The following is a 144,179-nucleotide window of genomic DNA, read 5'->3' as shown; positions in this document are numbered from 1 at the left end:
CATCCCACAAATCTCCATCAACTGCAAGATGCTATCCTATCAATATGGGCCAACATTTCTAAAGAATGCTTTCAGCACCTTGTTGAATCAATGCCACGTAGAGTTAAGGCAGTTCTGAAGGCGAAAGGGGGTCAAACACAGTATTAGTATGGTGTTCCTAATAATCCTTTAGGTGAGTGTAGACTCACAATGGCAAATGGATCTAGTCGATATGTCAAATTTATCAAAACATAACAATGGTCACAAATTTATGTTGATGTGTATCGACGTGTTATCGAAATATGCCTGGGCTCGCATTCTACATAATAAAACAGGTAGGGCGGTGACAAGGGTCTTTGAGGGTATATTGGGCCAGGGTCGATGTCCTAAAAAACTGCAGACTGATAAAGGAAAAGAGTTTCTCAACAGAGAATTTCAGAATCTACTGAACAGACACAAAATACATAATTACTTAAGCGAGATCCGCGAGGCTGTCTCTTCAACAGGGCCAAAGCTGTTACCTCTTTCAAATGGACAAGGGTTATGTCAGTCTGGAGCTTTTTGAGCAAGTGGGGGTGGGGAGGAGCTGTCTACGTCTTTAGTAACCTCGGATCGGTGAAGAATTAGTATATTTGGGGGCGGAGTTGACAGGGCACTGAAGAAATAGCCTATCACGTTAGAGTTTGGTCACCAGAGGAATATACAAGGGGGTGGGGGGTCTTCAACTGTTTTTCAAGCCCTCCAAAAGATTTGTATTTAAGCCAGACTGATTCTTTAGTAAAATAGATATTTTTCTCTTTACACATGTGAAGTGATTCTGGGTCTTCAGCATGTCCGACTGTATCTACGAGAAAACACCCGAGAGGAAAACCCGGGCTAGGGTTCCTTCACGATATGATGTGAGACTCGACCGAATCTGGGTTCTGGAGGATGATGAGACAAGGCGTGGATACCATTTTAAAATGGACAAGGGATATGTCGGTCTGGAGCTTTTTGAGTTAAGAGCTGGTGAGGAGATGTCTACGCCTTTTGTAACCAGAATTGAGTACGCTTACGAGGATTGGATGCATGTAAAGGACTGGACAAGGGAAGGGGATGTGGATAAAGCGTTAGAGGCATTGAAACAGTGGAATAGAGATCGTGAAACTGCACCACTGCCTCTGATGTTTGAAAGTCAAGACTGGGAAAGCGCTCTATCTGTGAATCATAGTAGAACTGTAATGACTCTAACTATGACAGGGTACAACAGAATAGTGTTTAGGAAAACATGCTATGCCAAACAAATTAGCTTTTTTTACGATGCTGAACCTATTTTTATGGATCCTGACGATGAAAATGAATATGTTACTGAAATTGATTTCTAAGCCCAGGATTGGTCGAAAATGAAAATGGTCATAAAAGAAATTAATGAGGGTTTTGAGGTCTTGAGGAAATATGTAGAGTTTGAGACTTTATTTCAACAGCGAGGACGGGCAAAAATGTGGCGGGGGTTGGTTGCATGCTGCCAAAGACATCGACAAGGACTTTGTCGACATTACCCCCACGCCCCCACCCGTCTAACTGTGATGTAATACATGACGTAGTAAAAATATTGTATAAAAGTAGCCACCCCCCTTGCTCTTGGTTTAGATTAAAAGAGCATGTCTGTTACGAGACTCTACAGCCCTCTTACGAACGAGGACCTCCCTTGGTCCTACAATCCTGACATTTTATACCAGCCTGAGCGCTCTTACCATGGCTACCCGCCACTACCTCAAGACGAAACAGCCCGCTGTTCAATGGAAGTAACGACTAACACCACCGACTCCCCGGCTCAAGAGACCCCGAACATCGCTGCTTTTGCGGCGGCGTCTCAGGAGAGCTGTACTATGGCTCTAGAAACACCTCAACCAGCACTGAGCGAACCAATGATCATCAAACCTGCCTGGGGGCGTGACGAAGGCGACGGTTTTAGACCAGAGGTCCGCGCTGAAGTAAATAGAATTATTAAGAACGCCCTGGTGTATATACTGAATGCTCTCATCGATCGAGCCCTGAAAGAAGTCTGCCTGGGGTGTGAAGTGAATCATCCTAGCCAGATGAGACACAGCTGTCTGTTTGAACCAGAAACATATTATTTCCATCTCTATTTCAAGGATATTTACAAAAAACTGAACAAACCTTGGTTGAAACCAACGCTAGTCAAAGCATTATCTTATCATCATCTGCATGTTTGTCCCGTGCAGGTCCAGAAAATTATAGATGAAATTTTGTTGGAGCTGAAAAAGGAGCCGTACATCAGAGAGAAACTCAACCAGCTGTTCGACGAGTTCGATGAGAGCAGCAGAAAAACCTCCAGCAAGCTGAAGGAATATTTCTTCCGTAAAGAAAGTAAAGCAGAGTACAAGGAGAAGGAATTTGATCTGTACGAAACCGACTCAGAGGCTGAAAGCAACTGAAAGCACCTGAAGATGGGGAATGTTCTGGATTGTTTCTGTAACCGGATTTGTCGCCAACAAACAGCAACAAATCTGAGGGCCCTATTGTACAAAGTATTGGAAAAGAAAGTGGCCGACGAGTGCCTTTTCTCTACAGATTTGACTGTCGACGATGCTCAACTTTCAAACCTGGAGCATTTAATGGATGATGTGAAAAAGACTGAGGGGTATGAAAACTGGGCGGCTATGATCGCTGTTGCAAGGAACGATGTTGGACCATTTCATCAACATTTATAACATTCATGTTTAATGAACGGTTGTTTATTTTTAAAATAGCACATATTATTGTTTTATACATGTATGTAATCGATGTGTGTACTTATAAAATAAAAGCCGGTGTAGTAGTGGATATAGAGCAAGTAACCAATCAGTTGATATCTTGTTGTTTAAATAATGGGAAAAATTGCTGTATGTGTTATACTTATCTCAATTGCTTAAAAATGGGTTTGTACTCTGAAAATGAATAAAAGAGTCATTTTCTAAATACTTTGGTCATTGTTTTTGTGTGCTCTTACAGAATGTCTCGACAAGCTCCTAGGATGAAGGATTTGTACTACAACCCCGCCAAAGTAGAAGGTACTTTTTATGAGGAGGAGTTACAAAATATTGTAGTGGGGAATAATAGCATATTCAGAGTAGAAAAGATTTTAGGGAACAAAACTGAAAACAGGAAAAAATATGTGCTGGTAAAATGGGTGGGGTGGCCTGAAAAGTTCAATAGCTGGGTTTTGGCTAGTGCGGCGCGAGATATACATCCGGTATACAAGTGAAAGCTCATGGGGGATCTTTCATTATGGGTCATGAAGATGGAAGAGGGAGAATTCTATGTGACGCTGCCTAGTAATGCGTCCCTCGACATTTATCCTAACAACACCATTTCTAGTTTTATGGTCAAATTTGTAAAACCTATAGAACTGCGGGGGCCCTGGGAGGTGGGGTTGTCGGAAATACAGTACCCCCACACTTGGGCTGTAGTACGCGATGAAGACTCTGTCTTTTCAATTTTGGACGTCGGAGTTAAAAAACAGTGGACTTTCACATTACAAGACGGTTATTATGAAAATATTGAAAAATTATTAGAAGAGATGAACAAACAGATCTCTGGAGGGAAACAACCTGTCAGATTACATTACAGTTCGATTAAAAATAAAGTTTACATGGAGTCCGCATCTACGATAAGAATTAAAACCAGCGGTAACCTAGGCCGGATTTTAGGGTTTTACGCCAACAAGGAGGATGAATTTAAGGATATAATAGCTCCATACCCCGCAGATATCCGCGCAGGATTTTACACCCTTTATATCTACACGGACATAATTTCACACCAGAGGGTGGGGGATAGTTACGTCCCCCTTTTAAGAAATGTACATATTATGGGTAAAAACAACAATGTGGTCACAATTACTTATGACAAGCCACACTACGTACCTGTCTCCAAGACTCATTTTGACAATATTACAATCGAAGTGAAATCGGATCAGAATATTGACATACCCTTCCGTTTTGGTAAGGTTATAAGCAAACTACATTTTCGACCTGTGAAACATTGTGTACACGGCTAAAATGACTATCATGAGGGGTTATGTCGATCCTAAAGACTATGTGAACTATTACAAAATGCAGGCCGGTAACAGTTTGCCAGGGTTCGCTGGGGCTAATGTGATGTATGGGAGTGGAATAGGTGGACTCTTTCGAGGACTTTTCAGGATGGCTATGCCTCTTCTCAGGAGAGGTTTTGATATAGCGAAACCGCATCTTAAATCAGCCGCCAAACACATCGTAAGCGATGTGATCAGCAGCGCTATGGCCAGATCCAACAACAACGATAATCAGGAGGGTTCGGGTCTAATGGTCCTGGCCAGAGGCTCTCGTAAAAGACGATGCCCACCCGGAGGGCGGAGAGTGGTAGCTAACAAAAGACAGAGACTTACTTATTCAGCGACAGACCGTGGTAGAACTCGTAAGAGTAGGCAGCCAAAAAAGAAGAAGAAGAAGAAGACCGTTAAAAGAAAACCTTAAAGAAAGTCAAGAACCTGGGATACATCGGGATATATATTTTAATCATGGCTTTTGTACACAACATGTCGGAAGAATGTGTGAAATCAGAACTGGATCTGTTTATGGTCCCTTACACACAAACGAGTATCGATAAAAGCATCTATGTGGAGATTCCGCCTCTTTCTGCCATTTCAGAATCCGTCCCTCTGGAATTTTTCATAACCGGTAATGGTGAAGATTATTTAGATTTGAATAATACCCTTATTTTACTCACTTGTAAAATTGTGACTGAAGAAGGACAGGCTATCGAGAGGGAGGCCAAAGTGGGGGTTATCAACTACCTGGTTGCCACCATCTTCTCGCAAGTGGATGTAACCCTGGGGGATAGACTGATAAGTCAAAGCAGTAATACATACACCTATAGAGCACTGATGGAGTGTATACTTAATTATAGCGAGGAGACTCTAAACAAACAGTTCAGCCCCGGGCTGTTTGCCAAAGACACACCGGCCGCCATGGATGTCAAGGTTCATTCCGACATATTTTTTCAAGAGAAACTGATGCTCAACGGGGTTGATATGAAGATAAAAATGATTCGGAACAAAAATGAATTTTGTCTGATGAGCAATGATGATGAAAAATATAAACTCATTATTTTATCGGCCTCTCTGTTTGTTAAAAAGGTGTCTGTTTCACCGGCTGTTAAACTAGGCCACGCTCAGGCTCTAATGACCACTAACTCCAAGTACCCCATTGAAAGAGTCTATATGAAAGTGCACAGCATCGCGGCAGGAACTCGTGTTATGAATCAGGAAAACCTCTTCCTCGGACAGCTCCCAAAACATGTCATTATCGAGCTGGTGGATAATGACGCATTTACAGGGTCATATACAAAGAATGCATTTAATTTTAAACATTATAATGCAGAATTTATAGCTTTGTACGTTGATGGCACGCAGGTCCCCGCCAAACCTTTTCAACCCGATTTTGAAAATGGTTGCGCGGTCCGTGAATATTACAGTCTAGTTCTCGCTACAGGGAGACATCTGAAGGACCAGCCTCTGCTGATAAACCGCGCTGAATACATCAACGGTTACACTTTGTACGCCTTCAACCTAACCCCCAATGAAGAGTGTGGGCAACATTTCTCCCTGGTGAAAACAGGAAACATGAGACTGGAAATACGTTTTAAGCAACCCCTAGCCGGTACTGTAAATATGGTTGTGTACGCCGTGTTTGACAATATTATATAAGTGAATCAGAGAAGGAATGTGCTCTATGATTATTATTAACCATGAACTCCAGAGAGCTCACGGCTCTCATGAACTGTAACCCCTACACTAAGAAGCTGTTTCACGGAGTCTATGCCTGCGATCAGTTACCTGAATTGAAGCTAAAGAACTTACCCGCCATGTTTATAATTAACACTCACCCTGAAACCATGCCTGGAGAGCACTGGCTGGCTATTTATCTGACGGAAGATCATCGCGGCAAATTTTTTGATTCTTACGGAAACTCTCCAGATTTTATTCATTTTCCAGCTACGATCAACAACTTTTTAATAAACAATTGTAAAGAACCGGTTTATAACTGTCGCCAAGTGCAAAGTCTACAGACTACAATCTGCGGTCAACACTGTGTGTTTTTGTTATATCATAGAGCTAAAGGTCTCCCCTACACAAATGTTATGACGCTGTATGGCCCTGATTTAGGAAAAAACGATAAAACTGTGTCCTGGTTTGTTCAAACCTTGTGTCCTAATAATAACTATGTTAAATACCTAACATGTATACAGAATGTCTGTTCTTGTAAAGATTAAAAAAAATGACATGCGTGTTAAAGAAAAGAAAAGCTTTAATACAAAAGCATTTTTATTTGACATAATCCTATATAATCATTACATTATAAAATGTAAAAAAAAAAAAAAACATTACAGAATAAGAATATATCATGTTGTAAAAATTGTGTAATACATGTCAAAATATGGATATACAACCCAATCACTCTCACCGGCCTTATAGAGGCAGATTTTGTTAAGGGTGGTTTGGTTAGGGATTGTTGATTGAGGCATGTTCAGACACGCCAAAGCTTGGAGGAAATCTCTCCACCCCGTAGGCCTCCTACTATCCAGAATCTTATTAGAACTCGTTACATTCTTGATCAGATCAAACATGTGCGATCCTTTAATCACCCGACCTTTAAAAATAAATTCACCTTGGTTATTCCAGGAGGTCACTCGAGGGGTGTTAAACATTTTATGTAGAATATATTTTGCATTTCTTTGACTTCTTACAGGCATGCTTTTCAATACATCTGATAAAACCACATCTGCCTCTACAGGGTGTTCTTCTTCTTCTGTTTCAATAACCGCACTACTTTCAGAAAGCTGCTCTTTCTCCGAAGGCAACATTAAATTTAGAGTACTCTGGTTTTGCACCCTGTTTAACGACACTCAGATATCTCTGTAAGGCGGCTGTATAAAGCTGTACTTTTTCATAAGGGTTTAAATCGCATCGCGATAATATAGACTTCATTTCAGAGTCTAGATTATTTTCCAGTCTGTCGGAGGGATTCTGGAGGCGGCAGGGTTTTTGTTAGTTTGTCAAGTTGTTCTTGAGGTACCAAAAAAAATTTTTGGGCATATTCCATCGCTACTATACAGATCTGGAAGCTAGAAGGTTGGTTAAGAAAGGCAAGGCTATGCTCAAGAGGGGTCCAATAAAACCACCTTTCTGGTTAATAGCCTTTCTCTTCTTTTTAACGGATAACTTCTTGTTAGTGAGGATCTTTATAACAGACTTTTGTTGTTTTAGTTCACCCAGTTGAAAAGCTGTTAAAGGTATATTGCCCCGTAGAACGAGGCGATTTCACATAAAGTTTCTATCAGATCAGAAGGGGCGGCCAACAACACAGCTTTCCTCTGACAAGGATTACCCTCATATAATATCTTTAAAAGCGGTAGGTTTCTTCTTATCCTAGCCGACATTCTATTTTTTATTTCTTCTCTTTAGCACATACACTACAGGCCAATCTGGGGGCAGTAAACCCGCTCTGAGTCGATAGTCTTCGGGAGTTTGCGCTTTTAAATCCACTAGCAAGTATCCGTAAGGGTTTTTAGTCGCGTCTTCGAACGATTCCAAAAATAATTTAGATTGTCTGGGGTACATTTGCTGGGCCAAAGTGTTCACCTGCAGCTTATCTCTAGGATTTTTGAAAAGAATAATATAATTAGCATTTAAATTGATCGTTCGACTCTTTTTACCTTGAAAAAATAATTTTTGAACTAGATAGACAATGCTCAAATTTCTATGGTGTGTATATTTTGTAAAAGCTTTCTCCACTTCTCTGTTGTCACTAGCCGTTTCCATGAGATCGTCTATCACTATTAAATTGCATTTGTCACTGGGTAACAAATCATCATCACAAAGCGATGCGGGGACACCTTCCACAAATTTAAGATTTTTAATTTTAACCATTAGCTCATCGTACAAAGAGGTTGCCAACATGAGTAACACCAAACTATGTTATCGAGAGTTTGTGTTATAGCCGTTGCAGAATTCTCTAAAAGCCTTTTAAGAAAAAAACTTTTACCAGAATTGGAAGGACCTGATATAATACATGAAAAGGGGTGTTGAAGTCTGTTATCGAATCCCCCGTCAATATCCATAGGGTAGCGTATTATAGTCTGGCAAAATAACTCTTTTGTTGTACTCTACCCGAAACCTTTTCTGTAGTGGCCTGTTTTCGAGGGTGTACACCTTATTATTTCGGACGATCTGATTTCCGGAAGTAATCACCTCTTGAGGTTGAATTACTTGATCTAGGCCTGCAACCAAAGTCGTTAGAGACTTGATATTGATCAGTTTCTTGTTAGTGTGATTCAAAGTTATACCTTTCACCTTCATACAGCTCTTTCCTGAAGCTGTTTTATAAGCATATGTCTTTGGACCCCCAGAAACAAACTCTATGATGTGATCTTGGGGGTCTAGCTCATTTGTTAACTCGCCCAAATAATCTCCAAGCGGCGGCATCCAATCACCCGGTCTGCTGACAAAGACTACATAGTCCGTATCGTGATATAAAGTTCGCTCCTGCAGACGCTCCTTTAAACTATACAATTCTAATCTAGCATAAGCTGTTGTAAAAACAGCTATAAAAACGTTGACATTCCCCGGCTTGGTCGGGAAATCTTGAGGTCGTCGCCACTAAACCTGAGCTACTCTGTCAGTTACAAAGCTAAAGTGTGACACATCATGCTCTTTGGAAAACAGAAATTGAAGAAACTGCGACGGATCTTTAATCAAGGTAGTGTTTATTCTATTAGGCCGCTCTCCAAATTTACCCCACAGACTATTTAGAATCAGTTTTGATATCTATCTCTTCGCTGGGTTTACAGTTATGTTGCTCGGATCCAACCTGATTCCCTCTTTTTCAAGATATTTCTGAATATAGCTCTCTTTACTGGTTTCATCAGTACACCATGAAGGGTAGCCGGAAGCCTCCTGCTTCCCTTTAAGGTGTGTCATGATGTAATCGGCAAAAAGCGTGTCAGATTTTTCAGAGAAATGCCAGACCTCGTACACTTTACCGACTCTGTAGCCTTTCTCAATCGCTTTATAAAGCTCCACGCTGCACCACACCCCTGTCAATGACCTCTCATCATCCTCATGCGGACACTCCACCATCTGGTTTTCAGTTTCAACGCACGTTCTACATAGCGGAAACATCAATTTTCCCAAAGCTCTATAAGGCAAAACTGGCAAGAAAAGCCCCCTGGGTGGATACATCGTGACCTTGATTAAGCCAAAGTATTGCTGGAGATCGAGAAAGTCATGATAAATTATGGTGGGGTGTCCTACGGGGTAAATTTTTGTCTTGTTGACAAAGGGATACAGGCTAGTGAAATCATAGTAATCTATTCTCTCCTCAGCCTTCGCCTCGTAATGTAACAGATTGCATTAGTGCGCCCTCCGAACAAAGCGTCTCTCGGTTCGAGACGTTCAGGAAAATCAAAGGTTTTTATAAACATTCGTACACTACCGTCCTGTTATTTCATAGCCGTCCACTCATGTTCCCACATCACTTTCACAGTTAAGCCACAGGTGTTTTTTAGAGTCTCGATTCTTTGTAAGAAATCAAAGTACATATCTCCACAGATTTGATGAGTGACAGGATTAAAAGTGTTTGCGTCAAAGCACCGAGGACAACCGTGGTAAATACAACCGGCAAACTCATAAGCCGTACGAACCCCATTTTCCTCTGAAAAACCATCCAGAAAGTAGGGACCCATTCTAACCTCACCATAATTCAAAGCGTGTCTGATCAAGATGTTATGATTGTCAGACATATATTCCAACCACTGGATGGAGGCCGTAGAAAAACTCTTTTGTCGGGATCTGTAATTGTCCGGCGTTGTAATGGCGATGGTGTTTTTCTGCAAGAAATTGGCTCGAAACATTTTCATACAGAGAGAAGCTATTGTCGTACACTGTAAAGGGTCAAGACCCGCTGTCTTAATGACTTCATGCCTGAACCTAACACATGATTCTTTAAGGATCAACACATCATTTCTACAATAGGCGGCCATGTCCTTTCTGAAATCAAAAATGCCATCCTTAACCGTGTCATACCAGTTGAAGAAGTCCTGCCTTTCCCGAGTCATCATGGATTCAACCCCATAATAACTGGGTGCCGGGTAGACGCCTCTATAATTCTGTGTTTCGACCGTGTTAAAAAAGTGGCAGAACCAGCCCTTTTCTCGCGTTTCAAACCCCAACGCTTTAGGTAAAGCGCTCAGTTTCATGGGTAAGAAGTTGAGCGAGTCTATGTAACGCTGGTTGAAATCATGGTCTGTGAAACACATTATTTTACACCCCTGCGCTATGATGTCGGGGGTTACACCGCTTTCTACCAAATATTTCATCAATATATAAGAGTCATACCCCCTAGCATTATGAGCTATGAATGAGATACTTTGGACAGCGGTATTTTTGAAAGAAACCCTCAACACATGACTCACCGGCTGCAGCCCACTCGCGATCCAACATGTCTATACAGTGAATATAATTCGCTATATGAACGCCTCCTTCCTGCCTACACTCAAAGTCAGAAAAGACATACTTGTTATGTAGGGGTGACGGTTTAACAGACTGTATGAAACATTGGTGTTCGGTCTCGGGTGTTAAGTCGGCGTTACAGAGATGACACCTCAGAGCGGCATACTTGTGGGGTTTATCCTCTTTATAGGTGTACTGTCTATAACACTGGAGACAGAATTTTGTTTTATCGCAAGGGCTGATGCTTTGACCCATACCCCCTCTAGGTATTTTGTGTTCGGAAAAACAGAAAGCGGACCGACAGATCCTTAAACAATCCTTACACCGCACTGTGGGAGCTTCACCCTTTCGACATTGCGGATGGTAACACACATTACAGTACCCGGCGCATTGATGGTTCTTCCTATCGTTAAAACCCTTGTAGCAAAAATAATAGACATACGAACAACCCAGAAAAGCCTTCAAATTTCTAATACCATAGAAATGATTTTCGTGAAGGAAAAGAAACAATGTGTGGGGGTTAAACTCTGAGTGAGTTTGAAATGTATCAAATACATCATTTATCTCACAACGGTACCAGATTACGTTCTTAACACCCGCCACCTCCTCAAATTTGTGGATATCTGAGAAAGTCACCATCTCCTGTTCCGATAGATCCGCTGCCTGATGCATTTGCAAAGCATCATGCAAAACCTGCTCTGTAACTATATTAGGTTTGAGCAGGCGTACTATACTATACGCAAAGCATGTTTTGTTATTTGTATTACCCTCATTCACTATTTGCCCGAGTTTCTTATGAATTATTTCAGTCTTGAGACAACTTGACAATCTCCTACGAACACCACCCTCAGGGTTACGAACAACGTTAATGACCAAGACCAGACTTTCATCGGCCAGGATGGAGGCTTGACTCTGAAGCAGGTTTTCAATTTTAGATAGAAAAGCCTCAGCATCTAACTCATCACCTCTCATTATGGTAAAAACACTGCTAAATAATGAATCCGCTCTCAGCTCCAACTGCACCACATCCTGGGGTCTAACACGTTTGGTAATTCGATCAAGCATATTTTGTATAATATCATGCATTGTAACAAATATCTCTGCATAATCTGTGAACAATTTCAAAATTACCGAAGTTTGGTCTGTCTACGTGCTCTACACCCCCACCATCATTATCAGCATTGATATTATGGCAATCCCCACCACCACCAGCATTTGATCTATGGTTACTACCCCGAACATCTTCAGCCTCTTTGTTGATATTTTGATCAGCGCTAAGCTCGCGACTAAACCCATTGTTAACACCTGCAGCTTCACTGTTCTGACCTCCGCCACTACCCCTTTGTTGTACATTGTTTAAAGCATGCTGAAGACCTTCAAAAGTGTCAACACAATTGTCATTTACAACGTGGTTAGATGCATACTCAGGAACGTTTTCTGTTGGAGCAGGACTAGTAATAAGTTGGTGTTGTTTTGTTAAATTGTTTGCGTTCGGAAGGGGTAGGTGTTCTAAGGAATCAACCATTTGTAACAAGTCAGAATTTACAGAGGGATACAAGTCTATAGCAGGCGCCGGTCGGTTGTTTATTTCAGCCACCATTTCTAATAGCTCGGGGGTAATCGGTAAATTTGCTATGGTCTCAGGATCGTTCATGTCAGGATCATTCTCTCTAGATCTTTTGGACTCCTGCTCGTGAATGTCTGCATCATTGGTCCTTTTATTACTTTCAGACATGTTCAATCCCCGATCCTGTTTATATAGCTTGCTAAGGCATTAATTAAGATTGTTTGACCCTCAATTACCTGTCTTTGGTTATTCAACACTATATGTAGCAACTCACGCAGGTCCGTAGATGCCAACTCAACCTGTAGATTGATAGTCTCCCGCAAGGTTGTAGTTAGATCTTCTTCTTCACTCGATACGACGCTGACTGGTGTAGCGTTATGTTGGGTGTATTTTGATAAGAGCATTTTGGCTCTGAGCTGAAGCACTGATCTAAAGAAGACCTCTCCCCCCCAAAGTTATCAGATTTCCTTAGCTCATCAGCTTGGAACTGGTTTGCATCAGAGTGACAGTTTTGGGGAGGATGGCACCGAGAATGGGCCAAATGATTTAGAGTCCTGCTGTGAAATGTCTGGAGAAAGGGGCCTGTAGGTGAAAAAAACTCTTTGAAGTGGACGAGAGCCGAAATCCCGACATAGAGCTACGAACCCGGGCCAACCGGCATTTCCAAAAGATGGCATGGATTGACATCAGTCAAAAATCAAGCACCCCTCCAATAGGACACTGGGGGCTGAAACCGAAATCCAATCTCAAAAATTCAACAACCAATCACCTATTGATCTGACAGACTATAAGGAACAGCGCACAGCCTTTTTCTCTCTCTCTCTCTCACCTGAATCAGAAACTTGCTGCCACAGCTCAACCTGTAGCTCTGTTGCCAGAACCGGAACCAGAAACCAACCAAGTCTTTGCCGGCAACAGAAGAGTTAAACTGGGAGAAGGAGCCGTACGAAGAATTCTTTTAAAGGACTTTATTAAATAAAGAACTTTACAGACTGCGCCTGCCCGCCTGTGCCCACCTGATCAGTGGAGTTTTACAGCTGGACAATTGACTAAGTCGACTGTATACGTGTGTCAGTCATTTAAATAGCTATTTGAGTCTTAAGAAACTTGACCCTTGGAACAAACAGGGCCCTGCTTTCCTCAAATACTTTGTCTTCAAGTAACTATGGTGGAACCCTGCTTACAAAGAAGATTTTGTGCACAACCTTGGAGCCTTCAAACCAGTGGAAAATCTGTTTGGAAAAGACTCTACATTCGCGAAACCCCAACTTCCAGGTGCATCGACTGAGTGGAAGTTCTTGGACAAATCCGAACCGGACTGCCTTTGTTCCAAACCACACGGACCTCGTGCCGTGTGCTGTTATCTGAGCCTGAAGCCAGAGAGGCCTCTCTGCGACAAAGTTCAGATAAGTTTAACAGTTTGGAGTTCATGATTCATGACATTTGAGAAATCAATTAGAAATGTTAATCTGTGATTCATAACTCTAGAATGTGTAATATCATTTAGTTTTCTTAAATATAAATGTGTGTTGCATTAAACTGTTTTGTTGATAATTTTAGAAATAAAATCTGTCAACGCCGAGAAATATCTTCTCATTCCTGTTTAACTGTTTAGTCTGAAATTGACACAAGTTAATAGACAACAGATTATAGGTGGCCCTGCCTATCCTTAATCATTGAATAATAATCAGTTAAGGGAAATTGTGGTAACAAGTAATGATAGGATCTTTCTCGGCACCTAAACGTAAATGAGACTGATTATATAATGAGAAGTTACCTGACATAAATACTAACCTGCGTAGTTGTTTAATGTCTGACTAACGATACTAATGAGAGACTCACCTTCGTCTTACTAACCAGTATTGTAGTCAATGTGTTTATAACCTTTTTTGTTTAACGATTTGTGTGTTATCATATGCGATCCCATGGTCTTTGATTTGGTCACGGAAGTGATTTGTCTTTGATTTGTTGATCTAGAGTTGAATTTTAATTAGTTTTTCCCTTTTGTATAATTAGTGTAGTCCTACATTTAGTCTTTGTTTTTGAATAAATTTGACAATTTATATCTTTGGAATTGGTGTCTGTGTCCAATTATTACAGAAATTGAGTTCTACAAGATTCCAGGATTCGTGATAAGGTGATACTATAAATTCACTTCTTAAATTGAAATTTATGAGTGTACCTTACGCTACACTGGTGATGCAGTCCTGGCTCCTAACTTGCGGAGACACCCGGGCAGTTTCTCGGGGTGTTGTTGGTGAATAACTGGGGCTACCTTGCTGCGTAATCAGCCGCAGTAATTAACTGTCTGAAATAGACTCTGATGAACCTGAAACACATGAGAACGGATACGTTTAATCACAGACGGTAACACAAAAAAATATATATATATAATAATAATAATAATAATAAAATAATAATAAATACATAACAATAATAATAATAACATAAATAACATCCTTAAACAAACAATACATTATTATCATAATTCGATTTATGTAAACCTATAGCTTTTAAGTGAACTATTCTTACTCTTCTTAATACAATAGTGCTCAGATTATTATAGACCATTCATAATAAAAATATATATAAAAATGTTTAAAAGAATAACTACATCTAGAATGTTGTATTACAATAATAGACAACATTAATAATTGTCTCAATAAAGCGTGTGCTACGAAAACATTAATAATAACGGTCTAAGTAAGTACATTGTAAATGACAAGAACCCGGACAATATTATAGTTTCATAAATAATAGTTTTAAATACTCGGTTGTAAAAACGTATAAATGATGCAAACAGACCGTTTAAATGCAGACGTCTTCTTAGATCCGGCGTTCCTGATTCAAGATCATCATCATCACTTTCGGTGTCTTAAACGGAGACATGTATGAACATAAGTTAATACCCTAGGTTAGTCTGGGCGCCGCAGCCAGTTTACTTTCACTTTCAAATGTAGACAACTACAATCCTTTAAACACTACAGATCCCAGCATGCCTCGGGGGTCAGACTGCGTGCGCATCATTCTGCTCAGATGCCTCAGCACAGCACGCCCGGGCAGCGCAAGAGAATAGAGCCATTGTGCACACTGTGTACAATATAACCACGGCTCCATCTCTTGGAGTAATGAAATAAAGGTCTCACTCACCCTCGGAACGCGATATTTTCCGTAAATACTAGACACAGGTCGTTCTGGATAGATCCTCTGATAAAAACACAAAATAATATAAAAATCCACCCCGTATAGATCCATAATTTAACATCACACATCCTGGCGATATTTAACATGTATAAAACTTACGCGGCTCAGCGTTTCACGTGCCAGGTCACTTGTCATCTAATGTCGGGAACAAATCTGAAAGTAAATATGGTTATATGAAAATAAAATAAAATAAGTATTGAGTGTATTTACTTAATCTTAACACATGAATGGTTTATATTACATAATAATTTGATGTTTGATTACTAATATTATTACAAATGCTGCTTTTATTGAGTTGTATTGAAATGTCCCAGTTTCTACATATATAGTCTATGCTTCTTATATAACATATATATTGTATAACTCTTCTATATTTAAGGATTTCTTAACTTAGTAACGTTACATTGCTTTTAAATCACCGGGTGTTGTGAACACACACACACACACACACACCTTTAAAACTTCATAATTGTATTTATTCAATCTTTACATTGTATCTGTTCTTTAAATAATACGTTTGATATATATTCTGAAATGCAAGAAAATATTCGTCTTGGGTTGGTGTAGTATTTACTGAGATTATACCGACTACTGAAAGTTTTAATTTACATTTTCTGTATTACATTTCTTTTCATTTTGCTCATATTCAGGATTTTCTAAAGTTCAGTCCATCTTGTGTCTCTCAAGCTGTCCCACAGCCCCCACCGCTTCTACAGATCGCTATCTCTCAACACATTCCATTATCCGGGGTTAGGGGGGCCCATTGCCTCAAATGTAAACAGAGCCGCTTCTTAAATTGAAAACAGACCCCACCTGTCACCAGTGCCCTGTTAGCTCCGCCCCAAATAATTAAATTATTCAAACCAAACTCTAACGTGATAGGCTATTTCTTCAGTGCCCTGCCAACTCCGCCCCCAAATATACTAATTCTTCACCGATCCGAGGTTACTAAAGACGTAGACAGCTCCTTCCCACCCCCACTTGCTCAAAAAGCTCCAGACTGACATAACCCTTGTCCATTTGAAATAGGTAACAGCTTTGGCCCTGTTGAAGAGACAGCCTCGCGGATCTTGCTTAAGTAGAAGTATCTATGTTACTAAAGAATCGGGAGGGCTTTAATAGAACTCTTTTGGAGCTTCACTAGCGTAGGGAAAAATATCTATGTTTTCTAAAGAATCTGAAGGGTATCCATACCGCTCTTTTGGAGCTTCACACGTATAGAGAAAAATAGCTATTTTACTAAAGAATCGGTCTGGCTTAAAGACAAATCTTTTGGAGGGGTTGAAAAACAGTTGAAGACCCCCACCACCCTGCACATTCCTTCGGAACCCATCAATATAGTAATTATTCTGTGACGCGGTACAAGTACCCCGCACGCCCTAGGAAGGCCCCCCACCCCCTAGGAAGGGACCCCCCCGAGTTCAACTCAAGTTCAAGGTCAAAAGGTCAAATCCCCCGCAGCCCCCCCTTTCGAAAATATGCCCTATATTACTACTCAGAGTGTACAAGGTGTCAAAACCAGGTGTTAGCATTCAAACCAGCGGCCAACTGGGCCGTATATTAGGGTTCTATTCTGACACAGAGAGCATGTTCTCAGAAGTGGTGGCCCCCCTCCCGGCCGACATCAGGGGCGGTTTTCACACTCTTTATGTGTATACGGATATCATAACCCACCAGAGGGTCGGGGATAGTTATGTCCCCCTTTTGAGAAATGTACTTATTAAAGGTAAAAGCAATGACATGGTCACAATTACTTATGACAAGCCGCACTACGTACCAGTCTCAAAGACCCACTTTGACAACATCACGATCGCAGTAAAATCGGATCAGAATATCAACGTACCCTTCCGCTGCGGTAAAGTTATTGTCAAACTACATTTTCGACCCCTGAAACAGTGTGTACATTATTAAAATGGATACCTCGAGGGGTTATGTCGATCCTAGCGCCTATGTGGATTATTACAAGACGCAAGCCGGGAACGGCTTGCCTGGTTTTGTAGGAGCCCCCACAATGTATGGAGCCGGTCTAGGAGGGCTCTTTCGTGGTCTCTTTAGAATGGCCGTACCCCTGCTTAAGAGAGGCTTTGCTATAGCCAGACCCCACTTGAAATCAGCGGCTAAAAACATTGTTAGTGACGTGTTCACCAATGTTATGAACCGGGCAGCTAGCCATGAGCATCAGGAGGGTTCAGGTCTAATGGTAATGGCAAGGAGTGGGGGTAAAAGAAGAAACAGCAGGTGTCCACCAGGGCGACGAAGATCCATGGCTAACAAAAAACGAAGAATCGCTCATTCTCCAACATATCGTGGAAACACTTGGAGAAGGAAGCAGCACAAGAAAAAACCTGCAAAAAGAAAGTCTCAAAGAAAGACAAATAGAGCCTCAGGATACATCTTTTAAACATGTCTTTTGTCCACAGTCTATCGGAAGAATGCGTCAAATCAGAACTGGATCTGTTTACAGTTCCATACACTCAAACGAGTATAGATGAGAGCATATATGTAGAGATTCCCCCTCTTTCAGCAATTTCAGACACAGCCCCTCTGGAGTTTTTCATAGCAGGCAATGGCGAGGATTATATTGATTTGAATAACACATTTATTTTAATGAACTGTAAAGTGGCTGATGAGGATGGCGATGCAATCGAGAAGACGACCAACGTTGGGGTCATCAATTACCCGGTGGCCACCATGTTTTCACAGGTGGATGTGACCCTGGGAGATCGGCTCATTAGTCAAAGCAGCAATACTTACCCCTATAGAGCCATGATGGAGTGTATCCTTAATTATAGTGAGGAGACCCTAAGAAAACAGTTCAGCCCCGGCCTTTTCTTCAAAGACACCCCGGGAGCTATGGACGACAAGGATCCAGAGGGACTCAATAAGGGTTTGCAAAAAAGAACAGCCTTTTCAACAGAAGGGCGGACCTTTGAGCTAATGGGGCATATTCATGCAGACATATTTTTCCAAGAAAAACTCATGGTCAACGGGGTAGACATTCAAATTAAAATGATCCGTAGTAAAAATGCTTTTTGTCTGATGACCCCTGATACTCAAAAATATAAACTGACCATATTATTGGCCTCGCTGTTTGTGAAAAAAGTGTCCGTCTCCCTGGCGGTTAAACTAGGACATGCGCAGGCGTTAATGACGGCAAACACCAAGTACCCGATCGAAAGAGTCTATATGAAAGTCCACAGTATCCCCGCAGGGACGCAGGTGATGAACCAGGAAAATCTGTTTCTAGGACAGCTCCCAAAACAGGTTATTATTGGGCTCGTGGATAATGATGCATTTACCGGGGTTTACAACAAGAATCCCTTTAACTTTAAACATTATAAAGCGGAATTTATAGTGTAGTACGTCGATGGGGTGCAGGTTCCATCCAGACCTTTTCAACCTGACTTTGAAAACGGCAATGCGGTTTGTGAATATTACAGTCTAGTATTGTCTATGGGTCGCCATCTCAAGGATCAACCTCTGCTGATCGATTGCCGGGAATACTGCAGCGGTTACACACTGTACGGCTTCAACCTGACCCCTGACGAAGAGTGTGGACATAATTTTTCGCTGGTGAAGACGTGCAATATGCGTTTGGAGATGCGTTTCAAGCAGCCTCTACCACGCACTGTAAATATGGTCGTGTACGCTGTGTTTGACAACATTATTGAGGTGAACCAGAGGAGAAACGTTCCGTATGATTATTATTAAAATGAACACCAGAGAGCTCAACCACATCATGAATGTTATGGCCTGCTCAAGGAAACTGTTTCAAGGAGTCTACGCCTGTGACCAGCTGCATAAATTTAAGATCAAGAATTTACCCTCAATGTACATAATCAACACACACCCTAAAAATATGCCCGGAGAACATTGGCTGGCTATTTATCTAAGGGAGGACCACCGTGGTGAATTTTTTTATTCCTATGGAAACCCCCCGGATTTCAGACCTTTCTCTCGGAAGATCAATAACTTTCTGCTCAACAACTGTCAAGAAACCATTTACAGCGGTCGTCAAGTGCAAAGTCTACAGACCTTCACTTGTGGTCAACACTGTGTGTTTTTCTTATATCATAGATCTAAAGGAAGGTCATACCCCGATATTATGGCCTTGTACAGCGAGTATTTAGGACAAAATAATAAAAAAGTGGCAGAGTTTATCAGGACACTGTGGACCCCCCCTTATAACACATTGACTTACAGCCCTAGCCAACCATGTATACAGATGGGGTGTTCTTGCGAGGATTTTAAAAGATGTAATGCGTGTTAAGGTGAAAAAATAATGAAAACAGCCTTTGAATCATTAGTTTTGTTTTTATTTAACACAATTCTTATACAAAGCATGGGTTATGTTATAAATAAATGTACAACATTTGAAAAAAAATAATAATAATAAATAAAAAAATAAAAAAATTGTTTGTCAGGTCATTATTTACAGGGGGGACAAATAAAAACATGAGATTAATAAGCTTCCCAACGGTGGCTAGATCCTGAGGATAGTCGCTCAGCACGGTCAGAGTAATGAGATGTCGGAGTCACATCAGTCTCCCCCTCTTTACACAGACGGATTTTTTGTCACGTTTCCTGGTTAGGAACTGTTGATTGGGGCATGTTCAGACAGGCCATCGCATGTAGGAAAGCATTCCAGCCTACAGGTCGGCGACTATCGGGTACCTTATTAGTGCTAGTGACGCTCTTCAACAAATCAAACGTGTGAACCTTTGATCAGTTATCCTTTAAAAACAAATTCACCCTGTTCATTACAAGCCGTTACCCACGGTTTCTGAACCATTTTGTGCAGGATATATTCCGCATGTCTTTTGCTTCTGGCAGGCATGTTTCTCAAAACATCAGTTACAACATCTCCCTCTGAACTCTCAACAGGGTTGGTCACCGCAACATCTTTATCAACCGTAGCCCCCGCATCAGCCCCAGAACCATTTTCTTGAGAGGCCATGGTTAAAGTTAAAGTGTTTTGATCTTTTTCACACTGTCTAACCAGACGGAGGTAGCGCTGTAACATGTTGCTATACAACTGGGGTTTGGAATACTGATTTAAATCGGCCCTGGCCAATATAGCTTTCATTTCAGAGTCCAGGTTGTTTTCGGCCATTTGTCTAATGGGCTCGGGCCCAACAACATTTTTTCTCAGTTTCTCAAGCTGCACCTGAGGGATCAAAAACATTTTCTGAGCATATTCCATTATTAACCCACTCTGGAAGCTAGAAGACTGGTTAGGAAAGGCACGGCTATGCTCAACAGTGGGCCAATAAAACCCCCGGTTTGATTAATCTTCTTTCTTTTTCTTTTAATAGAATACTTCTTATTAGCGATGATCTTGATAACAGCTTTTTGTTTTTTGAGTTTAGAATGTTGAGAAGGGGTTAGGGGTATATTACCGTGTAAGATGTTTAAAGCTATTTCACACAGGGTCTCGATCAAATCCGAGGGGGCCGCTGCCAGCACTGCTTTCCTATGGCGTGGGCTCCCCTCAAATAACATTTGCAAAAGTGGCAGATTTCTTTTAATCCGAACAGACATTCTTATTTATTTCCTTTTCTTTAGCACATACACTGCCAGCCAATCGGGTGGGTACAAACCTGTTCTGAGGCGAAAGTCTTCTGGGGTTTGTGCTTTTTAGTCCGCAATCAAGTACCCATAGGGTTTTTTGGTGGCGTCCTGAAATGCCTCCAAAAAGAACTTGGTCTGGTTAGGGTACATTTGACGAGCCAAGACGGTGACCTGTAGTTTATCTCTGGGGTTTTTAAAAATAATTATATAATTGGCGTTTAAATTAATAATGCAGCTTTTTTTACCTTGAAAAAATAAATTTTGAACTAAATAAATAATACTTAAATTCCTATGATGAGTGAACTTTTTCCACTTCACTGTTGTCACCGGCCTGCTCCATCAGGTCATCAAGGATCACTAGATTAGTTTGACCGGGCGGGAACAAGTCATCGTCACACAACGAGACCTTGCACAAATTTCAGATTATTTTTTTTCTAAGCCAAATCATCGTAGAGAGGTTGCCAGCAAGAGTAACAACACACTATGTTCTCAAGAGCTTGGGACACGGTTGCTTCCACATCTTCTATGATGTTCTTTATAAGATAGCTCTTACCCGAATTGGAGGGACTGGCTATAATACAGGAGAAAGGGTGTTGAAGTCTGTTATCAAAACTGCCACTAATACCCATAAGGCAGAGTGTTATAATCAGTCTTCAACACTCTTTTATTATACACCACCCTGAACCGTTTGTTTAGTGATCTATTTTCCAACGTGTACCCCTTTTTATTGCGATAGATCTGATTTCCGGCAGTAATAATCTCACGAGGAGGCGCGTCTTTCTCAGTTACAAAACTTTGTACCAGGGTCGTCAGAGACTTGATGTTAATGAGCTTGTTGTTACAATGGTTCAGAGTGAAACCCTTAACTTTCATACATGTCTTACCCGCCGCCGTTCTGTATGCGTAAGTCTTAGGACCCCCTGAAACAAACTCCACTATGTGGTCCTGAGGATTTAGTTCGCTCGTTAACTCCCCAAGGTAGTCCCCGAGGGGAGGGACCCAATCCCCTGGTCTGGTGACAAAGATTACAGAGTCAGTATCATGATAGAGCGTGCGTTCCTGCAGCTGATCCATTAAGTTGTACAGTTCAAGCCGGGCGTAAGCCGTGGTAACAACCGCTATGAAAACATTAACGTTACCCTGTTTGGTGGGGAAATCTTTAGGGGCCCTCCACTGGACCTGTGCCACGTGGTCATTTAAGAATTGAAAGTGTGATACAGCATGTTGTTTGGAAAACATACATTCTAAATTGTGTTTAGACGGTTATTTCTTTCCCCAAACTTACCCCACAGACTGTTTAAAATCAGTTTGGACATTTGTCTCTTGGCGGGGTTTACAGTTATGTTCCCCGGTTCTAGACGGATCCCTTCCTTTTCAAAATATTGCTGAACGTATCGCTCTTTGTCCGCGGCGTCAACACACCAAGAGGGATAGCCCGATGCCTCCTGTTTCCCTTTCAGATGGGTCATAATGTAATCAGCAAAAAGAGAATCAGATTTTTCAGAAAAATGCCAAACCTCATACACCTTACCGACTCTGTAACCTTTCTCCACCACCTTGTCAAGCTCAATGCTACACCAGACACCCGTCAGCACTCTCTCTTCATCACTGTGCAGACAAGAGGTAGTCTGATTTTCAGTTTCCACACACGTTCTACACAGAGGGAACATCAATTTTCCCGAACACCCGTAAGGCAACACGGGTAAGAACAGCTCGCGAGGAGGGTACATGGTGACCTTGATCAAACCAAATGACCGAGTTCGAGAAAGTCACGATAAATGATGGTTGGTTGACCCACCGGGTACATTTTGGTCTTGTTGACAAAAGGGTACAGACTGGTGAAATCATAGTAATCTACTCTCTCCCCCACCTTTACCTCATAATGTAAACAGATGGCGTTGGTACGACCCCCAAATAACGCATCCCGGGGCTCTAGACGTTCAGGAAATTTTCCATAAACCATTGTACCCCCGCATCCTGCTGCTTCAGGGCCATCCACTCGTGTTCCCAAATCACCAGTACGTTCAAACCATAGGTGTTTTTCAAAGTTTCAATTAATTCCTCGAAATCATAGTACATATCACTGCAGAGTTTTTGTGTTACTGGGTTAAAGGTGTTTGGGTCGAAGCACTGCGGACAGCCATGGTAAATACAGCCAGCAAACTCATAAGCGGTACGCATCCCGGACACATCGCTAAAACCGTCTAAGTAGTAAGGCCCCATTTTGACTTCCCCTTGATTTAAAGCATGTCTGATGAAGATGTTATCCCTGACACTCAGGTATTCCAGCCACTGTATGGAGACAGTCGAAAAGTTATTTTGTCTAGCACGATAGTTGTGCTATACCTATAGCTAGTGTGATCTGTTTGAAATGACTTTAATTTGAAAGCAATAACCCACCACAACAGATTCAGTAATGTTGTACCACTGTTCATTTTCATTTATTTACTTTAATACCTTGCATTACTGTGTGTTGAGAAACACATTTAAGAATATTTTTTACTTTCACTTTCTCAGTCTCTTTCTTTCCCGGTTTCTTTACAGCTGAAACAACGCTCACTACAAACACATCTCAGATTACAAGATTTGTATTTGCATGCAGAAGTGTCTGTGCATTTAAAACAATAGTTTCCACTCTAATACTGTTGCAAGTGACTGATAGTGCTTTGTTGTTACGGTGTACATGCCCAAGATGGCCGCTTCGTTGTTTTTTTCTCAGTGCTGTTTGTGCTATATGCTGCTAGTGGTGACAGTGTGTCATTGCAGGCTTAAAATTAATCAAAATGTACAGTAAGTCTAAATCTTTTGTTCATTACTGCCATGTTTCTTCATGTAGCAACTTTTATTTTAGAATATGTGTAGAACACAGTCCAAAGATACTGTGTACCAAAGCACACATCAGCCAGTTTGAGGGTTTATGAGAAATCAAGGCTGAAGTGTTTTCGGCATAATCCAAGATGGTTGCCACACCGTGTGACTTATCAATTTTTGGAAATAGCCAAATCAAGTACTAACACAAGTACACTATGTACAATAAGTGTCATAGCTCAACTCTTTACCATTCCTGATAAAACTATGTTTGAAAAGTGTATTTTTTTGTTTGGACTATGAAGAGGCCCCAAATACCTCACCCGTACATGAGGTTACCACAGAGCACATAATGAGACCAGCTTCTACCGGTTTGTACCAGATGCATCTCTCTGCAGACACACAATACAAATTTAGTACAGAACGTATGTTCTAGTAAAACCACAAGAAGATGGGGAAGTGGGCACACAACCCCCCTTTGCCTATTAGACATTCGTTAGATACGTGTGGAATATAAATAACGAAATGGCTACATATGTCCATATTTGGGCATAACATAGAAAACATTGTGTTTAAGCTTAATCAGGAAGATAGTGAGGATATCATAAGATAGGGAGTTGTCATTATTGGTTCGAACTCACCCTGTCCAGGATATCGCAGTATGTATATAACATCATGTAACCTCTATGATTTTAGGGAAGTAAGGACAGAGACCTGCGTGTCTGTGTGTATTACTTTTCTCCAAGCGGCTTGAATAAAGACTCTGTTTGATTCAATCTACTCTACAGTCTGATTTCTGAAAGTAATTAAAAAGGGGATTCTTCAGTTGGCGTCACGAACAGGATATCGCTGGAAAACCGGGAATTCCCCACTGACCGTCTCCATAATGGGTGAGTAGGTTCATTTACCTATATAGATTAAGTGAGACGTATCCAAAGCAACAGACAAGCTGTTAGAGTGATTTCTTTATACAGGTCTGATTGTGTTCTCGAGAACAGTTTGTGTTTGGTTACCCCCAGGAAGTTTTTTGTGCAGCATAGTCTGTCATAAACATTGTGTTTTGTGATCCCTGGTTTAGACATTCGATGGGACATAGTAGTGTTGCCTGTTCGAATTCATACATTCAAAGTCCCCGAGTGAGTCTTTACAGAAACCGCTGGCTTAGCGCAGTGTATACTGGTTTAGACATTCGAAAGCGGCAGATACTTGTGTTTGTGCGTTCGGTTTGGGCATTCCCCCAAGCGGGTCTGTGCAGCTTGGATTAGCTGACGCAGATATTTGTGTTTGGAATAACTGTCTTATACTGGACGATTGATTGACATATTTGTATTGACTTTCTGAATTCAGACACTCGGCTGCCCTGGGTGAGTCTCTGCAGGAGAATACAGGCTTAGACATTCGGACTGGACGATTTCAATTTATGTCTGACAAAAGTGAGATTGTATTTCTGAGGGGAAAACATAGGAAGGTAGAGAAACACATGTTAGACAATGGATGGTCACAGGACTGGTCCCCCAGAAGATACAAGATAAAACCGACAAAGTTCCTGTCAGAATAATAATTCTGAAAATAATAATTATATATATTATATAATTATATAATAATAATAATAATAATAATAATAATAATAATAATAATAATAATGTCAGAATAATAAGAATTTAGAGAAGAACTTGATCACAATGGATCAAGAAAACGGAGGCAGTGAAATAATTAAATAATCAAGTTTGATTATTTGACATTTTATAAATAATAATAAGCTTCATAAATAAACAAATACCATCATAAAAAGGTTTAAGGGCTGTTTGAGACACTGCAGGGTCAATAAAACATGCCACAGATCAGATATCTGAATTATCTTTGGATATCAATGTGTATGTGCTTCATGTGTTTATAGATATATGTATATCTTGAAGGTGAGATAAAGTAAATGTCTATGTTTTGAATGTGTTGTATTTTAATATTGTCCATAGTCCAGAATAAGAAGTAACAACAGATGTAACCAGTACTTTCAGAATTATATTTAAAACTGTCACAACAGATTTATCAGATTGATGAGGATCTCACCATGAGGACTTTTAACTTTATACAGAGTGCCTCAGGCATCGGAAATAAGAAAGAAATAATATGATTCTACAAGAAAAATGTTAAAACAATACCAAATGTACTATGAATAAACAGATCAATAATAATAGTAATACATATATAGTCATGGTGTCCCCACAGAAGAAACAGAATGTGTTTGTTAAACATCATGTTATGGACAAAAGTCAACTTAAAGTCTAAATTAAAGGAAAAAAACGGCTACACGAGACAGACAGCCTGATGTAAAATCCAAGCAGGAGAATGTTACCTGTTTAGTGACATATTATAGTCTTTCAGAAACTGTGGTGAAGATATGAATACATAGATAACCAGATACTCCAGGAAATTAAAATGTGGTCATTTGGTAGCTATGAGATCCACAATGAAGAGTTTTTGAAATCCCTAGATTTAGATTTAGATTTAGATTTAGGACGTAAAGCATGGGAATATGAGCGAAATAAGAATAGTGGAGGGTTTGGCGCAGCACCCCCGCCGTACAATACAGGTCATTTGGGATTATATCCAGACCTGTCGCCGGTCATAAAGAGCCCGATGTGAAAACAGTGCCTGTCGCTCCAATGCTGGTTAAAACCCACACTAAAAGAGACAAGGACGGAAATACCACAGAATATACCACCCGAGTACATACTCCCTTCTCGCCAGGGGAAAAGGAAATTATTTGCGCTTCATTACCTAAATTGAAAATAAATCGAGGTAATACAGAATTTTGGGAAAAAACTGAATGAAGAGATGTTGATTCATCTTCTTCACCCTAGAGATGTTCATGTCATAGTGAAAGCCAAATGCCCTTCCAATGTATGGCATCAATTAGTAAAACTCAGACATAGGAGTGGGGAATGGGCTTGATGTGCGAGAATGCGCAGATTTGATCATTGACTTTGTCAAGGATGTGAAAAACGCCCTAGGACAAAGTAAAGGAAATTGGGGATTAGTACTAGGGATTAAACAAAATAAAGGCGAGTCAGTAATAGATTATGCCAAAAGAAAATTCACAGCCTACCAAGCCCATCAAGAACACTCTGGAGACGATAGAGCCGACAGAGACCAAGATGTGTTTCTGTGAATGTTGAAAGATGGCATATCACAGACATCAAAACATCCTAGATATGGGGATATCTGTTGGAAACACGTATCAGGAGTTAGTGTGGTGGGCTGCTGAGGTAGAAACTAAAGCAAACAAACAAGAAGGAACTAACAAAAGAATCCCCTTCTGGTGTAGGGGGGGCCGCTTTAGTTGCGTTTTTAAGCACACCCCAGCTTTTAGAGATTGGAGAGCTCTTGATTCCCGTCTCTTTCTGGGTGTGCAAAAATCCAGAAGGAACCATATTAGGCATTGACATCCTCCACGAAGCAGGGGCCTTAGTAGACGCAAGGAATAATCAGATACATTGGACAACCCCTACGGGCTCGCACAACAGTTTAACACCACACCGCGACACTGTGTGTCAGTATCAGCCATTTCTCCCACTGACATTACGCCCCCCCACAGTGGCCTGCAGATGGCTGTGGAGCTGTCTGTCTGTGCTGCACTTCCCCATATCTGGGCCAGACATAAACAAGATTGCGGTTTGGCTCAGGTCCCACCTATTTCTGTCTCTGGTGAAGTGCACCCAGCACACAAGCAATATCCGATTAAATCTTTTCTAAAATATATTTCATTAGGTAAATATCTTAATTCATTTACTCAAGTAAATGGAGCAAAATATATGAATAAATAGTAATAATATCAATCAATCATATATAACTTGAATTGTCTAGTAAGAAATCAGGAAAAGGAGGAAGAACAGCTGTTGAGATACAGAGCGATTTTTTAAGAGGGTCTGAGCGATGTTGATGAAGGTTTGAGGACGTTGACGAGGGGTTTAAGAGTTAATGGGGCTTGGGAAGCTGGAGAAAGGGAGTTTGATGTGTGAAAGAAATGTGCTGACACTTCCAGCACAAGAGTTTTGATGGTGATTGAATGGAATATGAGGGAAAATAAGGCATGAGATTAATAAATGCATGAGATATTAGGAAGGGAACCCCCCAGCAAGGGAAGGTGGTACCGGTCTGTGGCCTGGGCTTCCCCTGCTCGGCGCAGACAGCACTCTCAGAGGAAATACATAAATGAACCAGTGTAAGGCACTGAGATCAGGGAGCTGCCTTATGACAAACTGTGTGTGTTCTACTGCAAACAGGTGCTACAGGGTCTTTACACTGTAGTGTCCTGGGATATAAGGAGTAGTTACATTACTAATGCTAATTATATTGATGCTGGTACAGACGGATAGGAAATTAACTACCATTATCTGTCTTTACAGGAGCCAGCGACACTGAATATCTCCCACTGGTTACTATACCTCTTCTGATTGCAACAGGTGGGTGGCGATGCCCTGGAATACATGGCCTGAGCATTGACGATTAATTCCTCCACAGGTGCTGAAAAATTGGAGACAATCCTGAAGAAATCACAGAAAAAGACAACACATTGAAAAGGGAATTGCTGTGTACGCAAACAAATAATTATGGAAATAGATTAGAAAGGAATCATGAATACTCAAACAACTCCAACTTCTTTTACATCTAAGCGCAACTGACAAATACAGAGTCTGGTGGGACTCTGGGCATTGCATTGGTCTCCTTTCCATAGTTTTATAGATTGACTACTGGATTTAAATAATTGTGCTGTTTGCCTGAATGACTGAAATGTGAAATAATATGTAATGTTTCAATGTAACTGTAAGTGGCTATACATTGAAAAATAGTACTGCAGTGTATTGTATTATTGCTATGGGAATAGTGTGAAAGACCAATTTCACATCGTTTTCAGTGGCCTTCTTCCTAATCTCATACCTATCTGGCTGTCTGGTCATCAATGACTACTTACCTGACTTCCTTTGCCCGCCTTCTCTGACTGTTCTGCCACCTCAACTGCCTGCATCTTTACTTCTGGGGCTTCTGAGGTTGCCCTGGGCATGTCGTCAACACGCGTTTTACGGGCACGGTCATGAAACTCGCCTTTCTCCTTCTGGGTGGAACGCATGGTTTTCACATTCCTTACAATCCTCTGAGTAACGGCATGGTGGAATATGAGTGCCACTTGCACTCACTGTTATGGAAAGCCTGCCCTGTGTAGGTCTGACCGCTCCTTTCCACCGGGAAGGGCTGCACTGTCAATCTCCCCGCTGTCCTTTATACACTGCATGCTTCCCCGTCACGTCAGACTCCGCTCTCTCCTTATGTGCTCATAACGGGCCATGCAATGCAACTTCCAGCAGTTCTTTGGGGCCCTACCAATACCCCGTTCTCTTTCTCTTCCCTTTCTCAGTACCAACTATGTGTTTGTGACTAGAATCCTCTCTTTCTTTCTTCTTATTCTTATTCAGGCCCTCTCGCTGTCACACTACAGCCTTGTCTGTGTGGACGGCTGAGGGGGGCGGTTGGGCTATGTAAAGAAGCATATAATCACTTCCTTTTCAACAGCACATCTTCCCCAGATGCTCTGCATGACAGACACAGTTCACAGGACGAATGGAATGAATTTCATTAGATCACTGCAGCATATGAACAAGTATTAAATGTGTCAAAATGTTGGATTTGTATGTATGTACCTGCAGCGGTTGACCCGTTACTGGCACAACCAGTGGAGTGTGGCTGTGCGAGGGTCGAGACAGCCTTTGGTGGACTTCAGGAGGTTCTGAGCAACACCACCGGGTGTACAGGCACAAAATATACATGGCCCGTCTGCCTAACCAAAACTAGGCCCGATACAGGAAGACAGTACACTCCCAAAGAGGAGAAGTATTCATTTAAGTTAGCATATTCTTTCCCCTCTGAGACCTGCATATGTCAGAATGCTTCCCGTAAATGGAGGCTGGGCTTTAGCAATTGTTCTATTGTTGGCATCCTAGGTCCTCGTGATCTATCACATGAATTCTACCAAAAGAGTTATCTGTCCCCGCCACTAATGGCACTTATTGGATTTGTGGCCTCAGGGCTTAACTGGGTCCTACCAGTCAATTTCACGGGCTGTTGTTACTCGGGGCATATATATCCTGCCTTACGTAACGTTTCCACACTCCCTGGCATCCCTGCCAACCACCTGCATGAAAGAGAAATAGTTGAAAGTACCAGATTTTTTATGAAATTATTTCCTAACTTTGGTGTAGCTCGCAATACTAAAGTAAGGATGTCAAACGTGTTTTAAAATTTTTAAAAATAACATTGCTGACTTGTCATCAGGCAAGATTATGTACTAACTTAGACATTATTATTATTATTATTATTTTTTTTTTTTTTTTTTTTTTTTTTTTTTATTTCTTGGCAGATGCCCTTATCCAGGGCGACTTACAACATAAGTGCAAAAATACAGTAAGTACAAGGCATCAATCATTACAAATTAAATTTAATTAAAACATAGCAATTTTACAAATTCCAATTTACAATTTACACAAGTACAGTAAGTGAGGTCCTACATCCTGGACCGTGAAAGCTAAGTGCTATCAAGATGAAGGGTCACAGTCAGGGGTTATGGGAAAGGGAGCAAGGAAGAAAACAATCAAGAACGCAAGAAGCATAATAAAACTCTGTGAAGTGCTATCTAACAGGGATAAAAGGACTAATATTACAAGTACTGTCAGAAAAGATGCGTCTTGAGTAAGCGCCGGTCAAGGTCAAGGACTCTGCTGTTTTGACTTTGGTGGGCAGGTCGTTCCAACATATAGGGGCCAGGGATGTGAAGGAGCGGGCTCTGGAGGAAGGAGAGTGGATAGGAGGTAGAGTTAGTCTTCTGGCACTGGAGGAGCACAGTGGTCTGGAGGGGATGTATGGAGAGATGAGTGTCTGAAGGTAGCTTGGTGCAGTGTGGTCGAGACAGTGGTAGGTGAGGGTCAGTGTCTTGAACTGAATGCGTGCCGGTATCGGGAGCCAGTGGAGGGAGCAGAGCACTGGAGTAGCATGTGCGAACCGTGGCAGAGAGAATACCAGGCGAGCCGCAGAGTTCTGGATGAGCTGGAGCGGGCGGGTAATAGATGCAGGCAGGCCGGCCTGGAGGGAGTTGCAGTAGTCCAGGGGGGAGAGGACCAGTGACTGGACGAGCAGCTGAGACGAGTAGTCGGTGAGGAAAGGACGGATCCGGCATATGTTGCTCCGCAAGAATCTACAGGTGCATGTCAGCGTGGTGATGTGCTGGGTGTAGGAGAGCGCAGGATCAAGGGTCACTTCTAGATTTTTAGCGGAAGAAGAAGGAGAGAGTGTGGTGGATCGATATGGGGAGGTCAGCAGAAGGTGAGGAAGAGTGGGGGAAAAACAGGAGATCCAATTTGGAGAGGTTGAGCTTGAGGTGGTGTGAGTGCATCCAGGTGGAAATAGCAGACAATGTACATTAAAAAGCTTTTAACCCTCAACAAAATGGCTTTTAAGCATGAAATACGTCACTTTTTTTCATCCCCTCCGCCATCTTCGATTTTCTTTACCTAGCGTCATTAAAACGATGTTTTAAAACTTAATAAAAGTAAAAATATAGTAAACCACTGTATATAGCATAGTACAAGACCCTTGTCTGATGTTTGCATCGTATAGTTGATACGTTGTTATCGACAACGCACCAGCCAACCGAGCCAGCGTTTCTGCACGGTTCAGTATATAACATATCACCATTAGTTACGATTTCACGGAGAGAGAAGAGGACAAACTCGTGCCCCCCGTGTTGCATCGTTAACATTAAACAGGAAGTCATTCACTCGTGGTGGCACTCGATCTCAGTTTGAAATTACTTTCAATTGAAAGCAACAACCCAACTCTACAGATTGAGCAGTTTCATTTGCCGTTTTACTACTGTTCATCTTAATATATTATTTTAATAACATGTATTAGTGTGTTGTTAATCACATTATATTTTTAGTTTCACTTTCGGTTTCTCGCTTGTCTTCCAGGTTTCTCTACAGCTTAAACAATCCCTCACTATAAACAAATCTCAGGTGACAGTATTTGTATCTGCATGCAGAACTGTCTCTGTGTTTAAACTAATACTTTAAATTATATTCGTGTTTAAGTGACTGAGTCTTTTGTTGTTACCATATACATGCCCAAGACCGAGTAGGTCCGTTTTTTCGGGTGTAGCTCACACAGTACACGTCTTATGTTCACCCTTTCAACTCTACAGCAAAGCCCAAGGGATTCTGCACAAATCAGTATATAATATGTCACCATGAGTTACGATTTCACTAAGAGAGAAGAACACAAAGTCGTGCCCCCCCGTTTTGCATCGGTAACATGATATAAACAGGAAGTCACGCACTCGTTGTGATATCAGTTTGAAATTACTTTAATTTGAAAGCAATCCCAACACTACAGATTCAGCAACGTCATTGCTGTTGTACCACTGTTCATGTTGATGTATTTATTTTAATACTTTGCATTACAGTGTGTTGAGAATCACATTTAAGAATATTTCTTACTTTCACTTTCGGTTTCTCTCTCGCTTACCTTCAAGGTTTCTCTACAGCTGAAACAACCCTCACTACAAACACATCTCAGTTTACACTATTTGTATTTGCATGCAGAAGTGTCTCTGTGTTTGAAACAATAGTTTCGACTCTAATACTGTTGCAAGTGACTGATAGTGCTTTGTTGTTACGATGTACATGCCCAAGATGGCCGCTTCGTTTTTTTTTCTCACTGCTCTTTGTGGTATATGCTGCTACCAGTGGTGACAGTGTGTCATTGCAGGCTTAAAATTGAACAAGTCAAAATCTTCTGTTCATTACTGCCATGTTTTTTTTTTTATGTAGGAACTTTTCATTAAGAATATATATAGAATACAGTCCAAAGATACTGTATACCAAAGCACACATCAGCCAGTTTAAGGGTTTATGAGAAATCGAGTCTGAAGTGTTTTCAGCATAATCCACAATGGTTGCCATACCGTGTGACTTATACGTTTTTGGAAATAGCCAAGTCAAGTACTAACATAAGCGCAGTATGTTCTGTAACTCTCATATCTCAACTCTGTACCATTCCTGAGAAAACGATGTTTGAAAACTGACATTTCTTGTTTGGACTACAATCAAGATGGCTGCCAAACCGTGTTACATGATGCCATTTTGTGTTCGAGTGACCATGCTATAGACTCCTACATCCATGCCAAGTTTGGTGACTTTTTAGACATCGGTTCAAAAGTTATAGGCATTTGAACATATTCTGGTGGAAGAGAAGAAAAAATAAGTATAATAATAATAATAATGACCATTGACCGCCATATTGCTCATGGGATCAATCCTGTCAAGTATTACACAGTCCAATACATTCTAAAATAGTTACATACTGCACCATATGCATTTATTTCCAACCTGACCATCGCTGAAATATGATTGGCTCATGGCGGCCATCTTGTTTCTTCAATCAACTTGCCTTGAACAAATCTGATAGAGGAGCTAGCCAAGGTCACGTGTAGAAAATTCCGTATCAATCGGACCAACCGTTTCAGAGAAGAACAACTTTGAAGATTCTTGGCCAATCCAATATGGCTGCCAAACCATTTGATTTATCGACTTGTCTTGAACAAATCTGAATATAGGCCATAACATAACTTCACGCACCAAGTTTTACATCTGTCTCGTCTGCGGTTTCGGAGAAGAAGATTTTTCAAAATGTGTCACTTAAGCCACTATGGCCACCAGACCATGTGACATATGGCCTCCATATTGCAAATGACATAGCACTACATAGCCATCTATCACTGTATTAAGTTTCATTAGTTTTCGTCGAGCGGTTTGGTTTTTATAGGCTTTTGGAAAAAAACTGCAGAAAAATAATAAAAACTAGAAGTTGCATGCAACTTTTAAGGCTTCCATGTTGTATCAGTAGGTTTCAGATTTGAGCAGGCATTTTGTTATTTAAATGCATGTGTTATTAAATGTGTAATTTTCAATTCTAATCCAATGTAGTATAGATTTGAGATTTTCAATATTTTGTTACTTCAAGTGTGTATTTCAATGTCAGTGAAGTTAAATATTAATTTCTTGATTGCATGCATCAATTTTGAAAGGTACCATTGTATTTTTCACTTAATTCTAGCGTATATATGAAGTTTTCATTGTGTCATTCAAGATGCAGACTGCAATTCCTAAGTTTGGCCTCATGATGGAGGGACAGGTCTACATAAGGAATGACATGATGTGGCTGACATGTGAAGCTTTCATTTTGGTTGGTGTACAGCAGCAAGATTTTGTGTCCTAGCAACTTGGCTTCATCAACTTTGACACATTTAATCACTGAGAATTTAAGTTAATTAGGCTACAGTTCTGAATATATTTGCTGTCATAAGTGACATATTGTAACACAATTTGGTGAGTTTTCTAATATGGCTCATGGGTTTTTTCTGGGGTCAAAGGTGATGCGTTTGTAAATACGCCTATTTTCCATACATGCACAGTCATTTTCTTATGGCTGTCATGTTGTTGCACACAGTCACTTGCCTCTTGGAGACGTGATAGATAGCAGTGTCTATGTAATACATGCAAAGTTTCAGGGCACTGGGCTTTAGAGTTCCGGAGTAGTAGCTGTTTTCATTTTCGCATGCGGACACACGTGAAATCCAACATTGTGGCTTAACCGTGTACCTCACAAACTTAATTATCAGGTTTTATGCTCAATGCACAGACATCGACATAGGTTCTGAGTTTCATGTCTCTAGTTCATTCCAGTGTAGAGGTAATGTGTTACTTGTCTGCAGCGATGCATACGTTGTTTTTCATTGTCCCACAGCACCCATGTTTTTCACTGGGGCAACTAGCCGTTAACTCCATTGGTAGGACTCTGTACTAGTGTCATACATGCCAATTTCTGTCACAGTGGGTATAAGTGGCATGGATTAGAAGGCACCAAAGCTTGAATCAGAGAATGCTACATGGCGGACAAAGCGTGCGCCCGGGGAACTTCTGATGAACAACCGTAATAGTGGGGCATAAGGTATGCATGTTTGTGAAGTGGCATATGCATGTGCCATTAGGTTTTGGAGAAGAAGATTTGTGTTGCATTTCACAATTTAGATTCCTATCACAATATTTAGCAACACCATGACACCAGCATGTGAAGTTTTCACTGCATTTGTAGGTATAAGTTGTGTCTACAACACTTGCGAGTTTCGTGAGTTTTAATGCATGTATGAGCGTTTTAGGGGCATTAGAAGTTTTGGCGGAAGGAAAAAAAAAAAATAACTGGAAGTTGCATGCAAACATTTAAGGCTTCCATGTTGTATAAGTAGGTTTCAGATTTGAACAGGCATTTGTAGTTTAAATGCATGTGTTATTAAATGTGTACTTTTCAATTCTAATCCAATGTAGTATAGATTTGAGTTTTTCAATATTTTGTCACTTGAAGTGTGTATTTCAATGTCAGTGAAGTATAATATTAATGTATTGATTGCATGCATCAATTTTGAAAGGTGCCATTGTATTTTTCACTTAATTCTAGCATATATGTGAAGTTTTAATTGTGTCATTCAAGATGCAGACTGCAATTTCAAAGTTTGGCCTCATGATGGAGGTAGAGGTCTACATAAGGAATGTCATGATGTGGCTGACATGCGAAGCTTTCATTTTGGTTGGTGTACAGCAGCAAGATTTTGTGTCCTAGCAACTTGGCTTCATCAACTTTGACAGATCTTTCTTCTAGTTTAATCACTGACAATTTAAGTTCATTAGGCTATAGTTCTGAAGATATTTGCTGTCATAAGTGACATAATGTAACAGAATTTGGTGAGTTTTTGAATTTTGCTGATAGGTTATTCTGGGGTCAATATCCTGCTTTTGTTATATGTGTATTTTGCATTCGTGCACAGTCATTTTCTTGTGGCTGCCATGTTGTTGAACACAGTCACTTGTCTCTTGCAGATGTGATAGAATGCAGTGTCTATGTTATACATGCAAAGTTTCAGGGCACTGGGCTTTAGGGTTCCGGAGTACTAGCTGTTGTAATTTTTGCACTCGGACACATGTTAAATCCAACATTGTGGCTTACCGTGTACCTCACAATCTTAATTATCAAGTTTTATGTTCAATGCACAGACATTAACATAGGTGCTGAGTTTCATCTGTGTCCTGCATTCCAGTGTAGAGGTAATGTGATACTTGTCTGAAGCGATGCATACGTTTTTTTCATTGGCCCACAACACCCATGTTTTTCACTGGGGCAACTCGCCTTTAACAACCTTGGTAGTACTCTGTACTAGTGTCATGCATACCAATTTGTGGTACAGTGGGTATAAGTGGTGTAACGTAATTAAAGAAGTGAATTTATAGTATCACCTTATCACGAATCCTGGAATCTTGTAGAACTCAATTTCTGTAATAATTGGATGCAGACACCAATTCCAAAGATATAAATTGTCAAATTTATTCAAAACAAAGACTAAATGTAGCACTACACTAATTATACAAAAGGGAAAAACTAATTAAAATTCAACTCTAGATCAACAAATCAAAGACAAATCACTTCCGTGACCAAATCAAAGACCATGGGATCGCATATGATAACACAAATCGTTAAACAAAAAAGGTTATAAACACATTGACTACAATACCGGTTAGTAAGACGAAGGTGAGTCTCTCGTTAGTATTATTAGTCAGACATTAAATAACTACACAGGTTAGTATTTATGTCAGGTAACTTCTCGTTATATATACACTCACCTAAAGGATTATTAGGAACACCTGTTCAATTTCTCATTAATACAATTATCTAATCAACCAATCACATGGCAGTTGCTTCAATGCATTTAGGGGTGTGGTCCTGGTCAAGACAATCTCCTGAACTCCAAACTGAATGTCTGAATGGGAAAAAAAGGTGATTTAAGCAATTTTGAGCGTGGCATGGTTGTTGGTGCCAGACAGGCCGGTCTGAGTATTTCACAATCTGCTCAGTTACTGGGATTTTCACGCACAACCATTTCTAGGGTTTATAAAGAATGGTGTGAAAAGGGAAAAACATCCAGTATGCGGCAGTCCTGTGGGCGAAAATGCCTTGTTGATGCTAGAGGTCAGAGGAGAATGGGCCGACTGATTCAAGCTGATAGAAGAGCAACTTTGACTGAAATAACCACTCGTTACAACCGAGGTATGCAGCAAAGCATTTGTAAAGCCACAACATGTACAACCTTGAGGCGGATGGGCTACAACAGCAGAAGACCCCACCGGGTACCACTCATCTCCACTACAAATAGGAAAAAGAGGCTACAATTTGCACAAGCTCACCAAAATTGGACAGTTGAAGACTGGAAAAATGTTGCCTGGTCTGATGAGTCTCGATTTATGTTGAGACATTCAGATGGTACAGTCCGAATTTGGCGTAAACAGAATGAGAACATGGATCCATCATGCCTTGTTACCACTGTGCAGGCTGGTGGTGGTGGTGTAATGGTGTGGGGGATGTTTTCTTGGCACACTTTAGGCCCCTTAGTGCCAATTGGGCATCGTTTAAATGCCACGGCCTACCTGAGCATTGTTTCTGACCATGTCCATCCCTTTATGACCACCATGTACCCATCCTCTGGCTACTTGGCTACTTCCAGCAGGATAATGCACCATGTCACAAAGGTCGAATCATTTCAAATTGGTTTCTTGAACATGACAATGAGTTCACTGTACTAAACTGGCCCCCACAGTCACCAGATCTCAACCCAATAGAGCATCTTTGGGATGTGGTGGAACGGGAGCTTCGTGCCCTGGATGTGCATCCCACAAATCTCCATCAACTGCAAGATGCTATCCTATCAATATGGGCCAACATTTCTAAAGAATGCTTTCAGCACCTTGTTGAATCAATGTCACATAGAATTAAGGCAGTTCTGAAGGCGAAAGGGGGTCAAACACAGTATTAGTATGGTGTTCCTAATAATCCTTTAGGTGAGTGTATATCAGTCTCATTTACGTTTAGGTGCCGAGAAAGATCCTATCATTACTTGTTACCACAATTTCCCTTAACTGATTATTATTCAATGATTAAGGATAGGCAGGGCCACCAATAATCTAATGTCTATTAACTTGTGTCAATTTCAGACTAAACAGTTAAACAGGAATGAGAAGATATTTCTCGGCGTTGACAGATTTTATTTCTAAAATTATCAACAAAACAGTTTAATGCAACACACATTTATATTTAAGAGAACTAAATGATATTACACATTCTAATTGATTTCTCAAATGTCATCAATCATGTACTCCAAACTGTTAAACTTATCTGAACTTCGTCGCAGAGAGGCCTCTCTGGCTTCGGGCTCAGATAACAGCACACGGCACGAGGTCCATTTGGTTTGGAACAAAGGCAGTCCGGTTCGGCTTTGTCCAAGAACTTCCACTCAGTCGATGCACCTGGAAGTTGGGATTTCACGAAAGTAGAGTCGTTTCCAAACAGATTTTCCACTGGGTCGAAGGCTCCAAGGTTGTGCACAAAATCTTCTTTGTAAGCAGGGGTTCCACCGTAGTTACTTGAAGACAAAGTCTTTGAGGAAAGCAGGGCCCTGTTTGTTCCAAGGGTCAAGTTTCTTAAGACTCAAATAGCTATTTAAATGACTGACACTTTCGTATACAGTCGACTTAGTCAATTGTCCAGCTGTAAAACTCCACTGATCAGGTGGGCACAGGCGGGCAGCACAGTCTGTAAAGTTCTTTATTTAATAAAGTCCTTTAAAATAATTCTTCGTACGGCTCAATCTCCTTCTCCCAGTTTAACTCTTCTGTTGCCGGCAAAGACTTGGTTGGTTTCTGGTTCCGGTTCTGGCAACAGAGCTACAGGTTGAGCTGTGGCAGCGAGTTACTGGTTCAGGTGAGAGAGAGAGAGAGAGAGAGAAAGACTGTCTGCTGTTCCTTATAGTCTGTCAGATCAATAGGTGATTGGTCCCTGAGTTCTTGAGATTGGATTTCGGTTTCAGCCTCCAGTGTCTTATTGGAGGGGGGCTTGATTTATGACTGATGTCAATCCATGCCATCTTTTGGAAATGCCGGTTGGCCTGGGTTCGTAGCTCTATGTCGGGATTTCGGAGAGTGCTACATGGCGGACAAATCGTGCGCCCGTGGAACTTCTTATGAACAAGCATGGAAGCCTAATAATAATAATAATAATAATAATAATAATAATAATAATAATAATAATAATAATAATAAAAATCCTAACAGAAACAATAGGCTTCCAGCACTTTGTGCATGGAAGCCTAATAATCCTAACAATTAAAATAGGGTTCCAGCAACTTCGTTGCTTGGCCCCCTAAATATAGCTGCAAGCAGCAATGCAGGGGGCCAAGTACACATCTACACAGTACCATTTATTCATTTATACACCTTATGCAATTTAAACATTCCTCAAATTTGATTGGCTCATGGCAACCATCTCGTTTCATCAATCATATTGCCTCATCAAATCTGATGAGGGATCTAGCCAAGGGGATGTGTACAAAATTCCACATCAATCGTACCTGTGGTTTCAGAGAAGAAGACGCTTGAAAATTGTCCAAAATGTGTCACTTAAAACAAACTGGCCACCAGCCCATCTGACATATGGAGTGCATATTGCATATGGCATCACTCTACACAGCTGTGTATCACTGTGTGAAGTGTATTGTTTGTATAAGCTTTTGAAAACCATGGCAGAGAAATTATAATAATAATACTTTTGAGGCTTCCAGGTGATTCCAGTCAAGAAATGTATGGTTTCAGACTCCTAATCATATAAATCACATGAAGGCACATTTTGACAAAATCGGTTTTCATGATCAAGTTCCCCCTCTTGTGGTCAAATATATTAAAGTACAAGCCAGTATTCATCTAAAAAAATCAACTACCCTGATTTGATTTCAAGCTCTGGTATCATAATAAATTGGTAAACACTTTATTCTACAAGTCTCGTTTGTGTACATCAAACTAAAAACTTGTATAGCTTAGAACTGCTGCAGCTTTTCAATTCATAGTTATCATTTAACCTCATTTAGTTGCTAACTTTCTGTTTCATTTGGTTGTCACATTGATTACCGATGTGCTCGTTATACATAATTACAGGTTGTAAATGCAATGTTTTTCATTAAGGGGCAAATATCTCCAATTATTAATATTAGGCGCCTCAATTAGTAGGTCCGTTTTTTCGAGTGTAGATCGCACAGTAAACGTCTTATCTTTACCCTTTCAATTCTACTGTGTAGAGCCAGAAATTGTGCACAGTTGAGTATATAAAGTCACCATAAGTTACGATTTCACTGAGAGAGGAGAGGACAAAGTCGTGCCCCCCGTGTTGCATCGTTATCTATTTAAACAGGAACTGATGCATGGATCCAGCCAATCTCAGTTTGAAATGACTTTCAATTGAAAGCAATAATCCACCGGTTCAGATTCGGCAAAGTCATTGCTGTTGTACCACCGTTAATTTTCCTGTGTGTATTAAAATATCTTGTATTGCTATGTGTTGTTCATTACATTTAAATATAGTTTTTTGTTACATTTTCGGTTACATTGTCTCTGGTATTTTTGTTTTACTATAGCTGAAAGAATCCCTGACTCATTTGTGTCGTAAAACAAACCAAGCAAATAAAAATAAACTGTAAGCAGCTCATAACTGCTGCAGATTATACATTCGTAGTTACCTTCTAAACTGTATTTAGATGTTTATTTGATGTTTCATTTGGTTGTCACATTGATTAATGATGTGTGCGTTATATCCCAGCAAACATGCCCACATGGGCCCAGCAATGGCCTAACACAGGCAATGATATTGGCCCATTGCTGGCAGCCATTGTGGGGCCCATGTTAATTTGCACATTGGCGCCATTCTGGCCCCAAGTCACTGGCCCAGTATGAGCTTCTGTTATTGTAGCCCATGTTGGGCCACTGTGGGTCTCATGTGGGCACTAGTTACTTTTGATAGCAATAATGTCAAAACATATATGTGTTTATATATAATTGACAATTGTGGCAGTGTCAGAGGCAAGGCTGGGGTCAGGGCGGGTCTTTCAGTGGAGGAGACTACAAAACCCCAACTCCAAGACTCCAAACCCCAGAAGCCAGCAGGGCTCCTGATGGCCATAGCCCCACCCACCACTTCCCTTATAAAAGGAAGAAGGAAGCGAACCAGTGTGTGCATGCTTGGCTGGGGTAGCAAGGTGCACAGGAGGGTGAGAAGACAACGGAAAGAGGCGAGAGCGAGAGCGAGAGCGAGGAAGAGCAGGAGAAAGAGAAAGAAGGGTAAAGCTCACAGTTGACGGATTCACTGGCTTATGACCCTTTTTCTGGACCTGGACCATTCTCCCTCTTGAACCCCAGACTGTCTGACAACCTCCCACTGGTAACAAACTGATTACGGACTGTGACTATGGACCTGCCTTGCCCCTGTTATGCTTCTGTCTCCCCGGTGTTCGGCTCTACCGACCCGGGCATTTACTGTTATTATTATTGTTTGTTTTATAGTTAGGGATTGTTTAAGTTTAGTTAGTGCTCGGACAGAGCTAGGTTTTGTTTTACTTTTTGACACTGTGCCTGCCATTAAGGGAAGCAATAAAACAACAGCAAGCCTGTTTTGTACCCTCTGCCTGCCTGCCTCCCTACTGTGTGTTTCAAGACCAGACCCCGCCTACATACAGCCCTTTCTTGTGACGGGCCCCCCAACCCGTTACACAATATAACTGTATGTGTATTTCAAGTATAGAGTAATGTGATTTATAACCATTTTACTATAATCCATATATACTTTAAAGGAGTAAGAATACAGTACAGGCTAGTACCTGTACTTCAAGCATACATTTGAAATACAGGTACTTGTTAATTGTTAACACTAACAAATTGTTGTTAGTCCATTTATAGTACACTTACATTAAATGATGTTAATAGTTTGCTTCTGAAATAAATTAATCTAGTCTACTTGCAATCTAAGAACATAAGTATTTAGCATATCTAGTAGTATATAGTATACTTTAAGTTCTCTAGAAATGCAATTAATTTACAACAAAGGTGGTGACTCAGACAGGAGACTGTAGGTGGTAAAGGCTTCCGCCTGTATTTATTTACATAGCAACTGAAGAAAAATACACAAAAAAGAGACTCAAGGGCTGAAGACAACACAAAAAAAGAACAGACTGGACTTCACTGCTCTTTGTTCCTTAGACTCTCTCTTTTCCTCCCTTTCATCAAAGCACTGTATACAAATTGTAATAATAATAACAATAATAATAATAAGAAGAAGAAGAATAGAATAATAACAATCATACTTTTTTTACCATATATTAAACATATATGGGATTTTTGTTTTGTATGTAGAACATTTAACAACACAAATTACATTTAAAATAGAATTTTACTCCCCAAAGCTGTAACAATCTAAATTATTAATAATAAATAATAAATCTAACATTTTGTGAAAACTGTAAGTCACCCTGAAAAGGGTGTGTGCTAAACAAACAAGAATAATAAATAAAAATAACATAGGCCCAGACCAAATAAAAACTTTGACCCATTAGCTCACCTACTCAGAAATTACAAACTCCCCTACAAATCATGGGTTCTCTCTGACAAGCAAAAAAGGTAACCATCATTAGCAGGCTTTGTATGTGGGTGAAGGTTTTTACTTGATTTTGTTATTGCTCCTGCTGCTCCTGCTGTTTTCTCATTGCTTGCAAGAGGCGCTGCTTCCTTCCGCCTGCCCGATCTCGTGCATTTCTCAGCCACAGCATGGCTGCCATGTCAATTTCAGAGTCCTGTGCTGTTTTTGTCAATGGATTATGGCGTACAGCATCTAAAATTTCAAATGAATAATAAAAAATGTAATTCAGTCATCTGCCATAATGTTGCTCTCACAGAAGCTGGTGGACACAAACATATTAGAACTTGTTTTTAGAATGAATTAATACTAAATTATTAAATTGAAAAATCAGACTTGTCAAGTTTACTGATCTGGAAAAGCATGCTATCTCACACTTTCACGTATCTGTAAGCTTAACTCATGCATTTTGAATAAATATGTAAAGATGTACAATACAGTAGACTGCAGACTTGTATAGCTTGACCCAAAAATACATTGAAATTCCCCAAACCCCATATCACCCATCTTGTTATCAAGTACTTCGATACTTCTATGATTACTTCATAATATTCTTAACATAACATTTATTTAACAAAGTGTAAGATATACAAGTTGCTCACCAGCAATCACTTTTCGAAGTTTGAGGTCATAAAACGACCTTTTGATTCCAAGTCCCTTCCAATTGAATTTGGTTGCTAATTCATTACCAATTACGGCAGCCATAATTCTGCGGACGGCTGTAGGAACATCCACCCCACCAATTAATCCAAGGAAGGCAGTCTGACAAAATCAAAAAGAAGAATAGTTGGGGTTAAGTTAAGAGCTAGAATGACCTGTTGCTATAAGCATTCTTGCAACAAGTGCTGTGATGTGTTAGTCCTTATATCGTTTTTTTTTATTATTATTATTTTGGACCCAATTTGGAAAACCTGGTATCCTTGCCCCCAGCCCAAGTCTGCAAGCGCCTAGTCAGCCACAATTGAACCTGAGTTGCAGAGCAAACCGTATAGTCCTGATATACCCCCAAAAAATATTCACTGTTTGCACTAAAGCAGAAATTAAGTATGGCTTTAAATTTAAGAGAGCAATGCTACTTACATGTGCTCCCATAAAGAACATGTTTTTTGGTAAGTGTAGATTTATCCCTAACAGTGGTAGGTATAGTATAGTTAACATTTTGCAATGCTAAGTGTGAATGCATTTACATTTAACTGTTAAAGGTTATGTTTTTGTTAGCCATATATAATTTGTTTATTAAAGTTATTGCTCTTTTTATTATTTGTAGGATTTTTCTACTGGTATATCAAATAACTTTTATCTGCTATCACACTGTTTATAATGAATATTACCATTTGATACTTGTAGCTCTTTTCTTCTAAAAGTTGTTCAAGGCTGTCCACATGTTCAAACGTCTTCAGTGGCAAGGAGACATCATCTGGCAGTGCCACCTCTTAACCACTGTTGAACTGCTTTGCTATATTTGCCACCATCCTCTTCAAAATAGCCAGCTCACATTTGATCTCTTCTATGGAGGTCACAAGGTGACGGTCCCTTGCTGCAAAATTCAAAAGGTATTAGCTATCTAATAGTTTTCACTTATGATTGAGTATTGCTCCTAACAAAAACTGTGTGGAGGCTACTAATCCCATAGCAAAAGCACTTGAGATAGCAGGCTGTTTGATGTCATCAAATTCAAAAAGCAATGACAAGATTATTTAAAACTGATTTTTTTTTATCTAAAAAAATGTTTTGTACATTGACCCCAAAGATCAAAAGACAACTGCAAGTTGAAAAACCCAATAACATTAACTCAAAAGGGTACAAACATAAGAAAGCATCTCTGATTAGAGGAAAAACAACCTGTCAATCACTGCTGCAATCAACTTTAGAGTTCTAATTTCTAATTTGTAATTATGCTTTTGAATTTGTTGTGGTGTTTTCAAATGTGCAGTTCTGTATTGCACTTCAGGGTCATCGTAAATAAGGTTAACATCTTGTTACATTTTACTTTGCTAAAGAAAAACTAATAAATTGGTAAAATTAAAAAACTTCCAGTTTTTGATTTTGTTCACTTCACATTCTGTTTAAATATGTTGATATGTCCTCAGCCTCATTATTTATTTATTATAATAGTGAGTACACAGGAGTAATTCTGGACCTGTTCAAGCTGTTTCTGCTACATCATAGTCCATTCTGAAAACTATTGTAAAGAAATATAAATGTTGAAACCTAACTTTTATGGTTGAAAAACTGATTTTATATAACGAGAAGTCAAAGAGCTACATAAAACATACCAGTCATTTGCTCAAGTGATGTTCTTCTGGGTGACCTTGGAATCAATGGTGGTGGTGGCTGAATAAGTGGTGGTGATCCACGTGACCATGTCCGAGTTGGTGGTGGTGTTGGTGGACATGGTGTCAGTGTTGGTTGTGGTGGTGGTAGGACAGGAACTCAGTTATTTTTTCTTCCTACCGGTGCACCTTCCTCACTGTCTGAGGATTCGCAATCATATCTTTTATTACGTCTATAAAAAAATAAAAAATAAATAATTATACAACTGTTACTTTCATTGTATTACAAGTTCCTATTATGTAAAAAAAAGAAAAAGAAAAAAATTGTCAACCAGACTTATAAGTTGTAAAAATGGTAAATGGGTAATTTCTAAAGCACTATGACAAGCGTTATTAATGGTTTAATCTACGTTTAGCATTGACAAAAAATAATACACCATTCTCTTTAGCAACTGTAAAGTACGCTGCAATAAATGCAATAAATTGCACAACTTTGTATATTACTTTTTAGATTGTTTATTCTGCTGCAGATCATCAATGTCACTCTGCAGATCTGACTGCACCTCTGCTTTGGCTGCTTTTCTTCTGGCCTTCTCATAGTCTGCTGTAAGACAAATAATAAGCCATTACTGGATGTAGACATCTAAGTGTGTTTCCTATGGAACTCTATGAAAGAGTCTTTACACAGACCTATGATTTTAAAACGAGCAGTCCTATATTTGTATGGAAGGATTAGGGGTTTTAAAACGGTTATCTGTTTTGCTGTGGGGAACTAAAAGTTCTATCCACTTGGAGAGGGCAGCACTCTGATAAACTGTTAGTCAAGCAAGATATTTTGCAACTCCTTGTGAATAATATGAACTTAACAAATTAACAACAACAAAACCAACAAAAAAATCAGAATGTTCAATTGTTTAACACATTTATAAGATATGGAAATAATTTATCAATTTAAGTTAACCTGTTTCAGCCATACAGTGCACAGAATACATGCTCCATGTGTTTTCATCAGGCTCTTCGTGAGTAAGGAGGGCCTTCCGTAGGCGATTTGTGGACATGTATGGAGGCCAGAAGCATTTTCTTTCCCCTCTCATCCATTTGCTGCTTATGACAGCCACCTAATTTCTTCCAATGAATTTGGCTATTTTGCACATGTCCATGTTTACACAAATTGTCCTTAATATAAAAAAAATAAAAACAATGTGGTCTTGTGTTCCCTTCAATATGTGTGTATCAGTGGATTGGCAGCCCATACATTACCACAAGTTATTAAAAAATATTTCTTTTCAATTTCAGAAACATTGTATTTTGTGTGCAAATGTTTAAATTGCTTGAAAACAATGTACGAATCTTTCCCATCAGATAATATATTTTCATTTTCAAGACCTAATGCTCCTCTTATCATGACACAGTTATCTCCCATTGAAGTCTTAACCCAAAAGTCAGGTAAAAATAGTTCTTTGTACTGTTTGTACTGTGACATCATAGGGATATTTAGACCCCCAGAGTGTTCACGTCTCAATCCCTGATGATTTCTTTTACTTCTTTTCCGACCAATAAAGTGCCTTTCTTCAGAAAGACGCTGAATGAGTTGCTGTAGAATAAATAGTGGTTTTCGCACAATTTTTTTAAGCTGTTTCATGTAGTTTTCAAAAGGGAAAGCAGAAACCAAATCCAAAGCACCAAATTTTCTGACATCATCTGCTAGGTGTGTTAAAGAGTGAACATTGTACACAAGTTGGTCTGCTCCATACTGTCACGGTCTCCCCTGCTCCTACCTTAGTTCACCACCAGAGGTCTCCCTCTCCCGAATACTAATCTAGTGCTTCTCCTTTCCTCTATCCAGCACAACCAGTTTCTCCACATTCTTTCCTTCCAGGTGCACCTGTTCTGTCTTCCTCTTTTACCATTGGCTAATCACTCCTTCACCTAGTTCAAACCCTCTCCCCTACATAGTATTTAAACCCTTCTTTTTCCCCTGCATAACTGTGAAGTCTTGCATTTTCTCCTGGATCAATTCTGAGCATTGTTTCTTGATTGCCTTACCGTGTATATTGACCTCTTGCTTCCCTCTCTCATTTACCCCTTTTTGGATCTCCCCACTAGCCTGTTCGCTTGATCGATTGACCTGGACTGTCCCTGTTTATTCTCTATCATTTGCCCTTATCGGATTATCTGCTTCAACTCTAAGCCTGCACTTGGATCCTTTCCTTTGGTCCTTGAGGACGTTACACATACACTGTCATGAATTGATTCACAAAAAGACTGTCTGCATAATCACAATAATAAGCGCAGATTTCCGGGCAAAGCATTAAATAAATGGCTACTGACAAGCAAAGAAAGTTTTCATACTAAGGGGAAGCAAGATGATCTTTTAATGCAACTGGTCCTGTATATAACAAAAACTGTCAAAACTCGGTAGCTTTCCATCTATTAACTTCTGACAGACCTCTTGGCTACCTTGCAAATTCCACAGGTATATATTGCCTATAGCTTGTTAAGCATTGGGAAATGGCTGTAACTGAATGTGAACCCAACCGACGTAAGAGAGGACCTTTAAACCATAGCATCAGCAGACGCCTTGTTACCCCTAGACAAACCAGATGCATGTAATCCAAAACAAACTGGTTTACTAAACCCATGTTTAAACCATGTAATGGAGAGCAACCATGGTGATGTTCTTCATTACGCATTTCATCAAAGTGTTCATCGGTGCGTGGTTGGGCATTTAACTCAAGGTCATGCATCGATTGACATATGTACCATCCTGCATGCATCGGTCACATCCATAGTAGCCTGAATGGCCCTTGGTTCTCTTTAAGAAGGAGAGAGAAACAAGTACATAAGGAAATTTAACATTGATCCGACATCATGTTTATTTTATTATTTATTGTTTTAATCATTCAATCAAGGCAAAGGGTACACATCTACCTTAAATAAGTTATGAAGTTTATAAGAATTAAAACATGTATAACCAACATTACTGCTTTAACTTAATTATTATTCCTTGTTGTTAAAACGACATTTCTCTAATCGCCGCACAGAAACGAATATTACAGTTCACAGTATAGGATAAACATAAAATCTATGGAGACTTACTTAAATCGATCTTCGACATGAACGACCCAAGCAACAAGTGACAAGTTAGTCGAGTGATCAGACAGCTAAAGCAAGAGAACACGGTGCCCATGTTTTACCCTCATGGGCCCAATACGTCCTTGTTTGCTGGGATATATTTACACCTGGAAAAGAAAAGTATATCACTAAGATGCAGATAGCAGCAATTTGTTTTTACTACTGCGCCTGACCGAGTATGTCCGTTTTTCCGTTTATAGCTCACACAGGAAATGTCTTATGTTCACCCTTTCAACTCTACAGCAAAGACCAAGTTATTATGCACAGTTGAGTATATAACGTCACCATAAGTTACGATTTCACCGAGAGAGAAGAGCACAAAGTTGTGCCCCCCTGTGTTGCATCGGTAACATGATATAAACAGGAAGTCACGCACTCGTTGTGATCGCAGTTTGAAATTACTTTAATTTGAAAGCAATAACCCACCACTACAGATAAAGCAACGTCATTGCTGTTGTACCACTGTTCATGTTCATGTATTTACTTTAATACCTTGTATTACAGTGTGTTGAGACTCACATTTAAGAATATGTTTTACTTTCACTTCCGGTTTCTCCCTCGCTTTCCTTTAGTCTGAAACAACCCTCACTACAAACACATCTGTTACACTATTTGTATTTGTATGCAGAAGTGTCTCTGTGTTTAAAACAATAGTTTCCACTCTAATACTGTTTTAGAGTGATACTGTGAGTGATACTGTTTTGTTGTTACGATGTACATGCCCAAGATGGCGGCTTCGTAATTTTTTCTGTCCTGTTTGTGGTATATGCTGCTACCAGTGGTGACAGTGTGTCATTGCAGGCTTAAAATTGAACAAAATGTACAGTAAGTCAAAATCTTTTGTTCATTACTGCCATGTTTTTTCATGTAGGAACTTTTCTTTAAGAACATGTATAGAACATAGTCCAAAGATACTGTATACCAAAGCACACATCAGCCAGTTTAAGGGTTTATGAGAAATCGAGGCTGAAGTGTTTTCAGCATAATCCAAGATGGTTGCCATACCGTGTGACTTATACATTTTTGGAAATAGCCAAATCAAGTATTAACATTAAGCTCATTATGTACTATAAGTCTCATATCTGAACTCTTTACCGTTCCTGAGAAAACGATGTTTGAAAACTGACATTTTTTCTTTGGACTACAATCAAGATGGCTGCCAAACCGTGTTACATGATGCTTCTATTTTGTGGTCCAGTGACCATGCCATAGACTCCTACATCCATGCCATGCCAAAGTTTGGTGACTTTTTAGACATCGGTTCAAAGGTTATAGGCATTTTAACATATTCTGGTGGAAGAGAAGAAAAAATAAGTAAAATAATAATTATGACCATTGACCACCACATTGCTTATGGGATCAATCCTGTCAAGTAACAATCAGTCCAATACATTCTAACATGGTTCCATACTGCACCATATGCATTTATTTGCAACTTGACAATCTCTGAAATTTGATTGGCTCATGGTGGCCATCTCGTTTTCTCAATCAACTTGCCTTGAACAAATCTGAGAGGAGCTAGCCAAGGTCATGTGTAGAAAACTTCGGATCAATCGGACCAACCGTTTCGGAGAAGGAGATCTTTGAAGATTCTTGGCCAATCCAATATGGCTGCCAAACCATGTGACTTATCGACTTGTCTTGAACAAATCTGAATATAAGCCATAACATAACTTCACACACCAAGTTTCACATCTGTCCCATCTGCGGTTTCGGAGAAGAAGATTTTTGTAGATTTTCCAAAATGTGTCACTTAAGCCACTATGGCCACCAGACCATATTACATATGGACTCCATATTGCACATGGCATAGCACTACATAGCCATCTATCACTGTATGAAGTTTCATGAGTTTTTGTCCTTCGGTTTGGTTTTTATAGGCTTTTGAAAAAAACGGCGGAAAAATTATAAAAATAAGTAGAAGTTCCATGCAACTTTTAAGGCTTCCATGTTGTATCAGTAGGTTTCAGATTTGAGCAGGCATTTGTAGTTTAAATGCTCGTGTTATTAAATGTGTAATTTTCAATTTCAATCCACTGTAGTATATATTTGTGGTGTTCATTCTTTTCATTTGAAGTTTGTATTCTAAGTCGTTGGATTTTAATTTAAATTTCCTCATTGCTTGCTTCAATGATCTAAAGTACCATTGTATTTTTCATTTAATTCTAGCATATATGTGAAGTTTTCTTTCTTGTGTCATTCAAGATGCAGAATGCAATTGCCAAGTTTGGCCAAATGATGGAGGTAGAGGTCTACATAAGGAATGTCATGATATGGCTGTACAACAGACAGGTTTTGTGTCCTATCAGCTTGGCTTCATCTACTTTGACAGATCTTTCTACTAGTTTAATCACTGACAATTTAAGTTCATTTGGCTATAGTTCTCAATATATTTGCTGTCAAAATTGACAAACAAAGTTTGGTTAGTATTTGAATTTTGCTGATAGGTTTTTCTGGGGTCAATTTCATGCTTTTATAAATATGTGTATTTTGCATTTGTCAGTATAAGGATGATGCTGTCATTTTCATTCGTGCACAGCAGCCATGTTTTTTGTTCAATCAACTTGGCTTTTTCAACTTTGACAGATGTTTGTACTAGTGTTAATCACTGAAAATGTAAGCGCCTTAGGCTTCACTGTTCTGTAGATATTCACTGCTGCATGTGACATGGCCTTAAGCATCGTTACCACCGCGCCGTGGCCCCGTTGGTGGCAAAACTCACCACAATCAAGCATAACATTGTCATGTATTATTGTACCAAGTTTGGTGAGTTTTTGAACATAGCTCATGGGTTTTTTCTGGGGTCAAAGTTAATGCATTTATAATTACATGTATTTTGCATACGTGCACAGTCATTTTCTTGTAGCTGCCATGTTTTTGCACGCAGTCACTTGCCTCTAGCACATTTGATAGATTGCAGTATCTATGTAACACATGCACAGTTTCAGGGCACTGGGATTTATCGTTCTGGAATAGTAGCCATTTTCATATTCGCACGCAGATTCATGTTAAATCCAACATTACGGCTAAACTGTGTACCCCAACAACTTCAGTCTCTGGTTTTCTCTTCAAGGCAGAGGCATACACACATGTTCAGAGTGTGTGTACTGCATTGCAGTGTGCAGGAAATGTGTAACTTGTCTGAAGCGGCGCAAACGTTTTTTTTCATTGGCTCACAGCACCCATGTTTTTCACTAAGGCAACTCACCTTTAACAGCCTTGGTAGTACTCTGTACAAGTATCATGCATGCCAATTTGTGGCAAAGTGGGAATTGCAGTTTTGGAGTAGAAGGCACCAAAGCTTGAATCAGAAAACGCAGCATGGCGGACAAAGCATGAGACCGAGCAACTTCTCATGAACAAGCATAATAGTGGGGCATAAGGTATGCATGTGTATGAAGTGGTATATGCATGTGTCTGTGGAATGCTACAAAAATCTTCTTCTCCAAAACCAACAATTTTGCCACTAATCACAATATGGCGGCAGCACCATGTGACCAACGTGTAGTTTTCACTACATATGTAGATATAAGTGGCGTCTACAACACTTGCGAGTTTTGCGAGTTTTAATGTATGTATGAGCATTTTAGGGGCATTAGAAGTTTTGGCGGAAGGAAAAAAAAATAAAAAAATTATAATATTAATAAAAATCCTAAGAGAAACAATAGGCTTCCCGCACTTCGTGCATGGAAGCCTAATAATCCTAACAATAATATAGTAGCACAATAATTTTCCTTTCACTGCTACTTAGATCACTGTAGTGCAAGATGTAGTTATGACGCGTGCCCGCAGAATCACATTAAATAAGCAATTTATTAACAGTCTTCAATCTTCCACATTCATGTAGTCTGATATAGCATCCAATATGCTATATATGATATTAAACCGACTACGTTAGTGAAACAATTAATCGAACAAACGCTCAAAAAACGTTTTCTTCCTTTTCTGGTGAACTTCTGCACCCTCTATTAACCATAACAATACTGCTCATGCGCAGTTAATTCTCTCTTCCTATAGTTCAAAGGTCAAACAATATTACTTACAAAAATGAGGAAAAATAAGAAATAATTACAAAATGAACACAGACATATTCTCAATGAAATTGGCTCTTACAAATAACAATAGGGTTCCAGCAACTTCATTGCTTGGACCCCTAATAATAAGAAGAAGAAGAAGAAGAAGAAGAAGAAGAAGAATCCGTGCATGGAAGCCTAACTATATAGCCTACAACAAGCAAAAAGCTCAAAAACTGCATACAATAAGAGAATGAAACAAGTGTAAATGTAAATATTGGAATAATGCTAAAAAGCAATATTTTATAGTTCAAAAATAACTATTGCATTTATCAAAACATAATTGTACACTAAAGTAAACATTTTCAACAACGTGTAAACTTTGTTTTCAACATACAGTGCTTGTATTCACTGTAGCTTTGTATTTCAATAAAGTATTTACTATTTATATTTAGCCTGCATACCTGACCGCTCAGTACAGTCCACACAGGACACGTTTCTGAGCTCGTACCTCACACTGCATTTTTACAGCCCTCTCCAGGTGAACTTTTGCTCCATGAAAATATAACATTGCAATAAATGCTCCTCCGCTGATAATGTCAGTGAATCATTATTTTGCGTGCAATGTACCTGCGCTATTGCTCTCTGTACTATGTGCAGTAGCAATCACGTATTGCTCAGTAGAGTAAAAGCACTCAGTGCCATTTGGACCTGGTGTTTCACTCGCAGTGTTTTCACAGCACTGGCACAAACCCACAAATGATCTGTCATTGCCAGTATCACTAATGCCCCTGAATCAGTCATGTTCATATACACGGCATTTCCAAAACGAGCTCTCTTCAGTCTCAGTTTCAAATCCATGTTTATTTGCAGGTAATCACTGTATCCACTCAATTTGAATACAGCTGTAAGAAAACACCTGTAATGCTGTACAATGCGTGTGTTTTTCAAGCACATGAAAGACTGTAGACAGGTTAGAAATCCCCACTTGAGCGCCAGACTGTATTGTAAAGGGCAGGCAGGATTATGGGTTATATTTGATTTATTATGTATTGAAATCACCGGTCAAAATAACCCGATTTTGGCTATTCTAGGTAAATGTGTTTATAACTTATTTATTTTCACGTTTATCAAGCTAAAATAATGTTTAATACATATATTTAGGAAACGTCATGAATATGCGCAGTGTATTTAGGAACACAGAGTAATTCAAATTTGAATAACCAAAATCGGTCAAATTGACCGGCTCGGCACTTGTAGTGTTAAACACCAAAAGCAGAGAGGAATGATCAGTAACCACAGTGAATAGTCTTCCATCAAGGCAATATCTCCACTTCTCCAGAGATCAAACAACTGCAAGACATTCTCTCTGTGGTGAAGTAGTTACGTTTAGCACAATTGAGAGTACGACTGACGTATGCAAGGACTTCTTCAGTACCAGGTCCAGTTTGTTGTACAAGCACTGCTCCAAGGCCTACATCACTTGCATCTGTGTAGACAATAAAACCTGTTAGCATGCAGGTGTCCAAACGAAACTTGCTCCTTTCTTCTTGAGGGCGTTTAGGGGCTCAGCTACGTCGGAAAAGTTTGGCACAAAACGGTGATACCACCCCGCCAAACCAAGAAAATGCTGTACTGCCTTGAGGTTGCTTGGCTGTGGGAACTCTTGTATAGCTTTTGTCTTGTCAGAGTGAACTTGAACTCCAACGGAAGACACAACATTACCAAGAAACTTGATTTGTTTTAAGCAAAAATTGTTTTTCCTTCATGTTTACTGTAAGGCCAGCTATTTCCAACTTTGTGAATACCGCTTGGAGGTCACAGAAATGCTGCTGTACATTACTGGAATAAACAATTATGTCATCCAGGTAAAACATGTCTTTCCTCTCAGCTCCCCTAGGGCGGTCTCCATGAGGCACTGAAAGGTAGCTGGTGCATTTTTCAATCCAAAAGGCATTACTCTAAATTAAGTCCTTGGGATGAAACAAAGGCTGTTTTTTCTGTACTATCTGGCTCCATGCCCTCCTGCCAGTATCCACTATTGAGATCCAGGTTGGTGAAAAAGGAAGCACCAGCAAGTTATTCCAAGATTTCACTGATAGTTGGAAGTGGGTAGGCATCATCTGTGGTTAAGGAATTTAATTTGCGGTAGTCCACATAGAAGCGCTGTCCACCAGTCTTCTTTGGAACCAACACTATTGGTGAAGCCCAGGCAGAGGAGGATGGCTCAATGTGGTTGGTTTGAATTTCCTCAATCTGGTCTCTCACAATCTGTTGTTTTGTAGGAGACAAACCTTTGCTTTATTGGGACGACATGGGTGGTGTGGATTGTGTGTTGGAGTACTTTGGTGCATCCAAGGGTTAAGGTGCATACAGACTCATTCTGTATTAAAAGATTTGATGTGAAGTTTTTCAGACTCAGACACATTAGATTGTTCCACAGCACGAAGGACGAGAGAGGCAGTGGAATCATTATTGAGACACTGTGAGGAAGGCACAAATGCAGAGGAGGAGGAGAGGTAAACAATGCAGTATTAGGAGTAAACAGCTCTCTTGGGAGAAAGGCAATGTGTCCAATCAGACACTTTCAAGGTCCCTGGCTGGAAAGGGAACGGTCTGTTTTCGTGTGGCTTGAACCAATAACTATGCTCAGCCACATTTAACTGAATGCTGCTGAAGGAAAAAAAATATCCAAGCCCAGTACAACAGTGAACGTTTGCGTTCTAGAAGATAAGACAAGTACAGGTAAGATCCAGGACTTCTCATGCAGAAAGAGAGTGAGCTGTATCCATCCCAGTGGCTGTTTGGCTTCTCTATTAGCAAGATATAAAGGTCCACCTTCCCATGTCTTCAGTTTTTCTTGAGGCTGCTTAAATTTTAACTATAGTTGCTCATTTAGAAGGGTGTAAGAGGATCCTGTATCAAGAATGGCTCTCCCCATCCACTGGCGAATGGTTATAGGCACCACAAGTTGACATTGAATGGTAATGAGAGGATCAGATTTAACAGTAGGTCGTAATTTCTTAGATTTTTGCTGGTTTGCAGATGTCACAGGTAGAGTGGTAGCAGAGGTTGACGTCACAGTAGTTCGAGTTGGTTTTCCTGTGCTTTTAGTGTCTTCCGAGGCCTTTTGAGTTGTGGAACCTCTTATTGTAAAGAAAGGACAGGACCCAGGAGCATGGTCATCTCCAACAGAACACTGGAGTCTTGCTGGGTGGTGTTGGTGGAGTTGTAGCAACCAGAGGGGTAGAACGATCTGAAAGTTTATGTGATACAGTTCTCTGTTGCTCATAACGCTGTTGACATATGTGGTCTTTCTCCAACTGCTGTCCCAAGTGTACAAGGTCTTCCACAGTTGAAACCCTTCCTCTAAGTTGACCCGTAAGATAAGGGTTCATGTTCTTCAGAATGAGCATTACAGTCTCGTACTCTTCAATTTCTGGTTTCCATCGTCAACAGAGAGCCCTGTATGTAAAGGCGAAATCACGGATGCTTTCCTTGTCAACTTGGTATCACATTCTCACTCCCTCAGCCAGTTCATCTTTGTAGTCTTCAGAGAGAAAAGCAGTTAAAAACTTAGCCTCAAACTCCTTCCAGCAGTGAACATGCTCTCTGGCTACCTCCCACTAGTCTTGTGCGGATCCATGCAGCACACTTCGGAGAGTAGCGAGGTTTTCACATCCAGCAAGGGTTGCAGAGCAAGGAAATCACGACACTTGTCTAAATACAGTAAGGGGTCATCATCCGGTTTGCCAAAGGTTGGAAACTGCAAATGTTCAATGAGGATAGTGATGGATTAAAACAAATTAAACACATTTACAACACACAGCACAAAACAAAGCATTCAATTTCACTTTTCAATTCAGATGTAATATGTTATTATTTCCCCCTCCTAGTTGAGCTCAACCTAAGTATAAGGCACACAAAAAAGGAAAATAAAAAATAAAAAGAGAAAGATATATAATTATGTGCGTGTATGGGTGCATGTGTGTGTGAGACAGACAGCACAAGCGCACCTGCAGACAACTGAGAATTTGCTAGAACAGAGAACTCCAGAGAGCTGTGGGATAAAGATAGCAAACCAGGCCTTTAAGAAAAATAAGAATTAAACTTCTAAATAGAGATTAGCTGTAGAGAAATTAGCTGTAGAACAGTACAGTGCAGACAAAGGAAAAGTCCATCGGCCCGTTTTAGACTTAGAATACACACTGAAGAAATACAAGGAAGACAGAAAGAAAGAAAGAAAACATGACAAAGTATACAAATAAATGATAAACCGATTGGACTAATAATAATATTATTATTATTATTAACAACAACCACAATAATAAAGGCAGAGAGGCGCAGGAATGATAGCGGCAGTTCAGGGGGGGAAAAATAGAGAAAGTAGAGACAAACAAGACGCCAGTGCAGAGGGTACCAGTCCACTCCCGCTTAGCAAAAGTCTCCTTCAAAAACGCTTTCCCCAGAAAAAACACACACGGATCCTCTTCGAAAGACTCGGAGCCAGGATACGCAGGCAGGCAGGCAGGCAGTCCTCCTCAGCCCAGTCTTGTTACAGCACCGGCAGTAATAGATAAAGTGCCGGTTATAGCAATAATACGGACCTGTAGCAGTTTTAATAATGGCCACGTGACTTAAGAAAAAAAAAACGAGGGTTGCTTTTAAAAGTTAGTCTGCTGACATTCTTAGAGAAAGTTTATGGGAAAAAAAAAAAAAAATATATATATATATATATATATACTGTTAGAAGTGAAACCCTGCAGCAAAATCACCTCGCCCTCTCGCCTGCACGTCCCTGGACTAACTAGTCCGTCCGAAAAAAAAAGGTTGCCCCGTCTCCACTTTCCCCTCACTTTTGGTTCCTCCTCTCTCCACCTAGTACTCCCACACGTTGCCTTCTGTTACTGCACGCTCTCTCGCGCTCTCATTTGCCACACCTTTTCCTCTTTTGCTACCCCCTCTACAGGTTGTAATAGGAACAATTTATAGGGTTGATCAAACTTAAAAAGTCAAATGCCTTAAAGTGACAGGGGCGAACGCAGATAGTCAAAAATTTAAAACAGAATAGTGTTCACATTTTCTTTGCATTGTATTTTTCTTCAATGGGCCGGTTTCATTCTAACGAGTTGTTTATTTGTTTCTATTTTTAAGAGGAAACTGAATTAGCCATGAATGTAACTTAATGGCTACAGGACAGAATTAAGGGAACTTGTCACTCATTATAGGGAACGAGCTATTTAAAAAGTGGTCAATACTGACAATTAAGATTACAGTTATAAGAATTAATACTGTAGCAATCTGGGACTGGGGGGGTGCATGTGCATGTGTGTGTGTGTTTGGGGTTCTGTGTGTTGGGGGATGGGCAGTTTATAGTGTGCATGCTGCATGTTGTGTTTGTGTGTGTGTGTGTGTGTGAGCATGCTTGTTACAGTGGGGTAGTTCCGGGGTTAAGGGTTAGCCCTGCACGGGAACACGGGAGGCACAGTCACGGGGCCAGAGGGCATAAATAGTGGTGCCTGGTTCCCGCACAGAGTAGTAGTGTAGTAGTCGGGGAGTAGTTCAGTGTGTGGAGAGTATCAGTGTGCAGAGCGTGAGAGGGTAGCGTGTAAAGAGGGTTGCTCCAGCCTGAAGACTGCCTGTGTGCAATAAAGTTCCTGTTTGTGGTTAACCCTGCGTCTTCTCCGGCATTCCTGCTGTTGGTGGTGAACTCCCACTACGATATGGCAAACAAAAAGCCTGTATCGTTACACTGGTGTCAGAAGAACATGAAGGGACCTACGCCACAGCCATCCATCTGAAAAACAAGCAAAAGGGATTCGCCATGTGCAGTGAAGAGAGGGGAACAACGGGGGCCCTACCAGTGGGGAACCCCCAAAGACGAATTGGGGCGTCACAGGCTGAGGTTCAGCGGGCTCTATCAGAAGACCGGACAATCCAACTCTGAGTTCTTAGGGGAGCTCTGGAGAGCCGCGCTATTAGCCTTCCCCACGGCGAGTGCAGAACAAACTGTGAGACTGGTCCGGGTGCAGTTCAAGAAGGGAGCCAGCGACTAACCCCAGCCAGAGACAGAGCTCCAGGGACCATGGAACGATGGTGACAAGCCAGCGCACAAGCTCCAGGGACCAGGGAATGATGGTGACGAGCCAGCGAGCAAGCTCCAGTGCCGGTGACGAGCCCCATAGACAGGGAGCTTCCACACCGGGGAGACAGGCAGCTTCCACACCAGGGAGAAAAGCCCCAGAAGCCTTGGGATGGTGGTGACGAGCCGGTGGGTGAACTCCAGGCAGGGGCGTGTTTGTCAATTTTGGAGCCCCAATCAAAGCTCAGTAATGGGCCCCTCCACCTCTACTATGGGCTCAAATTAGCGCCATAAGTATCGCATTCAAAAAAATATATATTGTAAACAAAAAACAAACTTCAGAAAAAATTGATGTTGAGATCAAAAATAAAAAAATCGAATGCAAAATGTATAGAATGGTAAACAAAAAATGCATCAAAAGCAAAAAAAAAAAAAAAAGCTTGAAAGCAAAAAATGTTAAATAGAGAGCAAAACTCTGACACGCTCGCCTGCAGCCCCTGTCTTTGCTTGCGATGCTGCAATTTTTGCTTTCACCACCAGTTTCTTTGCTTTCGATTTATTTAATTTCGTTTACGAGTTTTGGCACTGTTTTGTCATGAGGGCGTGATTTACAGGGAGGCGTGGATCATGGGTCTCCATTGGTCCAGCAGGTTTGAATGACGGTTCTTCCTAACCCAATTAGTGAGCAGGGTGGGCTGGTCCGACAGTCTCCACTCTGCAACACATCTTTGACTTCACTGCTGACTGACCCATAGACTGAGTGGGTGCAGCTACATGGCTTCGGAATTTAATTATAAACAAAGCATGCTGTGTCATTATAAGGGTGGGCTAGAGTATCATCAGTGCACTCGAACTATAAAATAGGAGAGTGAAGGATTTTCTAACCTTGGAAAACTTCTTCACTTTGTGGTCTTTCAATGACTGAAGCTGGCAAATCTACGGTGGCTGAAATGTGTCATGAGGCTGAATGAAATTACCGCTTGTAAATAGATAGACATGCAGATGGGGTGTATAGGTCACTATGAAATCTGGGTTGTGGAGATCACTGACATAATCGTGGAATTCAGGGGGCTTTGTTCCGCTTTCTGAAAAAGTAGGAGAAGTCTTCAGTTTTATTGTTCAACCAAACAGTACAACTAGTTACTGCACAAATAAAAAATAAAGGTAGTATTAATAAATACTCAACACAAACTGAATAAAATACATATTTAAAAGATGGATGTACAAATTACATTGCAAATGGTTTCATTGTTATAAAGTTTCCGACTTAAAATCCTGACTTTAAAAGGAGCATTTGAAATACACTTTTTAGATTAAAATATATATTTTAAAGAACTATATTTAAATGACTCCATTCCATTGTTGTTATTGTTGTTTTTAAGTTTTACAAATGTGTGATTTCAGTGATGTTGTGTGTGGAGGTTCTGTGCCACAAATACCAACATGACTGCCTGGCTTTAATGATGATCGGAGCTGCAATGTACACAATTCGTTTAAAAAAAACAATTATTAAATGGAGCAAAAGGTATCCCGTCAATTTGCCACGCACATTTCATCACAAGCTTTTTTATCGCAAGACATAAGGTTGCTGACAAAATATTGTCATCAAGTTATCTTTTGGAAATCACTACTTAAGCTGTGCTAAAAACAAATAGCGCTATAATAAATAATACATAACAGATACATTACATATTCAATTCAGTAGCTACATAAATAAAACCTGATCACTCTCGTTTGATTTAGGTTGAATACTTCTTAATGTCCTACATGGTTCCAAAACAGCCTTTAATTAAATCATACAGTTAGCCACGGCAGTTGTAGTCTTTTCAACTCTTTAATCTCAGCCCTTTTTATCGATAAGTCCGGCTACATGGTTGTAACTAAGCAGGCTTCCTATAGAAACTATAGAACTACAGGCATCACTCTGTCAGCTTGTTGAGATGGGGTGCGTTCACGTTGTGCAGACTTTTGTCATTCTGCAAGGAATCTGACCATTGAGTCAATGAATGCTCAGACTTTCGTCTGATTCATGTAACTTCAGAGCTATGAATACAAACACACTTTTTAGCATAACAATACTAAATACTGAAACAAAAATAGCCCACAATGTTAAAAAATAAATGAAAAAATGCCCAAATATATTTTCTGGTATAATAGGCTATGATGATTCTAACTTAAAATGAAACTCTAAAACTGCTCATTGAATGGCCACAGTGAGATTCAAACCTGGGTTATCTGCACTATAATGCAGAGGCCTTACAGCAGCACCACACAGACAGGCTTCAGAATCGCTACATTAAAAATAAAAGGTGGTATTAACAATTAAAAAAAATTCACCTGAGAAAATAAGTAATTTGTTGCAAGTTACAATTCAGCTTGTAATGTAATACTGCTACTAGGCATCAGGGCCCCCCTAGCCCCTCGGGGCCCCACACAATTGTGTAGTTTGCGTGTTGGGAAACCACGCCACTGGTTCCAGGGACTGCAAAGCGGTGGCGACGAGCTGGAGGCTGAGCTTCAGGGACCACGGAACAACGGTGATGAGCCAGCGAGCAAGCTCCGGGGATCGTGGAGTGGCGGTGATGAGCCCCCAAGACAGGCAGCTTCCACATCGCGGAGAAAGGCCCAGAAGCCGCGGGATGACCATGACGAGCCCCCGAGACAAGCAGCTGGGGCGCCAGAGAGAGAATCCCAGATGAGTCGGACTGGTGGAACTTTAAGAGGGACTTTGAGAACATTGCACAATTAAGTGGCTGGGGCGACAAGATGAAGCTGATGCAGCTTGTAGCATGTTTGAGGGAAGATGAGTGGGAGGTGGTGGAACAGGCTGTGAGTGGACAAGCAGTGACATATGGGATTGTAATGGTGTGCTTAGACGACATGCAGCATGACTGTGATGTGGAGCAGCAAGACGGCAACAGCAAGGAGGTCCGTCGAGAGGGAGGCTACACTGAGCCAGAGTGCGCAGCCCAGCTACCACTCCCCGCTGAAGAAGGGGAAGCTCAGCTGGGAGAACAGTGTAAGGGGCAACCGCAACAACCAGGCTGTTATAGCGAAGCCCCACCAGAAGAGGCCTCTCCTGAGCTGATGGGACCTGCGGAGAGAGAATGACAACAACCGAGAGTGGCGAGATAACGTCACAAAAGCGACGCCAGAAGACAGAGACCTGAAGTGCGTCCATCTTGTCGGGGATGTAAACAAGATGGCCTCCGGAGCGCCGCTGGAGATAGTGCCAGAGTGCGTGGCCCAGATACAGCTCCCCACCCACGAGGACACTCAAGCAGGGGAGCAGTGCCAGGGGCACTCGCAGCAACCCGGCTACGATGATGAGACTTCGCCAGAAGACATGGTGCCGAAGTGCCGGGAGCAGATGGGTGGTGGCCGACCAAAAGCAGTGATTGGGGGAGCCATTCACAGGGCAAGAGGGCATAAATAGGAGTGCCCAGTTCCCATGCAGAGGAGTAGTGTAGTAGTTGGGGAGTAGTTCAGTGTGTGGAGAGTGTCAGTATGCTGAGCATGAGAGGGTAGCGTGTAAAGAGGGTTGCTCCAGCCTGAAGACTGCCTGTGTGCAATAAAGTTCCTGTTTGTGGTTAACCCTGCGTCCTCTCCATCATTCCTGCCGTTGGTGGTGAACTCCCACGACGATATGGCAAACAAAAAGCCCGTATTGTTACAATACAGATTTATTGAATGCCTTGTAGTTTACATTTATTTTTTATTTTTCTGTTTAGTCGAGTCCAGAGGATCCCACTGTTCAGGAATTCGATTACTGAGAAGCAAGATCAGACGTTTGTGGTTTATTCTTTGAAGTGTTTCATTTGTGAATAAAATTGGTACTGGTTATTCTTTAATTATTATTATTATTATTTTCATTTCTTGGCAGACGCCCTTATCCAGGGCGACTTACAACATAACTTAATAATGCATCGACTGAGTGATTTAAATATATACGATGTTACACGTCTTACCGGTGTGGGAAACGTAATGTAGTGTTTTGATCTGTAATTCTCCCAGTGGCTACTGCACATTTACGTATTTAATATTAAATTAATTATTGAATTAGGCTTAGTTCTGTTGAGCATGTATAAGACGTCACCTTTTTAAATAACTGAGTGTATTAGATAATAGTAATATTAGAAATACTCTCTCAATCTTCCCGCATTCGTAACTCACCAGGGAGAGAGAAAACGAAGCATTGAAAGTGTGAATTGAAAGTGTGAATGTGATCGCTTTTCTGCAATATATTTCTACAAGATCAAGAATGGGTTCTAAAAAAAAAAAAGAGTTACAGGACGAGGAGAGCGAAAGATCGAGCAATACTAGATACAGAATAACAGCAAAGGATACTTTTCTGGGAATTAACATTTGTAAGTAAAAATACGGATGCACCGACGTCGGGCCAACGTTGGCCCGATGAGCAAAACGACAGCAGCCCAGCGTCGGTAGCCAAGTATTCGAGATCGGTCGGCCCAACACTGCTATGATTTGGGATCCCAGAGCCTATCAATCTATACAAGAATGTCTTTCCCTCTCTTGGTAGAGACTGTCAAGGGCTTTTCTATCTCTCTCCATCTCTCTGCTTCTTTTTTTTTTTTTTTTTTTTTTTTTTTTTGGGGGGGGGGGGGGGGGGGTAATTTTGACCTGAAATGTATTCTGGGTAAAGTCGGGCTGCGTGTGTATGAGAACGAGCGAGAGTGTTTGAGAGAAAGAGTGAGTGAGCGTGCGTTTCACAAAACATGGCGGCGACGCAAGAGGATGGGTGAAAAATGTGAACGAGTAGTAGAAGAGAATCGTGCCTGAGGATTATAAAAAAAGGGGGAACGGATTGCGCCACAAAAAGGATATAGGGCGAAGGACGGGAACGAAACAAACCAAAAAAGGGAAAAACAAAAGATTCAAATATTGTTCCGTATCGCTGCTGTCGCTTCTCCTTCGGTGTCGGTGTGTCTGTCCAAAGTGGCGGGGCTGTATGATCTTCTTTGGGGAAAATATATTACATAAAATCAGATCCCCGCCGACAACCGCCCCCCCCCCCCCCCCCTACCTCCACAGCCAGACCAGGAGAGAAGGGGGGGAAGAGAGAGCGAGAGAAAGAAAGAGGGCGGATTCAACCAAGCCAGCCAGTTATATATATATATATATATATATATATATATATATATATATAAGATTGAAAGACGTATTTTTTCTATAATTTATTTATTAGAGTTTATATTATTAGTATCATTGTTTTTTTTAACACCAATCCGCGACGCTGGGACAATAGAAGTCGCTTTGGCATTAAGAGATCCGTATAGAGAGGGGCCGAGACGGAGGAGCCGAAAACGAATTCGATATTATTTTTTCTTGTGCGCGTATATATCTGCCCCTATCCCCCCTCCCGTCCCTTACACTCACCCCCCCGCCATCTCCTTTTCTCTCTCTGATTCCATTCCTTAAGAGAGCCGCTGTTTGTATGTGTTCGCCTAGCCGCTCGCCCGCACATTTGTTTTAAACGCGTCTCTGTAATTTACATGGATAGAAATTATCCCAGCACTGGATTCGGAGACTTGGGAGCCGGAGCGGGATGGACTTACGAGAGGTCCACAAAAGCGAGGTAACGCAATTCACAACACAACGCGCACACACAAAACACAACGGTATATGATTGCATACACAGAGAACAACCAAAATCGAATGTTTTGTATGTATTCATTTAATTGCACTGTCGTTTCCTCTGTATCTGGATGCATATGTGTGGTTGGTTTGTATTGATTTGTGTGTGTGTGTGTAATTCGTGTCGTTATTATTTATGTATTGATTTATGTACTGAGCTACCGTGTTGCTTTTGCTTGAACGTCAGAGAAAGGAAAATATGCGTATTTTTTCTTCAAATCGCGAAGAATGCATGTATTCTACTGCGTGGATGACTGGACCATGGAGAGAAAGGGGGGTAGTTTCCAAAGGGGTAGGGGGTGCTCTATTATTTTGTCTATCTGTGTGTGTGTATAAATAGCGTTTTACTTACGGGTACATTTTGTAGATGTAAAAGATAATATCGCGATAATGTTGCATTCTCAGTCACTAGGAATGCCGTGAATATCTCCGTAGCCCATGACAAAGCGCCCTGTACCGTCCAGTGTGTGTACGTGTATGTAAATTCATATACATTATAAAATATGTATACGTTTTAGAAAACTGCATGCATACCTATTTAAGCAATGGACATTATGATTGTTTTTAACCGGATTACAATTTTTAAAGCAATTAAATAAGACAATAATTTAAATGTCATTATCAGTAGCTGGATTTGCTGTCTTTATCCCCTTGATGCATTGATCCCCCGTATGCACTGATTACAATTAAATTAACGGAACCATAAGCAAATGCAATTCTGCCATAACACAGTATGTATTCAGATAAAGAAAATGATCGACACACATTGTAGTTACTATTATCAACGCTGTTATCAGCATCTTTGATAAACATTGTTGGGTTGATATGTAAATCAAGTCCGACATTAAAAAGCAAAATAAAAACGCGTCTATTAATAATAATATTAAGATGGTGGTAATGGAACGCGTCGTAACCCAAAGGCCTAAACATTGGGGTCCATGTAGACAGCAGGTATACAGTGAGCGAAGGGGGAACGTCTGGTGAGATTTTGTAATGGACCCCGTCTGGTGTCTACAGTATACAACTGGGCTAGGCTATTCGTCCGACCTGGGCAGCTTTTAAAAGGTGTCGTCCTTGGTTTGTTTGTGTGTAATGTCGCGTTTTACCCCTTTCGACAGAATAGTTAATAGAATGTGTGTGTGTGTATATATATATATATATATATATATATATATATATATATATATATATATATATATATATATATGCAGGATCGAAACAATACAAGTCACGGCTAGACTAGGGAATATTTTATTTCAGTCGTTTGCAGCTCGCTTTATTTTTGCGTTAATAATGATAATGAAAATAACGACAACAACCGGAGGGTTAGTGAGACAGGTTGTGAAAATAAAAGGTAAAATAATTCAATCTTGGATGGAAGTGCATGAGAGCAGTAAGGCTTTTCGCAGCCATCACGGTCCGTCTTCTGGAGCCCAGAGGCCTAGTCGAGCAGACCGGAGCCTGCACAGAGTAGAAGGAGAAACGGAGAAAATCAACATTAACAGTTATTATTATTAAAATTATTGGAAGTGGTGGTAGTAGTGCTTCTAGTGATCGTTAAATCACGTGTTTAACGACAAAATAGTCTGGGTCGTTTTTTATTATTATTATTAAACAGGATAATTATAGGAATGACAACATAAACACTGATGTATGGATCAGTCATGTTTCAGTACCACCCCCACCCCGTAACTGAATGCCACATTGTGAGGTAAAACTGCAGCCTCCCCACAATAAACATGTATATATTTGTTGAAACATTTATTATTATTATTATTATTATTAATATTATTATTATTATTAGTGGTAATAGTATTCAAATTATTCCTGTTTACTGTGAGCTACAGAGGGGTATAAATTCATTAGAATTCACATTTATGAAAACGTAATACACCATCACTAATGATAGTAGTAGCAGTAATAATAGAAACAATAATATACTCATTCAACACATTTTAAATTGGTGATAATAAGCATTTTCTCTTACATACTCATACATACTGTGTGTGTGTGTGTATGTGTATATCATATATATATATATATATATATATATATATAATGTGTGTGTGTGTATATATGCTGTTACTACTAAGCACAGTACAATACACCAAGGATCTCCAGCCTGGGTCCTGGATGGCTACAGTACAGGATGGCAGGGTCCCTAGCCCTGGTCCTTACAGCTACAGTACAGCACAGCACAGCAAGGCTTACTGCTTCCTTCTGGATAATGTAATGACCTAAATCATGAACCAATGAACATATTTGATACATGAAAGATTTCAATGAAAGCAGATGGAATATGCCATTCTTCACTGTTCTGCACACAAAAGCAATCATGGAAGACTCTCAGTGACTGTGTTGGAGCTCCAAGACTTTGGAACAATAAAATAGGATGTCTTTAGAAAATAGTGTACAATGATGATTGCTGGATCCTATTATTTAATTCATTGGCACAGTGTGTCCTCTCTCCAATATCAATATAAAGTGTGAAGCTATTTTGACGCTTGGAGAAATTAGAAACCTGAGGTTGTCCTGGTGGTGTCAATGAGATCCCCCCCCCCCCCCCAGTAATTTATTTGCCTTAGTTGAGTTATATATTTGCTTGCTCGCATCTGCTTTTTCCCCCAACTTTCCACATGCACACGAAACTAGGAAATGTGACAATGCTCAGTTTTAATTAGTAACCAACTGTGGTCTATAGTGTCTCTCCTAATTTAGAGGTTCAGGCTAATTAATCACCATATATGTATTAACTGATGGTTTGAGGGAGATGGAGGGAGAAGAGATTGAGAGGTGGAGAGCAATAGGAGGAGAAAGATTTTGGTCTATACTATAGGTCCCAGATTAGAGTCAGTGCTATTTGGACACAGTAATAGAAAGAGAGAAACGGTTACAGTGAGTGAGACAGTCTCTCTCTCTCTCTCTCACACACACACACACACACACACATACAGTGACCAAGACATCTATTAAGTGATTGTTACATCCTTGATCAGGCCTTGAAAATAACTTTGCCACCACAATGTTTCCTCTCGCTCCAGCTGGTGTTGGAGTCCACTCCATTGAGAGCTTCTAGCTTCACCCTAGAGAGAGCAAATATTGGGGAAGGGGATAGGGATGACCAGATTATTTTATTAATTATTATTGGCATTTAGAAATCTAGAGACTTGTTCTCTTGCAAGATCTATATTATTATTGCTTACAGACAATCACAAACTCTTCCCACATTTTTTCCACTACACATAAACTTCATACAGTGGTTCTACTTAACACCTAGCTTTTGCTTTTAACTGGCTACAAGGAATAAGTATTAATTTATAACAAATATAAAATTAAAAATAAAATATCCATTGAAATAATGCTCGAAGAGTGGATTGTGATGTCATATTGTGAAGAGCCAATCAGCAGTGAGAACTGCAGACATTGGAGCAGATGCTCTCATTTAGAAATATGATTAAATAATGGTAATATTTACAACATCTCTGTTTGTACTCTTTAGTAGAGTTTCCGAGTGTAACCCAATTTCTATTCCCGTACTTTCACATTACACGCACACGCACTTAAAACCCTCTCGGAAACATTCCTTTGGTGGCCAGTCAGAAAAAGATTGACTGCTTCATATCCCTTTGGATATATGCAGGACCATTGCCATGAAGGGAATAATCCAGTCAGATTGCAAACCTTTCCAGTCATGTCAGGCAGAATCCAGAAAGTCAGCAATAGCAACAAATGACTGCAGAAAGGTAGCATTTAAAGTCCCTTTCATGCTCTGAAAGGAGTGCTAATTTTTTTCCTTGTAGTCAGTAAGACCAATTGCTCTAGAAAAGTATTTCCCTAGCAACAAACTACAGAAATTATCCCTGAAAGTATTGTCTGGCAGTGGTAAAACCTGAAGCCTTAATTCCCTTACAGGACAACCTGAAACCGTCCATACATTAGCGATCTCATTGGGCAGCCTAGACATTCTCTGCTCGGTCTCTGATTGGTGGGTTTCTCCTTTTTGTTTTTGAGCAACATGATTGGTTGCAGGCTTGTTGGCGTTTTGCCGTCAAAATTCAGATAATGATGATTGCAGATCTATGATAACATTCTCAGCAACTGTGGGACCCGCACCCACCTCCAGACTCTGCGTGGGATTGCTTATTGCTTCAGATTAAGTTAAATTTCAACTTGTCGTTTGCATTTAATGTTAAAATATTATACAAAATGTGTATAAATTGTGTATTTTTGTTTTATTTCAGACATTGTGATTATTAAAGAGTTTGTCAGGACATTTTTCATGTTTAATTCTTGTATTGTTTTATTAACCTTGTGTTTATAAGTTTGTATGTTTTTACAGACTTTTTATTTTTATACCAGTACTTGTGTTCTTTAAAAAGTAAAATATGTATTTTAAATTTCAAGATTAATAACATATGTTTAAACCATTTTACATTACAAAATGTCAATAATTGTTGTAGCCCTAATTTAAATCTCTCTTACAATTTTCTATTACCCTACCTACCTTTTAATTTTTAATTTTAAGGTCATCAGGCAATGCCCAAAGTTGCACAATTGTACAATGTTCTTCCTTTGTAAAACGTAATCTCAGAACAGCAGCAGTTAGGCGGACCAGATCAATACATAGATTTTACTGAAAGAGTTAAAATTTCCATAAGAGTCCACACTAATACAAATAAAACGCCCACTGCTGGACAGGGTAAGTATCAAAATAAAACCTATAAAGTATTAAAGTGCTCAATCCATAAATAATGTGGTTCGTAAACTGAGCAGGAACCATTGTGACGAATAAATGGTCATATTTGGTGCAGAATGAGGAAAAGTCTGCGCGTGGTGAACACACCTTGAGCAAAGGCCGACAGAGTGACACAGAGTTATTGATAAAAAGGGCTGATATTAAAGAATTGAAAAACAGACTACAACTGCCATGGATAACTCACTGTAGGATTTAATAAATGTTTGTTTTGGAATCGTAGGACATAAAACAAACTAATGGTACTTAAAGGCCACGATACACTAGGACGTTTTCATGAAACCTGAATAGATTAAATAGTGCGATTTCACATAGTGAAATCAGATGAAATCGTGATGCAATTGCACACTATATTAAGGGTGGTTGGGAGCAAGACTATGTGGTGAAGTTTGGAGTTTTGAAAGAGAAAAGCAAGAAAGAAGATCAAGAGTGTAAATACTATCGGTATAGGCATATTTAGTTATGGCAGCTTCAGCCATGCTCTACATTGTGGCAAAACAACGGCTTTACTGAAGTCTATGCAAGTGTACACTCAGTATTTGTTGCAGAAATGAATGAAGGCAGTGCTAGTTTCAGTATTGTACTTTGCAAAAATATTTGTCCAACATATCTGCATATTTTTTCAAAACTTGTACATTCATATTTGTCCGATATCAAACACTGATAGTCTTACATTGTTTCATATGTGCATGTATTTATACAAAATGAAAACAAAACAAAAAACAACATTGTACACTTTTCTTTGCTAAGACTATTTTGTTACATTGAATCAGGGGTATGCATAAATTTGTAAGGCACTCTACATGTAACAGTAAGATACAACAACATAAATGACACCAAAGTCATCATAGTATGTTTCTTAAAAGATAATTTATCAAGCAGAATTAAACAAATAAAAATGTCCATTATAATGATTTCAAACTACCTACAAGAGCCAAAACTATAGTATAATAATGAAAACTAGCACAAATGGAGTAGGGTATTTAAATGGAAATTTGAACATAAAACTTAAAAATGATTGTTATAAATGACAAAGTGCTTTTTTTCTCTAAACGGGTACACTGCACAGTCAAAACGCATAGATTAAACAAGTTTTTATTTGCGGGGTATTCGCTCTCGGTGTCTAATCAATTTGACCACAGTTGTAAGAAGACACTTTGTAATGCTATACAACGCATGTGTTTTTCAAGCACATGAAAGACTGTAGACTGTAGGTGAGGTAGAGATTGCGACTTGAACTTGATTTGCGTTTATGCAGCTAAAATGCCGTAGGTATATATTATACATATATTTAGGAAAAGTCACGAACGGGTATTCAGAAACACAGAGTATTCCAAATAAATCTGTCACACTGACCAGCCCTGCACTTCTAGTATAGAAATTGTGGCAAATCACGCAAGATATAATAAAAGCTACCGTACAGTATCTGCGCACAAACTGCAGGGTTACAATCCGTGAATGGGAAAACTAAACTTTTTTTTTTAATTCCTATTTATTTTTTATTTTTTTACCATTAACGTTACAGCGTTGTTATACTGTAATATAAGTGGCAGAACCACTTAAATTCTGTTATACTGTCAGCCCTTTATATATATATATATATATATATATATATATAATGTGTGTTATTGTAATGAAATGTATGGTTTGTATTATTATTATTAGCAACTGTACACTATCCAAAATGGAGAGATCTAATATTTTGCTTGACAGCTTAAAAAGAAGTGAACAAAAACTAATCAAGGCTAACTTAGTTGTATACAAAACAATATTTATAAATATAAATGGTATGACTTTTCATGTAATTACTGGGCAAATATTTAACACAGTAACATCAAAGCACTAGAAGTCCTGTGAAAGAGAGCAACCCCATGTAAGATACACGACTATGAGGAAAACTAAATGGGAGGTAAGAAATACGAAACTGAAAGGAAAATATTTAATGTTAGACTTTATTTAATATTTAATGAATGGCCTTTGCCATTTACCACAGTTTTATGTGTACGAGACAGTAGCTTTAAACAGTCCTCTCCTGTCCAACTTCCTATCTGCTGTTCAAGGTTCCCAGTGATGTTGTAGATGTCATGTGACTCCTTCTTGCTCTCTGATTGAATACTTGTCCAGGGCGATTTCATGCAATTTCATTAAAATAGGACTCTGCTGTATTACTTGAAATCGGATGAAATCACATGAAATCAGATTTCTTGAGATTTCAGTGACATTTTGAGGAAATCCTGGGCTGCAATCGGATTTCATGGAAATTTCATAGTGTATCGTGGCCTTAAGCATTGACAGATCTGCAACCAGCATGTATGTTAATTTCAAAGGCAAAGCGCCAACAAGCCTGCAACCAATCCTGTTGCTCAAAAACAAAAGGGATTAACACGCCAATTAGAAACTGAGCAGACAATTTCTAGGCTGACAAATGAGATCGCTAATGTATGGATGGTTTCAGGTTGTCCTGTAAGGGAATTAAAACGCCCAAAGTCCTGGCAAGGCAATTTCATGCTAACTTTGTCATATCTGCAGTAACAACCTATATGCCTCACTTTTGGAATCGGAGCCTTATGAGCAAGGACTGTCCACCGAGTCTTGGAGCTCATGATGCACTGCAAGACAGGATGTAAAAATATGTAGGTTTTCCAAGCACCATTTTGTGATGATTTCAAATACCCAGCATGCTTGGTATTGAAAATAATGCCTCAATCATATATCAAGTTGAACACTAGCAAAGAAGCTGAGAAGAAGAGAGCTAGTCATACCTGAGCTAGAGGTGAGCGAATCCAAGATGGAAGCTACCTTACTGATTAGTAGGGGGTTATGATTTCTAACCCCCCACCTCAAGCACTATATTTGGGATTAAGGTCAAACCAAAAAATGCACAGAATTTGAGAGCTGGCAGTGAACACAAATACATGTGCATTTGTCACTGATTCACATCCAGAGGAGATGTGACACTGGTAACTGTCGACTGCATAGGGCTCACTTACAAATGCGTCTTCTAGTCCCCATCCCCCTCCTTTTTACAGTAGTATAAAGAAGGGTTCAGATTTTCATGTTTTAGCCAGATTTATACCCTGTTAATGCTTATTGTGGCATATAGGTTAAACTCTCAATCTCTGCAATCTCCTGACCTTTTGTCTGTTCTGTACCACACTTCGTCTGTAATTTCCTTTAATGGGTCTGTATTTGCATATTAAAAGGGTTATGATGTAAAAACATCTTAAATGGGGGCTATTTTCACTGTAGAGTCAGTTATGATTTATTATTGGATGAACAAGATTCTCAATATCCCTACATACATTTTGTGAAAATTGTTAGTTATGAAATATAGTACAGTGATGGTGATGCTAATTAGTAAAGATAGTTTTGTAATGTACTTTGTGTCAGTTATTGATCAATTCTGTTCAATCAATCAATGCATTTTGATTATCAAAAAAAGCGTTCATGCTTAATCCACATTGTGACACTTTATCAATGTTATGAGAAGTTTGGGAGGCTACCTGATCATAAGTATCATAAGTATGTGTAACCTACCGTAGAACAGTAAGGGGGGTTGGGTGGAGAAATCACAGGAGAATTATAACCTCTTTCTTTGAGCAATGATGATCCTCTTCCTGTAATTGCTGCACAGTGATTTCTCACTATAATTCTAAAACCCCATATATCATTTCATATATTATGTTTCCATTAAGATGATCATTAACTCCTCCTACAGCTTTTGTGACAGACCAAACAGTGATTCTACATCAGACACCTTAAATTGCAAGTCCTGTTTTAACGGATATCAAAAAAGTTTAAAAGATAACCAATTAAAAAATTCTAATAATGCCATTGGGAAAGCAGAAGCTCTCCAAACCCCCCCCCACCCACACACACACACACACACACACACACACACACACTGACAAACACATACTCGCAGACCAGTGGTGGTGTGGTAATCTAAGCAATTGAACAATATGGGCCGGAGCATTACTGCAAGCCAGCCAAATTATAATTCAGAGATGTCTTGAAATAATTTAGAGATCGCAATCTTGAATTGAATTTCAGATATCTTTAAACCATTTACAGATATCTAATTAAGGCACATGCGCACACATGCACAGATGTAAGCCTGATTTATGCTTCTGTATCTGTGTGCATACATGCATGGGCGTCGTACGCAATCGTTCACGTAAGTGTCTGTCAACATACTTGCACGTAATGTTGATGCGTGGATAGGGGGCAGTGTTGTTTTATATGGTGCACCTAGGGTTGTATGGATGTAAATCAACATGCAGTTAATGACAAGTTACAGAAACTAAACACACATGCAAAAATTGCCATATTGCATCCTGTATGTGTAGATCTATATTGTGTTGGTATAGTTGGTTAGAGACTTAAACCACCATAGCCGTGTTTTCAATTAAAAAGTAAATCTCTCTGTGTATGTGAATTTCTCCCACATATCTGTTTTTGATACTAAATATATGCGTTTCAGCTGTAATCTCCTCAAACTTTTTTCTTGTTACTTTAACTGGACAGTCCAAGTTCACCTTACCTGCCACCAAATACCATTTTATTATAACATGGTGGCTTTGTATTTGCATCTGTTGCGAGTTTTACCTTGAATAGGATCTGCAAGAGGTTTTTCTTCCTTTTCTTCTTTTTTTCGGCCTCAGTGAAAATCTATGCTATAACACAGCAACCTAGTTCTGCAGCATCAATTATCAAGTTAGATAATTAGCTATTTAGTTAAAATCAGCAAATGGGATTTGGCAATTGTAACTTGGTCTAGGTCAAACTGTGCATTGCGCCTTCCAAGGGGGGTGCAGGAGTGTGTCAAGGACGCTTGAGATGGTTACAGTTAAAAAAAAAAAAAAAATTGGAGAAAATTTAAGTATATATTAAACATTCTAAAATAACTAAAACCAAATAAATAAAGCTTTTGTGCTCCTTAAATAAATTATTATTAAACGTTATTATATAACGTAAATATATATGTAAATTCAGCAACATGCTTTGAGAGACCCTGTGAGAAATGTATTGTTTTGTTAGAAAGGGAGAAAAGCGTCCAATACAAGCCGAAGTGATAGCAGTAACGCAGGTTCCAACAAAACGCAAAAGTCGAAAATATGACTAAACTTATTTAAAACTGGACTTCACATGGAGCGGCTTCTCAGCATTAACTGCAATTCAAACAACACATCACCCCCGGCTTTCTTTGGAAGGTGACTTATGCGTCTAAATTGCAACCCCGAATCCCATTAATTTGGGCATTGAGAAAACAAACTTACCCCTCCCACTGATAAGGTAGGAATAATGAATATTATATGGATTTAATATTTAATTGGTTTGTGTCATGTATCTTAAATGGTTGTACATTTTTAGTTTAGCTGTTCCATTTCTACTGTTTTTGATCTCAAAATGTTAAGCCTACTTCTCATACTGTATTGATGAAATCCCTATTGTTTTATTCATGATTTTGCAACATGTTGTATTGTTTTAGTAAGGAGGCACAGTCATTTTTTGTCATGGCTTGGGGTGGCTCATTTTGATAAAGTTTGAGAACCGCTGGTCTAGATAGACTTATTTAAACCTGCAAAGTGTGTAATAAATATCAATCAGGACCTTTGTTGACTGACAGACTTCAGACTACATATGGAGTGCTGCCGACTATGACTGAGCCTGGGGCAAACATTTGTAAACCACTAAACGTATGTCATTGTAAAAAATGGGGGCCCTCCAAATCATATCCTGCTTAGGGCCCCCAAAAGGCTAGGAATGGCCCTGCTGAATATTATATAGCCCACAAATTGGTCTTCTCAGTACAATTAGTAATTGTGAAAGATTTATAATCATGTTGATTGATGAAACAAGTGATTTTCTACACATCATATATTCATTATTATCACTATGTGTTGTATTAGATTTGCCTCTATTGCCTGTCCTGATCTTCTCGGCAAGATTATAACTTTCCTTTGGAATTCAATCTTGATCACATTGCAAACCCAGGTCTCTGGATCAATGCCTTGATCAGTCACCTGTTTGATCATGAATGCTAATTATTTTGTATCAGGTGTAGGGCTTGCGACAGGTTAACTGGTGCACAAACTGTATTTTTCCTTACATCATTTTGTGTACATAATGCATACTCGGCTATTCATTCAAAAGTACGTTTTACTTTTTGTCCACAAAATTGCCAAGCACAAATTAAGTGGGCATTTTGTGGGACAAAATGTGAATTATGTTCACGAAATGTGCATTTTGAGGGACAAAATACTCATTATGTGCATGAAATTATGAATGACACAAACGGCGCCCCATAGTTTTGGGAGACCTCTGTACATGTCCAGGCTAGTACAGTCTTTTAGTGTGACAAATGCATTTCTTGGATGAGGAGGCCTACAGTCATGCATTGCCCCAGCACTGAGCAATTGGCTGAGGCTCTCAGAATCTCCCTGCTCAACCAATCAGCACTTGCTTTACACACAGGACTGCAGAGACAGAGTTGTTGAGATTTTGGAAGAGTGCGCTTAACCTACGCAGAAGCATAAACTAGGCTGTACACGCACATTCTCTGAGAAGAGATTACATTGGTTTTGAGTAGGCCTACTTGATTTATAAATGGACATCTAAGCAGGAGAATCAATTTTGAAATGCATGACTTTCTCTTATATATGCAAACACTCTTTTTACTTGAGTCCATTCCAGAGCACAGGGAGCTGGCAGGAAATTATTGTACTAAAGCCTTGTAATTAAGCTAAATAAACATATTTCTGGTTTCATTTTAGATTAACGTGCATACATACATTTGAACAATTAATGCAAAGAGTTAAGTTGATTAAACATAAACAGAAACATTTGGGGGTAGCAAGGAGACACGCATGCAAGATCCAAACACAAAGTGCATGACCAAGAATTTAAATTAAATATATTTTCAATTAATTTAAAATTGAAATGCAGTTACCAACTTATAACAATCCGATAAATACAATACTTTAAGATCATTAGGGAGCATCCCAGAGCAATCAAGAAATTTCTGAGATATGTTTTGTCTCTTCACCGAAGCTTTACAGACCACAAATGCAGTCATTCATAGCCTGGGTTTATAGGAGGGAAGCTGGGGCACTTGCCCAGCCAGATCAGAGTTTTGCCATTGTGAGAGCAACATCTTTATTTGTTTTAATTCGCATTATAGAGCCTGGAATTGGGTTACAGTTACCCTGGCAGTGATAGTTCTTAATGATTAAGATTGTCAATTGAACATTTGAATTGTCCTTTTATTGTACAGTGCTTTAGATTTGTTAATTGAATAAATATTCAATGAATGTGATATAACTATACATAAAATATTGACTGAAAAAGCTTTCGTTGTGTTACCTTAAATTTAATAGAGGTGCCTCATTAATGCATATAGTCACATTTCCGTCGTTTGGTGTGATATTTTCTCCCTGATTTGCACTATTCTCGCATATGACAGTAGTGTTCTCAAAATGCAGTAAAGCTTATTATAGCACACTAGTGTTTTGCAGTACAGTATAGTTTGTTACAACACATTACAGTATATGAAGGTGAAATTGATAAACTGATGAGACATATAATTATGTATAAGGAGAATTTTACTAAAACTTCCAAGTTCCAACAATTTAACTGCAATAACAAAGCTGCATTTGGCTGTCCCCTATTACAGTGACACTTTTTACTCTCTGATGATACTATTAATTACATTTCAGTCGCATATGACACATTTTGTTTGTCATGTATCAAACAGTTTTGGTACACGCATTATCTGGGACAAAATGAAAATGCAATAATCCCATTTGCATTTTCATTTCCACATTTAGTACGCACATTCACAGACAATATTTAAATGTAAATGCAAAAGCCAATTGTAATTACATTTTCAAAAATGTCCCCCACTTTAAGTTGGACTTTATTCAAATGATTATGTATTTGTGAAAATAGAAAAACGGCACCCCTCTTTGCAAATACATGTCCTAGCTCTTACACCGTTTTCTGGACAAAATGGAAATGCAAATGTGAAACGCTATTGTAAATGCATGGTCAAAGACTACTATTACAAATGCATGATCAACCCCGCTTCAAGATGGACTTCAAGATGGATGAAATGAGAGAAACAGCACCCCTCTTTGCAAATGCATGTCATACCCTCTTACACAGTTTTCCGGACTAAATGTAAATGCAGTTGCAATCGCTATTGCAAATGCATGATCTTGCTCTACCGATCTCTAATTCCTCGGTTCCACTGGCTTAAGCCTCCGTGCCATGGCGTCCTGAGCTTTTTTGTAAAACCAGGCCATTGTGAAGTCCATCCCCTCTTATGGGAGGAGCAGAGCGATTTGTGGGTTGTTTGTGTTTCGTTTTAAAAACAAAGACAGAAAACAACACTATGAGCGATAGAGACTGATGTGGAAAGGACTTTTGTGGCTATTCTTTATGTTTTACATGATTGGAGACAGCATAATAAATACACTTTTCTGTTAAAAGATATTAAGAAGAGCTAAACTTGTATAGACAACGTTATATTCAGACAAGCATTACGTTACCGTAAGAAAACGTTTCCACATGCAACAATAAAAAAAAATTGCTATTTAGTATTATATTGTTATTGTAATCATGATCAAGATATGTGCTAGTAGATATGTCTTTTAAACGGCACAATTTGACTCCCTTAACTTATTACTCTTACTACAGATTTGTAACTGCAAATGACACCTTTTGCCATATTTTTAATTTACTTAGCAGACCAGGGCAAGTTACAGTTGAAACAAAATACACACGTTTCACGATTAATCATACAGTAACAGCAGCTACAATATATCAGGTTATAATTTAACTAAAGTGTGCACGTTTCAGTCATGGCGTTTATGGACTTAAGGACGCATTTATTAAACCAGTCCTTAATGTTTTAGATGGAAACTCAAATGTGCTGTATTTATTTATTCATTCATTTAACTTGTAAATGGGCACACGTTAACTAAACATTATCATACATTATACACCCCTAACACATTTATTTTATTGAACTTTTATTACTTTTGTGTGAATATCTATGTGTAATATTTTCCCCTTGAGCCAATCACTACAGGTTATCACAAACCTCATAATATTATACATATAATGTGCTTTAACAATATTTTACATTTAATCAGTTAACAGCAGATAACACATCAACTTAGTCTTGGGCTTTCTTATACCAGTTTTGTATGAAAAAAGTACATGCTATATTTGAAAACCTTTTCCATTGATTCATTCAATTCTGTCTTAAAACTGTACATATCATTTAGTTCAAACTAACACTTACAATTGCCTTCTTCAGTTCAACTTCCTGGATGAGTCTTTCCTCCAGGGTATGCTATGCAACATTGCCAGGATGTGCCTCTCAATAGCTACAGTATGTAACAAAAAATGTGATTTATCAAATATTTCAGTAGCTGCAAACAGTGTGATTTCACACCAAATTGTACAACGATGGGTGACAAATATTCTAGGAAATATGTTGTACATAGCAACATATATACAGGAAACTGACACAAATCGCAATCTTTTTTTTTGGTCATTGAGCATGTTACTGCAATAATTAAGACAATATGGCTAACGGATAATTCCTACTTTCCAACAAACATTAAATATTCAGTCCAACACATTTAAAGTGGAACGTGATAAAAAAATATATTAAAACATATGTATACATGTGGATTACAAACATATTCTTTATGAATTTATACAGTGAAATTCTGGCTGAGCAGTACAATTTATAAATGTTGTTTAATTATAAAATTCTTTATTAGTTAACAGAAGATATCTTTAAAAATATACTTACGAGTACATAGATGTTTCAATCCCAGTGGTACACCAGGTGTTGAAAAGTGTGCTGCAGGTACTCTGAATGGTGTAGTGGATTCAGAAGCTTTAAAAAATACATATACAATGAAACCATAAAGAGCTTGTGGCAGTAAAAATCATATGTTAGTTAGTACATGGTGTTGGAATGAATACCCTTTGACTTCAATAATATTAAATGATTGTGTAATTTGAATTAGAAGCAATTGAAAAATTAGCTTTTCACATTTTTTAAACTGTTGGTTTTTGTAAACTCCACAAGCAAATTACATTTAAACTGCCTTACTTGAAGCTGTGGTGTGTCCAACGGTTCTGGAGGAGTACCCCCTAGCCACATCCTTTTTGGTGTCTCATGTGGTGTGTTAGTGGTCTTCTTGGGCACAGGTGTTTTGGGCCTGGGAGCTGGTAATGGAGGACAGTCAGGTGCAGGCTCAATGTTTGGCAGTGCCTTGCTCTTCCCTTCATCTTTGCTCCAGATCCTTTGCAAAGGTTCGTCCACATCAGATGATTCTTCGGACGAAGACCACCTTCTGTTCGGTCTGAAACAGAATCATACATCATGTTCATCATATTAGCAACATTCACAAGCCTTGTATATGCATAGAGTATTGATTGCAACACTACACTCAATGTCAGCCTAATGCTCTATAGCACTGTTCCCAAATTATGAGCCTGGAAGGCCAAGAAACTACTGGTTTTCTATTAAAATCAGCTCTTAATTACTTAATTGTCTTCATTGGAATAATTTGACTGTGATTGAGGAACACTGCTCTATTGAATAATTTTTACCATGATTTTTTATACGGAAAATGCCAATACATTTCTATTAAATGAATTTACATATGTAATAAAGAACAGTAATGTGTTATGTGGATATATAAAAGAAAAAAGGACTGCATTCTCCTTACTTGGATTTGCATTTTACAGTCCGATGACTGCTGTTGTTCAAATACTGAAAATGCCACATACACTTTTTCATATAGTACAGGAATATTTTTCACTTGTGCACTTTTCACCCCTACCAGAATACAACTATTGGCAGCATCCAGCTTTAAAGAGTACAACTCGGCATACATTTGCTTATAATGCCAGGCACCATGAAGGGATGGTGGGAGTCGACCATCCATATGCTCTTTCTTAGCCCCATGTCTTTTGTTGATAGGGTTAGGTTCTCTATTTCCTTTTTCAGAGAGTCCACACACTACTTGAGACAGAGGAAATCCAGGTTTTCTAACTAGTCGTTTCACTTTATTCAGGAAATGTTCATGTCTAAATGAACTGAAAGAATCAAGTATTCCATGATCACCAGCTAAATGTACTAGATTATAAAAATTATATGAATAGAATTGCTTTCCATAAACTGTTCCAAAATCTTTGACAAACAGAACAAGAATCTCATATGCGTAGTCTGTGTATTCTAAAAATTCCCACAAATAACAACAAAAAAGTGGTAAATTGCTTCTTGCAGAATGCCTTTCAGCAAAATAGGGCCAGTGTATAACAGAAACTGATGAAATTCAGTGGCTTTCCAACGATCAATTTCTTTCAAAGATCTTGGTTTCCTGGCAAACTCCATGGGGACATGGGGATGAAGACCAACAAGACTTAGGGACAATCTATTAACATCAAAGCCAAACAATCTACACATCAATGGTCCTTGGAGCCACAAGGTCAACAAACGTTGCATAACCTAAACAGATGCATGCAATCAATAGGCATTTGTGAAACCATGCCAAGAGAAATACCCTCAAAAGATGAAGGCCCAAGATGGTGTTCATCGTCTCTCATTTAATTAAATCCAGTATCAGTCCTTAGCTGGGCATCTGTCTCTGGAAATGTGACTGTTCATAAAATATACACCTTCTTGGACACACTTGTCACAGCCATGATACCCAGCATGACCCTTCACATTTTGTACAAACTTTTTTGCTCATACAGGAGCATCAGATATGACTGATGAGATGTTTAAGTGTAATCACCTTCCTTCATATTCAAAGCCATGTTCCAGCTTGGCAATCTCTGACACAAAGTCCTCAAGCAAGATTTTGGCACAAGTTGGTTTCTGATTACAACAGTAGAGTCCAATAATAACTGGCTCGTGCTGGGTGAAATTTGTAATCATTCCCAGAATGGGCCACAACTGTATGTTCGTACGTTTAAAGGGAGGCAACCCATCACTATTCACTTGCAAATGTAAACACAATTCCTCTCTCAGTTTACTTATGTTTGTGTGTAAAATGGCACTCAAAGAACACAAAACTCCAAAATGGTAATACTGCCCACCAGCTTTTTCCTGAATATTGATTTTGCTAGAGCGTTTTGTTCCGAGCAAACTCTGTGAATCTTTAGGAAGCCCTGGATGATGCATCTTTAATATGCTTAACGGATCATTTAATGCAACGTGTGATTCTGTGATCTACTGCCCAACCAGCCAAACTGTCGTGCAATGTTTCAGGTTTATCATCAGAAATGCCCAAACTTTACAGAATTTACACTTTGGTGTGCTTCTAGTAGTTCACCTGGGTCCTCACTGTAAAATTCAGCAACCATAAAGTCATCATAATTGCCATAATCCTCCCCTTCTAAAGCCACAAATTCCTTCCTCAAAGGTAGATGCCCATCAGCATGCCCTTCAACTTCATCAGTCACAAAAACATCTGCACTAGGCCTACTATCCTCTACATTTATAGATTCCTCCCCCAAGCCCACATAACCTTCAGCATTCTCTCTGGCAAGATAATGCGTAGCGGACAATTTTTTTCATCTGCAATAGTCTGCAACTGCCTTCTAACCCTGGCTTGTGATTGGCAACGTATTGTCCAATATGAACGTGGTTTGACTTCCCTGCTAGCCATGCACTTCAATCTATAACAAAAAAATCTGAAAATAACACAGATCAAAGAATACAGTTTAAAATGTACTCCTAACAAAACTAAAATATTTTAATTATTGCACCCAGAAAATGATATGATCACATTTTTGGAAAAATAAAATATGCTTTAAGTATATTATATATGTATGTACTGAATGTACAAAATATTAGGAACACCTGCTCTATCCATGAAATTCCATGTGAAAGCTATGATCCCTTATGGATTTAACTTGTTAAATCCAATTAAATCAGTGTACATGAAGGGGAGACAATCGCATAATAAAGTTTAATTTTTAAACTTCGTTTCCAATCTCTAACCTTTTATTACTGGTGACAACAGAAAAGTGTTTTATGAGAACAAACTTGATAAATCAATTGGCCACATAATACAGTCATATATTTGTAATGTTTATAAATGTTAGGCTATGCATAAAAAGTTTATTTCTTCTCTTCTCTATTGAACACATCTTCCCTATAGCAATCGTAATAAACATTTCTTTTTATAGTGGCAACTGTTTCTCTGTCCAGGACCTACATTTTGCAGGACTTCCCAATACTTTACCAAATGGAATGTTATCGCTTTTTGTTAAGAGTAGGAGAAACACAACAAAAAACAATAACATTCAGTTTGTTTAAGTATGATTCACAAGTCCCACAAAAGTTGATTAGGTCCATCTCCTTTATGTTTGTGAATTTGGTTGCATTTTGTTTGCCCCAGGCAATGGCTAGTATCGACTGGAGCATGATTTTAACTTGTATTTCAGATAGGTAAAGGAGTCTATTTTTACTTGGCGGTGTCGTTCGTTTTCATTAAACAATATATTACAATTATAATGGCAGAGAACATTTAAATAAAATGTAATTTAATAAATGTCAAGTTAAAGATAAACCTCATTATTAATATTTGTGTACTTTTCAAAGTCTATCCACTGCAACTTTGCAATGTCATCTATGTCTTTTTTCCACACCAACCCAAAAAGAAGCTAAGCAGCCTATTAAGCATAATGTTAATTAATGGAGCTGCCATAGAGGCTAAGTCCTAATAACTCAAATTGTAGTTTAAATATTTTAGCAAGTAGGCCTACACAGTTCTGCTATAGAAACTACATATTGTTATACTTTTAACTTTCCACCTATCGAATGGCAAACCCCAGCAGTTTTTCACAATTAAATATTTTACAACTAAAAAAATGTTTAAAATTAATTATTTAAAAATAGATTACCATTCATCCAACTTTACCGTTGAGGAGTAAGTCAGCCCAATGCATTCCAGCAACTTCTTAAAACCTCGCTCAAAAGAAGAGTAATGCACAGGCACAGTGGATGAAAATGTAGGGAGTATTTTTAACTTCCGTTCACACACACAAAGTATGTTATCTCTATCTATCTACCTATATGCACAAATCTATCCATCTCACTCGCTATGTATATACCGGCCCTATTATTTATATATTATTGTGTGTGTTTGTACACGGAAACTTTAAAGTACTTAAAGAAATTAGGGAAATTATTTACAGACCGGCAACTAAGCTATTCCAAATTACACTTAGAACAGGGGATGTGCCAACTGACTGGAAGACGTCAAATGTCATACCAATCCACAAGAAAGGGGACAAAACTGAGCCAGGAAATTACAGACCAATCAGTCTCACCTACATCACCTGTAAAATGTTGGAAAAAATTATTAGATGGAAAATAGAGGAGCATCTTAATGAAAACCATATTCTTGGAGATAGTCAACACGGGTTTAGACGAGGCAGATCATGTCTTACTAATCTATTCGAATGTTTTGAACATGCACCTGCAGCTGTAGATCATGTGAAAGCATATGATATGATATGATATGATATGATATGATATACTTAGATTTTCAGTAAGCTTTTGATAAGGTTCCACACCAAAGACTGATCCTCAAATTGGAAGCTGCAGGCATTCAGGGTAATGTAAGTAGATGGATTATGAACTGGATGATGTATAGGAGGCAGAGGGTGTTGATTAGAGGAGTTGCTTCTAACTGGAGTGAGGTTGTTCGTGGAGTTCCACAGGGATCAGTACTAGGGCCTTTGCCGGCAAAGTGCGCTCCGGGGGGAAGTAAAATTACAGAATGTGCGGCATTGCACATTAGTTTTGTAACAAGAATGCACATGGACAATTAATATCCGGATCAAAATAAAATTTGAGGGGGCGCCCCCCAATGGCGCCGGACATGATCTTGATACCCTTCTTTTTTTACAAACCGACATAAATCAGACATATCAATAATGTGTAAATGTCAAAGAAGGTGTATCACGTTCAGTCATTTTAATGCAGGAGTTGGTTTACATTTTCTGGTAATCACCGATATCGTGAAACACATTTTCTTGAAAACTTAAATAGGTACCTTGTCTGTAAATTGTAATTATGTTTAATGCTTATAAAGACTACAGTTGCTTGATCTGTGTATCTTCACAGATAGAACAAAATCAACTTGCTATAATAAAGGGGATTTAAACACCATGTATTGTTATCCATGTCATTGTTATCACCGGTTTCAATTCACCAGCACTGAAAACATAGTTTGATATCAATGCAATGAGGGCATTATTTTTAAGTATCAACAAATGAGGAATGTTACGCATCTTGTTTATGCAATTAACACATTATTGACATCTTACTTTCTTTTAAGTGATATTCATCAGTCTGTAAAAGTTTGTGAGGATCCCCTGAATGCACCTTGTTAAAGAGCAAAACACGCCACACCATGGGTTAGGACTAGTTTATTCAGTTTCTGAGATTTGTTTTGTTTTGGGCTATAAACATGTTGTATGTTTTTATTTTGGTATTATATTATTTAATTGTTCAGGTCACAGAACCAGTTAGGATGCACAGGAACTATTTGTAATGTACGTGGATGTATCTTAAATTGAGATGACTTATTACTGCAAATGCAAAGTATCGATACAGTTTTTGGTTATACTACTCCTGTGTTGCCATTTTACTTATTATTATGCTTTCATAAAAATATATAATTATTAAATCGTATTTATTATAATTGTTATTAAAATGCGTATTTTCTACTGGCATGTCAAGCATAATTGCATTACAGTTGCACACATTTAAAAAATAAAATCTTACCTCCAGATGTTTTTCTTTAGATTTTAATTTAGTCCTCGGAAGCAGACCGTACATTGCCCCATAGGCACATCTTGTATTGCACTTTAATACTTGTTCCAGTTGCTTTCTTTGGTATAAGTAATCGGTAATCTCTTACTCTTTAAAAAAGTATTGCTAATCGGAATACTCGTCTGACAGGAGGAACATAACGGAAATACAAGTATCAAAATTATGTAATCTGACTATGTAACGCCGCTACTTGTATTCCGTTACTCCCCAACCCTGGGCACAATTGTATCTCGGTCAGAATTACAATTAATTAGCCTATACATGCCGTGAGTATTGTTATTGTGATGAGCCACAACATCTTTAGACTGAGCATTGTGACCAGTAGCGGGATGCTGTTGTTATTATGAAAAGATGGGATAAAAGTAATGCTCGGAGGGTATATGGGGACTTTTTCTGACTGTTATTTGTGTTTGGGGTTGGCTTGAGTGTAGAGGCTGCGGAGCTGCCTGTATTATTGAACTGGACTCTGCATGGTGCGCTGTGTGCGAGAACTGGGGGAGGAGCACCAGATAAACCAGTAACCCTCAATCACACAACCCGTACTAATTCACACAGTATGTAACACATACAGGCAGTACAATCTAAAATTATCGACTTTTAATATTCAACATTATTAAATGTCACCCCATAACCACACACTTTTCATGTTAATAACAATGCTACGTAAATGTCAAGAATAAAATTCCTGTCACTAATTTTAATATTAGTGTTTTATTTTGCATTTCTGTATGTAATTTATCACGTTTACTGACCTTGTTCTCTTCTTTGCCGTCTGTGACTAGTTCGACCATCACAAGCTTACAGTAGCCATGGCTACATTCACTTGAAACCGCCGAGAATTGACTAAATTGGCAGTTTATTATTGGACAATTAGTCAATCAAAAACATTGAAAGTCAGCCGTTTCGGGTTAAATTATTAGCAATTGGTAAATAATTATGACACAGGTTGTAAAACTGTGAAATAATGTGTCAGAATAGGCTTACAGCTGTACTGTCTGACAGTAATGCGCTATGGGTGCGGGGGTGTCCTAACACAGACACCTCCAAAATTGTGTATTGGTTATTTCATCTTAAGTATTGACTAAAATATAACCAATAAATTACATCTAAAATAGACGTCGTCTCAGGTTCAGCAATAAGACGTTGTTGGTTGGTTATTTTTTGGTTGCCCGACGTCACGACTCAAATACAACCAAAAAACGACATCATTATAACATTGTGTGCCCAGTGGATAATTTCATATGACATATGAACATATGAAACAAAGTCATACCAACGTTGGCCCTACGCCCTCTTTGGTCTCTGCCAATATGCCTGCAAGACTTGTGTGTGTGCTATCTGGGTTATTCCTGTGTTCACATCGGCCATCTGGGTTTATTGTTTGCAAACACTGTTTTCTATATTTAATTTACATGTTGTTTCTATTTACTTGCCAACACATAATTTGCATGGCATTTGCTGTAGGAAACCCCAATAAAGTAGTCTAACTTCGCTTTATAGCCTTTATGTTAACTATACCTGACAAACAGTATAAAATAATCTAATTACCGTGGGCACAGTGCAATATAATTGGTGCAATTAATGTGAGATAAGCTGTCTGTTTTTTCAGTGATTTGGCACGAGGGCTGGAATTTTTTACATTCTATATTAACAAGTATAGGTCTTATTCGATTATATGAAATTAACTACTAAATGAAGCAAGAGTAACATTAACAATTATCTTAATTCCTGCTGCGTTCCAGACAACTCAGAAAGTCGGATTTTCCAACTTCCTACAAGGAAAAGTGCACTGGAACGCCACTCGATGACGGAGTTCCAAATAGTGAACAGCTCTGGCTTCACTGAGAGGCGGTTGTATGACATCACGCAAACATGGCAGCAAACACGTCATTGTGTACACCGTAAATGTAAACAATTGTTTTAAGACTATTTTAAGCTATTTACATTTCACATTTCACATTTCCTACATGGTATAATAACAAAACCTGTTATGCTTGCAGAGACAGGTCTGTAACCACACACGGGTTAATCGTTACTTAGTTAGCAAGCATAGCTGTTCTGTACCATATCTGTATAGTATCTGTATGTGGTGTTGGTGATATAATTGTTATTCGCTTTGCACTACAGTCTAAGCAGATAGGAATATAGTAGCACAATCACTGTAGTGCAAGATGTAGTTATGATGCATGCATGTCCTTGTATTCAAATATTAAATATCAAATATTTGTTTAATGCCACAGGATGTTAGCCTAGGCTAGCTTCAGGAGGCTACTCACAAATCCTTTGCAGAATCATGAAAACATTGAATAACCAATTTATTAACAGTCTTCAATCTTCCACATTCATGTAGTCTGATCCAATATGCTATTCTGTTGAAACAATTAAATGAACAGTCAGAAAACATTTTCTTACAACATTAATCATAACAATACTGCTCATGCGCAGTTAATTATCTTTTCCTGCAATTCAAAGGTCAAACAATAATACGTACAAAAATGAGGAAAATTCATAAATAATTACAAAATGAACACAGACCATATTCTCAATTAATTTGGCTTTTGCAAGGAATCTGAATCTGTTTTTGGATAGACAAGATCACAGCCTCTCACTGTATGCTTCTCTGTTGACATTTCAACTGTTCTTACACCTGCAAAATAAACATCAGCTTCTCAAGTTCAGCCATTTTTCAAGTAGGAATTTTTCACATCCAATTTTGTCTGGAATGCCGCACAATACTTAAAATCGAGCGCTTCTCTCGTGAACAGAAGAGCGCTAACCAATGGCAGTGCTTCAGTCCGGAGGGAGTGTTCAGAGGTTCAGAGGTCGAAAGTTAGAGGTCAGTAGAGCATAATCATGTATTTGCAATAGTGATTGCAATTGCATTTACATTTCGTACGGAAAACTGCGTAAGAGGTATGATATGCATTTGCAAACGGGTGCTGTTTCGCTCATTTCACAATTGCATTATCAATAGAATAAAGTCCATCTTGAAGTGGGGTTGATCATGCATTTGTAATAGTAGTCTTTGACCATGCATTTACAATAGCATTCTACATTTGCATTTCCATATTGTCCAGAAAACGGCGTATGAGCTAGGACGTATTTGCAAAGAGGGGTACTGTTTTTCTATTTTCACAAATACATACACGCCGCTTCAGACAAGTTACACATTTCCTGCACACTGGAATGCAGTACACACATGAAACTGCGCATATGTTTAAGTCTATACCTTGAACATACAACTAGAAAATGATGTTTCTGGGGTACATAGTTAAGCCGTATTGTTGAATTTAACGTGTCAGTGTGCGAATATTAAAATGGCTACTGCTGCAGAACTATAAAGCCCAGTGTTCTGAAACTTTGTGTAAGTTACATAGGTACTTCCATCTGTCAAATTTGTATAAGGCAAGTGGGTGCACTCTAAAACATGGCCGCCACATGCCAATGACTTTGAATGTATGTTAAATATGTGTATTTTCAAACATATGACATTTGACCCCAGAAACAATATGTATGCCAAATTCACAAACTCACAAAACATTGTACAATAAAACATTGATTGTGATCAGTTTCGTCACCAGTGATGATATGGCATGGTGGCAAATTGCGTTACAAGATGTCACTTATGAAAGCAAATATCTTCAGAACTATAGAGCCTGATGTACTTAAGTTTTCAGTGGGCAACACTAGTACAAAGACCTATCAACGTTGATGAAGCCAAGTTGATAGGAAATAAAACACGGCTGCTGTACACCAATCAAAATGACAGATTGACATTTTACCCACATCATGACATTCCTTATGTACACCTCTGCCTCTATCATGTGGACAAGTTTAGAAATTGCAGTCTGCATCTTGAATGACATGATTGAAAACTACACATATATGCTGGAATTAAGTGAAAAATACAATGGTACCTTACATAATTGATGCATGCAAGAAATTCATATTATGTTCCAGTGACACTGAAATGACAAGATTGTAAACCTCAAATGTATACTACAATGGACTGAAATTGAAAATTACACATTAATAACACATGCATTTAAACTACAAATGCCTGTTAAAATCTGAAACCTACTGATACAACATGGAAGCCTTAAAAGTTGCATGCAACTTCTAGTTATTATATAATATTAATAATAATAATAATAATAATAATAATAATAATAATAATAATAATAATAATAATTAGCCAATTATCAATTTGATTTATAATGCGCTCTTCTCACCTACAGTGCTACAAGTCAAGCAGTCAAAACATACAAGATCAAACATAGCAGTAGCAACAGTATTTAAAAAAACGTGGAACTAAAGAGAGATCCTAAAAGCTTAACAAACAGGTGAGTTTCAAGAAATGTCTAAAACTATGGATTGTAAGGGCACTTCTCAAAGCGTTGCACAGCCGTGGAGCTTTTACAGTCGATTCTGTTACCTGTCATCTTGAGTTTGCAATGGGGGTGCTTGAGAAATAAGAGCTTTTATGTGATTATATACAATAATTAAAATAAATAAAAATCTAATCGCACACAAACTACACCTCACCATAAAGACACAAAAGCAGAATGCACTGTTCAACATACTGCTTATTTGAAAGTGCAAATCTTTGTAAATAATGTAAGTCACATTTTTGTTGTTTATCTGTGCTTAACCAGACTTATCTACACTGATAATATGACCTACTAAAAAATCTGCATGCTAAACACAGCTTCAAACGTATGGGTAAGGCATGACTGTGCTCCGATGTTGGTCCCACTACAGAATCAATCATGTCTGTGAGATTTAATATGCTTCATTGTGTTAATCTGTACCACTTTCATACACCTTCCTCAACAAAAACCTCGGGTGTTGCCTGTCTTTAAATACCTGCTATATGCATGTTTTACACCGATTTAACTAAATTAAGTATGCGTAGTTCCTCGGATCGAGTTCTGATCCTGCTCAAAAGCAGGACCATTTATGAGGTCAGATTGAGTGCTGATCTGTTTAGTACAACACAATTAAGGTCACAACCTGATTGGACAGCTTTTATGACGTATATTGTGCGACGGAACTTGCCGAACAATTTTTTTTTTTTTTTTTTAAATGAACGCTTCAGGGATTTGCATGTCATCCTTTCACAGCCAAACATCCAAAACCATGCTGTCTCCTGGGCTAAATGCGCTCGTTGGCTTTGTGTTTATATGGTGGTATTCACACCAGCTGAGAACAAATGAGGAACACAATAAATATGTAAAGGAGGCAAAACTGTTTATGTACTGGTGACACAGCTTCTTCACTTTTATGCGGCACTGTTCCACACTCCTGTTGAACTCACTTTCCCTTAACCTATCACTGAATATTTTGAACACTTGAGCATTTTTGAGTATGCTGGAAATATGCTCATTGGACCAAATGTTAATAAGGAGCTTTACCTCCTCATTGCTCCATGTTTGCCCTCTGCTCATTTTGTTGCGAGTAGCATACACTGCTGTGCCTGCTCTATGGGACATCACATCCTATTATTGGTCCGTTTAGACATCTTTGGTCCATGTTGCATTCATACATCAATCAAACCGCACCAGAGTTCGTTTGGAAGCGGACCGAGACCCACTTTTCAGGCGATATCAGTCCGCTTGTTTGGTGTGCACCAAGGTTCGGGTACCTGATGTTTCTTTTGGCTGTCAAGATCATTTCCAATGTGTGCATTAACAACTGGAAAAGCAAAGTATATCACTAAGGAGCAAATGGCAGCAATTCGTGTTTACTATTGCGCCTGACCGAGTATGTCCATTCTTTCGGGTATAGCTCACACAGGAAACGTCTCATGTTCAGCCTTTCAACTCTACTGTATAGAGCCAGTGATTCTGCATAGTTCAGTATATAACATGTCACCATAAGTTACGATTTCACTGAGAGATAAGAGCGCAAAGTCATGCCACCCCATGTTACATCATTAACATTAAACAGGAAATCATTCACTCGTGGTGGCACTCGATCTCAGTTTCAAATGACTTTACAATGAAAGCAATAACCCACCGCTAAAGATTCAGCAATGTCACTGCTGTTGTACCACTGTTCATATTCATGTATTTATTTTAATAACATGTATTTGTGTGTGTTGGTAATCACATTTAAGTATATGTTTTAGTTTCACTTTTGGTTTCTATCTCGCTTTCCTTCACGGTTGGAACAACCCTCACTACAAACATATCTCAGTTTACACTATTTGTATTTGCATGCAGAATTATCTGTGTATTTAAAATAATCGTTTCCACTCTAATGCTGTTGCAAGTGAGTGATAGTGTTTTGTTGTTACGATGTACATGCCTAAGATGGTGGCTTCGTCCAAAGATACTGTACACCAAAGCACACATCAGCCAGTTTAAAGGTTTATGAGAAATTGAGGCTGAAGTGTTTTCAGCATAATCCAACATGGTGGCCACACCATGTGACTTATCAATTTTTTGAAATAGCTCAATCAAGTACTAACAGAAGCACAATATGTACAATATGTGTCATAGCTCAACTCTTTACTGTTCCTGAGAAAACTACGTTTGAAAACTGACATTTTTTGTTTGGACTACAATCAAGATGGCTACCAAACCCCAAGTTACATTATGTCGCCATTTTGCGATCGAGTGACCATGCCATAGACCCCTACATCCATGCCAAGTCTGGTGACTTTTTAGACTGCGCTTCAAAAGTTATAGGCATTTGAACATATTCTGGTGGAAGAGAAGAAAAAAATAGTATAATAATAATAAATATAGCTGCAAGCAGCAATGTAGGGGGCCAGGTATATTTAGATGGGTATGGCATGTTTAACACTAGAAGCGCCAAGCCGGTCAATTTGACCTATTTGGTTATTAAAATTTGAATTACTCTGTGTTCCTAAATACATTGCGCATACCCGTTCATAACTTTTCCTAAATATATGTATTAAACATATATTAAACGGCGTTTTAGCTGCATAAACGTGAAAATAAATAAGTTATAAACACATTTACCTTGAATAGCCAAAATCTGGTTATTTTGACCTGTCATTTAAATACATAATAACTGAAATATAACGCATAATCCTGCCTACCCTTTACAATAGTCAGTCTGGCGCCAGTGCTTTTACTCCACTGATCAATACGCGATTGCTACTGCACAGTACAGAGTGCAATAGCGCAGCACATCCACCAAAATAATGATTCATGGACATTATCAGCGGAGGAGCATTTATTGTGATATTATATATTCGTGGAGTAAAAGTGTTACCTGGAGAGGCTGTCAAAATGCAGTGTGAGGTACGAGCTCATGCAGGGAAAGTGCAGAAACGTGTCCTGTGTGGACTGTACGAGCTGTCAGGTATGCAGGCTATATAAATAGTAAATAGTTTATTGAAATACAAAGCTACAGTGAATACAAGCAGTGTATGTTGAAAACAAAGTTTACACGGTGTTGAAAATGTTTAGTGTACAATTATGTTTTGATGAATGCAATCATTATGTTTGAACTATAAAATATTGCTTTTGAGCATTATTCCAATATTTACGTTTACACTTGTTTCATTATCTTATTGTATGCTGTTTTTTATCGTTTTGCTCATTGTAGACTATATAGTTATTCATGTTTTGACTGCAGTTTGTGCCTAATATAAATGTTTTTTGATCATATGTCAATTTAAATACTACATTTGTGCTATGTAAATGTTGTATTTGAACTTCATGAATAAAACTTCTGAGTTTTATACGATAGTTTGCTTTTGAATGTCATATTGCAGCTGTTAAAGAGCTCTCGGTTACAATGACCGGCTATGGTGCTTGAAGGTAGATTCTAACCCAGGTTTCACACACTACAGTGCTGTGATCTAACCACAATGATAATGCTAGTACATGAATATTGAAAATATTAAAGCCATAAGCAGCCAAACACATCTGTAGGGATATATTGTGTTTAACATACGTTTCAGTTCTGGCCATGGTGGGACTTGAACCCAGGTCTTCTGTGGTGACCTTACTGTCTGAGCCATATACATCATAAGCAAAGTGTCACAAAACTATCCTATGCCTGTGAGATGGGAGTGCTTAGATTATAACTTAATAGTTTGTAATATGAGTGTGATATAATATGTGTAATATTGTGGTGGAATAGTGTGTAATATGAATATTTATAATATCAGTGTGATATGTTATTCATATATATTACAAGATATTTTTGTACTCTGCAATATACTACATACTAAACTAAAGTCTTCTTACAATTAATACATAGACAATGTAAAATTGTTAATTATTTCAATATTTGTAAAGATTACTATTAGTTAAATTTGTATTGGTAGTACAGCTCCCTCTCTTTTTCAGGTCCACATGAATGTATAACATGTATTGCTTCATAAATGTACTCTATTATAAATCCAAGCCTTCATAGCAAGCTCCCCAGTGGTGCAGAGGGTAAAGGCACGAAATGCAAGACTAAGAGAGGTTCTTGTATTTTGTATATGTCAACATCTGCATGTGTCTGAGTTGTTGTGATCAAATCCTGCTAAAAGCTTGGCTTAATGATTGAGTTTCAGAGTATGTAGTCTGTACTGGAAGTCCTTGCAAGCTTGGCATGATGGTTGAGTTTCAGAGTATGTGGTCTCTACTTGAAGTCCCTACAAGTGGTGGCATTGTCTGTCATTGACAGAGTATTGATAGATGTGCTATCTAAGTGGGTTAGATAAAAATACAGACAAATTTAGTTTTACAAATCTTTTTTAAGAATTTACATTTACAAATCTGAATATACGTCATAACACGAAGTCATGCACCAAGTTTCACATCTGTCCCATTAGCGGTTTGGAAGGAGAAGAGGTTTGAATATGATCTTATAATTGTCACTTAATCTAACACTGGCACCAAACCATAAGGTGTGTGACCTCCAAATTTGTTGAAGGACAACGTCATATAGGCATCTACCAGCATTTTTCACTTAATTCTAGCATGTAAGTGTAGATTTAATTATTCTGTCATTCAAGATGCAGAATGCAATTGACAGGTTCATCTACATGATGGAGGTCGAGGTCTACATAAGGAATGTCAGTATCAGGCTGAAATGCGAAGCTGTCATTTTCATTGATGTACAGCAGCCATGTTTAGTGTCCTATCAACTTGGCTTCATCAACCTTGACAAATGTTTGTACTAGTGTTAATCCCTGAAAATTTAAGCGCCTTAGGCTTGACAGTTCCGTAGATATTCACTGCTGCATGTGACATGGCCTTCAGCATCATGGCCACCGCGCCGTGTCACTGTTGGTGACAAAAATCACTCTAATCAAGCATAACATTATCATGAATTATTTTGAAATAGGCTCGTTGATTTTTTCTGGGGTCAACTTCATGCTTTTATAAATACGTGTATTTTGTGCGCAGTCATTTTCTTGTGGCTGCCATGTTGTTGCACATAGTCACTTGCCTCTTGCAGACGTGATGGATAGCAGTGTCTATGTAAGACATGCACAGTTTCAGGGATCTGGGCTTTAGAGTTCCGGAGTAGTAGCCGTTTTCATTTTTCACACGCTTACACATGTTAAATCCAACATTGCAGCTTAACCGTGTACCTCACAAACTTAATTATCAGGTTTTATGTTCAATGCACAGACATAGACATAGGTGCTGAGTTTCATGTGCGTAATGCATTCCAGTGTAGAGGTAATGTGATACTTGTCTGAAGCGACACATACGTTTTATTTCATTGGCCCACAGCACCAATGTTTTTCACTGGGGCAACTAGCCTTTAACACCCTTGGTAGGACTCTGTACTAGTGTCATGCATGCCAATTTGTGTCACAGTGGGTATAAGTGGCATGGATTAGAAGGCACCAAAGCTTGAATCAGAGAATGCTACATGGCGGACAAAGCATGCGCCCGAGCAACATCTGATGAACAAGCGTAATAGTGGGACATAAGGTATACATGTGTATGAAGTGGCATATGCATGTGTCATTAGGTTTTGGAGAAGTTTTCTATAGCATTGCAATTAGAGGTGAAATTGTGAAATATGGCGGCAGCACCATGACACCAGCAAGTGCAGTTTTCAATGCATTTGTATGTATAAGTGGTTTCTACAACACTTGCGAATTTCATGAGTTTTCATGCATGTATGAGCGTTTTAGGGACATTTGAAAGTTTCAAGTTTTGTACATTGTAGATAGAGAATGCAATGTCCAAGTTTGTCCACATGATGGAGGGTAGAGGTCTACATAACAAATGTCAGTATAGGGCTGAAGCTGTCATTTTCATTGGTGTACAGCAGCCATGTTCTGTGTCCAAACAACTTTGACAGATGTTTGTACGAGTGTTAATCACTGAGCACCGTAGGCTTAACTATGCTGTAGATATTCACTGCTGCATATGACATGGCCTTCATGCAGGTATTAGTGGTGTCTACAACACTTGCGAGTTTTGTGAGTTTTTAGGCATGTATGAGCGTTTTAGTTGCATTTTAAATTTCTGGTGGAAGAAATTATAATAATAATAATAATAATAATAATAATAATAATAATAATAACAAGAAGAAGAACTAGAAGTTGCAGGCAACTTTTGAGGCTTCCAGGTGTTTGCAGTCAAGAAATGTATGGTTTCAGACTCATAAAAAATATTAATCAGATGAAGACACATGTTGACAACAGTTTTTACTTTGGTAAGCAGAGTATTCATGGTCAAGTTCCCCCTCTTGTGGTCAAAATGTTTAACTTAAAAGCCAGTTACAATCTCAAGAAACCAACTACACTTATTTGATTTAAATATATCAATTTTAATTACGTTAGTAATAACATAAATACCTCTAGTATTATAATATATCATTACACACTTGATTCTCTAATTTTAGTTTCATTTTGTGCAGTGTAGAACACATACAAACATTAAAGTAGCTTAAGATTGCTGCAGCTCTTCAATTTGCAGTTACATTATTAAGCTTATTCAAATGCATACCTGGTGTTTCATTTGATTGTCAAGTTGATTTATGATGTGTGCGTTATATATATTCAGAGCTGGAAAAGCAAAGTATATCACTAATGAGCAAATAGCTCTAATTCGTTCAGCCTTTCATACCAGTGATTCTGCACAGTTTGGTATATAACATGTCACCATAAGTTACAGTTTCACTGAGAGAGAAGAAAACAAAGTTGTGCCCCCCACTGTGTTGCATCATTAACATGATATAAACAAGAAGTAATGCACTCGTTTTGATCTCAGTTTGAAATGACTTTCAATTGACAGCAATAACCCACCGCTACAGATTCAGCAACGTCATTGCTCTTGTACCACTGTTCAAATTCATGTGTTTTAATAACTTGTATATTCGTGTGTTGTGAATCACATTTAATTGTATGTTTTAGTTACACTTTCATTTTCTCTCGTATGTCTTCACGGTTTCACTACAGTTTAAACTTTCAAATTAAAGCAATATCCCACCACTACGGATTCAGCAAAGCCATTGCTGTTGTACCATTGTTCATATTCATGTATTTGTGTTAATAACTTGTATTATTGTGTGTTTTTAATCATTTTTAATTGTATGTTTTATTTTCACTTTCGGTTTCTCACGCTTTTCTCCACGGCTTCTCTATAGCTGAAACAATCCCTAACTATAACAAACCTCAGTTTACACTATTTCTATTTGCTTGCAGAAGTGTCTCTGTATTTAAAATGAATACTTTCCATTGTAATACTGTTGCAAGTGACTGATAGTTCTTAGTTTTTACGATGTACATGCCAAACATGGCACCTGAATCTTGTTTTCTCAGTGAAAAATGATATATGCTGCCACAAATGGTGACAGTGTGTCATTACAATCAGAAAATTGGACAAAATTGACTTTTTGTTTTAAACATTTGTTCATTCCTCCCATATTTCTTCATGAGGGAACTTTTCTTATAGAATATTTGTAGAGAACAGTCCACTGATGCTGTATACCAAAGCACACATCAGCCAGTCAAATGGTCTATGAGGAGTTGAGGCTGAAGTGTTTTCAGCATAATAGAACATTGTGGGCACACCATGTGACTTTTTTTTTTTTTTTGATACATCCAAATCAAGAACTAACATAAGCGCACTATGAAGAAAAAGTTTCATAACTCAACTCTTTACCTTTCCTGATAAAATGATGTTTGAAAACGGTCCATTTTTTTGAACTACATTCAAGATGGCTGCCAAACCATGTGACTTTAGGCCACCATATTGAAATATGAGTGACCATACCATAGACCCCTACACTCATACCACGTTTGGTGAGTTTTCACCAAGCGGTTCAAAAGTTACAGGCATTTGAAAATATTCTGTTGGAAGAATAAAAATAATAATAATTAAAAAAAAATAATAATAATAATAAAAATCCTTACAACAACAATAGGCTTCCACACATTCTGGACCTTGAAGCTTAAATATAGCTGCAAGCAGCAATGCAAGGGGGCCAAGTACACATCTACACAGTACTAAAACATTCTAATATACTTCAAACCTGCTCTTTATGACACTTTATGCAATTTAAGCATTGCTGAAATTTGATTGGCTCATGGCAACCATCTCGTTTCATCAATCATATTGCCTTTAACAAATCTGATGGAGGATCTAGCCAAGGGTATGTGTACAAAATTCCAAATTAGTCGTACCTGCAGTTTCAGAGAAGAAAACGCATTCAAAATTATCCAAAATGTGTCGCTTAAACCAATCTGGCCACCAGTCCATGTGACATATGGCTTCCATATTACATATGGCATCGCTCTACACAGCTGTGTATCACAGTATGAAGTGTATTGTTTGTATAAGCTTTTGAAAATAACAGCAGAAAAAATATAATAATACTATTGAGGCTTCCAGATGAATCCAGTCAAGAAATGTATTGTTTCACTCCTAATCATATAAACCAGATGAAGGCAAATTTTGAAAAAAATGGGTTTTCATGGTCAAGTTCCCCCTCTTGTGGTCAAATATGTTCAAGTAGAAGACAGTATTAATCTAAAAAAATCAAATACCCTGATTTGATTTCAGTATATCATTTTAAATTAAATTATAATATAAATACCTCTGGTATCATAATACATGAGTAAACACTTTATTATACAAGTCTCATTTGTAAACATCAATCTAAAAACTTGTATAGCTTAGAACTGCTGCAGCTTTTCAAATCACAGTTACCATCTAAACCTCATTTAGTTTAGTTTACTTTGTTTAATTGTTTTGTCGCATTGATGACCGATGTGCAAGTTACATATAATTACAGCTTGTAAATGCAATGTTTTTCATAACGGGGCAAATAACTCAAATTATTAATATTACGCGCCTCAATTAGAAGGTCTGTTTTTTTGGGTGTAGATTGCACAGAAAACGTCTTATGTTCACAATATCAACTCTAATGTATAGAGCCAGAGATTCTGCACAGTTGAGTATATAACATGTTGCCATAAGTTACGATTTCACTGAGAGAGAAGAGGACAAAGTCGTGCCCCCCCGTGTTGCATCGTTATCTATTTAAACAGGAACTGATGCATTTATCCAGCCGATTCTCAGTTTGAAATTACTTTCAATTGAAAGCAATAATCCACCGCTACAGATTCAGCAAAGTCACTGTTGTTGTACCACTGTTTCCCTGTGTTTATTTTAATAACTTGTATTGCTGTGTGTTGTTCATTACATTTAATTATAGTTTTTAGTTACACTTTCGGTTTGTCTCTGGTATTTTTTTTTACTATAGCTGAAAGAATCCCTGACTCGTTTGTGTACTAGTTTAGAAAACAAAGCAAGCAAAAAAAATAAACAGTAAACATCTTATAACAGGTGCAGATTATAAATACGTAGTTACCTTCTAAACCTTTTTTAGATGTTTATTTGAGGTTTCATTTGGTTGTCACATTGATTAATGATGTGTGCGTTACATATACTTACACCTGGAAAATATATATCACTAAGGGGCAAACAGCGGCAATTTGTTTTTACTATTGCGCCTGACCGAGTATGTCAGTTTTTTCGGGTGTAGCGCATACAGGAAACGTCTCATGTTCACCTTTTCAACCCTACAGCAAAGACCAAGCGATTCTGCACAGATCAGTAAATTACGATTTCACTGAGAGAGAAGAGCACGAAATTATGCCCCCCGTGCTGCATCGTTAACATTATATAAACAGGAAGTAAAGCACTCGTGATCTCAGTTTGAAATGACTTTAATTTGAAAGCAATAACCCAGCACTACAGATTCAGGAATGTCATTGTTGTTGTTCCACTGTTCATTTTCATGTATTTACTTTAATACCTTGCATTACAGTGTGTTGAGAATCACATTTAAGAATATTTTTTATTTTCACTTTCGATTTCTCGCTTGCTTTCCTTCACGGTCTCTACAGCTGAAACAACCCTCACTACAAACACATCTCAGTTTACACTATTTGTATATGCATGCAGACGTGTTTGTGTGTTTAGAATAATATTCTACTCTAATACTGTTGTAAGTGAATGATAGTGTTTTGTTGTTACGATGTATATGCCCAAGATGGCGGCTTCGTCATTTTTTCTGTCCTGTTTTTGGTATATGCTGCTACCAGTGGTGACAGTGTGTCATTGCAGGCCTAAAATTGAACAAAATGTACAGTAAGTGTAAATCTTTTCTACATTACTGCCATGTTTCTTTATGTAGGAACTTTTCTTTTAGAGTATGTGTAGAACACAGTCCAAAGGTACCGTATCAGCCAGTTTTAGGGTTTATGAGAAATCGAGGCTGAAGTGTTTTCAGCATAATCCAACATGGTGGCCACACCATGTGACTTATCAATTTTTGGAAATAGCCAAATCAAGTACTAACATAAGCGCACTATGTACAATAAGTCTCATAGCTCAACTCTTTACCGTTCCTGATAAAACAATGTTTGAAAACTGTCATTTTCTGTATGGACTACAAACAAGATGGCTACCAAACCATGTTACAATATGCCGCCATTTTGCAATAGAGTGACCATACCATAGTCCCCTACATCAATGCCAAGTTTGGTGACTTTTTAACAAGCGGTTTAAATGTTATAGGCATGTGAACATGGTGAAAGAGAAGACAAAATCAGTACAATAGTAAAAATAATAACCTGTGACCACCATATTGCTTATGGGATCAAACCTGTCAAGTATTAAACAGTCCAATACATTCTAACATAGTTCCATACTGCACCATATGCATTTATTTCTAACTTGACCATCTCTGAAATTTGATTGGCTCATGGCGGCCTTCTTGTTTTTTCAATCAACTTGCCTTATAAATAAATCTGATAGAGGAGCTAGCCAAGGTCACGTGTACAAAATTTCGTATCAATCAGACCAACTGTTTCGGAGAAGAAGATCTTTGAAGATTTTTGGCCAATCCAATATGGCTGCCAAACCATGTTACTTATCGACTTCTCTTGAACAAATCAGAATATAGGCTATAACATAACATCACACACCAAGTTTCACATCCCATTAGCGGTTTTGGAGAAGAAGATTTTTCTAGATTGTCCAAAATTTGTCACTTAAGCCACTATGGCCACCAGACCATGTGACATATGGCCTCCATATTACATATGGCATAGCACTACATAGCCATCTATCACTGTATGAAGTTTCATGACTTTTCTACAAGCAGTCTGGTTTTTATAGGCTTTTGAAAAAAGCATTGGAAAAATAATAATAATAATAATCCTAACAATTACAATAGGGTTCCAGCAACTTGCTTGGCCCCCTAATAATAATAAGACTTAAGTTGCATGCAACTTTTAAGGCATCCATGTTGTATCCGTAGGTTTCAGATTTGAGCAGGCATTTGTAGTTTAAATGCATGTGTTATTAATTCTAGCATATATGTGAAGTTTTCATTATTGTGTCATTGAAGATGCAAAATGCAATTCCCAAGTTTGGCCAGTTGATGGAGGTAGAGGTCTACATAAGGAATGTCATGATGTGGCTGACATGGAAGCTTTCATGTTGGTTGGTGTACAGCAGTCAGATTTTGTGTCCTATAATCTTGGCTTCATCAACTTTGACAGATCTTTCTACTAGTTTAATCACTGACAATTTAAGTTCATTAGGCTATAGTCCTGAATATATCTGCTGTCATAAGTGACATATTGTAACACAATTTGGAATTTTGCTGATAGGTTTTTCTGGGGTCAATTTCATGCTTCTATAAATATGTGTATTTTGCATTCGTGCACAGTCATTTTCTTGTGGCTGCCATGTTGTTGAACACAGTCACTTGCCTCTTGCAGACGTGATAGATAGCAGTATTTATGTAATACATGCAAAGTTTCAGGGCACTGGGCTTTAGAGATCCACAATAGTAGCTGTTTTCATTTGCGGACGCGGACACATGTTAAATCCAACATTGCGGCTTAACCATGTACCTCACAAACTTAATTATCAGGTTTTATGTTCAATGCACAGACATAGACATAGGTGCTGAGTTTCATGTGCATACTGCATTCCAGTGTAGAGGTAATGTGATACTTGTCTGTAGCGACGCATACGTTTTTTTTCATCAGCTCACAGCACCCATGTTTTTCACTGGGGCAACTCGCCTTTAACAACCTTGGTAGTAGTCTGTACTAGTGTCATGCATACCAATTTGTGGCACAGTGGGTATAAGTGGCATGGAGTAGAAAGCACCAAAGCTTGAATTGGAAAACGCAGCCTGGCGGACAAAGCATTAGACCGAGCAACTTCTGATGAACAAGCGTAATAGTGGGGCATAAGGTATGCATGTGTATGAAGTGGCATATGCATGTGTCCGTTGGTTTTGGAGAAGATGATTTTTGTAGCATTTCACAATTTCACCTCTAATCGCAATCTAATGGCGGCGGCACCATGTGACCGACACGTGTAGTTTTCACTGGATTTGTAGGTATACGTTGTATCTACAACACTTGTGAGTTTCGTGAGTTTTAATGCATGTATGAGCGTTTTAGGGGCATTAGAAGTTGTGGCGGAAGGAAAAAAATAAATAATAATAATGATAATAAAAATCCTAACAGAAACGTGCATGGAAGCCTAATAACTAGGAGTTGCAGGCAACTTTTGAGGCTTCCAGGTGCTTGCAGTCGAGAAATGTATGGTTTCAGACTGCTAAAAATATGAAAAATATTGACAACATTATTTGCTTAAAAGGTTTTGGTAAGCAGAGTATTCATGGTGAAGAATTCCAGTTACAATCTCAATAAACCAGCTACACTTATTTTATTTAAATATATCAATTTAATTGCATTAGTAATACCATCAATACCTCTAATATCATAATCTATTAGTAAACACTTGACTCTCTAAGTTTCATTTTGTGTACTTTAAAACACAATCTAAACATTTAAGTAGCTTTAGATTGCTGCTGCTCTTCAATTTGCAGTTACCTCCTCAAGCTTATTTTGTTGCATACCTGGTGTTTCATATAGTTATCACGTTGATTTCTGATGTGTGCTTTATATATATTTACAGCTGTAAAAGCAAAGTAAATCACTAAGGAGCAAATAGCTCCAATTCGTTTTTACTATTGCGCCTGACCGAGTATGTCCATATTTTCATGTGTAGCTTGCACAGTAAAGGTATTATGTTCACCCTTTCAACTCAACTTTATAGAGCCAGCGATTAAATTATCCATTACACAAATTATCCATTAGGACAAGGCACATCAGGAGGTCTTCTTCCTGACCAAAAAAAAAAAAAACAGAACCGCAGCAGGGTAGGTGCAATAGGAACAGTCTGGGCACCGTTTTAAGTTCCAAATGGAGCAGCAAAAATAACAGTCCAGGACAAAACATTTCCAAGTCTCATTATAAAACAGCCAATGAAATAAGCAACAACAACAACCCATAACATCAAATTTTCAGGCACGAGAAAGGGCATCAGCAAGGATGTTATCACACCCTTTAATGTGCCACACAACCAGAGGAAAATTCTGTAAGAAGAGACTCCACCGCAGCAGTCTTTGGTTGGTATGGCCAAGTCTTTGCAAAAACGTTAAAGGATTATGATCAGTATAAATCAAGATAGAACTACATCCACTCAAATAGATTTCAAAATGCTTAATAGGAAAAACCAGAGCGAGAGCTTCTTTTTCTATAATCTAGTAATTTCTCTGATGCTTATCAATCTTACAAGAAAAGAAGCAGACAGGATGCTCAACCCAACATGGGTCATCTTGCAGCAAAACAGCTCCAGCACCAGCATCACTTGCATCCACTGTCAGTTTAAAAGGCTTGGAAAAATCTGGCGCAGCCAGAACTGGTGCATTTATTAAAATAGCCATGGCCCCCCCAAAAGCCTACCAACACCTTTGGGTACAAACAAAACGGACCTTAGCACTTAAAAGATCAGTAAGAGCCGTTACAACATCAGAGAAATTGTTACAAAAGGCCCTATAGTACCCTACCATCCCTAAAAACCTCCTTAAATCTTTACGACTGGTAGGGATGAGAAAATTGTCAATTGCCTCCACCTTAGCCCTTACTGGCCTCACTTGTCCCTGTCCCACCACTTTCCTAAAATAGGTAACAGTAGCTTTCACAAACTCACATTTTGCCATATTCACAGTAAGATTTGCATTGATCAAGCATTCAAAAAGTTCAGTTTGTTGAACAACATGCTCACTTGAAAACACCTTTTTCTCAACCAATGCAGAGACAATTGCAGCTTTAACATCAGCCTTTCTGCAATTTCATAGTAAGCAGCAAGTTCCAAAAGCTCCACCTTGGTGCAGCGATCTAACTGCTCCACCGTCTTACATTAACCTCAATAACGGCAATATATACACAAATTATATATATATATATATATATACACTCACCTAAAGGATTATTAGGAACACCTGTTCAATTTCTCATTAATGCAATTATCTAACCAACCAATCACATGACAGTTGCTTCAATGCATTTAGGGGTGTGGTCCTGGTCAAGACAATCTCCTGAACTCCAAACTGAATGTCTGAATGGGAAAGAAAGGTGATTTAAGCAATTTTGAGCGTGGCATGGTTGTTGGTGCCAGACGGGCCGGTCTGAGTATTTCACAATCTGCTCAGTTACTGGGATTTTCACGCACAACCATTTCTAGGGTTTACAAAGAATGGTGTGAAAAGGGAAAAACATCCAGTATGCGGAAGTCCTGTGGGCGAAAATGCCTTGTTGATGCTGGAGGTCAGAGGAGAATGGGCCGACTGATTCAAGCTGATAGAAGAGCAACTTTGACTGAAATAACCACTCGTTACAACCGAGGTATGCAGCAAAGCATTTGTGAAGCCACAACACGTACAACCTTGAGGCGGCTGGGCTACAACAGCAGAAGACCCCACCGGGTACCACTCATCTCCACTACAAATAGGAAAAAGAGGCTACAATTTGCACAAGCTCACCAAAATTGGACAGTTGAAGACTGGAAAAATGTTGCCTGGTCTGATGAGTCTCGATTTCTGTTGAGACATTCAGATGGTAGAGTCAGAATTTGGCGTAAACAGAATGAGAACATGGATCCATCATGCCTTGTTACCACTGTGCAGGCTGGTGGTGGTGGTGTAATGGTGTGGGGGATGTTTTCTTGGCACACTTTAGGCCCCTTAGTGCCAATTGGGCATCGTTTAAATGCCACGGCCTACCTGAGCATTGTTTCTGACCATGTCCATCCCTTTATGACCACCATGTACCCATCCTCTGATGGCTACTTCCAGCAGGATAATGCACCATGTCACAAAGGTCGAATCATTTCAAATTGGTTTCTTGAACATGACAATGAGTTCACTGTACTAAACTGGCCCCCACAGTCACCAGATCTCAATCCAATAGAGCATCTTTGGGATGTGGTGGAACGGGAGCTTCGTGCCCTGGATGTGCATCCCACAAATCTCCATCAACTGCAAAATGCTATCCTATCAATATGGGCCAACATTTCTAAAGAATGCTTTCAGCACCTTGTTGAATCAATGCCACGTAGAATGAAGGCAGTTCTGAAGGCGAAAGGGGGTCACACACAGTATTAGTATGGTGTTCCTAATAATCCTTTAGGTGAGTATATATATATATATATATATATATATATATATATATATATATACACGCATACAAAATAAACAACAACAACACAAACGCTCATAAAACAGCACAAAACTACTATAAGAGACTCTGAACTCTAATCTGAAACAGCGGCTAAAAAACTAAAAAAAACAATAATGCGGAAAAAGCATGCGCGACACAAAGTAGCAAAACCACTCCCACTCCCACCAATCAATCAGAGCAAAAAGCTCCCGGACGAGCCCCCACCACAAAAGCGCTCACCAGCAAGAACACAGCGCCGCACGCTTTGTAAACATAAACAAAGCCACAAAACGGATGAAAGCAGAGTCGCTTCTATCAATTAAAAAATGTAGATCACTACACATTTTATTACACAACATACATCGGGATAACAAAAATATAAAGGCTAATACAATACAAGGCGTTCCCTCTAACTAACAAGATGGTCTAAGCTATGGCAGGGAGGAAAAAGAAACACAAAATTAACATATAAAAGGTTACATTACTCACCGACCTGCCAGGGAAGCTGAAAAAAAAGACAAATATATTTCTTAAAAACAAGGAAACAAAGAAAAGAAAACTCAAAACAAAACAAAACAAATAAACCAAGCGTTTTAGAGGGAGATTCTCTTGAAACTTCCGTTGGAGCCTTTATAGGTCTCTTCCATCAAACGTAGTGCACCAGACACTCCACCCACACCAATCATCTTAAAGCAATAATGAGCGGGGCATAACATATGTTACTGTAAATTACGATTTCACTGAGAGAGAAGAGCACAAAGTCGTGCCCCTTGTGTTGCATCGTTAACATGATATAAACAGGAAGTCATGCACTCGTTATGATATCAGTTTGAAATGACGTTCAAATCAAAGCAATAACCCACCATTACAGATCCAGCAACGCCATTGCTCTTGTACCATTGTCCATTTTCATGTATTTATTTTATAAGATGTGTATTCATGTTCTTGAGAATCACATTTAATCCTATATTTTAGTTTCACTTTCGTTTTCTCTTGCTTTTCTTCACGGTTTCTCTACAGCTGAAATAATCCCTCACTAGTTTGTGTACTTGTTATAAAATACAATCAAACGAACAAGAAAACAAAAACCAGCTTTAAGCAGTTTAAAATTGCTGCAGGTTTTAAAATCGTAGTTACCGTCTCAACCTTATTTAGTTGCTTACTTAATGTTTAATTTGGTTGTCACATTAATTACCGATGTGTTGTGTTATTTATAATTCCAGCTTGTTAAAGCTATGTTTTTCATTAAGGGGGAAATAGCTCCAATTATTAATCTGAAGCCCCTGAGCGAGTATGACCGTTTCTTCAGGTGTAGCTCAGTACACATCTTATGTTCACCCTTTCAACTCTATTGAATAGACCCAGCGATTCTGCACAGATCAGTATATAACATGTCACCATAAGTTACGATTTCACTGAGAGAGAAGAGGACAAAGTCGTGCCCCCGTGTTGCATCGGTAACATTCAACGGGAAGTCATGCACTGTGGCACTCGATCTCAGTTTGAAATGACTTTCAAATTAAAGCAATAACCCACCGCTTCAGCAATGTCATTGCTGTTGTACCACTTTTCATATTCATGTATTTATTTTAATAACTTGTATTTTGTATGTTTTAGTTTCACTTTCGGTTTGTCTCGCTTTTCTCCACAGCTTCCCTATTGCTGAAACAATCCCTAACTATAACAAATCTCAGTTTACACTATTTGTATTTGCTTGCAGAAGTGTCTGTGTGTTTAAACAAATACTTTCCGTTATAATACTGTTGCAAGTGACTGATAGTTCTTCGTTACGATGAACATGCCAAAGATATCTTGTTTTCACAGTGAAAAATACGATATATGCTGCCACAAGTGGTGACATTACAGTCAAAAAAATTGACAAAATTGACTTTTTGTTGCTCCCATATTTCTTCATGTAGGAACTTTTCTTATAGAATATTTGTAGAGAACAGTCCAAAGATGCTGTATACCAAAGCACACATCAGCCAGTCATATGGTCTATGAGGAGTTGAGGCTGAAGTGTTTTCAGCATAATCGAACATTGTGGGCACACCATATGACTTTTTTTTTTTTTTTGATGCATCCAAATCAAGAACTAACATAAGCGCACTATGAAGAAAAAGTTTCATAACTCAACTCTTTACCTTTCCTGATAAAATGATGTTTGAAAATGGTCCATTTTTTTGAACTACATTCAAGATGGCTGCCAAACCATGTGACTTTAGGCCACCATATTGAAATATGAGTGACCATACCATAGACCCCTACACTCATACCAAGTTTGGTGAGTTTTCACCAAGCGGTTCAAAAGTTACAGGCATTTGAAAATATTCTGTTGGAAGAAAAAATAATAATAAAAAAAAATAATAATAATAATAATAAAAAATAAAAAAATAAAAATAAAATAATAATAATAAAAATCCTTACAACAACAATAGGCTTCCACACATTCTGGACCTTGAAGCTTAAATATAGCTGCAAGCAGCAATGCAAGGGGGCCAAGTACACATCTACACAGTACTAAAACATTCTAATGTACTTCAAACCTGCTCTTTATGACACTTTATGCAATTTAAGCATTGCTGAAATTTGATTGGCTCATGGCAACCATCTCGTTTCATCAATCATATTGCCTTTAACAAATCTGATGGAGGATCTAGCCAAGGGTATGTGTACAAAATTCCAAATTAGTCGTACCTGCAGTTTCAGAGAAGAAAACGCATTCAAAATTATCCAAAATGTGTCGCTTAAACCAATCTGGCCACCAGTCCATGTGACATATGGCTTCCATATTACATATGGCATCGCTCTACACAGCTGTGTATCACAGTATGAAGTGTATTGTTTGTATAAGCTTTTGAAAATAACAGCAGAAAAAATATAATAATACTATTGAGGCTTCCAGATGAATCCAGTCAAGAAATGTATTATTTCACTCCTAATCATATAAACCAGATGAAGGCAAATTTTGATAAAATCGGTTTTCATGGTCAAGTTCCCCCTCTTGTGGTCAAATATGTTCAAGTAGAAGACAGTATTAATCTAAAAAAATCAAATACCCTGATTTGATTTCAGTATATCATTTTAAATTAAATTATAATATAAATACCTCTGGTATCATAATACATGAGTAAACACTTTATTATACAAGTCTCATTTGTAAACATCAATCTAAAAACTTGTATAGCTTAGAACTGCTGCAGCTTTTCAAATCACAGTTACCACCTAAACCTCATTTAGTTTAGTTTACTTTGTTTAATTGTTTTGTCACATTGATGACCGATGTGCAAGTTACATATAATTACAGCTTGTAAATGCAATGTTTTTCATAACGGGGCAAATAACTCAAATTATTAATATTACGCGCCTCAATTAGAAGGTCTGTTTTTTTGGGTGTAGATTGCACAGAAAACGTCTTATGTTCACAATATCAACTCTAATGTATAGAGCCAGAGATTCTGCACAGTTGAGTATATAACATGTTGCCATAAGTTACGATTTCACTGAGAGAGAAGAGGACAAAGTCGTGCCCCTCCGTGTTGCATCGTTATCTATTTAAACAGGAACTGATGCATTTATCCAGCCGATTCTCAGTTTGAAATTACTTTCAATTGAAAGCAATAATCCACCGCTACAGATTCAGCAAAGTCACTGTTGTTCTACCACTGTTTCCCTGTGTTTATTTTAATAACTTGTATTGCTGTGTGTTGTTCATTACATTTAATTATAGTTTTTAGTTACACTTTCGGTTTGTCTCTGGTATTTTTTTTTACTATAGCTGAAAGAATCCCTGACTCGTTTGTGTACTAGTTTAGAAAACAAAGCAAGCAAAAAAAATAAACAGTAAACAGCTTATAACAGGTGCAGATTATAAATACGTAGTTACCTTCTAAACCTTTTTTAGATGTTTATTTGAGGTTTCATTTGGTTGTCACATTGATTAATGATGTGTGCGTTACATATACTTACACCTGGAAAATATATATCACTAAGGGGCAAACAGCGGCAATTTGTTTTTACTATTGCGCCTGACCGAGTATGTCAGTTTTTTCGGGTGTAGCGCATACAGGAAACGTCTCATGTTCACCTTTTCAACCCTACAGCAAAGACCAAGCGATTCTGCACAGATCAGTAAATTACGATTTCACTGAGAGAGAAGAGCACGAAATTATGCCCCCCGTGATGCATCGTTAACATTATATAAACAGGAAGTAAAGCACTCGTGATCTCAGTTTGAAATGCCTTTAATTTGAAAGCAATAACCCAGCACTACAGATTCAGGAATGTCATTGTTGTTGTTCCACTGTTCATTTTCATGTATTTACTTTAATACCTTGCATTACAGTGTGTTGAGGATCACATTTAAGAATATTTTTTATTTTCACTTTCGATTTCTCGCTTGCTTTCCTTCACGGTCTCTACAGCTGAAACAACCCTCACTACAAACACATCTCAGTTTACACTATTTGTATATGCATGCAGACGTGTTTGTGTGTTTAGAATAATATTCTACTCTAATACTGTTGTAAGTGAATGATAGTGTTTTGTTGTTACGATGTATATGCCCAAGATGGCGGCTTCGTCATTTTTTCTGTCCTGTTTTTGGTATATGCTGCTACCAGTGGTGACAGTGTGTCATTGCAGGCCTAAAATTGAACAAAATGTACAGTAAGTGTAAATCTTTTCTACATTACTGCCATGTTTCTTTATGTAGGAACTTTTCTTTTAGAGTATGTGTAGAACACAGTCCAAGTATTATCAAGTATTAAACAGTCCAATACATTCTAACATAGTTCCATACTGCACCATATGCATTTATTTCTAACTTGACCATCTCTGAAATTTGATTGGCTCATGGCGGCCTTCTTGTTTTTTCAATCAACTTGCCTTATAAATAAATCTGATAGAGGAGCTAGCCAAGGTCACGTGTACAAAATTTCGTATCAATCAGACCAACTGTTTCGGAGAAGAAGATCTTTGAAGATTTTTGGCCAATCCAATATGGCTGCCAAACCATGTTACTTATCGACTTCTCTTGAACAAATCAGAATATAGGCTATAACATAACATCACACACCAAGTTTCACATCCCATTAGCGGTTTTGGAGAAGAAGATTTTTCTAGATTGTCCAAAATTTGTCACTTAAGCCACTATGGCCACCAGACCATGTGACATATGGCCTCCATATTACATATGGCATAGCACTACATAGCCATCTATCACTGTATGAAGTTTCATGACTTTTCTACAAGCAGTCTGGTTTTTATAGGCTTTTGAAAAAAGCATTGGAAAAATAATAATAATAATAATCCTAACAATTACAATAGGGTTCCAGCAACTTGCTTGGCCCCCTAATAATAATAAGACTTAAGTTGCATGCAACTTTTAAGGCATCCATGTTGTATCCGTAGGTTTCAGATTTGAGCAGGCATTTGTAGTTTAAATGCATGTGTTATTAATTCTAGCATATATGTGAAGTTTTCATTATTGTGTCATTGAAGACTTTTGTGAGATTTTGTGTCCTATCAACTTGGCTTCATCACCTTGGACAGATCTTTCTACTAGTTTAATCACTGAGAATGTAAGTACATTAGGCTATAGTTTTGAAGATATTTGCTGTCATAAGTGACATATTGTAACACAATTTGGTGAGTTTTTGAATTTTGCTTATAGGTTTTTCTGGGGTCAATTTCATGCTTTTATAAATACGCGTATTTTGCATTCATACACAGTCATTTTCTTGTGGCTGCCATGTTTTTGAATGCAGTCACTTGCCTCTTGCAATCGTGATAGAAAGCAGTGTCTATGTAAGACATGCAAAGTTTCAGGGCACTGGGCTTTAGAGTTCCGGAATAGTAGCTGTTTTCATTTTCCGATACGGACAGATGTTAAATCCAACATTGCGGCTTAACCATGTACCCCACAAACTTAATTATCAGGTTTATGTTCAATGCACAGACATAGACATAGGTGCTGAGTTCCAAGTTTGTCCTCATGATGGAGGTAGAGGTCTACATAACGAATGTCAGTATAAGGTTGAAGCTGTCATTTTCATTGGTGCACAGCAGCCATGTTTTGTGTCCAATCAACTTGGCTTTTTCAACTTTGACAGATGTTTGTACTAGTGTTAATCACTGATATTTTAAGCACCGTAGGCTTAACTATGCTGTAGATATTCCACTGCTGCATGTGACATGGCCTTAAGCATCGTGGCCACGCGTCGTGTACCTGTTGGTGACAAAACTCACCACAGTCAAGTATAACATTGTAATTTATTATTGTACCAAGTTTGGTGAGTTTTTGAATATGGCTCATGGGTTTTTTCAGGGGTCAAAGTTCATGCATTTATACATATGCGTATTTTGCATACATGCACAGTCATTTGCTTGTGGCTGCCATGTTTTTGCACGCAGTCACTTGCCTCTTTCACATTTGATAGATAGCAGTATCTATGTAAGATATGCAAAGCTTCAGGGCACTGGGCTTTATCGTTCCAGAGTAGTAGCCATTTTCATATTTGCACGCAGATTCTTGTTAAATCCAACATTACGGCTAAACCATGTACCCCACAAACTTAATTCTCTGGTTTTCTCTTCAAGGCACAGGCATACTCACATGTGCAGAGTTTCATGTGTGTACTGTATTCCAGTGTGCAGGAAATGTGTAATGTGTCTGACGTGGTGCTCACATTTTTGATCAATGGCTCACAGCACCTATGCTTTTCACTGGGGCAACTAGCCTTTAACACCCTTGGTAGGACTGTGTACTAGTGTCATGCATGCCAACTTGTGACACAGTGGGTATAAGTGGCATGGAGTAGAAGGCACCAAAGCTGGAATCAGAGAATGCTACATGGCGGACAAAGCGTGTGCCCGAGGAACTTCTGATGAACAAGCGTAATAGTGGGCCATAAAGTATTCATGAGTATGAAGTGGCATATGCATGTGTCAGTTGGTTTTGGGGAAGAAGATGGTATGCATGACACTAGTACAGAGTCCTACCAAGGTTGTTAAAAGCGAGTTGCCCAAGTGAAAAACATCGGTGTCGTGGGCCAGTGAAAGGAAACGTATGCGCTGCATCAGACACGTTATGCATTTGCTGTGCACTGGAATACAGTACACACATGAAACTCTGCACATATCTATATGCCTATGCCTTGCTATGAAATTAACGTCATGGGGTACATGGTTGAGCTGCCATATTGCATTGAGCATTTGTCTGTGTGTGAATATTAAAATGCCTACTGGTCTGGATCTATACAGCCCAGTGTCCTGAAACATTATGTATGTTACATACTTACTGCTATTTGTCAAATTTGTAAAAGGCAAGTGGCTGTGTGCAGAAACACAGCCACCAGAAGCCAATGACTGTGAACGTATGTTAAATATGCGTGTTTTCAAATGCCTGAAATTGACCTCAGAAAAACCTATATGCAAAATTCAAAAACTCACCAAACTTGGTACAATAATAAATGTAATAGTGGGGTATAAGTCATGCATGTATGAGCATTTTAGGGGCATTTGAAATTTCTGGCGGAAGAAAAAAAATAATTATAATAAGAAAAATCCTAACAAAAACAATAGGCTTCCAGCACTTCATGCATGGAAGCCTAATAAGAAAAATCATAAGAAAATCAACAGGCTTCCAGCACTTTGTCTTTGTTATTGATGAACCAACAGTTTGGTGACATATGTAATTCTAATTATTGTTGTCACACATATGTCAGAAGGCAAATGTGTTTGACTGCATTACAGTGTACACTGACGGTAGTTTGTTTCGAGTTAATTAATTTGATTTTAAAGCAGTAATGTCAAATTTAAAAAAATGAAAAATAAAAAGTTGTTTTGAGCAATCGATCAATTGCAGATCTGCACACCCATACTTTTGGTAGATCTAGATATACACATAATGTAATGTCATGCTTTTTTCCCCCTCATTTATTTTGCTGCAGTCAAGACCCCTCTTGTTATGTGACCATGAACCCAGATCCGATTCTCATACTGGGTTCATTGGTTCAACCGAATTGTGACTGCTGGGTCCAGTGACCACACCGCAAACACGCACAACCATACAACCTGATGACCTGTTCACAGAGCGAAAACGCACCCTAGATTGACACATTGTTTGCGTTTCCACCTTGACTATTTGTTCTTGGTAGTGAGTCTGAACCCAACCAGCATCCTGGTTAGAACCAATAGCCCAGTAAACACAATGAAAGGAAACTGGCAAAACAAGGAAATTATCAAACTTTTACAAATGCGTCCAGAATATTGGTCCGTATCTCCTCTCCCAAATCCACAGGCTTCTGTAGCATCTTGTTTCTAAGGCTACAGCATTAATGCCTGCATTCTCTGTTTTCTGTGTGGATGGGTAGATCCTGTAAATCGGTGGCATTCAAAGCCAGTGTGAATGGGGGTGCAACAGGATAAAACAACATCCTGCTTTTGACTGGCATTTCAGTGTGAATGGGGCTAGGGATTATGTATTTTTTATTTATATTAAACATTGCCTGTGATTAGAGGTCGGCATGGTGGCGCAGTGGTTAGAAATTGCCCTGTGTGTGTCTGTGTCTGTCTCTGAGTGTTGCCCAGCGATGGACTGGAGTCCCATCCTGGGTGTATTCCTGCCTTGCACCCTATGCCTACTGTGATCGGCTCTGGCTTCCCCGCGACCCTCACCAGGGTAAGCGGTTTCAAAGATGGATGGATTAGGAATTTGTTCATGTTTAGTTCTTAATCATTAACCTTTTGTTTTCTAAGTTTGTAGTTTTTACAGATCTTGTTATTTTCATAATAGCACTTGTGAAAATAATGTGTTTGAAATTTCGATTTTAATAAAATAATATATATAAACTGTTTTACCTTGTAAAATATAACGCATCAATAATTGTGCTATAGCCTTATAGCCCCCCCCCCCGTTCTCTCTCTCTCTCTCTCTCTCTCTCTCTCTGTCTCTCTCTCTCTCTAACAAACTTGCATACATAATCTTGCATTTGAATATGAATATTTTTTAAAAAATGAAATAATTAGCCTTATTGCTAGATTATTCAATAGCATTATTAATATTATTATTTAATTATTATTGTGTTTGGTAGGTTTATGTAGTTTTTACTGGTGCTTTTATTCCATCTGCTTAGGAACAGCCACAAGGCATTGTGATTGAAAGTCAAAACGTTATCCAGGTGACGTTTGTTGAGCAGAAAAAAGTGCATTGGTTAAACGTCAGCCTGTTGACGTTTCCCTTGTGAGACTGGGTTGGTATAACATCCTTATAAGGCAGTATTTGTGTGGAAAATGTGCTTCCCCCACCCCCCCAACTAAAGCCCTGCACAGGCCTCAAATCTAGGCCCCAGCCCGGCCCTGGCCTGAGACGCTCGTGTTATTATTTTATTTTTTTCATTACACAGCCTGTACTACTGTTGCAGCCATTAAAATAGTTCAGTTTTGTTTTTAATGGCAAAGTAGTTATTTATTTTCGTTTCTTTATTAAGTTAATTTAGAAAAATGTTTGGAGCATTTTTTGCTTGTTAAATTAAAGTTTTTGTTTTTTAAAGTGACGACAAAGCGGCCAGCGACCAACAGTGAGTTGATCATGTTTGATCAATTTAGCCTCTCAAATCAACATTTGACTTGCCTACAATAAAATCGATAGATATAAAACACTTCAAGCATCTCACACAATGTTAGTTTAAATGTTTATTATCACCACCACAGTAAAAAGGCATTTTTGACAAGCTGAGGCAGGCTGCTCTGCTGCTCGCAATGGCGTGAGGAAAAAACGAACAAATGGGCTATACAATCTAAACAAATAAAATAAAAATAAAAACACGCAGGTTATCTTACCTCAAAAATCAAGGCGTCACCACAGAACATGGCCATTCTTATTTCCAATAGTTTCCAACAGTTAGACTAATGAAAATAAAGTCCAATCAAACAAAAAACAAGACAGCCTTCTAGTCTTAACATGGCTACAGCCAGAAGAACAGTGTTTTACAGAGCATCGTGGAGAAAAAGCACACCATCCACAGTGGACGGTTTCAGTCCAGTCCTGCTTTCTTCTGTACTCTTCCAGCTGCGCTGAAGACGCGCTGCTGCTGCTGCTGCTTGGCGGGGACACTAAACACCGTGCGAGCCGGTCTGCACAGGCGCGGTAGCATGCTCTCGTGTTGTCCGTGGGAAACCTGTGTGCGTGAGCAGACTGTGTCATGCGTGTCAGTGTGATAGGTTATATAACATCTTTCTATGTTTGTTTTACCATCATCAACTTCTCATAGTTTCTTTTAATTAATTAATGTCTAAAATATAAAAAGGAGGAGGAGCCTAAAACAGGCCCGATACCCGCCCCGCGTGTGAACTATGACGTGAAAATTGGCCCGAAGCCCGGCCTGAGGGATGTAAATAAGTCTGGGCCCGTCGGGCTCGGGTCCCAACCCCTCCAACTCAAAGTGCAAATGAAACAGATTATCGACGATGATGTGCGTCATTGTCGACTACTGTCTTCATCTTCCATAAATGTTATTCTCATCTATCGGCACAACCCTATGCCCCACTCTCACATTGGCACACTGTACTCTTGCAGACTTGCACACTGCCACACTTGCATAGAGTGTGGTACACACACACACCTGCAGACTTGCACACAAATGCAAACAAAGGCAGTCAAGCACACACAAAGACCCCAATATGAAGATGCATACTCGTGCAGACATACCTACAGACATGGATGTACACCTTTGCATACAGTTCAGAGTATTGTGTTAAAATGTGGTGTATTGAAAACATTAACACATGTATACTATATATATTTACATATTTTTCTTCGGTCTTTCTGTGTCAGTGGATGTTTTCTGTACTGTGTTTATAGTCAGTAGTCAATGTACCTGTATTGACCCTTGCCATCTGGTCTCCTCTTTGTCAGTTCAATTAAAACAAACTTTACTGACATGCCCTGACTCTTGGTGTTTGCCAAAGCATGTGTAAGATATATGTGATGCATATAATAATATATAAAATAAATACATTGATAAAATAATTATACAAAAAATTAAATTACACGTTTATCTTTCCATTAATTCCCAATAAAGTCCCCCCTCACCTAAGAGAATGACAACACTATCCACTGCCCCCATTGCCTCTCCAGAGCCCTGCCTTTTGACACTGAAAATTGAAACACAGCGGGGCTGTGTGCAGTATGGCTGCCTCCCTCCTCCCCATCAACAGGAATAGCAGGGCTTTTGTGTCTGCAGGCTGTCCCCACACCGTCCCTCAGGTTGTCCACACACTGTCCACACACTGCCCTTCAGGCTGATGGCACACTAGGCTTGGCAATGCTCCAGGTTTGCTGGCTCCGGCTCCGGAGTAGCTCCAGTGCAGCTCCACACTGCTGCTCCAGCTCCGGCAGCTTTAACTAGCTCCAGCTCCGGTGCCACAAAAAACTGTGCAGACTAGGATGGTATCATTAAGTTGTGTTGCTTTGCTATACACTCTCCCTCCCTCTCAGTCTGGCGGCAGGATAAACTCGGCAGGGGGGCATCACAAATGACTAAGGGGGCACAAGTTGGTCTTTGATGAGCGGATGCATGCATGCATGTGTGTAAAATATCTGTTGGAAGAAAGATCTTTTCGGTAATCTTAGAAAAAAAATTGATAGTGTTGCGATAGTACTATTACAGCATGTTTTTGCAGCAACACACCTCAGTCTTGTAACAAGAATACAGATTACTGTAACACATTTCTACATGGAAAATTAATAACCAGATCAAAAGAAAAAGTGAGGGGGCACAATATCCCAACTGAGGGTGCATTGCCACCTTTAGCCCCCCACTTGGCGCCTAACCTGCTACCTCTAAACGCCGCTTTTGGAATATTTTATGTTGAATTCGTTACTTAAAGCACTAATTTGAGCCCATGGTATTCCGATAGCTACCTTATCAGCTGAGAGTTCCAGCTCTCACAGAGGGTCCTTTGGATTGGCTAGATATTCATAGAGTCACAGTCTGTGATTTGTGATTGGGTAAAAAATATATTATCTCTAAGCTGATGAGAGCAGTAACATCCTTTCCATTGGACAATACCGTGCAGTATGTTCTGTGGCTGTGCATTGGATTGCAAATGCCAGGAAAGATGCAATGTAAACTAACCACACATTTATTTTCAGACGAATGTCGGCTACGCAGCTAAAAAAGTGCATGTCTCGTCTCTATCACAAATCGTGTACACATAAAGTAATACTTATCATCCTATTGGTTCTATTCGTGTAGCTTTAACAAAATATGAATGACACACACGAACTGCGATGCTGTAATTAAGTGCCATGTGAACTGTCAATCAGGACAACAATAATTATTATTATTATTATAATTATTTTGCCAAGCGTTGCCTTTTTGTCCAGTCCTGGGTGTATTCCTGCCTTGCGCCCTATGCCTGCCAGGATCAGCTGCCTGCTTCCCTACGACCCTCACCAGGATAAGCGGTTTCGAAGATGGATAGATGGATGTATTATAATTATTATTATTATTTATTGTGCTACTGAGGCAGTCAGGAGTTTATCTGTAGCTGCTGCTTGCATTGAGAGAAACTCGGCGTGCTCTGTGGTGTGTCTACTTTCAGGTAGACAGACCACTTCTGCTGTAGACCCTGCTCTGTGTGCAACAACAGGACCAGGTTTTCGACATAGACAAAGAACTTGATATCTACATTGTGGAGAGTGAGGCCAGGGGCTGCAGGCTGCTCCAGCACTGTGGCCAGTTCATTGATGTAGATGTTGAGCAGTGTGGGGCTCAGACTGCCTTCCCCATTGCCTCCAAGTGGGGGAACTCTGATCTTTTATCACCAATTTACATGCTGATTCACTTCAGCTCTGTAGGGTTCTAATCCTCTTTCTCTTTCTCTTTCTCTTTCTCTTTCTCTCTCTCTCTCTCTCCAAGTGTATTAACTCTCTCTCTCTTGCTTTCTCTCCAGTCTGGTCTATGGGGGCTCCAGGTCCTCCCACCCAGACTCGGAGCTGCTACACAGACAGGCCTATGCCACACCACACCCCCTCCAGGGCTACGCAACCAATCACCATCCAGCAAGCACTGGACAGGGTGGGGCCTGGGGTGCTGCTGGGAGGAGCCTCGGTAAGTACACTTCAGGGTTGGGCGGGGCTTTCTTTCTAAGCTGTGTTATGATGGACTGGATTGTGGAGAGATTTTTATTGTACTGGGATGTGTTATTCTAGTGTTGTGTTATACCAGGCTGTATTGTACTGGGTTATATAATACTGGGTTGTGTTACACTATGTCAGGGATAGCGAACCTCTTTTGGCTGGAGTACCTAAGTCTGTTTTGTCACAAAGTGCCAATGATTAACTAGGGATATAAAAATGTATGTAGGGGCTAAATAGCAATATATATATATATATTTTTAATTATGTTATTAAGTAAATCTGCCAACAAAACAAAATGCGATCTGTGGAATATTGGGGTTTTACCACTTTAACACAGTTCTTAGGAGAAGGTCAAAGGACAAAAGGCTTAAGGGGGTGGGAAAAAAGGAGGAACTGGGAGGAGTAAAAAAGATGGCATTTGTACTACAGAATGTTCCAATGGTGAGTTAAATAAAAGCCAGTTTGCAGTTACTAAACACAATGGTTGTGAGTAGCATACTTTACATTGGCGATGAGGATAAAACTGTTCGGTAGTTACTTAAAATGTTTTAAAAAAAAATGACTGTATACGGTAAAATCGAGGAATATAATGCAGAACAAGAGGACTGGGTTCAGTATACGGAGAGACTGTCTCAATATTTAATTGCTAATGATATCACTGAAACAGAGAAGCAATGGGCAATCTTCCTTAGTGTATGCGTGGCAAAAACTTCTAAGAAGTTTAGAGGCTCCATTTAAACCCAGCGAAAAAACCTTTGACGACCTAGTGGCAGCTCTTACAGCACATTATAACCTGAAACCTTCAGCAATAGTACAGAGATTTAAATTTGATAGCTGCTCTTGCAAGCCAGGGGTATCAGTAGCTGCTTTCGTGGCTCAATTCCATGCACTTTCAGAGCATTGTGAGTTCGGAGACACATTGAATGGCCGACTGAGAGACAGACTAGTATGTGGATTTAGTGATGAACTCATACAACGCCAACTTCTGTCAGAATCTACTTTGGATTATAAGAAAGCATTGGATATTGCGCAAGGAATGGAAATTGCTGCAAAAAATATGTCGGATCTGCAGACAACAAGCGGCATGATACAGGAAAATGCAGGTACTGTTAATGCGATTTCTTATGGTAAATCAGGAAAACAGACAAGTACTTCATAGCACCAGCGAAAGCTGCCATGTTACAGATGTGGGGGAAGGCACTCACCTGATGTCTGTAATTTTAAAGATACTAAATGTTACTCCTGTAGAAAACATGGCCATGTTTCCAGAGTCTGCCATAGTAAAAATTAAGCTGCACTGAAGCCACCTAGGAGGGAGGAGTCTACACACTTAGTAGAGGAGGAAAGTGAAGTGTATACAATGTTCAATGTGAGAAGCCAACAACAAAGGGAAAAGCCTATAACTGTGGAGGTTATTTTAAATGACCAGGAAATCAATATGGAGATTGATACAGGTGCTTCAGTATCAATAATTAGTGAAGCTACCTTAAGCAGAAATTGGCCCTTGGATAGCACATCTGCGTTTAACACATCGGACGTGGTTCTATGCACTTATAAAGGAGAACAAATTCCAATACTGGGGTCCATTAGAATTTTGGTTACATACCAAGGACAAGAGATATATTTACCACTCACTGTAGTAAAGGGTGAAGGCCCCAGTTTGCTGGGTTCGGGACTGGTTAAAGCAGTTGAAATTAAACTGGGCAGAGTTATTCTGGACACAAGGACCAGGATACCAAACGCTGCTAGCAAAGCATAAATAACTTTTCCAGAGTGGTTTAGGCACACTCAGGGGAACGACTGGAAAAATACAAGTGGATCCAGAGGCCATGCCATACTTTTTTAAGCCAAGACCAGTCCCATACGCCATGAAAGACAAAGTGGATCAAGAACTGGACCGACTGATCGCAGAAGGGATGATTGAACCAGTACAGTTCTCTGATTGGGCAGCCCCAATAGTACCAATCCTAAAACCAGATGGCAGAGTACGGTGGCAAAGATAGATACATACCCCATTCCAAGGATTGAAGACCTCTATGCTACACTGTCAGTAGGCCAGAAATTCACAAACATTTATTTGAGCAACGCTTACCTTCAAATCCTACTGGATGAAAGCTTCAAACCATACGTAACTATTAATACACATCGAGGAGTATTTTGTTATAACCGTTTGGAGTGTCGGCAGCACCTGGCATTGTTCAGAGTATAATGGCATCATTATTACAGGGCATACAGGGTGTGTGCGTGTACCTTGATGACATTCTTATTACAGGCCGAACCGAACAGGAACATCTTGTGAATTTAGATTAAGTTTTACATAGACTCTCCAAATCAGGAATGCGTTTAAAAAAGGACAAGTGCATTTTTCAGGCTCCAGAAGTCACCTATTTGGGACATAAAATAGATTCAGCTGGCCTACACCCTGTGGAAGAGAAGGTGAAAGTCTGCGACGTGACGTGACTTCAGCGCAGGTTCGTCCTCTTTTGCCGGGAGCCAGGACTCCCGTGCGACCTTGCAACCCTTGGGCAGTGCTTCCTTTTTCAGATAACCGAGGTTGCATACGCAACCTATCGTTATCTTTCAAGTTGGAAGCACTGCCCAAGGGGGAGGGGTTACTGTATAACAAAACCGTCGCAAGGGAGGAGGCAGCGAGCTGATAAGGGAGCCTGCCCCGAGGTGCACTGCTAGGGGACCTCGGCAACACAACTCCAGACAGTAACCTCAGGGGCCCCGTAGGGCCACACCTGAGCCATCCAGGAGCGAGGACCGTAGTCACGCTCTACTGGGAACTGTCTGCAATCAGCATATACAAAGCAGGGTTATAGAGGTTAACTCTTACGCCCTCCGCTTACAAGAGCAAGGCCGGCTGCTCTACTAGTGCAGCTAGGAGCGAGGCCGAATCTACTTGCACAATGTCTGGCGCGGGCAATCAAGCGCTTGTGCGGCCTCCACGCAATATCATGGCAGTGGACCCCTGATCCAATAGGAGCGGGGCCACAGACCCAATGAGAAAAATACAATATAATACATAGTTGGCTAATCAACAGAGTAGCCGAGCTGAACAATATACTATACATACATATTGCGTGACAGCAAGACCTTCATGCTGTCAGCACGCAGCACAAGAGCATCCAACTCAACTAAACAGTACAGAGTGGAAGAACTCCATTGTGCTGACAATTTAGATTTCATACAAACGAATTATATACACCACGGGGCGCAGGAACGAACTCATGCGCCACCCATGGAACACAGGAGCAGTTGACACCTGCTGGTTAGACTGGCTAACGCAGGGCAACATTAGCTCTACTGTGTTAACAAAGGAACTATATACACAGTGAGGCAGCGAAACTCAAGCGCCGTCAGCTGGGAACAGCGGCAGTGAACTCCATTCTACAATTTTAGAATGGAGCCACAGTCCTGCTGTTTAACACATAATACATATATACACATATATACATCACGGGGTGCAGGAGCTGGCTCATGCGCCACACGTGGAACACAGGAGCAGTTGACACCTGTCGAATAGCGCAGCTAACGCAGGGCAACTACAGCTCTACCGTGTGAATAAATGAACTATGTACACAGCAGGGCACTGGAGAACTCAAGTGCCCACCGCTGGAGGACAACAGCAGTGGTCCCCTGCTCTATGGTGTAATACAGCCAGGGGGGGCCACAGACCTACTGACCAATACACAGAGCACGGTACAAGCCAAACGCATGCATCACCGCAACACAATTATAATGAACGAACTATATACAGGGCGGCCTCGTAAGGCAACATGCCTGTAGGCCACACAACAAGCCCTGGGAACACATCGACAGGGCTGTCTGTACATCCAGGAGCAGCTCGCGTGGGTGCTCGACTGGAAGGCATAGTCCGGTGGAAGGGAAAGACACGGTTCACTAGCTCCCTCAGGATGTACTTACAGGGGCAGACTGGGAGAGGAAAGGCAGGAGCCAGAGCCTGCAGGCTACTGGGGCTCGACTGCAGCCAACACCGGGTTCCCAATGGAAGGGACCGGTCCTGTCACATCCAACCTGTAGAACTGGGCAAATGTAAGCGGCGAGGCCCAAGCTGCAGTCGCACAAATGTCTGCCAAGGGGGCACCTTGAAAAAGGGCCCACGATGTGGCAATGCCTCGAGTCGAGTGGGCCACAAGGTGATCAGGCACCAGGGTCCCGGTAGACTCGTAGGCCATGGTAATGGTGTCCACAATCCAATGCGAGAGGCGCTGCTTTGAAAGCGCCTGGCCCTGTGTCCGTGCTCCATTTATAAACATGGGGGCGCTGCGACACCAACCACATGCAACCTTGCTGTTGCCAGACTGAACACTGTATACCAAGCACCAGGTGCTGGATACAAGCGCCGCGTAGGCCTGTAGGCTTAACCACACCATGTGTGCCGGGGTTTTCCGGGGACACCGGGGGCCGAGGGTAGTAGACCACCAGCCATAGCGGGATCTAAAACCGAGGCACGCACGCACGGTCCGGGAGAGCAAGATCTCCTACAGCCGCAGCTGCGGACTGTAGTGCGGGCGCAAGCCGGCGGAGGAGCACCTCACGTGGGCGAGATTTATTAAGACACACCGCGGCTCTGGCCGGGCAGCTGGGCCGTGGATTTTACTGCCACTGCTAGCGCTCCTGCTGTGGAGGAAAAAGCCCTGTGGATAAATAACTTACACAGCAAGCAGTCGGAATATATATATAGAACTATATAAACATGACTATTATTTTTAAAAGGCTCTTCTTGTGAACGAAACTGAAACCCAAAGCGCAGCCGGACCTCCGGTGTGCGGACGGGACAGGATCGGGATTAGCTATCAATAATAACTAAACTAACACAAGACAGAGACGATGTGTAGCAAAACGGTGGTGAACAACACCATGAAGTGAGCCAGCCAGCCGAAATACGCAGTTTGAATGTTTATTACAAACACAGACACAGAGAGCTTACGTTCCTGAGTCCAGCGAAGAGGCAAAAGGACGAACCTGCGCTGACGTCACGTTTTATAGAACAGGAAGTGGGAAGGGACCTGTTCTGAGTGACGAGTGCAGGGGCCAATGGCAGCTTTGATAGAGAGACGTTTCGATCAGGTTCCCGCAGAAGTGCGCAGAAACCCCTCCCCCTTGGACAGTGCTTCCGACTTGAAAGATAACTACAGTTTTGGCACCATTGCATAAAAAAATGCAGAAACAGGTCAGATGGCAGTGGGGTCAGGAACAGACAAATGCCTTTAAGCAAGCAAAGGCTTTGCTTCAGTCCTCAGATGTACTGGTGCATTATGATTGTAGAAAAGCCCTGGTGTTATCCTGTGATGCTTCTCCATATGGATTGGGAGTGGTGTTGGCACACGGGTCGCTCTGAACCATCCGAAATCCTATCAGCTATGCATCACGCTCCTTGGCACCAGCAGAGAAAAAGTATTTCCAACTGGAGAAGGAAGGGCTTGCTGTGATTTTTGGTGTGAAGCGGTTCTATTGCTATCTACTGGGCTGACATTTTACAATAAATTCAGATCACAAGCCCTCCAAAGCTTGTTTAATGAAAATATATATCATATACACTCACCTAAAGGATTATTAGGAACACCATACTAATACTGTGTTTGACCCCCTTTCGCCTTCAGAACTGCCTTAATTCTACGTGGCATTGATTCAACAAGGTGCTGAAAGCATTCTTTAGAAATGTTGGCCCATATTGATAGGATAGCATCTTGCTGGTGGTTGATGGAGATTTGTGGGATGCACATCCAGGGCACGAAGCTCCCGTTCCACCACATCCCAAAGATGCTCTATTGGGTTGAGATCTGGTGACTGTGGGGGCCAGTTTAGTACAGTGAACTCATTGTCATGTTCAAGAAACCAATTTGAAATGATTCGACCTTTGTGACATGGTGCATTATCCTGCTGGAAGTAGCCATCAGAGTATGGGTACATGGTGGTCATAAAGGGATGGACATGGTCAAAAACAATGCTCAGGTAGGCCGTGGCATTTAAACGATGCCCAATTGGCACTAAGGGGCCTAAAGTGTGCCAAGAAAACATCCCCCACACCATTACACCACCACCACCAGCCTGCACAGTGGTAACAAGGCATGATGGATCCATGTTCTCATTCTGTTTACGCCAAATTCTGACTCTACCATCTGAATGTCTCAACAGAAATCGAGACCCATCAGACCAGGCAACATTTTTTCAGTCTTCAACTGTCCAATTTTGGTGAGCTTGTGCAAATTGTAGCCTCTTTTTCCTATTTGTAGTGGAGATGAGTGGTACCCGGTGGGGTCTTCTGCTGTTGTAGCCCATCCGCCTCAAGGTTGTACGTGTTGTGGCTTCACAAATGCTTTGCTGCATACCTCGGTTGTAACGAGTGGTTATTTCAGTCAAAGTTGCTCTTCTATCAGCTTGAATCAGTCGGCCCATTCTCCTCTGACCTCTAGCATCAACAAGGCATTTTCGCCCACAGGACTGCCGCATACTGGATGTTTTTCCCTTTTCACACCATTCTTTGTAAACCCTAGAAATGGTTGTGCGTGAAAATCCCAGTAACTGAGCAGATTGTGAAATACTCAGACCGGCCCGTCTGGCACCAACAACCATGCCACGCTCAAAATTGCTTAAATCACCTTTCTTTCCCATTCAGACATTCAGTTTGGAGTTCAGGAGATTGTCTTGACCAGGACCACACCCCTAAATGCATTGAAGCAACTGCCATGTGATTGGTTGGTTAGATAATTGCATTAATGAGAAATTGAACAGGTGTTCCTAATAATCCTTTAGATGAGTGTATGTCTATATCTATATCTATATATATATATCTATCTATCTATATATATATATATAAGATTACATTTGGATAAATATTGGTAATGCTTCAAACTGTAAATACAGCTCTGGAAAAAAAATAAGAGACCACTTAACATTGATTTCTGAACTTGGAGTGGTCTCTTTAATTTTTTCCAGAGCTGTATACATTTATCACAGCTATATTTAATTTAACCCAGTGAACCAAATACCAAAGAACCAAAAGGTATTAGCTAGCTAGCAGCCAATCAGCCAGAAAATGTCAAAAAGAAGCATCACTTAAAAATATATATACACTCACCTAAAGGATTATTAGGAACACCATACTAATACTGTGTTTGACCCCCTTTCGCCTTAATTCTACGTGGCATTGATTCAACAAGGTGCTGAAAGCATTCTTTAGAAATGTTGGCCCATATTGATAGGATAGCATCTTGCAGTTGATGGAGATTTGTGGGATGCACATCCAGGGCACGAAGCTCCCGTTCCACCACATCCCAAAGATGCTCTATTGGATTGAGATCAGGTGACTGTGGGGGCCAGTTTAGTACAGTGAACTCATTGTCATGTTCAAGAAACCAATTTGAAATGATTCGACCTTTGTGACATGGTGCATTATCCTGCTGGAAGTAGCCATCAGAGGATGGGTACATGGTGGTCATAAAGGGATGGACATGGTCAGAAACAATGCTCAGGTAGGCCGTGGCATTTAAACGATGCCCAATTGGCACTAAGGGGCCTAAAGTGTGCCAAGAAAACATCCCCCACACCATTACACCACCACCACCAGCCTGCACAGTGGTAACAAGGCATGATGGATCCATGTTCTCATTCTGTTTACGCCAAATTCTGAGTCTACCATCTGAATGTCTCAACAGAAATCGAGACTCATCAGACCAGGCAACATTTTTCCAGTCTTCAACTGTCCAATTGTGGTGAGCTTGTGCAGATTGTAGCCTCTTTTTCCTATTTGTAGTGGAGATGAGTGGTACCCGGTGGGGTCTTCTGCTGTTGTAGCCCATCCGCCTCAAGGTTGTACATGTTGTGGCTTCAGAAATGCTTTGCTGCATACCTCGGTTGTAACGAGTGGTTATTTCAGTCAAAGTTGCTCTTCTATCAGCTTGAATCAGTCGGCCCATTCTCCTCTGACCTCTAGCATCAACAAGGCATTTTCGCCCACAGGACTGCCGCATACTGGATGTTTTTCCCTTTTCACACCATTCTTTGTAAACCCTAGAAATGGTTGTGCGTGAAAATCCCAGTAACTGAGCAGATTGTGAAATACTCAGACCGGCCCATCTGGCACCAACAACCATGCCACGCTCAAAATTGCTTAAATCACCTTTCTTTCCCATTCAGACATTCAGTTTGGAGTTCAGGAGATTGTCTTGACCAGGACCACACCCCTAAATGCATTGAAGCAACTGCCATGTGATTGGTTGGTTAGATAATTGCATTAATGAGAAATTGAACAGGTGTTCCTAATAATCCTTTAGGTGAGTGTATATATATATCTGGCCTGCGGATTGGTCTATTTTTTAATATGGCCCCTAAGTTGATTTGAGTTTGACACCCCTGCTTTACACAATCCACAATACAAAGTAATCAAAAACGTTATGGACAGATGGAACCCCTCCACCCACCCTCCTACCACCTGCATCCACTGCTAACCTCCCCCCACCTTGAAACCCCCTCTTCTCTCTGTGGTCTGGAGAGTATGTGAGCTTCAGTCTACTAATGGCACCAAGAAAATTCTGAACAAAAAAGATTGTATATAAATATGCAGGTCAGAGTTCCCCCCCAGAAATTAGCATAGGCATGGCAGTCAGTTGGGGAGGTGGGTAAACGAGAATGGGGGACGGAGCATGTGTGCTTGTGTTTTTAATTTTTTTTTGTTTTTTTTGTTTTCTTCTTGTGAGCTTGGTGGGTTGCACACAACCATTACCAGTGTACCTTCATTTTTTACCAACTGATGTATACTTAAACATATATCTACTGCTTTACATTTTGTAAAATAACTAAGACTTGTAGTTTTTTAAGAATGTGAAACTACCGCAAAATAAATGAGTATCCACAAATGTACAATACACATCAGAGCCATACAAAACAAAATCATAAAGTTGTCAAAAGCAAGCAGTAAATTCTTCAATAATTTACAAAATTTGCAAGTATGTTGAAGTATGAATAATCATGGCCATTTCTCCGTGTAATACAGAAGATAACAGTAAGCAAAATGCTTAATTCCAGCATGTCCAATTGACACGTCTATAGCTTCCTCCTGGTCCCAGAGTGCAGCACAGCATCATTAAAACATGAATATTCAGATTACTTTAGTGCTGCTCAATCACTTGGGGTGTGGGGCCGTCCTTGCAAAAGAAACTGATTGCCAATCAGCTCAGATGCAAAATGCAGATAACCGCTCACTTGACATGCCAGCACACAGGACTCTGTGTGCCAGGGTGTAGACCGGAGTCTTATATTTCTATACATATCTTGGTAACCTTTTTGTGTTATATTATTCTTAAATGGTTTCTTCCATTCCATTTTTACATTTTGTCTAATGCATTTACCATGTTGAAACAACACATCAGATTGTGTGCAATCGTAACAATCCAGTTCTTTAATGAAGCAGTGGCCGAGTATGATGTAGAGGTATGACTGAGACACTGTGAGAAAGAGGGTCACTGATGAGGATGAGGTTTGGACCGGTGCTCGGCGGTGGTAGGTACGCCTGCAGGTGGCGTGCAAGTGGCCGCCATCTGCGGAGTATGCCACCTGCCGAGCACCGTAGCATTAGGTGCAAACTGAGGGCTTGTCTTCTACCATGGCATGCCCAAGCTTTGAAGGAACTGCGGGGCCCTGGGTCATTTAGCCACAGCCTGCATTGTTGTTCTCCGCCACAGACCTTGCACTTAATATCTGACCAGGGCCTGTAAGCAGGAGAGGGCCGGCCACCTGTGTGGTGGGGGAGGGTACCTTTTTATGTCCCTCCTCCTATGCAAATAGGGCGCAGGCCCTCGGGGGCCCCACCCGAGTGTTCATGTACAGAAGAGGGCTGGCCCAGTTTGACACCTGCCCCTACAAGGGCTGCCTGGGAAGGGAGACAGAGGCTCACATTTTTAGGGACTGCCCCTCCACTTGCACGGTCTGGCTCCTGTTTGCCAATGCTGCGTGGGTGACCGCCAAGCAGATCCTGTATGGACCAGCCAGAGGACATTCAGCATCAAGTCTGAGGTGCTGGTGGTGTGTCGTCTGCGTGGTGAAACAGGCCCTGTGGGAGGGACGGAACATCTGCCTTTTCAACAAGCAGGAGCTGGACCCGAAAGTCATCGCGCGGAGGGGCATGGTCCTAGTTAGGGACTATGTCAATCTGGACACCCATCAGAGGGGCAAGGAGGAAGCCTTTAAGAACTGGCACATTCAAGATCTGGGGGAGCTCAGGATCCCATGATGGGACCCCACCTCTGGGGACGGATACTCCCCCGCTGGAGGCCGAGTTCAACATCTTTTATTATTTTATTATTTTATTGATCAATGATTGTTCTGAAAAATTAATTTTTAATTGCTTTTAATGAATTATTGGTTTTTAAAATGCACTTGTTTTTGTTTTGGTAGTGGAGGTTTTGTTTTGTTTTTTTGGTCAAATGCATTGACTGTTTTGATTTTATTTATTAAATGCATCAGATTGTTTTGGTTTTGTTTGTTTTATGATTTATCTGGTGCATTTTCCATTGATTATCAATGCATTTGATTGTTTTGTTACAATATGTTGGTTTGGCAGTTTGCCATATTATCACAAGTTTAATGTTTTGATTGACTTAATGAACATGTTTTGAGTTTATTTGGTAATTTGGCTTTAATCACGAGTATTAAAATTGTGTGTGTTTTATCTTTGTAATGTAAAATACTCAACCTTAATAAACAGTATATATGATAAATTGTGGTAGGCTTTATCCTACCTGGCTCCCAACTGTATAATATAATGCAAAATCATTACTACTGTACTGGGATGTACTGTATTGGGTTATGTTACACTGTGATGTACTTGGTTGTGTTATACTGGACTGTATTGCACTGGGTTGTGTTATACTGGGCTGTATCGCATTGGGTTATGTTTTACTTGGCTGTACTGTAGTGTACTGGGTTATACTGTAATGTACTGGATGGTGTTATAGTTGATGAGGCTGTACATTTAGTGTAGTCAAGTTTGCTATAGTTGACCTGAATGTACTGTTACACTGTACTGTATTGGACTGAGCTTTAGGTTATAATGGACTGATGTCTGTTATACTGGACTGGTCTTTTAAAGTAGACTGGACTGGGATGCTGTATATAATACAAAAAGACTGTATTATATGGTATTGGTGTTTGTGTTTATTGACTCTCTCTGTGTATGTGGACTGCCTGTCCTGTATGTATATTGACTCCCCATGTGGCTGTTTTGACCCCAGGCCTGTCGGGGCTGTTTGACACAGGGCTGCACCACCCCAGCTCGGCAGCCCCCGATGCCTCCGTGATGAATCTCATTTCAGCCCTGGAGTCCCGAGGCCCGCAGCCCGGCCCCTCTGCATCCTCCCTGCTCTCACAGTTCAGGACCCCTTCGTGGCAGACAGGTACTGGGCGTGGAAGAGTGGGGGTGGGAGAGGGAGTGGAATGTGAATGGATTATTGTCGAAAAAGACAGGACCGGCTCCAATCTGGTTCCTATAGTATAGTCCACACAGTGCTAGCTCGAATCTGGACTCCTGCAGTGTAGTCTAAACAGTGCTGGCTCAGTGCTGGCTCCAGTCAATGCTCCTGCAGAAGCTCTAACATTTGCTGTCTTTTCTTTGTCTCCCTCTCCTCTCCCTCTCTCTCTATCCCTCCTTCTCCTCATTTCTCACATCTCACCATCTCCTGCGGTCTCCCCCCCTCCTTCTCCCTCCCCATCTCCCCTTCTCTCTCTCCCCATCTCTCCTCTCTGTCTGTCCTTCCTTCTACTCTTGCAACCCCTCTCCCCCTCAGCGATGCACACCCCTGCCCCAGCTGAGCTCTTCATCTCGGGGGCCCTGCCCGGCTCTGGCACCTTCCCCACCTCCTCCGCCCTCTCAGCTTATCAGCACCCAGCCTCCTTCTCGGGCCGTGGCTTTGGTGGTGTCACGCCATCCCTGTCCCTGCAGGACACGCCCACTTTCAGCCCTACCTCCAACGGACTCCTGTCCCCCCATGACCCCCTTCTCCACATCAAGACACCCCCCCAGCCCTCCAGCTTGGGCTTCGACCGTCTGCTTTCCTCTCAGGGGTCTGCAGCTGCAGCCTACAGGGGGGGCCAGGACCCCAGCTCAAGTGGCCCTCCTCCACCCCCGCCCCCACCATCCCAGGTGCCCTCCTCCTCTTCCTCCTCCTCCCGCCACCTGCCCCCCCCACAGTTCAACCTGCTCTCTTCACAGCTGCAGGAGCAGTCCTCCCAGCTCTACAATGCCTCAGTCTTCTCCTCTGCCCCTGCCCCACCCCCGCCCCCACCACCACCACCCCACCAGGAACGGGCTCTCCCCAGGCAGGACAGCGTGATCAAGCACTACCAGCGGCCCACCCAGGCCCAGCTGCCCGCCCCATCACCCCACTCCCTGCAGCACTACCTGAGCTGTGGGGGGGCGGGTGGGGGCTACCAGCAGCTCCCTCCACATCACCGACACGGGGGGGGTGTGTCATGTAGTCCCCTGGGTGACCAGAGCCCCTCTCCATCAGAGCCCAAACCACCCCCCTTATCCCGCGCCGACCAGACCTACCGGCCCATCATCCAGCCGGCCTATTCCTCTTCTTCCTCCTCCTCCTCTTCCTCCTCCTCTTCTGGGAGTGGAGGGGGAGGTGGTGGGGGCTCAGGGGGGGGAAAGGCCTCCAAAAGCGCCTCCAGTAGTGGCTACTCATCCTCTGGCTCCTCCTCCTCCTCCTCCCGTCAGCCCCACACCCCTCCCTCTGCTTCCTCCACTTCTTCCTCCACCTCGTCCTCCTCCTCTGCTTCTTCCGCCCCCGCCCCCAACTCTATCCCTAACTCCTCCTCCGCTTCCTCCTCCTCTTCTGCCCCCCCTTCCCGCCAGCAGCCCCCCCCTCCCCCTCTCCCCCCCTCCTCCTCCTCCTCCTCCTCCACCCCAGCCGCCTCATCCACTTCCACCTCCACCCCTTCCTCATCCTCCTCATCATCATCTTCCTCCTCCATCTCAATCTCCTCCTCCACCACCCTCCCCAAGCCCTCCTGTCTCTCTGGCTATGGCTCCCCAGTGGCGGTCAAGCCCAGCCCAGTTCTGGCCAATCAGACGCCCCCGCAATCATCCTCTTCTTCCTCCTACTCCCCCAGCCAGCCACCCCTGCCCCAGCCACCCCCTTCCTCCCACCTGGCTCAACCCTACGGGGGTTTCAGCTCCCCCCAGGCACAGGACCTGAGCTCGGGGGGGGCAGGGGGGGGTGGCAAGGGCTACGGACCTCTAGGAGGTGGGCAGGCCTTCTCGGCGGAAGTGGTGTATGGTGGTGATTCAGGCTATGGGAGCCTCCCTGCTTCCCTGGCCGGGGCTGGCAGCCCCTCTTTAGGTTACGGTGGCCCAGGACACTCCCCTGCCCTGATGGGTACTTCTGGGGTAGGCGGGGGGGCCAGCTCCGGCTCCGGGGCGGGGGGTGGCAGTGGAGGGGGTGGCAGCTCAGGGGGCTCCGGGGGGGGGGGCAGTTCTTACCACCTGCCCGACTCCAGCCCCTCCCCTTCAGGCTCCTCAGGGATCATTCGTCCTAGCCTGCACTCTCCGGCCCCACGCCCTGCCCAGTCCCCTGGGGGAGGCAAATACCTGTCCTCTGTGCTCTCTCCAGCCTTCCTCTCCTCCCCCCAGGGCTACCCAGAGTCCCGAACTGCTGGTGGGGGAGGGGGAGGAGGTGGGGGAGGGGGAGGCAGTGGTGGTGGAACAGGGGCTACCACTGCTCCCCCTCCCCCCTCCTCCTCCTCTTCCTCCTCCACTTCCTCGGCCTACCATGCCCCCAAAGGGAAACCCAACTCTGACATGTTGGTAGGGGTGGAGAGGGATGAAGAGGAGGAGGATGATGATGACTTCCTCATCCAGCACCTTCTGCAGGCCCAGAGCCCACCAACAGCCCCCCCCCAGCCCCCAGATGCCCCCAAGAATCTGGGCTATGACCTGGGGAAGACCTCTGAGGAACGGTATCATCTACAGAGCGTCATTCGGACAAACAGTGCCACAGCGACTGGAGGGGGAGGAGCAGGGGGAGGGGGTGGAGGAGGGGGAGGTGGAGGGGGCCTGGATGGCCAACTGGAGCTCTCACTGAAGAAGCAGAAGGTTGACAGAGAGGGAGGGGCAGGGAGAGGTGATCCCCACGGCCACGGCAACCCACACGCCCTCCCCCACCCCCTCACCCATACCCACCCCCATGGACACCCCCATGCCCAGCACCACCAGGACCCCCTGATCTCGGTAGTCCACTACCGTGGGGCTGACCCTTACTCCCACCCCCTGCCCCCCCACCCCCACTCACACCCCCACCCCCACAGCCTTGCCCACCCCCACACCCACCCCCACCCCCACGCGCTGGGCCACCCCCATGCCCTCCTACACCACCACCATGCTGAGCTGAAGAAAAGTGACCAATCAGAGCTCTCCTACCTGCGCAAGACTCCGGACCAACAGCAGCAGCAGCCACAGACTCCAATGTCCCTCCTAGATTCCCCCCCTGAGCCACAGCAACCCCCCTCCCAACCACCCCCTCAGCCTGCCCATCTGCTGCAGTCTGTTCTCTCCCACACAGCTCGCAAACCACTGGAGAGCCAGAACACGCAGCAGCAGCAGCAGCAGCAGCAGCAGCAGCAACAGCAGCAGCAACAGCAACAGCAGCAACACATGAGTCAAGGTCACCTATTGGGAGCGGGAGGCCCAGGTGAGGTGCAGTCTTCCCAGTTGCAGCTCCAGCTCCAGTCCCAAGCTCTGGAGGCTCATCTGCAGGCCCACCACGCCCGGGGTGCCCAACAGACACAGAACTCCCAGGGCCCCCAGCAGCAGCACCAGCCCTCATCCGTCTCCCAGTCTTCTCTGGAACTCCTGGGTCACTCCCTGTCCCAACAAGGGGAGGGGGCAGGTGGAGGGGGAGTGGCGGGGGGAGGAGGGGGAGCTGGAGCTGGAGGAGGAGGAGGAGGAGCAGGGAGTGGGGAAGGTAGTGGGGGAGTGGGAGGAGGAGCAGGTGGAGGAGCAGCAGGAGGAGGGGCGGGGGGAGAGCGCCATCGTCACCACCGCCACTCTGATCTCCACGACTTCCTTTCCGATCCTGAGCTGGGGCTGTCTGTCCATCACCAGGGCCAGGCCGCCCACCTCCACCACCACCTCCATAGCGGCCTAGGCTCCCACTCTCACGGCTCTCACCCCCACAACCCCCACAACCCCCACCACAATCCCCACCTGCCCCACCACCATCAGCACCTCCCCCACCACCCCCACCACCCCCCACCCCACCACCACCACCACCACCACCACAATCCCCACACCACCCTCCCCCATCACCCGCTGGCTCTGTCAGGAGCTGCTCCCCCTCCACCCCAGGCCCGAGACGACAACAACAACAATGGCAGTGGCAGCGATGGCCCCCAGCAGCTGTCCAGGTCCCATGAGCACCAATATGACACAGGGAGCCCAGTGGGCAAGCCAACGTCCAGCCAACAACAACGTTTTGTGCCTCTCACTTCCATCTGCTTCCCTGACTCTCTCCTCCACGAGGAAGACCGCTCCTTCTTCCCCGGGATGGAAGACATGTTCTGTGGAGATGAGTACAAGTCCACCTGCTCTGGTGTAGGGGGAGGGGGAGGGGGAGGGGGTGGAGGAGGAGGAGGAGGAGGAGGAGGAGGGGCCCAGGATGTGTCTGAGGGCCGTCGGGCGCATGAGGGAATGGAGGGAGTGAAGAGTGGAGGAGGAGGTGGTGGAGGAGGGGGAGGAGATACAGGGGCCTACGACCTACTGGGCCACAGTGAGGGAGCCTACACCCAGTACTGCCACAGCCTGGGGGAGCCCGGGAATGGCACCCTCCACCTGGACCTGGACTCGCTGAAGACGCACGAACTCCCCTCCACTGTCAACACTGAACAGCTGGGCCTTATCCAGTCCCAGCCTAACACAGGGCTGGGCATGGGAGGAGGGGCCGGAGGAGGAGGGGGAGACTCCTCCTCCTCCTCCTCCTCCTCCTCTGCGAAGATGCTTAGTGGCAATGTTGGGGGAGGGGGAGGCCTGACGTCGCCTATTTTCTGCTCCTCCCGGCCCAAGAAGCTCCTGAAGACGAGTTCCTTCCACTTGCTTAAGCAGCGACGGGATCCCCCGAACCAGGCCAAGAAGAGCTATGCGCAGGAGTATGAGTTTGAAGATGACGAGGACAAGGAGGACGTACCTGCAGACATCCGTCTCAACAGCCGACGTCTCCCAGACCTGCTGCCAGACCTGGTGTCCAGTTGCCGCAAATCTGGGGGTGGTGCTGGAGGTGGAGGCAGCCTGAGCCCGCTAATGGGTGACCTGGACTTTTGCCACTCTGGCTACTCCTCCCTAGGCCCCACCCCTCCCCACCACCACCACTCCTCCCATGGCCACCAGCAGCACCATGGCCATGCCCCCTCCCACCACCATCACCACCACCAGGCCCCACCCCCTCCCCCCAGCATGCTTTCTGAGGGCCCCAAGAAGAGAGGCCGTAAGCCGACCCGCCCCAAAAGGGAGGGACCTCCCCGACCCCGAGGCCGCCCACGTATCCGGCCACTGCCTGAGCCCCATGGCATGCCAGGAGGTGGGGCTGGAGGTGGGGAGACCCGGCGGGGACGGGGACGGGGACGTGGCCGGGGCAGGAAGGAGGTGGACCTTGAGATGGTGGGTGGAGCAGCAGCGACTGGAGCAGCAACGGGAGGAGTGGGAGATCTGAGTGGGAAACCACTGGAGCCCATCAGACCCATCAAGGTGATTGGGAAAGAATGGAGTTAGGGGGAGGGAGCATCTGCGATTTCATGGAATTGTCTTTGCATTGCATTACAAAGCTCTTTACTAAATACATGTCTCTCCCTTCCCTGTCTCTCTCCCCCCTCCCTGTTTCTCTCATCCTCTATATTCCCCTCCCCCTCTCTCTATTCCCTCCTCTCTCTTTCCTTCCCTCTGTCTCTCTCTCCTCCCCCTCACACTCTCTCTCTCTCTCTCTCTCTCTCTCTCTCAGATTAAACTTCCTCTGCCTCACAACCCCCCCTCAGACCCCCTCCTGCGCTCCGACCCTCTGACAGGCTCTGACCCAGCTCTGTCTGATGGTTCTGGAGGCTCGGCGCCTCTGGGCCTTAGCCCTGGACATAGCACAGCCCCCGGACCTGGCCTGGACCTGAACAGAACCCAGGACAAGATCAAACAGAAGGTACAGGAGGTGAGTGAGTGACTGACTGATACACTGATTGACTGACTAGTACATCAAGGGCCTGACTGACTGATACACTGAGTGAGAGACTGATACAAATTCAAGTTTGCTTTATTGGTGTGACAAACAGGAGTATTATTGCTGTGGGGGTGATATTCATTGCTGTAGTCAGGCAGGCAGAATTTCTTACAACCTCGCTCTCCCCCAGAGGTCTCCTATTGAGGTTTTATATAGCCTAGCCTCAATAGAACCTTCCCCCGACTAAACCATTAATTAAAACAAGATATTTGTAAACGTACATAGTTCGACAATAAATATAATATTGATCATATTAAAACATTCACTGAAATAACCAGTACCCTATGAAACTAGCAGACAGTCTTTAATAAAATGCATTGTATTCCCCTATGTGAGAGGTGAGTGCATCTCCGCTAAACAGAATACATTAGTGACAGGTCACATGTTAAAGTTAAAGACAAGACAAAGACCTGCTCCTGGGAAGCCGGTTCCTAGGTCAGTAAGTATCATTCCATCACAAAACAGTTACACTTTTTATTTTAACATGTTTACCTTAATTAAACTCTCAGAATATATATATATACATTCAATGTGTGTGCAGTTATTAGTACAGCACTTATTTTGTGGACATACATTTATAAATCCCTGGTACATTCCCCAGTATACATTTAAATACAATAGCTGTAGGCCTATATATTCAAGAAATAATGAGCCTTAAGGTAGAGGCAGGGTGACTTGAAGACAATCGTTTTGTATACAATCCAAGAAACAAGTAACCTTGAGGCGGAGGCAGGGTAACATGACTTTGGTAGATTTCTGTAGTATTCTTGCATGTAAACTAATAATGAAAGTGGTTCCCACAAAGGGCTAAATACAAACAAATGATTGGTGCATAGATAAAACTGGAACAATTAATACGATACAAATATAGGTTAAATACTAATTAAAGTAGTTCCCATGAAGGGGTAAATACAAACAAATTATTGTTTCATAGACGAAACTGAAACAATTAATACTATAATAACATGAAACAATAATATAGAAATAACATACAGAAAAATAATAAAAGTCAATTTTCCCACTACAAACAGTATATACATAGTGTCCATGATAAAATCAATGCAGTGAAAATAAATTTAGTTTAGATAAATACACAAATCAGTGTTAAGAGTAGTAGTAACTGCAGTGATGATATCCGAGGGTCCAGGTGAACTGCGGGGTCTGCCTGGTGTAGCACTGTGCCAAGCACTCACTGTGGGCCCCTCAAGGTGTGACAGGATACTACATATTTTACAATTAATGGGGCTATATGTTCTTCTCCCAGGACTATCACCAGCTTCTCTGGATCAATTGTGAGTAATGGGGAATTGGATGGGTGATTTTTTTTTAGGTTAATTGCTCCCTTACTGGTACATATTTTTCACAATGACTGACTGACCAACTGAGCCACTGACTGATGTCATGTGTCTCCCTCTCTCCCTCCTCAGGTGGAAGAGAAACAGCCTGAAATGAAGTCTGGCTTCATGGCGTCTTTCCTGGACTTCCTTAAATCAGGGAAGAGACAGCAGCTGCCCCCTGGAGCAGGGGGAGCAGCAGGAGGAGGTGTCCCAGGGGGGATTGAGGGGGCTCCAATGAAACAAGGAGGTCGTCTCTCCCCACCTCCCCCTGCTCCAGGTCCCCAGTCGGCCTCCTCCTCCTCTTCTGCAGGAGGAGGGGGGGCTGGACCTCCTCCTTTCGGGGACGTCCCAGACGGAGACGGGGGCCTGGCCCTGGGGGGTTGCCCAAGTCCCTGCAAACGACTGGACGAGGAGCTGAAACGCAACCTGGAGACCCTCCCCTCCTTCTCCTCAGACGAAGAGGACTCGGTCAGCAAGAACCAGGATCTGCAAAAGAGCATTTCATCTGCCATTTCCGCTCTCTACGACACACCCCAGGCACCCCCGCTGCCGCCCCCGCCCCCGCCTGCAGGCCCACACACCCCAATGCAGTCTCCAGCCCACGCCCCCATACACCCTCACGTGCAGACCCACACACATTCTCTCACTACACCACAGATGGAACAAGAGGAAGAGGAGGAACAGGAACCAGAACAGCAAGTGCATCCCCAGCCTCACCCCCATTGTGACCCGGAAGATGAAGTGGTGGAAGGAAGAGGGATGGGGGCACAGGAGCAGGAGAAAGAGGAGGAGGAGCTGAAGGAGGAAGGGGAACAGCAAGAGCAGCAGCAAGAGGATGAGGATGAGAAGGAAGAGAAGAGTGAAGTGGAGGAAGAGGAAGGGGCGGAGGAAGGAGAGAGAGAGATGGAGAGGAGCCAGGGAGTGACAGGTGAGAAAGGGTGGGAGGGGCAAGAGGGAAAGAAGGGGGGGGGAGCAGGAGAAAGAGATGGGGAAGAGGGGAGGGAGAGGAGAAGGAGGAGGAGTGAGATGAGAGTAGAAATGTGGGGGGTACAGTACAAGGTAAGGTAAACAGGAGAGGGAGGGGCAGTTATTGAGATGGAACCCCAGATCACTAACCCCTCTCTCTCTCTCTCTCAGACACCCTGGAGGCCACCCCCCCAGAGCCCCCACCCCCCCCCTTGTCGCCCCCCAGCCCTCTGCCTGACCTCTCCTACCCCACCCTGGAGGGAGCTGCCCACCCTAGCGACGCCCCTCCCTCTCTCCCTTCCTCTCTGCCCCCTGCTCTACTCTCCCCTCCCCCCCCCCCCTTTGCTCCAGCCTCCTCTTCCTCCTCCTCCTCCTCCTCATCTTCCTCCTCCTCCTCCTCCTCTTCGTCATCCCCCTCTCCTCCCCCTCTTCCTCCTGTCCCCACCGCCACACCACCCCCCATCTCAGAGCCCACCCCGGCCCCCTCTCCCCCTTCCCCCGACACCCCCGAGGACCCCCCTGACTCCAGGCCCCTGCACCTAGCGAAGAAGCAAGAGAGCGCGGCCGTGGCAGGAGAGAGCGAGGAGGAGGAGAGCGAGAGTGGGGGAGAGGGCATCTTCCGAGAGAGGGACGAGTTTGTAGTGCGGACCGAGGACATCGCCGCCCTCAAGGTACCAGCCTGTTGGGCACAGTGCCAGTGTGGCAGTCAGTCTATTTGTAAGCGTGTCAGTGTGGCAGTAAGTGCATTAATCCCTCTGTCTCTCTCTGTCAGTTGGCTCTGCAGACGGGCAGGGAGCCCCCCCCTATCTGGCGTGTCCAGAAGGCTCTGCTGCAGAAGTTCACCCCCGAGATTAAGGATGGCCAGCGCCAGTTCTGTGCCACCAGCAATGTGAGCCAGGCCTCCTCTTTAAGAGCCCTTTGACCTTCCCTTTAACTATGCCCTGACTTTCCCTTTAAGAGCCCCCTACATAACCTGATAGACTCTACCAGATCTCCACTTTAAGAACCCCCTACATGCCCTGACCTCCCCTCTGACAGAGCTCATCTCCCAGACCACTATTTGGCTTTCCCTTTAACAGCTACCCTCTTTAAAAAATACACCATCTCCTTTAAGAACATTGTGTCATTTCTCCCTCTCTCGTTCTCTCTCTCCCTTCCCCAACTCTTTCCCTCTCCCCCTGTCTCTCTCATTCTCCTCCTGTCTCTCTCCCCTCCAATCTCACTCCCTCTCCACCTTTCACTCTCTCTCTCCCTCTCACTCAGTATCTGGGTTATTTTGGTGATGCAAAAAACCGCTACCAGCGCCTGTATGTGAAATTCCTGGAGAACGTCAACAAGAAGGACTACGTCAGAGTGTGCTCCCGCAAGCCCTGGCACCGGCCCCTGCAGACACTCAGGTACTGACACACTAACACCCTGCCACCCTGGCACCGGCCCCTGCAGACACTCAGGTACTGACACCTGCCCCTGCAGACACTCAGGTATTGACACACTGACTCACTGACACCCTGGCACCAACCCCTGCAGACACACAGGTACTGACTCACTGCCACCCTGGCACTGGCCCCAGCAGACACTCAGGTACTGACTCACTGACACCCTGGCACCAACTTTGCAGACACTCTGGAACTGATACACTGACTCACTGGAACCAGCATAGGCGGACTGGCCACCTGGTAATTCTGGTAATTCTCTCCTATCCCCCCCCCCCCCCACCCTCTCTCTCTCTCTCTCTCTCTCTCTCTCTCTCTCTCTCTCTCTCCCTCATGCCCTACAAACAGGAGGCAATCTATTCCCAAGCCGCCTCCCTTCCCTAGGAGCCAGACTCCCCCTCGGGTGGAAAGGGAAGACAAGGAACGGGAGCGTGAAAGAGAGAGGGAGCGAGATCGGGAGAGGGAGAGGGAGAGGGAGCTTGAGCGAGAGAAGGAAAAGGAGAAAGAGAAGGAGCACGAGCAAGAAAAGGAGAGAGGGCAGAAGGAGCGAGAGAGGGAGAGACGGCCACCTCTGGAGAAGAGAGGGAGTGTGGTGGAGAAGAGGGGGAGGGCGGAGAGGAAGGGAGGAGGGGAGAAGCCCAAATCCCCCCGCAGCCCCAAAGTCAAAGCTGAGCCCCCCCCCAAGAAGAGGAAGAAGTGGCTGAAAGAAGTGCCCTCCTCCTCCTCCTCCTCAGAGTCCTCCCCAGAGCCCCCCAGCGATGAGGAGGGTGAGAGGGGGAGGGAAAAGGAGAGTCAGTCAGTGTGTGAGTCAGTCAGTCAGTGTGTGAGTCAGTCAGTCAGTCAGTCAGTGTAACAGTGTGTGAGTCAGTCAGTGTTTTAATGTGTGAGTCTGTCAGTCAGTGTCTGTATTGTTGTATTCTCAGTGGTGGTGCGGGGGATGAAGACGCGGGCAATGAGAGAGATGTTCCGCAGTTATGTGGAAATGTTGGTCAGCACAGCGCTGGACCCAGACATGATCCAGGCCCTGGAGGACACTAATGGTGAGGGGAAGGGGAAGGGGAAGGGGGAGGGGAGGAGGTTGAAGGGGAGGGAGAGAGGGGGAGGGAGGGTGAAGGGAGGAGTCTCAGAGCTTTCACATCTAGTTCACTTGAATCATGGTTCAGTTGCAAACCAAAAAATGTTTCAGTTTAGGTTGGTTTGTTTCACACCAAGAAAATGTAATCAGAAATTGAATTTCTTTGAAAGTAAATTCAAGTATCATCCACATCCTATTCTACTGGTTTGGGAGAGAGAGGGGAGAAGGTGAACAGGGAGAAAGGCATTACAGTGTGGAGGGAGAGAGAGAAGGGAAGAGGAGAGATTGAGGAAGGAAGAGATGGAGAGTGGTAGGTGAATGGAGGCAGAGTCTAGTGTGTGGCTTTGTTTAAGCTGTCAGCTCAACATTTTCATCCCCCCCTCCCTTTCTTCCTCTCAGATGAGCTGTATCTGCCCCCTATGAGAAAGATTGACAGTATTCTGAATGAGCAGAAGAGGCGACTGCTGAGGAGAATCAACATGAACTCCCAACATCAGGTATGTCTGACTGTCTATCTGTCTTTCTCACGTGTATCTGTTTGTTGTGTGTGTGCATCTGTCTGTGCATCTGTGTGTGCACATGCATGTCTGTCTCTGTGTAAGCATCTCATTTTCTATATGACACTGCCCCTTTGTGGACAGACAAGGTACAACAACAGCCAAAATCTACTGACTTAAGATTTTGAACATTTTCTATTTCAGTGCACTGTTAATTTACTGTTGAATAAGTGTTGTTGACCTTTCTCCATCCATCTCTCGCAGGAGGCTCTGCACTCATTCCCCCAGATGTCTGCAGACCCTCTGGACTCAGGGGCAGTAAGGGTGCGGCTGGGGGGGGAATCTTACAACAGGAAGACCCTGAACAGAGTGAAGAGGAGCATCCAAAAACAACAGGTCCTGATACTGACTGACTGAGACCCCTTTCATACTTACTAATTTAGTCCTGTTTTTTTCAGATACACCATTCACATTTGAGCTTTTGGGGGCATAAGTATGTTCACATACATAGCTAAAAAAATGGCCTAAAGTTGTGACAAAATGTATGCTGGGAATAAATACAATTATCTTCTGCTAAAACAAACCAGTTATGCATTACATTAGGTATGCTTACAGGTGTATACTATGTAACGCTTTCTTATACAATTTAAAAATACATGACGACAAGAAATAATCAGTTTAGTAGCATGGTTCAAAGGGGGATCGAATTAATACATTACCCATTTCAAATGTCTGTATCTTCGGTTCTACATGCCTATATTATATATTTATATATTATATATTTAGTATGTCAAAGGGTCAGTGTCTTCGGTGCTGTTTTCTGGGTTGCAGTTCGATATGTCCCATGCAGTCCAGCAACCGTGGTGGGTTTACCTCTGCTCTGCTGCTCAATATGTTTTCTCAGAGTTCCCCAAAAAACTTTCCCTGCACTTCACTACATTTGCTGTGGTCCACAGTTTTTAAAGTCTGATCTTAGCATTTGTATTTGGTTGGGGGAGTGATTGATACTCATCGAAAGAATACATCCACTTATATCCTTATAGACAGCAGCGTTCCATATATTTCCATCCATTTCTTTTTCAACTTTATTTTCCATCTAAATTATAAATAGTGCTTTAATTTCTATCTCATCCCAGCCTAAACCTCAAGTGTGAAAGGGCTGTGACTGATACACTGACTGATTGGCAGCAATAATAATTTATCTCTCTTTCCGTTCTCTGTTCCAGGACTTCAAGCTCTCCACAGAGTCTTGTCGGATATACAGCCTGTACCACTCCCTCCATCACTATAAATACCACACATTCCTGCACTGCAAGAGAGAGGTAGGTCCCACCAAGAGACACGCACAGATACACATTCAAACCCACATGCACACAGGCTCTGGACTCTAGAGCACGGGGATGTGGGTTCAATCCCAGGTGGGGGCGCTTGAGCAAGGTACTTTACCTAGATTGCTCCAGTAATGCCCAGCTGTATAAAATGTAACAATTGTAACAAAAATCACCCTGGATAGAAATCAAGTAATAATAATATGCACACATGCAGATACACAAACCTGGATGCACATATACACACCAACCCATCCCACCCACACATACTTGTACAACACACAGAGGCACTGTCACTCAGTCATCCCCCCTCTCTTGTTAATGGTTTTAATTTTATTCCCTCTCTCAGACGGACAGCATTGAGCAGGCAGCAGAGGACCCTGGGCAGGAGGAAGTGGTGCAGCAGTGCATGGCCAATCATGGCTGGCTGGAGACCCTGTTTGACTCTTTCATTGAACTACTCACTCTCAGCTCCAAGGCCTGAGAAAGAGAGAGAGACAGACAGAAGGAGAGGGGAGGGGTGGGTGAAGAAGATTCTAAGATCTGGTGAGAAAAAAGGATGGGGGGGAGAGAGGTAGAAAGGGAAAAGATGGAAGGATGGGTGGAAAGAGAGAGTTGGACAGGCATAGAAGGAGAGAGAGGGATTGGGATTGGAGAAGATACCCCTGAGAAAAAGGGAGGAGGCAGAGAGTGAGAGGAGGGAGATGATGGGGGGGAGGGGGAAGTTTATTCCCCATGATAAGAAGAATGAGGAGAGAAAGAAAGAGGGAGTGAGTCTTCTCTAAAACACCCAAACTGTAAAAGTGTGTTAGGAAGTTAGATACTGTTTTAGTTCCTTTTATAAACATATATTTTAATAATTATTTTTATTATTATTATTATTATTATTATTATTATTATTTAAACAAGGACATTTTTTTAACATACTGTATCTGTGTTGAAATGAGTTTATGATGATGACTATTAATGTACTGTTGTTCTGATTATGATTATTTAAAATATTGCTTCTTTGGGATAACTTGTATAGGTCCCATTTTCTATCTATCTGCCCTCCTCCCCTATCTCTTTCTCTCTCTATCTCTCTCTCTTTGTCCCCCTATGGGGAATTCAAAAGTAGGGCGAGGAGAGTTTTTAAAAAAGACAATTCACAATAATGAATGAGAAAAAAGGAAAAAATGATTATGTAATGTGTCTCTTTCTGCAATGTTTGTTCATTTCAATTTTGATTTTAGTACTCTTTATTTTTCTCTGTAAATACTGTACAGCAAGGAGGGGAGCTGTTGTATGTACCATATTGTACTTGACAATGGAATAAAAGTTGACAAAATGGACAAGAAATATCCAGATGAGAAAAAGTTGAAAGTTTTATGTGTGTTTTTTTGTGTGTCTCTGGAAACAAGAGAATTTATTTTCATTAATTTATTTTCATGTATTTTTTTCTTCATTTGCTCCCTCTACCTCCCCTTGATGGCATCTCTTTCTTTCTCCTTCTCTCACTTTCCCTCCCTCTTTCTCACCCTTTCCCTTTTTCCCTACCTTTTCCTCCTGCTGCTTCCTTGACCTCTCTCACTCCTTTTAATTCCCCCCTCTTTTTTCTCCTCCCCTCTCCTTACCCTAACTCTTCCTCCTAGTTCCCTCACCTTCTCAATTTCAATTTTCAATTTAAGGAGCTTTATTGGCATGACAAAGAAATGTTGTATTGCCAAAGCAATAGAACATTACATATACGTATGACATAAAATAAATACATACAAATAAAACGTAATGCTTTATAAAATGTTAAAGTACAGAAAAATAAAAGGATGACATTATATTTAATACATAGAGGGGAAACCATAAAATAGTGATGTTAATATACATAAACATATACGTTTTTGTTTTATATCAAACACAAGAACATACATCAGAAACTAGTATTTACAATTCCTCTGCCTGTGTCATCGTGTGCCCCTCAGGCTGTGGCAGGCAGCTACATATTGGGCAGCCACGGGCTCTGTGTATCCCTCCCCCAGGAGGATTGACACATTTTCTTTTATTATCCATTTTCTGAAAGAGTGGGTATTTATTATTTTATTAAAGATGATGTCCCTTATATGGGCATATTTATTGCAGTGCATGAGTGTGCATCTGTCTCCACCTCTCCTGTTTCTCTCTCCCTTTACCCCCCCCCCCTCGAAACTATCCAAGGATGAAAGGATGACTAGAGTACTTCTTCTGAATGTGTAGGCCAGCTGTTTATGGTCCAGAGGATTCCCCTTCTGCTAAACTAATTTCTCTTCCTGGTATTGAGTTTGTGCATTAATTTACACTGCTGTTCTGATGGGGAACTTGATATACATAGTATTATTTTTAATAATATTGGTGGTATTATTGTTCTGATTACTACTATTATTCATATCTGTTATTACTATTAATTGTATTGCTATTTTTCTGATTACTATTATTTATTAGTATTAATCTTGTTATTTTACTCATTATTGTATGACTGTATTGTGTGTGCTTAAATTTAGAGACCTATATCTTTATTAATATTGCTATTCGAATTGTGGAAAAAGTGTGACTGTGTGTGTGCTTAATACAGATATAAATATGCTAGTTTTTATTCATATCATCATCATCCACCATCCACCATCATCATCCACTTCACAGTGTGACTGTCAGGACACCGATTATTAGATTACTAATAAGAACAAAAACAAACCGCGATTAATTTGAAAGAAATTTGATTATAATTATGTATTTATTTCGGGTGTGTTGTGGGTTGTGAGGGTTTTGGGCGGAAGACTGGTACTTTCCTAAATACATTACATTACAGCCCAAGTATTTTAATTTACGAAAACTGGAGTTAATGTTGGCAAATGCAAAACACAAGAATCACACATTTCTATCATGTATGTGTTTGTTCCGTCTGGATTAAACTGAATCTGATTTTCAGGGCTATATTGTTTATGTTTCGCTGTATTAGCAT

General features: G+C 40.9%; 1 protein-coding gene, 1 long non-coding RNA gene and 1 other non-coding gene across 5 annotated transcripts; 1 reads left to right on the top strand and 2 right to left on the bottom strand.

The window, feature by feature from the left end:
• Positions 1-41,756: 41,756 nt before the first annotated feature.
• LOC136753007 (uncharacterized) lies at positions 41,757-48,032 on the bottom strand. Its single transcript, XR_010817373.1, has 6 exons — positions 47,690-48,032; positions 45,095-45,194; positions 44,594-44,823; positions 43,649-43,854; positions 42,920-43,079; positions 41,757-42,512 (listed from the first exon to the last, which is right to left on the bottom strand). It is a non-coding gene; the product is annotated as an uncharacterized LOC136753007 (long non-coding RNA).
• A 14,457-nt stretch (positions 48,033-62,489) lies between these two features.
• On the top strand, positions 62,490-142,566 carry prr12b (proline rich 12b). Of its 3 annotated transcripts, none has more exons than XM_066708777.1 (15): positions 62,490-63,416; positions 117,107-117,264; positions 128,552-128,713; positions 129,104-134,058; positions 134,309-134,497; positions 136,003-136,840; positions 137,050-137,549; positions 137,651-137,767; positions 138,142-138,275; positions 138,660-139,114; positions 139,235-139,351; positions 139,786-139,883; positions 140,148-140,279; positions 141,110-141,205; positions 141,561-142,566. In XM_066708777.1, exons 1-15 carry the CDS (start codon positions 63,334-63,336, stop codon positions 141,693-141,695), a joined length of 8,169 nt encoding a protein of 2,722 aa, XP_066564874.1. In that variant the 5' UTR covers positions 62,490-63,333; the 3' UTR covers positions 141,696-142,566. The 3 variants fall into 3 exon arrangements, with proteins under 3 accessions (XP_066564874.1, XP_066564873.1, XP_066564875.1); XM_066708776.1 differs by having other exon boundaries at positions 134,309-134,506; XM_066708778.1 differs by having other exon boundaries at positions 62,491-63,416; positions 134,309-134,506; positions 138,660-139,078.
• LOC136754216 (small nucleolar RNA U3) lies at positions 67,139-67,351 on the bottom strand. The gene has a single exon (XR_010817564.1). It is a non-coding gene; the product is annotated as a small nucleolar RNA U3 (small nucleolar RNA).
• Positions 142,567-144,179: the final 1,613 nt, after the last annotated feature.

This window comes from Amia ocellicauda, chromosome 7, assembly GCF_036373705.1.
Source record: "Amia ocellicauda isolate fAmiCal2 chromosome 7, fAmiCal2.hap1, whole genome shotgun sequence".
NCBI lineage: Eukaryota > Metazoa > Chordata > Actinopteri > Amiiformes > Amiidae > Amia > Amia ocellicauda.
Note: the sequence above shows the minus strand (reverse complement) of the source record. Positions and strands in the feature narration are given on the sequence as shown.

What these genes read in the sequence shown, in the direction of transcription:
- prr12b (XM_066708776.1), top strand. Translation starts at nt 63,334, where the DNA reads ATGGATAGAAATTATCCCAGCACTGGATTCGGAGACTTGGGAGCCGGA. An exon ending in TCAAACAGAAGGTACAGGAG is followed by an intron (nt 134,507 to 136,002) that starts GTGAGTGAGTGA and finishes CTCCCTCCTCAG; the next exon opens with GTGGAAGAGAAACAGCCTGA. An exon ending in TCCTGCACTGCAAGAGAGAG is followed by an intron (nt 141,206 to 141,560) that starts GTAGGTCCCACC and finishes TCCCTCTCTCAG; the next exon opens with ACGGACAGCATTGAGCAGGC.